The sequence below is a fragment of the Alexandromys fortis genome, unplaced genomic scaffold (genome assembly GCF_014885135.2).
Source record: "Alexandromys fortis isolate MF-2015 unplaced genomic scaffold, M_Fortis_MF-2015_v1.1 scaffold_36, whole genome shotgun sequence".
Taxonomy (NCBI): Eukaryota; Metazoa; Chordata; class Mammalia; order Rodentia; family Cricetidae; genus Alexandromys; species Alexandromys fortis.
The window spans coordinates 3,988,076-4,122,130 of record NW_026067915.1 but is presented as its reverse complement, the minus strand read 5'-3'; the positions used below and the strand labels follow the sequence as shown (position 1 = coordinate 4,122,130).

General features: G+C 48.5%; 2 protein-coding genes across 2 annotated transcripts; one reads left to right on the top strand and one right to left on the bottom strand.

Annotated features, from left to right (window-relative positions):
* Positions 1–15,465: 15,465 nt before the first annotated feature.
* LOC126500003 (serotransferrin-like) lies at positions 15,466–62,837 on the top strand. The gene is given in 24 exon segments (XM_050139584.1): positions 15,466–15,633; positions 17,630–17,802; positions 19,130–19,238; positions 19,967–20,143; positions 20,789–20,921; positions 21,865–21,920; positions 22,372–22,550; positions 23,604–23,781; positions 25,409–25,560; positions 26,922–27,012; positions 28,369–28,398; positions 30,042–30,197; positions 31,600–31,729; positions 34,330–34,394; positions 36,459–36,643; positions 38,262–38,448; positions 46,104–46,204; positions 46,206–46,359; positions 46,908–47,002; positions 49,151–49,228; positions 53,899–53,981; positions 58,365–58,501; positions 60,283–60,337; positions 61,835–62,837. Coding segments are annotated over 24 exon segments (2,961 nt in total). The 5' UTR covers positions 15,466–15,590; the 3' UTR covers positions 62,049–62,837.
* A 4,047-nt stretch (positions 62,838–66,884) lies between these two features.
* On the bottom strand, positions 66,885–127,256 carry Rab6b (RAB6B, member RAS oncogene family). Its single transcript, XM_050139596.1, has 8 exons — positions 126,821–127,256; positions 98,088–98,146; positions 78,038–78,091; positions 77,731–77,836; positions 76,491–76,602; positions 75,145–75,238; positions 73,277–73,343; positions 66,885–69,513 (listed from the first exon to the last, which is right to left on the bottom strand). Exons 1-8 carry the CDS (start codon positions 126,888–126,890, stop codon positions 69,449–69,451), a joined length of 627 nt encoding a protein of 208 aa, XP_049995553.1. The 5' UTR covers positions 126,891–127,256; the 3' UTR covers positions 66,885–69,448.
* Between the last annotated feature and the right edge of the window lie 6,799 nt (positions 127,257–134,055).

The window sequence follows — 134,055 nt, the reverse complement described above, 5'->3', positions numbered from 1 at the left end:
AGTCCCTTCTGATTTTGTATTATTTTATTTTTGATAGTTTCTACACTTGAGAGAAAACATGTAATATTTATCATTCTGAGCCTTGTTTATCACATTTTGCATCATGCTCTGCAGTTTCTCCAATTTCCCCACAAGTATTATGTATCATGATTTCCTTTTTCTATGAAAACTCACTTTGTGTGTGAGAATGCATGTGCCCACATGTGCGGTGTGTGTGTGTGTGTGTGTGAGTGTGTGTGTGTGTGCATGTGTTTGTGTTTGCATGTCCATCCTTTATTTTCCTTATTCATCTGTTTGCTGGACATCTAGGCTAGCCCTTGACTTGGTCATTGTGGATCGTGCATAGATAAACAGATGTACAAGTGTCTCTGTGCACTGACTTAGATTCCCTTGGGTATATAAGCAGGAGTGGTACAGCTGAAGCACATGGTACTTCTGATCTTAGTTTTGCATAATGGCTGGAATAAATTACTCCCCTGTCAGTGATGTATAAAGAATTCTACCCACTCCCAACTCAGCTCCTTCCCCTCTCTTAAATTATCTTTTCCCCTGTCATAGTTGCTTTTCTTGTTTTTATAACCTACATAACTCCCATAAGTAAATAAATGCACACACACACACATTCAAATATAGACAGTAGCTTTAAGAAATGTGTATGTGTGTTTTGCCAGCATGTATGTCTATGTACCACTTGCATGGGACCTGTGGATACCAAAAGAAGGCATTAGATCCCCTGGGAGTGGAGTTACAGATGGTTGTGAGCCACCATGTGGTTGCTGGGAATCGAACCTGGGTCCCCTGGAAGAGCACCCCGTGTTCTTAACTGCTGGGGAGTCATTTCTCCAGTCAATCTCTAGGAGTGTTTTGTATTCAAATTCATTTCCATCTTCTTGATTCAAAGCTGGTAGTTTTAACTTCATACGTTATAGTGAAGATTCTGGGACCAGAAATTCACAAAATGGAGCTACAGTTTTGAGAAGCTACAGTCAAAGCCATGTCTAGTCTAGAGAGTTGGAAGGAAATGGTGGCTCCAAGACAAAGTCCTCCAAGTGTTTTCCCAGCTGCAGAGCTCTAGTCCACTGGTCTTTATCTAGCCAGTTAGCTGCGAGATTTTCTTCTTCAACTCATTCAACTTTCAGAGCTGATGTATCCGTGGAATGCTATGGGACCCTCCCTTCCCCAGCCCGGAATTCAGTCTCCAGAGAGGCAGCAGGAAAGTCTTGGGTTATGCGGGCTAGTTTTATGTCAACTTGACACAAGCTAGTCATTTGTCAAAGGGAACCTAAGCTGGGGAAATGCTCCCACCAATCAGCTTGTGCACAAGCCTGTGGTACTTTTTCTTGACTTACGGTTGATGTGGGAGGCCCAGCTCATGGTTAGGGGTGCCACCTTTGGGCAGGTGGTCCTGGGTTCTGTAAGAAAGCAGGGTGAGCTAGCCATGAGGAGCAAGCCAATAAGCGCCACTCTTCCATGGGCTTTGCTCCAGTTCCTGCCTCCATGCTGATGCCTTGAGTTCCTAGCCTGACTTCCTTTGATGATGGTCTGTGATGTGGAAGGGAAAGTGACGTAAACCCTTCTCTTGCCAAGTTGCTTTTAGTCATGGTGTCTTATCACAGCCATAGAGACCCTAACTCAGACAGGTTCAGGTAGTTTCCGGGGCAGAGGACTTATTCTTTAGGGGTCCTGTGCCATCTCCCTGAAGACTGTCCCAGAGGAAGCCACAGACACACCAATCCTTTATGCCAGGGGTTCTGGAAGATTCTCTTTCAGAGTTTCCCCAGCTACAAAATCTCCAGGTTGTTTGCCAAAGCTTTAGACACCATTGACTCTAATGACCTTCAATCTCTGTTACCATTCGCTCCACCAGGAAAGGCAGCCTTGCAGTCCTACACGACGCAGAGCTGGGGCAAGATCTTGAGACTTTGGTCCAATTGGTGCCTTTTCCTGGCACTGGGAACTGCAGTCAAGGGTCTTCACCCCCTCCCAATCTCAGGATCTTGGCAAAAACAACAGAGATTTTTGCACATCGAGGTCCTAATGGGCCCTACTGAGGATTACTAAAATCTAAAGACTCTCGCCTCAGTCACACACACAGTCACACACACACACACACACACACACACACACACACACACACACCTTTGCCTACAGCTTATGCACATTAATAGTCCCAGTTCAGAGAATCTTCTGAGACTTCTCCCTTCTTTCTTCCTGGAGGAGAAGAGCGGAAACGGAGGCTTGTTAATTTATCTTAGGTAGCTGCTAACCTGCGAGACTGGTAAGTTTTACTAAATAATACATACAGAGAAGTTATGTAGTGCACAAAAGGATGTATCCATGAGTCTCATTCCTGACAACCAAAAAGATCAGGACATCCAATGGTAGGAACCAACGGCTAAGCACCAATGGCTTGTAAGTCTGTGGCTTTGTATAGATAGGTCAGAGGCTTAATTCGGACATGCTGAGAAAGAAATTGGACTTCGGTCCTTTCTTTCCATGGAGAGTAGGGACATTAAACAACGCGTAGACCTTGGGAACAACAGAGAGATCAGTGCTGTGTTTGGTTTGGCCCTGGAAACACTGGACTCTGTTCAGGTCAGCTGGCTACCTGTCTGTAAGTCCACCTGAAAGCCCTGAGTCTTAACTTCTCTTGATGAAAAAACAATGAGAATTAAATTCTGAAATAAACCTGGGGGAAAACATGAATGGTACTTTCCAGGAACAAGATAAAGGGGACAGCTCAGGACATCCCGGTGTCTAGGTTCCAGTGTCCTTGCCCTACTGGGCAGCAGACCAGCTATATCCACTGCCTGGCCCAGGAGGTTTTTTTTTTTTAATCTGTGAATTGAGGTTGTTATTCTGGGTGCTCTCTCATCCTGTGTCTTGCTGAGGGGCCCAGTAATAATGGAAGGACTCATGATTGCTACACGTCAGACAGAGCCTGCATCTCAGTAGCAAGGTCAGTAGTTGTCATAACAACAAGGAAGATATTTGCATTTTTATTGCTAATGAGATAATGGAGCTTAAGATTCAAAAGTCTGCCTGTTTTTAGATGCCTTGTTTGTGGCCTAAATCTGAGGTAGAGTCTGTACATGTTCACTGCTCCATGGGTGGCCCATGAGAGGACCCAGTCCAGGTCAGGTGTATGGGTGGAACTCATGGGTGGTTTGTATGCAGGAAAGCAAACAAACCCCAACAAAATCTGTTTGATTTCTTCCAGCGTGCACTGTCTAGCAGCTAGTGATCATCTCCTTTGAAGAGATCCCTGAGAAAAACGGTACCTGAGAACTGAGTCCATGGGAGGCTGAAGCGGGTGGGTGGTTGTGAGTTTGAGGCCAGCCTGGTCTACAAATTAAGGTCCCAGCCAGCTGGGGAGACACAGCGAGACCGTGTCCCCACAAAGCAAAACAAGCAACAACAAAAACAATAAAAATAACCACTACCAACCAAATGGTACCTGAGGAGTGAGGCTCAGAGGACTGTGCCCACAGGACTTACCAGGACTGTATATATTGGACAGAGTGTAGACAAAAATAAGACCAGCAATGTCTCAGCGCTGTATTAGGTCAGTCGCTCATTTATATCCTGGGATCGGACCCTGCGGTCTCTGCAGTTACCTGTGCTCACATGCATACCCTCTGCACCCTGCCACATACGTGAAAATAAAAATAAAAGGTGGGTGGGAGAGATGGCTCGGTGGTTAAGATTCCAGAAGACCTGAGTTCGATTCCTAGCACCCACACCAGACAGCTTGCTAATTTAGACCCTATAACTCTATTAAATAGGCCAAAAGGGAAAAAAACAAAAAAGAAACCACACACATAAAACAGGGTCTCATGTATTCCAGGCTAGCCTCAAACTTATTATACAGCTAAGGCTGGCTTTGAACTCCTGATCATCTTGTCTCTCCTTCCCAAGTGCTAGCATTACATAGGTGCACACTGAGGGGGTCTGTGTTTCTGCATGCACATATGTGTGTCAGAGGTCAAATTTGGTTGTTTCCATAAGTCACTCTCCACCTTATATTTTTTAAGACGGAGTCTCTCACTGGACTTGCAGTTCACCAGTTCAGCTAGGCTGGCTGGCCAGCGAGGTCCAGCAATCCTTCTGTCTCTGCGTGCCCAGTGTTGGGAGTACAGGTGTGAGCGGGGATTAAAGGTGTGAGCTGGGGGTCATAGGCGTGTGCTGGGATTACAGGTGTGAGCTGTTGCACAATCTAGTGACATTACCAGTCCTCCCTGTTGGATGAGAAACGGATGTATGAGGAGCTTCAGGGACTGGCTTAGTTCACTGTCTAATCTACAGGTCTTCACTTGTAGAAGTGAATGATCAAGAACTTTGGCCTTAGTGGTGTGACTAAGGAGAGGGAGAACCAGGATGCGACCATCTCTTGTCCCTGTCTGGTCTTTCCCTCTGGGACCTCCTCCCGTGTTTGAATAGGCCCCTTCTACTGGGGTCGCGTTGTGGAGGCTTTCTACAAATTAGGATCTGGGACCGACTTTACTCCTCTCTTTGAGGTTGGTTCTCGCTGTGTTAGAAATTCCGGGCTCCTTGCAGTCTCATCTTCTGGCCCACTTCACGGTTCTCAGGATCTCCTGCCTTTCTCTCCAGGCTGAAGTTCCCTACTTTGTCCCCCGGGAGAGGGATGCCTGGAATCAGGGACTGAAGCAGTTTCTGTGATAGATGTCACCTGTTTTGCATCTCCTCCCCAAGCCTGCCCACGCAGTGGGACATTAACCCGTGGCCCTGAACTCTAATCTCATCTGTACAGTCCTGGAAAAGGTTATCCAGTAAACAGCCTGCCAAGCAGGCCAGCATTCCTGCAGACCCACCTCTGGTCAGGGACTTGTGTTCCTTTACACACGAGACCTCACGAAAGTCCACTCAGTTCCAGGGTCAGCGACCTCTCTGGGTGTTGGTTTGGGGGTCTGGGCTGGGCTGGGTTGAACTGAACGTTGTACTGAATGAGGAAAGGAATTTTCTTAGCAGGTCCTCACTCGCAGAACGAGGTCTCAGGCTTTCACAAACAGCCCTGGCCCCTCCCAGCTCACCACAGCAGGCTGAAGGAGTATGTGAAAAGGGCCTGCAGCTTTGCTCCATTGCAAGGTCCTCAGTGCCTCTGTTCGGATCTTCATCCTGAAACACAGTCTCTGTTCTTCACAGTCCTCTGTGTACCGTGAAGAAAATGATGCATCTTCCCCTTCCTCTCCCCTTCTTTCTCTTGTTCTTTTTACTGGAAATAAACAAACAACAACAAAAATAGATTCATTCTCTCCTTCTCTCCCTGAGTGGCTGGGGCTGAAGAGCATGAGAGTCTGCAGAGGCATCTGGAAGCTAAGGATACTGATGATGAGCAGAAGCAGCAAGGAAGGAGGTTGAGATGGGGAGAACGGGAGGACCAGTTCTCACGGATAGAAAGGGGAGGGAGACAACTAGAATGCGGGCGATGGTTCAATCGCGTTGAGCTCTCACTGCACTGATGGAGGGAAGAAAACTAGAATATATGTAGAATATATGCTAACTATATAATATATATTAACTGCGACCAGTCAGTCAGTGTGAACTCAGGGTCGTCAGAGAGGAAGACAGAGAAAGCACATACACACAGAGAGCATGCAAAATAGGTACAGACATGTGTGCGTGCAAGCACATGTACACACAAACACATACATGCATATCCATGTGCATCCTAGCTCTGTGTGCAGAAGAGTCTTGGTGTTAATGACATGGCAACAGCTGATACACAGAATGAATGCCCTTCCAAACACGGTTCCACACTACAAGGCCACGACCGTGGAGTTTTTATTTCCAGAGACACAAACCCCAGAGATGGCGCAGAGAAAACAGAAGGTAGATTTGAATGATGGGGCTTTTTAGAGTGCACAGCTGCTGTAGGCATTAGAAGAGATAACGAGGGCTGGTGAAAGGCTTGGTGAGTGAAGGAACTTGCCACTAGACCTGACGACCTGAGCGCAGCCCAGGAATTCTCCACACATGTGCCATGGTGCTCACAAAAATACACATGCAGGCCCAAAATTAATAACTAAGTATAAGCAAAACAAATGTCGGTTGAAAATTAAATAAAGTGTATGGCAACATTCTGGGTGATAGCCTACTATATAAAATAGGAATCCATGAGTCCTCGCTGATCTAAACGATAGCAGGATAAATATGTGAACAAGGGGAGGATTTTCCTTACTTTAGGCTGCTAATCAATAAATCTTGAGGGGAGGAGAGGACCAGAGAGTCAACACTTTGTAACCAGTGCAAATCCAATTCATGCTGGCAAGAATCACTAATGGGGGCTGGAGAGATGGAGCAGTTAAGAGCACTGGCTGTTCTTCCAGAAGACCCAGGTTCAAATCCCAGCACCCACATGGCAGCTCACAACTGTCTGTAACTCCAATTTCAGGGGATCTGATGCCTTCACACTAATGCACATAAAATAAAGTTAAAATTATAAACTAAAAAAAGAATCACTAATGAATGGTGAGACCCAAGGGCAAATGTCTTAGAGGGAGAAAAACAAAGCACAAAATACTCTCAAAGTATCTCTTTGCAGACTTGTTACTAACAGAAAATCGGAAAACCAGGGAGCTGCAGTGGTAACACCTACCAGACACCATCACCAGCAAACAGTGAACAGCCCAGCAAGGTGACAATCACCATAGTAGCCTGCGCCATGCGATACAACGTCACCTCTTTGAGGTCGCTGCCAACATCAGAAAATCAAAGTCTCCTGATGAGGTAATCCCAGAAAAACCCAAGTCAAGGGACTTTCCCCCAAAATAGCTGTCAAAGACAAAAGATTACACTAAATCCCATCACCGTGACAGAGATCAGCCAAATCCAGAACACTGGAAATTCCACAGGACAAAGATCCAGTTTCTTTGACAAGTAAACAGCATAAAATGTAGGCAATCATCTTAGAGCAGAAGACTCAGGAAGTAATAGACCCCATATAGCATGTGGATCTCAGCAGACCCCATGTAACATAACATGTGGATCTCAGCAGACCCCACGTAGCATGGGGCTCTCAATAGACCCCCATAGCATGGAGATCTCAATGAGGATCTACTGTGAGCACCTGGCTTAATTTTCTTGTAGATCCACATAGGAATTTGTATACTGACGAGTAGTAAGGGGCTGATGGCAGCTCAGCGGCTGAGAGATCTTCCTTTTGTGTCAGACAGCCCGAGTCCCTCAAAGCCTGCAGTAGGAGGAGAGAAACACCTCTAAAACTTGTCCTCTGACCTCCATGCTTGCAAGCGTGTGTACACACATACAAACACAAATAACAAATAATAAATAAAGTTATTTTCGATATTAGTAAATAGATTAGGCAATACAGAATAATTATTAATTTCTGCAGATGTATCAGTATTGTTATGTAAAAATTTCTATGTGTTAAAGATAGATTGCACACTGGGGGAACTATAATAATTGTCACTTATTATCATAAGGGGAGGGAGGGAGAGAGAGAGAGGGAGGGTGGAACAGGTGAAATTAAATCGACAGAATACTGAGCTTTGTCGAAACTGGGGATTGTCTGTGGGCGCTTACTGTGTTGTTAATTCCTTTTGTGTCTGTTTGAAAGCTCTCATATGAAGGAGGGGAGAAGTATCTGAAAGGGACTTTAGAGCACAAAAGTAAAACCAAAAGTTTATTCCACTTCTTAGTATAAAACATTGGGGGTGAGACTAGTGCTCATCTGTTGTGGCGGTGTGTAGGCACACACCCTTGAGACTGTGACTGAATGAACCCCACAATAACAGTAGGTACGATAACATGGATGAGGGAAAGCCCGCAAGACCTCAACCTCATACAAAGAGCTACAGGCCGCTAAGGAAAGCTGAGAGCAGGAGAAATGGTCTTCCCCAGGGAAGAGCACAGCAATTGGTTATCAACCGCCAAATACTCTGGTAACATACATGCAAGTAATATACAGGCTGAGCAGGCTGCCTCTATGTGTTTAGGGATACACTTGAATAAACATATAGGTTGTGTAACAATAATTAATGGAAAAAGAGGCCATGAATTTGGAAGAGAGCAAGGAAGGGTGCACTGGAAGGTTTGGGGGGAGGAAAGGGAAGGGAGAAATGATGTAGTTAGAATCTCAAAAAGTATACAAGCTTTTTTATAGAAAGAACGTGGTTGATTGTGTCATTTCTCTTAGTGCCATTAGTCCAAGATCACTCTAAAAACACATTTATGTAATCATATGCACAATCTACACCAATTTCAACAACTTAATGACCCTACTATTTATCTCGGTGCAGGGTTGGGCAAGAAGGTCAGAAAAATTAAACACAATCTATTCTTAGCTTTTGTGCCTTGCCTTGCACAACCAATGAATGCATGGAGACTTTTGTATTTGTATGTGAACTGTAGAAATGTATTGTCAATTGACGCAAAAAATATACAGCCATGCCTTAGGAATTTGATTGGGAGTATTTAGAGTACTAGAATCCATAAATCATTTTAAAGTAATACCTTTTATTTATTATTTGGCAGTATCATACATGTATGCCATGTATCTTGATCATAGCAACCCCCAGCTCCTCGCTCCCACTCCCCCCACACCACACCCAACATAGTCCCCTCTCACGGTCCCCTGCACGCCTTCTTCTTTATTAGTATTACTTTTCCTAATTCACCCAGCCTAACTAGTGTTGCCTGTCATGAAGTTGGCTGGTGTTTTTGAATTGATCTCACGCAGGTTGCACACAGGTACCCACAGTTTCAGTGAACTCATGAGTCCAGCAACCACGTCATGTCCAGAAAACAGTATTTCATAGCGCTCCTCCTTATCCATTGTCTCTTATCATCTTTCTGCCTTGCGTTGGCCATGCTCCCTAAGTCTTGGAGGAAGAGGATTGATATAAATGTCCCATTTAGGGTTGATCACTCAACAGTCCCCCCCTTTTCAGCCCTTTAACCAATCACGAGTCTCTGCATTAACTGCACAAAGAGGCTTTTCTGGCCCAAGCTGCGAGCAGCACTAACCTATGGGGATAAACCAGTATTTAGAAGGCAGTGTTTTGTTTTTTAACTTTTTAAATTTCATTGGTTCATTCATTCATCCCTTGTGTGTGCATGCACATTCCAGGTCTTGCCTGTGATGGTCAGGGCACAGCCTGTGGGGGTTGGCTCTCTCCTTCTACCGGTTGCATCTTGGGGATCAAACTTAGGTTGTCAGGTTTGGCGGCAAGCACCTTTGGTTGCTGAGCCATCTCACAGGCCTCAAAGGGCAGTCTGACAAGTTCATTTAGGGAAATCAACGGTAGTACAGTCCTCACTGTAGTCTACAATCTTCCGAACTTTTAACCAGGTTTTTAATATGAAGGATGAATCCCCTTCTGGGAGGCCTCGATCCAATCAGGAAGCAGCTTGTTACTGCCATAGCCTTGATGTCGCTATTGCATCAGTAGCATGCCTGGCAGAGCCTGGCAGGTCACTATTGGAGTATGCAGGGTTCACCGCTAGACAATACACATCGATAACTTTTTTTTCCCCTGGTACCCTCCAGCACTATAAAAGCCGGCCAGCAAGAAGGAAGTTTGCAGGTCGGTTCCAGCGTGGTTTCTCTATGTCCTGAACTAATTTTCAGCAGCAGGGTCTTAGCATCTAGCTATGGTGTACAACCAAAAACCATGGCAACAGCCATGTGGTTTTGAGGGCCTTTTTGACCAAATCACTCATAGAGAGGGATCCACATCTGGTACTAAGATCTTTGTTTAATAACATATGTCTTCTGGCAAAAAGCATTGAACACCCAAGCATGGTGTCTGCATTCAAATTCCTTTAAAAAAAAGTTTTGCGTTTTAATTAGCTTATTTTAATTAGTTTACAAAGTAGTGGGTTTCCACAGAGCTTTGCATTCTCCTTGAGTTTTAGTGACCCAGCACTTCCTCCTAGCTCCCAGTGGGCCCCACCCCTCTCATCAGCAAATCAGTGTGGAGAGAGTGGAGACCTTCACAGTGCTCCATGTGCAGGGCATAGTTTCCCACTAACCTCAAGTTTAATTTCCTCAATAATATTTAATCATTCAGTCAGTGACAATCCAGATGTCTTTGTTCACAAGCATTTATTTTTCTTTAAGGTAGAATCCTTTGCTTTTTAGACTGTGTATATAAAAAATGAGATGGTTTTGTATAATTTGCCATGCATTCTGATTCTTCTTAGCCCGTTTATCCTACGATACAAAATAAATTTATTAGAATTTTATATTTATGCAGTTAAGCCATATATCAGGAGAGGAGAGTGTTTTTTTTTTTTTTTTTCCCCAGTCATTTTGCTTCCCATTTCTCTTCCTTGCCTAGAGGTCCGACCCAGACCTCCAGCTAACATGCTGAGTGCAGATGGTAACAGTGGGCATTTCAGTATCCTTCTTGCTCTCGAAGAGAAAGGTTTCATTTCACATTCCACCCTGAAGCAGGATATCTGTAGATCTTTATCAAATCGAGGAGCAAGCTTGCTAAGAACTATCATTATGTTTGGATGTTGAACTGTACCAAATGATGTTCTGATACTGATAGATGTGGTCATAATTTCATCCACTACTATATTGATTTACTCAGTTATATTAAGCGATACTTCAAAAAATAATTTGCATTTTTGGATACATCAAACTGAGTAATTATTATTCCTAGTGTATTTTAATGGATCCTATTTGTGATTTTTTTTTTGAGATGTTCCCATGTGACCCAGAATGGCCTGGTACTAATTATGAAGTCAAAGTTAACTTTAAACTTCTGTTTTTGCTGCCTCTGCCTTGTGAGGAGTGGGTTTCCTTGTGTGTGTCCAAGCCCACGTTATGCAGTGCTATCAAATCCAGGGCCTCAAGCACACTAGGTAAGCACCTGACTGACTGACCAAGCCTCTTCCCAGGCCTGTTTCATCGGATTTTTGCATCTTTGCTCATAGTAGATATTTTGTGTTTGTCATGATGTCTTTATTGATTTTTTTCCTTTCAAAGTCTATATTCCATCTCAAAACATTATCGGGACTTTCCTAGACTTGGTTCCCAGAAGGAGTGTGTTTGTTTTTTTTTTTTTTTTTCTTAAGTGTTGGACTGAATTCCAAGTCCACCGGGCCATGGATTGCTACTGTTTACGAGCATGTTATTTTTGTGGTCTCTGATGGGAAGAGAATAAAGACCTTCCATTGTTCTAGGATTGCTGAGAGGGAAGATGGACAGAGGGAGGAAGAGACGGAGGAGGCGCCACATACCACATCCCAATGCCAGCTTCCCATGAGGCACCTGCCCCAGTTCCTTCCTTCCTGGCAAACTTTCCTTGACCCAGCAGGCTGGCAACGACTGGCCTTGTGGTTTTCACTGCACAGGCTTCCCAGGTTACTCCCTCCCCAAGACGACCCAGTCCCGAGATTTCAGAGAAGGAAGGCTCTGGCTTGGTCAGAGGGCACTGTTGCGGGGGGGCGGGGGCGGGGGGGGGGCGGGAGATGAGCCGGGGCTGGAGGGGGGTATGGGGAGAATGCTTGAGGCAGACAGAAGCTCTTTGTTTGCTCAGTTTCTATGAAAATTGGGTAACCTTTGTAAACAGCAAATATTGGTCCAGAGGTCCACTGCCTTCCTGCCCACCCCCATCTGGGCAACACCCCAAACTCCCCTGCACGTACACACAGCTCCAGTTGTTTCTCCCTGATAGCTCGCTCTGTGGTTGAGATGTAAGGGTTTTACTCTGTTTGTGGTACACAATCTGGGTCACAAGCAGGTTGGGCTGAAACTACCAGTCCCCTTTAACCTGTCTCTCAAGCTCTTTCCCTCCCCTCTCTTCCTTTTCGCACCCTTTTTAAATAGGGAGATCAAATATTAAGAAAGCGGCTGTGGCGCAGAGAAGGCTAGCTAGCATTAGGAGTTCTGAGATCTGCTCCCAATGTCTATGAACAAGGAGCCTCTTTTTAACAGACTGTGACTGGGAGCATCATGGATGCTGACTTCATCTGTATGGTTGTTGATCAACACTACAGACCCACTTGCCCCAGAGCAGGGCCTGGAACATGCAAGGGGCTAACACATTGCTTTCCATTCAACTATTCCTAACCCGGACAGCCCCATCTGAGAGCCTGTAGTCCGGCACACATTCCTCTCCAAGGCTGACCCGGTCCTCAGACGGCAGAGGTGGGGTGAAGTGAGGGAAATGCCTGTGGGGAAAAGGCAGGGCTGGAGTCCACCCATGTCTGTCACCTCCTCATTGTGACCACAGGTGAGCCTTCTTGGCCTCCATATGTTCTGCTTTGCTGGAAGGAGCTGTGTCCCTGGTTGACGAATTAACATACAGTCTGTCTGATTTTGTATCTCGGCATTACCGCTGACCTTGGGCAAGACCCTTCCTCTCTGGTGTCCTTGTCCCATCTAGATGGAGATTCTCAAGCACCAATACCAGGGGCTGTAGGGTCACCAAAACCCACCTCCAAAAGTCTCAGCCATTGTTAAGGTGTTCAAGGGAACGATGCGTGCCTGAAGGGTCTCCGATAGAATTAAATACACCAATGAGGACACAGAGACAGGTGGCTGGGGCCACCAAGAACACAGAGCAATGTGATGCCAGCCTCTCGTCCCCACACACTGTACAGACATACATAGACCTGGGCACCCAATCTAACCATGGTTGTGTTCACATGAACACCCCCCAAACAGCCTTTGTCCTGCCTACCCTCTGAAGAATGACAGACACAGGGCTTCTCCTGAGCAAGAACCAATGGCCTGGACCTCTCTGCCAGGTATGTGTTGATGACATGGTAGCTGTAGGAACCAATGTCACACAGGAACCTTCTCTATGTCCTGCGCACCTCTCTGGGCTTGGGCTCAGAGGACCCCTCTGAAGCAGGGCTTCACGTTGGCTGGTCTGGCTAGGACCCAGGGAGACCAGAGACTTGGCTAAGGCAAGGCTGCAAGCCTGTGGCAGGAGGAGTAGCTTGAGGTAGGCTCATTCTGTGAGTGTAGGAAAGGACGAGGGAGGGATAGTCATTTTCTGTGTCTTCCATGCCCTGCCCTGAGGAGCCCTGAGTTTGTGTCATACGTTCAACACCTCACGGTTCCCTTTCCTGCTTCCTGGCATCAGCTGCAAGTGTACCTGTTGCTCTGCTGGGTATCTCCTGTCCCCACCCCCCCATCTTCATGCCCCTACCTCCAGGTGTTAAAGGAATCCAGACCACATCCTAATGCCTGCTGAGGATGATGGTGGGAATATGACCTTCCTGCAAAGGGAGCCATGAGAGGGTCAGGAGATGGAACCCAGAGCAGCAGGGGCTTCCCTTCCTCATTAGTGATGCACTAATGGTTGCGTTAGTGATGTATGTTTGCCTCATGTCCCTGCTAAAACCCTTGTTAAATCAGCGGTCTCTAAAGCAGCTGGTGTGTAACTCCTTTCTACAGGAGACCATCCACTGGCTTAGGGATTGCTATTGCAGAAGATGAACAAATCAGCAGTGGGGCTCAGTGTGGGGGTTGGCCCTGTCTCCTCACCTGGGTCCATAGGCTGGACCTGTGTCTGGAGCCTCTGAGGTGTCCTGAGGGAGAATGGGGATCCTCTCGACAAAGACTGGGCAAGAGAGAGGAGTGCTGGACACTTGTGGCACCCTATCCCTGGGTCTTTTGCTTTTGACATCTTTGTTTGCATGTTTAGGGCTTTTGTGTATCCAGTTCCATGAGTGTTAGGTTAGAACATTTGACCTTTGGGCTCGTAAGACAGCTCAGCAGGCCACACAGGCTTCAACCTGGCCACTTGAATTTAATCTCCAGAACTTCCGCGGTGGACGGACAGAACTGACTCCTGAAGGTTGTCCTCTGACCTATGCACTGTGACATATGACAGAAGTGTGCCTGTGCTTGGACACACGTATATAAGTGCACAATAAATAAAGGAAGAAATTATGACTTTCTCTCTAACCCTCATAAGACATCCAGATGCCTTTAAACCGTTCCCGTCAGAGACTGGAATCACACTGGGGAAAGCCGCCTGCCTGCATTCCTAAGAACCACTACACACAACCAAAGCAGCCAGATTAGCTTGTTGTCTGGGCCTGGCATGAGCTCTCCATCAGCTGAAATATGAAGCAGGCGCACATCACTTGCCCATTCCTGGTGGAGAGGTCAGGCTACTGGTTCTTGCACAGGAGAAGGATAACAACAGAATCCCATGTCCGGCATTCTTCTGAGGGGTCGGCAGGACAAGGCTAGCCATGGGGAGGGACATGTTGCATGGCCCAGGCCTGTGTATGTCTACAGGGGTGAGCAGAGGTGACAGGTTGGCATCACAGCGTCTGCAACTGTGTCTTCACTTAAGTGTTTAGTCCTGCACCAGAGACCCTCTGGACATTCATGGTTCCCATGAGCATCTTGACAACGGCTGAGACTTGCTGAGAGCATCACTGGGCTCCTCCCACAGGCTGACACTGGTGCTTTAATATGTCCACCTTTCCTTGGCAAGGAAACAGAGTGGACAACATTTTGAGTAAACTGATTTTGAAAACCCTAAATTCTCTTAATGATTCTGAAATCTGGACTGGCATTGTGCCTATAGCTCCTTGACCTTTTCCTGGGTGCATCTTGTGTGCTGGAATAGTACACGAGGTAATTAATATACCCACAGGGACATTTTCAAATGCCCATTTTATTTTTACCTCATCGTTTCACAATTTTCCAACCCATGTGCAGGGCTGAAATGCACAATTATAGTTATGGTGAAAATAGTACAGGTGGAAGGTACAAGCGCAATATTTTTGTGATAAAACCATGCAATCAAAGCAGTTTGATGATTACTTAATCAGAGGGGACTTGGTATAGGCAGGAAGCATCCTCCCGGGGTGTTCTTTGCACTCACACCGGCCCTTTGTTCTGAGTCTCAGTTTGACCACTTCCTAACAGTGGGAGAGACTTTCATGCCCCTGTTCCTAGCCTGGGCTGTCCCACCAGAAGCTCAGGGACAAGACACTTTCAGCCCCAGAGCAGGGTCTGCCAGGCAGGGATGGAGAGAGAGAGGCTCTTGGTGTGTTCCCAGGATCACCTGTGAGAGCAGGGGCTGCTGCCCCTCTAACCAGAGCCCAGCTTTCCTCTCTTTATGTTCCTTCTCGGGTTCTAGACCGGGGTCCAGGGCAGTTTCCCCCCCCCCCTCTCCAGCCTTAGTCTCCCTTCGTGAGGATGATGAAGCTGTTGGCAAGCAGCTCTGGTACCCGGGGTACTGGAGCATGTCACTCCCGCCCAAGCGGCTATAGCCATGCCGTTCCTGGCACCGAGGGAGCAGTGATAACAAAGAGTGGATTTTGCTTTAGGCCTCCTTCCAAACAGTTTTTTTTTTTTTTTTTTTTTTTTTTTTTTTTTTTTTTGTTTGTTTTTTTTTCTGGTTTTTGCTCACAGCCCCACAGTTCAGGAAATGAGGTGATCATCAGGGCAAGAAAGGAAGGGGAGGGGGATGCGGGCTATTGGGCAATTGGACTGCGCAAACACAGGAGGTCAAAGATTGCACCCAGCCAGCCCGCTCCGGACATAAAGGGGAGCGGGGCACAGAGAAGCGGTGCAGAAGCGGGTTGGTCTGTGTTCCCCGCTCCTCGCCACACACACCGGGAGGATGAGGTCCGCTGTGGGCGCCCTGCTGGCCTGTGCTGCCTTGGGTGAGTGTGGGCTGGGAAGGACTGTAGATTACTGCCTGCACGCGAAAGGCTGAGCCTGCCTTTTGCTTCTCCCTGCCACATCTCCATCCTTCGATAATGTAGGAATAACCTTGACTCAGTCGTCTGGGGCCCGGATTCCTTTTCTTATGCACCTTGTGCGGTCTCCCCTATGTCCAGTAATTTTCAGATATGGTCTATGATAAGGTAGAAAACTTTTAACCGGTTTACCTAGGTATTACCCTGAGCCGTCTAGTGTAGTCCAAACAGCTTGGTGGACAGTCAGGACCTCTGGGATCTAACTGTTCACTGTCTGATGTCCCTTGGGTGCCTTTGGCACTGGTGGCTCAGGCTATGGTGTGGGATTCGAAGCCAGAAATCTTGAGTTCAAATCTCGCCTGTACTTCTCCTGTGCCAGGTGTAGTTACAGCACCTGCCTCGGATGGGTCAGGTGAGGGTGAAGTCACAAGATCCTGCTGATTCCTCTCCAGATGGGGTCTCGTTGGACTGTTGGAACCTTCTAGTCTGAGCTATTTGCCTTCCTTGAACACTGTCAACATGGGAGAGGCTCCCATGCTTGTCAACTCAGGGCACCTCATGTGCACAGCGGCACATGACGAGGGACAAAATTTACAATTCAGATGAAGTAGTTTGAAGCGCTAGCGAGGTGGTTTAGGGAACATCTGCTATTTGGTTCCCCCCCTGGCCAGCGTGGAATAAAGGGAGGGACTTGGGGCAGCCACTCTCCCTGTTGTCCTTCCCTATCCATCCTCACCTCGCCCACCTGACCCCATCCTTTGTGCACTGTGGACCTGGTTGAGTCAGTAAGTCAGCCCTGCCGAGCTGTTCCATAGGAGACAGATGTGATGAAAGCCAGGCCTGACTGCCAAATCTCATGGACGGCATCTCCATCACACGGATTTTAACAGTGGCACAGTTGGGAAGGTGGTTCAGTTGGGGAGATGCTTGCCACATAAGCATGAGGCCCTCAATTCAGAACCTCAGCACCCATGGGAAAAGCTGGGAACCTTAGCACACTGGGGAAACAGAGACGGGAAGATCCCAGGGACTTAGGGCCAGCCAATCTAGTGGAATTAGCAAGGTTCAGATTCGGTGAGAGATCCTGTCTCAAAAACATCAGGCAGTGAGTAATAGCAGAAGACACCCCATATTGTCCTTTGGCCTCCATGTGTGCCTATCTGCACATGTGTGAGCACACACACACACACACACACACACACCACACCACACACACACATACACCCATTTATAGACACACGTGCACACAAATAATGATGTCTTCAGCTATTTCTCCAAATGGAGACCAAAGTGGGGTAAAGCATTGAGGGAAGGTTTGGTAGAAGCAGAATCCGTTGAGTAGAAGGGAGTTCCTAGCTATTTCTAGGCAGAAGGTAGCTGAAAAGTATCATGGGGGAATTCACAATCTAACTGCGGCCCAGAGGGAGGCAAAGTGCAGAAGATGGTTATCTTCCTCTGTGGTCTGGCCAGCAGACCTGGAACACTAACAAACACGGTGAGCTTGGACAATCACGCCTCACTTCCGGAGTGCAGCTCTCTCGTTTCTGAAAGCTGGCATTCCTTTCCTCGGATCCTCAGAGTTGGAGCACAGAGCCTTGGGTCAAGGTGGCTGAGAACGGTGCTCACATTCTGGAACTCACATTTTGATGTAGATCTTCAGCCATAATGGCGGGCGAGGCAAGGGGTTGGGAGAATTGTGGGCTGTCATCCTCAGCTCTCCCAGAATCCCTCCAAGCAGCCCAGGGGTAGGCGGGAAGAGGAGAGGCCACTGGGATGAGCCACCTTCTCTGTCCCCAGCATCAGGAAGCAGCAGAGCTCTGTGCTCTGTCATGACCGCCAACAGGAGTGGGCTGAGGGTGCGACAGAGGGGAAGTGTCCAACAAGACGCTTCAGAAAGTGGCGCTTTCTCTCCCCTGGCACAGGAAGTGGGTCCCTTATGCCTCTGCCTTCTCTCCTGCAGGACTGTGTCTGGCTGTCCCCGACAAAACTGTAAGATGGTGCGCAATATCAGAGCATGAGAACACCAAGTGCATCAGTTTCCGTGACCACATGAAAAACGTCCTTCCGGCCGATGGTCCCCAGCTTGCCTGTGTGAAGAAAACCTCCTACACTGATTGCATCAAGGCCATTGCAGTAAGTCCCACTGCCTCACACGGTAGAAAGGCTGCAGGGGTTGTTCTCTTTAGTCATTGAAGAACATGGAGGGCAGGTAGGAGGCTGACATGGGAGGCAGGCAACCCTTGCTGCCCTTCAAATCATGTCAGAAATGGACATAGAAGAAGTCGTGGTTACTGTCCATAGGCAGGGGGCAGTGCACCCTGAGAGGTAACTGCTTAGAGGCACTTGAGTTCTATGAACTTGGGGTGGGGGGACAGGCGTCGAAAGTTATTGTCTAACTCTGCTGGGAAGTTCTCTTTCTCTCTCTTCCTCCCTCCCCCTTTCTCTTCCCTCCCTCTGTCTCTGTCCATCTCTTTCTCTCTAGTGTGTGTGTGTGTTTCTAGGGATTGAACCCAGGGTTTGGGGAATGCTAGGCACACACTCTAACACGCGTGTGTGTATCTCTGTGTGTAACACTTCTGAGTTGCAACAAATACACAGTTACACCCAGAAGTCTTATTTTTGCCATGGAAAGGGAGAGGAAAGTCTGTCATTTATTGTACTCCCAAAGAGAGAGGACATTTTTCCTGAAGGTGTCATGCGGAAGGAGCTCCCGCAGCACAAGTAGACAATTATACCAGAAATGAGGGGGTGAGGGAGACCCTGAACCTTGAATCCTCATGCCTGTGTCTACCAAACTCTGGGATAACAGGTGTGTGTGGCCACGGCATGCTAGCCCCTACTGTTTCGTGGGTCCAGGACTATAGGGGAACGCAATGAGTTCCGAGTCAGTGGAGAGCCAAGTGCCTTCAAGGATTTCATCTTTCTTGGAGGCAACTCCACAATAGCACCCACAGAGGAGCTGACGGGAACGCTCAGAACACAAGGGTCTCTGATGAAAAACCTTTCTGGCTGGCTGAGCATGGAAAGAGATATAAAGACCACCTAGAGGTCCCTGAGTGCTCTATACAACCGTGTCAGAACCTATAGTACAGTGGCTTATGCCCGCCTCTGGAGGGGGAGGGACCCTTTCCCCAACCAAGCCTGCCAGGCCAAGCCTCTACAATTGCTGAAAGTAAATTCGATTAGGGTATTTTTGGTTAGGCGCTGGACAGACACATCATCGGGAAAAGAGGAAAAAACTCTGTTCTTTTCTCTATGCAGAGCAAATGTGAACGGTAGCGAAGGGGTCTTTTGACAGAAATGGAATCAAGGCATGCTAGCAGGGTTGGATGTGTTCTTGTTAGAGTTGGGTTTTTTTTGGCCCTGGATGCATGGGCCATCGCTGTCCCTCCCCATCTGCTATGGCTTAAGGAGGCCTTCTTTGGAAGCAAGGGCTTCATTGAGGATTATTCTCTCTTAGGGAAGTGAAGCAGATGCCATAACCTTGGATGCCGGTTGGGTGTATGAGGCAGGCCTGACACCCAACAACCTGAAGCCTGTGGTAGCAGAGGTCTATGGGACACCTGAAAGTAAGTTCTCCCAAAGGACCCAGGAGCGGTGTTGCGGCTTTGTCCCCTAGGAGACATTAACTCTCATTTCGTAGGCAGGTATTAGATATTAGACACTAGCAAGCATTCTCTTCGGGGAGTCAGTGAGGAATGAGAAGATCTAGTCCTCCAGGCACAGGTGAAAGCATCTGGGGACTCTGGGCTGGTTGAAGGCCAGTATGGACCTTCTGAGTCAGGCATCCTCACTGGACAGAGAGCAGCCTGGGGTCCAGCTTGGTCTTCATTGGATCTGGTGATGTGTCCAAGCTGGAGCGTCGGGTGCCATGGACATAGGAGAACCCATCCAATGGCACATAGTGAGAGCCCAACAGTCCAAGGAGCCTTCTGAGATCACTCTGACTGTCCCTTGTCACCAGAGGACGTAAAATACTTTGAGGGAGGCAGCGAATGTGAGCCCCTGTTGTTATAGTTCCATGTTCCCCGTGGCTTTGGGTTGGTGGGCAAGAGCAGGGTAAACGGAGCATTCTTGACCCTTGTGCAGGTGCTTCTCGACCCTGTGTTTTCCTGAGATGATGTTACAAAGGTTCCCTCAGCTTTTAAGCCAACAGAGGTTCCTCTGACTTCTTACAAGCCAACTAACTGCACCTAGATTACCCCTGGGTCTCTCTTCCTCGATCAGAGCCAAGCCCTGATGAGCGGTGCTTCCCTGTGCTATGTCAAAGTACTCCATTCACACTGTCCCCTTTTAGAGCCACAAACCTCCTACATGGCTGTGGCCGTGGTGAAGAAGGGTTCTGGCTTCCAGCTGGACGAGCTCCAAGGCAAGAAGTCCTGCCACACTGGCTTGGGCAGGTCTGCAGGATGGAACATCCCCGTCGGCTTACTTTTCTGTAAATTTCCGGAGCCTCGCAGTCCCATTGAGAAGGGTAAGCTGTCACCTCTCTTCCTGGATATTTTGTTAAGGTCACGCAGTCATGATTAGTCAGGCGGGTAGACTGAACTCCAAGGTGGTGGCGAGAAGTCGAAACGTCTAGAGTGGCAGGTCCGTGGTACCAGATGCCCACGGGGGTGTCAGCTGGGCCCTTTTTGTCGTTGTGAGCTCCCAATACCCCAGCAGAGGCTGTCCTGAGGAGGGAAGGAAAGGACAGATGGGTTCGCAAAGGATTTCCATATTCACAGCAGCTGCGCCTGCTCCCCACCCCCAGTTCCTGTCTGGAGACGTGATTCACTCCGCTAAAGGGTGCTTTGGTGCCACCTGCTGGGCATGAAGTTGTTCCGTACCTCTCTAGGCTGTTCTACCTCCCCGAGAGGCGCCCTCTGTCGGAAAGATCTGGGAAGAAAGTGGTTGAACAAAGGCTAGCAGGAAATACGGACTGGTGTACTTCAGAGGGTACCTGCAGGGCAGAGGTTTACCTGTGCCTGCTTAGAAACCCTGCTCAGCGCGTGCAAGGCGGAGCCAGGAGTGTGCTTGCTGGCTTCATCGCTTTTCTGAATCGCCTTAGGAGCCCAGGCAGGGAGGCATTAATGGCATTGTGCTTACGCCTTGTTGTCCACTTCTTTGTATCGAGCAGCTGTGGCCAGTTTCTTCTCGGGCAGCTGTGTCCCCTGTGCAGATTCGGCATCCTTCCCCAAACTGTGTCAACTGTGTCCAGGCTGTGGCTGCTCCTCTCTCCAACCGTACTATGGCTATGCAGGCGCCTTCAAGTGAGTTGAGATGGCCTCTCTGGTGACCAGTGCTGAAAGTCCTCAAATGGCGGTTCTTTGCTGACCTAAAGCAGATCCTCGCCTGCCTAAAGTCACATCTAGGGAGCTTAAACTTCTCCCAAGGAGGCAGGGGTACAACCTGGAACTTTCAAGGCTAGGCTAGCGGCATTCCCTTTCATCTGATGTAATAGCTCAAGCCCTGTTCTAGGAGTCCTCTCCTCTCTCTCCTCGGAGCTCTTGCATCTGGCTGGTGTCTCCTCTCATCCAGCTGGCCAGCATCTGAAGGGACTAACACACCCCTTGTGCCTGGGGATGTGACAGAGCCTCTGCCCCTATGACAGCAGTGAACCATGCTTAATGTACTGGACACTCCCCTGTCCCCAACCTGACAGTACATTTGGCCTTTTAAAATTATTTTTAACATATATTTTGATCATATTATTTCCCTTCCCCCAACTCCTCCTAGATCATACGCACACATACACATACGCACCACCACCACCACCAACAAAGGTCAAAACAAAAGAAACAAAAAACAAACCAAACAAAAAGCACATGGGTTAAAAAAAAAAAAAAAAGCTTGGAGTCTGTTTTGCATTGGCCAACTATTCCTGAGACATGGGGCCTGCCCTGAAGAAAACTGATCTTCCAAGAAAGCAGCAGTTGCAAGTAGCTTCCTTGTTAGGAGGGGGACTTTGTGGCTGGTTTCCTGCTCTCTCTTTTTATCTCGCTTATACCCTGAAGTCCACATGGCCAGAGTAGAAATACCATCATTTTCTGCACTAGGGATTTGAAGCATTTTTACATTAAAATGTTTTCACCTTCTTTTTGCCGGTTTGGGGTAGAAATGGAGGGGCATTTGTCCTGTGTGAGCTCATCCCCCCTCTCAGCAGTATTCCAAATGTCAGCAGACCACCAGAGTCTTTGTGCTTCTTTCCCACAGGTGTCTGAAAGATGGAGGTGGGGATGTGGCCTTTGTCAAGCACACGACCATATTTGGTAAGTGATTGGAAAAGCCTGGCAGGTTTCCTGCCCCCTTTTGCGGTCAGTAGGCAAGCACAAGCTTGCATGGTTTCTCTACCATTGCTTGAATTTCTACATTGGTAGAGACAGGTGCTTTTGGGGTCTCCACCTAGATTATGGGCCCCTTTCTACCACTCAAATCACACAATGGCTCTTCTTCTAGGGAAGAGTTGCCATAGCTAAGGTTTGGAGATTGGTCTGGCTGACCCTGGCCTGTCAGCCATCTTGCTGAATTCAGACTCATGGGATGGAGGCCGTCATTGCTTCCCTAGTTCCCCCCAAACCTCCATGCCTTCATCCTGTTTTGGGCTCATCTTCCCGCCTGTTCCTCAGCCCTCAGAGATCCCTCCAGGTCCTTCAACTCCTGCTTTCTCTGATAAGAGGACTGCAAAGGTGGGAGGGGCTCACCTGAACTTTCCCTCCTCAGAGGTTCTGCAACAGAAGTCTGACAGGGACGAATATGAGCTGCTCTGTCCTGACAACACCCGCAAGCCAGTGGATCAATTTGAGGAGTGCCACCTGGCCCGCGTCCCTTCCCACGCTGTTGTGGCTCGAGCTGTGGACGGCAAGGAGGACTTGATCTGGGAGATCCTCAAAGTGGCCCAGGTATCCACCCCCCCCCCCCAATTCTCTCCCACATACTTACAACTCCGTGGTCAGATCTTCTTGACATCTAGACATACTAGAACAGTCCTTGTGTATGTTCAGGAAACAGAGGGTGCCCTGCCACATCCCCAGCTGGGACGCCTGGTAGGGTAGCAGGAGCTTCCTCTGGTATCAATATCCACCATGAAGACGGACGCTAAAAAACAAATCCTGCACTAGCTCAGAATTGAGTATAATAAAGGGTCATTTATTTAGGGGTAGACTCACAGATCACAGTCCTCTGCTTGAGCCAGAAACAGCAACCGAAACCAGCAGCTGGAAGACAGAGAGAGCAAATACACACTTTACATCAGCAATTATAGGATAAAAGGCCATGCCCAAGTGGGCAGATAACTTAAAGGCTACTGGCTGAAGGCTTTCCTGCAGCACACCGCCTTTTGACCAGTGACACATTTTCCATCTAAGGTAGGCCCTTAAGGCCCAGAGAAAATCTCAAAAGGCTCTCCTAAAACCCAGAAGGAAAGAGCATCTCTCTTTTTCTCCCCACTCCTTGTCTCTCTCTCTCTCTCTCTCTCTCTCTCTCTCTCTCTCTCTCTCTCTCTCACACACACACACACACACACACACACACACACACACACACGCTGACTGTAGAGGCACTGACTTCCCCCTGCCAGTTCTGTGTCTCTCTTGGCTGGGGTTGGTTAAGACAACTGCCTCTGGTCCAGCCTACTTATCTGTCCATCAAGAATGCAAGGGGCAGCCATCCAGTACCAGCCTCCGCCCTAGGCTCAGTCCTTGTTCTCAGCTAGCTCTCGGCCACTAGGGAAGACAGGCTCAGAAGCACAGGGAAGGAGACAGTGGGATGGTTCTTCCAAGGCAGTGGACGACGAAGGTGCTCGGTGATGGAGAGTATGCCTGAATGTACTTCTTTCCCAGGACCTCCAAGTTTCCCGTGGTTTTAAATCATTTTCCTGGAGTTTTTCCTTGTTCTCCTCAGTCCTGCCACTAACCCTCCCTAATCCCTGCTGCTCTGTCTTTTCCCGGAAACAGGAAAATTTTGGCAAAGGCAAATCCAAAGACTTTCAACTGTTCGACTCTCCTCTTGAGAAAGACCTGCTGTTTAAGAACTCTGCCATTGGGCTCTTGAAGATCCCCTCGAGAATGGACTACAGGCTGTACCTCGGCCACAACTATGTCACCGCCATTCGGAATGTACGGGAAGGAGAGTGTAAGTACTCAGGAAAAGCCGGGTGCCCCCAAGGAATGTGGGGAGCTAGGCAAGGTCAAGAAAGCAGCCATAGTCTTTCTGGGGACTGTCAGCCTCTCCTGATGTTCCTATTTCTGTCTCTTGTTTGTGAGCCCAGGGCTGGAGTGATGCTGGGTAGCATCCACCATGAGAGGGCCTGGAGATCACCCAGGGCTTTGAAGGCTGTTCACATTTTAAATGACCTGGGTTGGTACTAGTATCATTTCCTCTGCATAAATCAGGGTATTCCTGTGCCCTTTATGAAGCCAATCAGACTATTACAAAGTAAATAACTCAAAGTTTCTGCAGATTGCACCTCTCTTGTCAATACTGTGGTCAACACAAGCCTAATGAAGCTGTAGGTCTAGGGAGGTTGATCTTGCCCCGAGTTTCACTGGGGCACTGGAAGTCTGCCTGGTAATTTATTCATTCTGTGGATATCTGTTGAACATCTAGCCACACTCTGCTAGATGCTGGACTTAAAACTCATATTAGATTCTGTTGTCCTGGAACTTTCAGGCCAGGGGGAGGACACATGTTTGAGAGATGGTCACACTACTGGACAACTAATCACAAAGTGAGAAAATGGAAAATAGCAACAGCAGTAAAATAGTGAGGTCCTACAGGAGTGAAAAGCAAAGTCAAACAGACCTTCCTGGGCAAGGGTTGAGCCCCTGTGAGGGCGTGATCTGGGGGCCAAGCTGAAAAGATGGGCATGTGTCCATTTATCTGTCTGTTTGTCTTTCTTTCTATCTATCTTTTTGCTGGACATATATTATAATGACTCCATGATAGCACTGCTTAAATGGGAGGGTGCCCTGGTGAATGACACGGTGTGTCTCTTTCTCTAGCAGAATTTACATTTCCCCCATGTGGAAACCTATGGCAAACCATGAACGCAGAAATAAGTGATTAGTTAAAAGTGCTGTTTGAAAGAGAAGGGAGGGGGCTGGAGAGATGGCTCAGAGGTTAAGAGCATTGCCTGCTCTTCCAAAGGTCCTGAGTTCAATTCCCAGCAACCACATGGTGGCTCACAACCATCTGTAATGTGGTCTGGTGCCCTCTTCTGGCCTACAGGCATACACACAGACAGAATATTGTATACATAATAAGTAAATAAATATGAAAAAAAGAAAGAGAAGGGAGAAAGAAAAGCGTTCAGATGTTAGGGTGCCCTGAGGCTAGAGAATCAGCTTTTCAAAAGAAAAGGCTGGGGTCTAGAGGTGGCTCAGTGGTCAAAAACAAGTATGGCCTTTGAGAGGACCCTAGAGTGTCTCCCAGTGCCCATATTAGACAGGTCACAACTGCCTGTAACTCCGGCTCCAGGGCTCTGACACCCTCTCCTAGCCTCTGAGGGTACTGTACATGCACAAACCCACATATAGAATCGTACACACATACTTAATTAAAACTAAAGACAAATAATCTTACCAAAGAGGAGAAGCTGAATTTAAATGAAATTAACCAAAATTGGTCGACTGTCTCCCGTAGATGATTATGAGTTCCTTGAATGGGATCTATTTATCTCCTTTGCATGAAGCAGTCCACAGCATTGACATATCCCAGACAGCAGCTTTCCTGACCTCTGGTTCTTCTTCTTGAACTCCAGGTCCAGAAAGCCCCAGCAGCAGCGTTCCAGTGAAGTGGTGTGCCCTGGGTCACCACGAGAGACAGAAGTGTGACGAGTGGAGCGTGAACAGCGGAGGGCAGATCGACTGTGAATCGGCAGAGACCACCGAGGACTGCATCGACAAGATTGTGGTATGGCCCTTCTGCCTGTCTGGGGTAGTGTCCCCAACACTGGCCAAGGCGGCAAGTGTAGCTAGCGCGGTGTGGAAATCCCCTTTCTAGAATCCTTGATTTCATGGTCTGAGCTCAGCTCCGTAGGAGTTTCTAAGCCTTAGAGTTTGTGGGTCTGAAGGGTGCCTCCAGGTTCCTTTGGCTCTTTACATTAGCCATGTCCTTTTGAGTGGACTGAGATCATAATTTGCCCTGATGAGTGTGGAAGGCCTCGGTTTTGATCTCGCAGGCAAGTACACGTCTGCTTAATTGGTCAAAAATCACATTCCTTATTTTCCTATAGAGAATCTTCAAAATCCTCAGCCTGAGAAAGAAGAAAATAAGAACCCCTTGTCATCATATAACTCAGAGAAAACCCTCTTATTGCGATCGTGTCCTGTAGGTTGCTTAGCACCTCCCCCTTCATCATCTCTTAGAAGCCTCTCTTGATTTGGCGTTATCTTAGAGAATGCGCTGAGGTTCTGCCAGGGCGGCAAGCCTGGCGAAGACAAGGAAGCTACTAGCTTTCACAGAGTGCCCCTCCCCCCATCTGGCTATTCTTTAAGTTGAACCTTTGGATGTTGCTCTAGTTGCTACTGTGGCTGAGTCTGTTGATGGTGGTAGTATTTGGAGACAGGGTCTCAAGTGGCTGCTGTTGGTCAGTTCCTGGCTGAGGCTGAGCTGCTACACCCACATCATTCTGCTTCTATCTCTGGCGTGTTGGGATCATGTGCCACTATGCCACCACCTAGGCTTAGGGTTGCTCAGGACAAGACCTCAAGCCTCAGGTATGTTCGGCTGGTACTCTACCAACTGAGCCCAACTGAGCAGTAGTTTCAGTTGGATCTTTGATAACAAACTCGTAAATACATGGAAACAAAGTAATACCTATTGACAACTTGCCACTGTCAACTGATCCTTCTGGAGTTTCTCAGCTCTGCTTTTGAGCTTTTAAAAACAACCCTGTGCTTTATAAGCTCTCAGTCACAAAGCAAAGCAGACCACCAACCCTGCTCCTCTCTTGGCATTTTAAAATATGACAGTATTTTAGCGGCATTCCATTTCATTGTTTTGCCTGAGTCGAGGCAAGAAAAAATCAAACCAAATTAATGCAAAGCCTACCAACTCAAAACCTGAGTCTATTTAAAGGGATGCTAACACCTGGGTGTGCCTGACCTATCACTGGCGGGGGAGGGGGCGGGGGGGGGAGTCCAGTGCCAACATCTATAGTTTCCCTGGCTTTATACCTTGTGCTGGGAAGGACTTTCAAGGAGACAGTCTAGAAGGGCAGGTGGCACAGGAAGTAGCAACTCTCCATTTGCTGTGACCTGCTTTCTTTGCAGAATGGAGAAGCTGATGCCATGAGCTTGGATGGAGGATACGCCTACATAGCAGGCCAGTGCGGTCTAGTGCCAGTCATGGCGGAGAACTATGGTGAGTGTGCTGAGTGCCTGCTTCTGTGCTTTCTTCTTTCTGGGCTATGGCGAGGAGAACCATAGCCCAATTTATCTCAGAGCTGTGATAGCTGTGATAAAGTGCCTCCTGCCTGGGACCCTCTGTGGTTGGTTTCTCTTTTTCACTCTTTTTTGCTCTCTGGGAGGCCTGCCACCCAGCTCTCAATTACGGTCTTATTACTTATGAATGCCCAACCTTAGCTTGGCTTATTTCTAGCCAGATTTTCATAATTTAAATTATCCCATCTACCTTTTGCCTTAGGGCTTTTTTTTCCTTTTCTTACTTCTGTAATCTTACTTTCACTCTTACTCCGTGGATGGTTGTGTGGTTGGGTGGCTGGTCCTTTCTTCCTTCCTTCCTTCCTTCCTTCCTTCCTTCCTTCCTTCCTTCCTTCCTTCCTTTCTTTCTTTCTTTCTTTCTTTCTTTCTTTCTTTCTTTCTTTCTTTCTTGCATGCTTTTTTTTTTTTTTTTTATTATGTATACAATATTCTGTCTGTGTGTATGCCTGCAGGCCAGAAGAGGGCACCAGACCCCATTACAGATGGTTGTGAGCCACCATGTGGTTGCTGGGAATTGAACTCAGGACCTCTGGAAGAGCAGTCAGTGCTCTTAACCTCTAAGCCTGGCTGGTCCTTTCTTTTCTCCCTTGTTGATCTCCCTCTTCCCCATTTTCTCCTCCTATTGATTCTCTGTGCCTATTCTTTCTCCTGTCTTGCTATTGGCCATTCAGCTCTTTATTAGACCAATCAGGTGTTTTAGAGAGGCAAAGTAACGCAGCTTCACAGTTAAACAAATGCAACATAAAAAATGTAATATGTCTTTGCACCATTAAAGCAAATGTTCCACAGCATAAACAGATGTAACACATCTTAAAATAATATTCTGCAACACTCCTCCCCAGTCTCTGGGACTCCCTCACCTAGAATCTCCACAATTATCTTAAAGAATGAGGGTGGTGGAACCGTCCATCATCCCTGCTATGAGACTTCTGGTATGAAAGGGATCCCACTGCAGAGTCTATGTGGGATGTCTGGAAAGTCTTGCAATGTCCAGCACTCCTGCTTTTCCCACTGCCTGTTGCAGGACGAATACATTCAGTTAACATCCACTGCAGGCTTGGCACACAGCGAACAAGACACTTGAAATGTGGTTTGTGAATGAACCCTAGAGGTCCAGCACCCAGGTGAACTCGCAAACTCTGGAGAGTCTTGCCTTAGTGTCAACCAGTGATGTGTGCAGTTGTATCCACTTTTTTCCTTGTTGGTGGCTTCATGAGATGGGCATGATCTTCCAACCTATACATAAATGCTTAATGCTGTATTTTCCTTCCTCCAGACAGCACTGATTGTGGACAACTAGAAAAAGGTGAGTTGAATCTGGCAATCACCTTGGAAGGGAAATCCTCATTGTTGGGGGAAGCGGTTAGGCAAGTTTATAAGTCAATGGAGAGATACAGTTTCAGAATGCAAAGTGCTGCGTGAGGGTCAGCATTGATCAGGAGGGCTGTGCTTCTGCGCTCCCCGTGACTTAGACATGGGGCTTCTCATTTCATGTTCTAACATAGGTATTGTCCTCTGTTAGGACTCATGGGAGGATCCAGGGATATAGAATTTATGAGTGGTTTAGAATCCTAGAAACAAATCTAGGCTCTTCCCATCTCTTCCCTCCATTATGAATTAAAGTCTTCAGAGTTTTAGATGAGAGTTAGCACAGCTAAGGAACCCTACTGATGTGGTCCTTGCGGGACCGAGTAGAGAGCGTCAAAATACTGATATCTAGGAGTGTGGATTTTTCTGCCCATCCAACCAGGCTGGGCCCAGAAATTAGACTAACCAGACTAGGGCTCTGATTAAAGATAGATCTAAAATGATGCAAAAGAGTGAGCAGGAAGCCTGACACCGAGACCCAGTATTCAGACTCCTTAGGTTGTATTTCACGGTCTGGCCTTGACCCCGCAACTAAACACAATCTTCTGACTTATAGCATATCTAGAAAGAGCTGTTATTATTCCACGGATAACAAGGATTGCTTTCTGTTGGGGAGAATATTCTGAATAAATTAAAATAGAAAACAGGATTGCAGGTTGGTGTTCTAGCCCCTATTAGAGGATATGTTTGTACTGCCGAAAAGGACAACCGATTTGTTCTTGGTGTTTCCATTTTGCATATCAGCTCTGGTATAAAACTATATTCCCCTTATGAGAGAATGTCTGGTCTGATTAACCCCCAGGTATGTTCATTATAAACTCTTAGAGTTACATTTGCTTCCTGGCATCCATTTCTCTGATTTAATGCTTTGGAAAGTAAGTTACAGGTTTCTAACTCAATAACCTTGGCCTTATGCACACAGGTGAGGGTTATAGGGCAGCCGTTTCTATAATGATAATGTGTTAGCACTTTTGCTTTTTATTTTCACATTGTCTGGGTGCCCCATGTGTATGTGGGCACGTGTGCGTGTTTGCGATGCACCGTGTAGAGGTCACAAGTCAACCTCAAGTGGCTTTTCTCTGAAGTCATCCACTTTGTCTTATGAAACGGGGTCTTTGATTGGCCTGGAGCCCCTTTAGTAAGTAAAGCTGGCTGTGGGTGAACTCCAGGAATCTGTCTGTTTTCATACTCCTTTTCCTGAGATTATAGGCACATGCCACATACACACACCACCATGCCTAGCTTCTTTACATGGGTTCTGGGACTGAACTCCAGGCTTCATGCTCTCGGGGCAAGTACTTTACCAGCTGATCCATCCCCCCCACACCCATTATTTTTAAGTTGATAGATAAAAACATTTAAAAACTGTACCTGATCACGGGGCACCACGTGATCTTAGTGCTTTGCTTTTGAACTTCTTCCTGCTAGACTGTCCTGTTCTTCACCAGAGTCAGCTACTGGGGAGCTCCTTTCATGACACAGTGTGCTATTTAGGACATCCTTGCTGTTTTATAAAGACAGTGGCATCTGCTGGAGGTCCCAGAGACATTAATAATGATCTTGGTGGCATCTTTCCTGTAGGATATTATGCTGTGGCAGTGGTGAAGGCATCGAACCGTGACATCACCTGGGAGAATCTGAAAGGCAAGAAGTCCTGCCATACCGCTGTAGACAGAACTGCTGGCTGGAACATCCCCATGGGCCTGCTCTACAGTAGGACCAAGAGCTGCAAGTTTGGTGAGCAGAGCTGGGAAAGGAACTTGGTGTTGTAGAGAAAAGGGGTCCTGAGAAAGGCTGTGGGATCCAGGTCCGTACACGTGAAGTCTCATAAAAGCAAACCTCTAGGAAATAGCAGAAAGAACTGGAAGGGCTACAGAGCCAGGGAATGGAGTGGGCATGATTTGTCTCAGTTGCACATAGTGGCTTCAGTGAATATACATTTACATTTCTTCTGTCCCATGAAGAAGACCAGACGTGGGCATTCCATGGCTGATAGGGTCTTGAAGTCTCCTTCCTTTCTCCCACTCCACAGTTCCCATCAGAGCACGTCCATGTTCAAAGCTGTCTTATAGTTTCCAGGGCATTCATGCTCCAGGCAGGAATGAGAGAAAATGAAAGCTTATACCAGCTGTGATCCGTGTTTGAAAGGAGCCTTCTGGACATCCAAGCAATTATTTTTGCTATAACTTCCTATTGTGCAGATCTTAGGTGTGTTATCATACACCTGCCTGCACACACCTGCCACAAATCAAGCTAGATTTGTGTTACTGAGGAACGAAGTGAAATGGACATTGGGGAGACACTACGCGATCCCCGCTGTGGGGGTCCTATGATATGACTATGGGGGGGGTCCTGGGTCTCTTACGGTGTTGGTCAAGTTCCTGCTCAGCTCCTAGGAGTCTTCAGTTTACTCTGTGTCCTCTGAAGATCCCGAGTGGAGTTTGTCTCTACCTCCTAAGTTTCTAAGTAGAAGATCCCAACAGACAGACATTGACAATGGCTTTGCTTTCTGTTGGCTTCCTGAGTTCTTCTTTCCTAGTGCCTCCAAATTTGGGCAACTCCTTAAAAATGAGAGAACTATATAAACCTGACTGTGATCCCCGCAGCCCTAGCATATGGAGGCACTGGAAATGAGGACGCATCTCTAAGCTAAGATGCTCTGGTACCTCAGAAACAAAGCCCACCTGGAGCCATGGGCACAAAACACAGGCTCCTGACCTCTGACCCCTGGACCCTCTGGGACCTCCTGGACTTTCACAGCCGTGGATGCAGCCAAAATGCGGGGGGAATTCCCTGTTCTTCTCTTCAGCTTTGAAATGAAAGGGGAAACTCCAACAAACACAACACAAAGCAAACAAACAAAAACAGTGGCACAACCTCAGAAATTCCATTTCTTCATTCTTCAGGCTGGAGATGGTGGTGCTCAAAGCCCCCTACCACCCCCCCCAAGCCGGAAGTGGGCGGTTCACAAGATCCTTTCCCACCCTTGATAGGTTTCCTTCAAAGGCCTGCAGTCTGGTGATTCTGGGTTGGTGGGTGGCAGGTTTCAGAGTGAATTATTTAAATCCCTGTCATGTGTTAAGTAAGCCATTAGAACTGACACCTGAAGAAACGGACTCTCTCTTGTTCTTGGGTCCAGATGAATATTTCAGTCAAGGCTGTGCTCCTGGATACGAGAAGAATTCCACTCTTTGTGACCTGTGCATGGGCCCAAACAAATGTGCTCCGAACAACAAGGAGGGATATTTTGGCTACACAGGGGCTTTCAGGTGAGTTTTCCAATCCTAACATATAATGATGCCTTAGTCTTGGCCAGATTTCTTTTAGGAAGTGAGATGAGGTCTTATAGTATTGGTCTGTTAAGTGTTGCACATATTAGGATGAGAGATTTCCCCACCAAATGTAGAGATGGCGTGTGAAGGGGCCTCTGGGTCCCCACAGAGCTCTGCCTGCCAGACCAGTGAGACTGACAGGGGATGCTGCTTAGCAGTTCTCGACTGGGGGCAGTTTGCCTCCTGTTGCCTTGGCAATGTCAAGAGATGCTTCTGATGGTGGTGATGTTGGCAGGGGTGCCTCTGGCATTGAAGGGATGGAAGTAGATAAATCTCTACAGTCAGCGTTAATTAACAAAATCCCAAACGTCACTAGTGCCAAAGCAATGTACCTTTCCATAATCAACAAAATATTGAGCCAGGGGTTTGGCTCAAGCTTTTCCATGCTAACCAAGAACCATACTCATTTTGAAGTAGAGAATAATGAAGAACATGATTTCTAAATTCCTCTCTACCATAATATTTTATAGAATCTCTATCATTTTTTAAACTTAAATATTAATGTTTGAATTACATATATGTATGTGTGCTGTGTGCAGGCTACCCGTGGGGGCAGAGGAGGGCATCAGATCCCACAGAGTTAGGGTTATAGACGGTTGTGAGCTTCCTGGTGTGGGTGCGAGGAGCAGAGCTCAGATGCTCTGCAAGAGTCACTTAACTGGCTGGGCAGTGGTGGCACACAACTTTAATCCCAGCACTCGGGAGGCAGAGGCAGGCGTATCTCTGTGAGTTTGAGACCAGCCTGGTTTACAAGAGCTAGTTCCAGGACAGGCTCCAAAGCTACAGAGAAACACTGTCTCAAAAAAAAAAAAAGTCACTTAACTGCCCAGCCACACCTTCTGTTATGTGGTCATTCAGGAATCCATGTTTGATGCTATTACCACTGAGCCTCCCAATAACAGAATGAAGAGTAAAATGCCATTAAGAACAAATTGCGAGAGGAAGTGTGAACCATACCACACACACTTCTGATCATACCGAAGAGGATAAGGGCGACGTAGGGTCTCAGGATTTGGGAGATGTAGAATACAATGCACCCCCTTTGACCTATTCCTTGTCCTTTTTGCTAGTGGTAGCATGTTTGAGAACTACAGGAAAAAGAAAAAGCTCAAACTTTGCTTATAGAAACATATTTAAAGGGCTTCATTTTCCAAAATGTCTTATAAAACTCAGATATGACATGGAATTGTCAAACTAACAGACTCTTAAAGAAAACACAGCCAGTTTAGGGCACAGTAGTCCCTTCACCTTTTCAGTGACTGTGCACAGAACTTTGGAAGAACTGCAGGAAGAGGCAGGTGCTTTTTCTTGATGCAAGAGGGGGAAAGGACAGGGTCCACTGTTTAAGAGTCTGATTTACTTGGATCAGCGCATAGTTACTGAAGCACATGCTAGTTCAACACCTACATGTGTCCGCTTTCAAGGGGCTGCAGTAAACATGGTGGAACCACACACAACAGGGTTAATGTTGTGGTTATTTGTGTCTGGGAACTTCTGGGAGTTGTCTTGTGGCTCAGAACTCTTTGTTCTCTATCTGAAACACCCTTCTCAGATGTGTATATGGGCCTTGCTAGAGTCAAGGGCATATGCATCAGGTTTGCTATATTTTCAGTCTTTCTCAAATGAAAAAAAGAAAGAATGAGAGAAAGAGAGGGATAGAGAGAAGAAGAGGGGGATAAAGGAAGGAAAAAAAGAAAACCAAACAACCCAAAACAGACCCCCCCCCCTGCATGCTTCCTGGATGTTAAAATTATTTTTTAAATGAAGTACGGATACCACAGATTGAAACTTACAGTCTCTCAAAAATGTTACACAGGCATTTGGGGCTTCAAAAATCTGAAGGGATGGAGTTTCTCATCCATATTTCAGATAACGGGGAGTTATAGGGGGGTTATCCTTAGAAAACTGATTCCCTGTTCCCTATGTTCATGCTGGGGAAAGCATATAACCTACTAACGAGTGTACTAAAAATATGATGTAGAGGGTGGGAGACGGCTAAGTGGGTAAATGTCTGCCACACACACATGAGGACCTAAGCTTGCATGCCTAAAATCCACAGAAAAGCCACCAGCGTGTGTGTCTCAGTGCTTGTGGGTGTGGGATGGAAAAAAGACAGGTGGATCTCTGGAGCTCACTAACCGGCCAGTTTAGCCAACAGAGGAGCTCCAGGTTCAGTGAGAGACCATGCCTCAAGAGATAGACAGGGGTCAAGGAAGATACCCAACGCTGACTTCCAAATTCTGCACATGTGTATACACGTGTGCAGGTATGCACACCCACATGAATGTGCACATACTCTCCCCACCCCATACACAAAGAATAAGGAAAAAATTATGTAGTGTGTGGAGCTGAGTTTGTGGAACTGCATAGCAACTTGGAGGCTTTTGCTTTCCTTATTATGCATGTTGTTTAGCAATAGAATGGTCCTAAGCCTTGCTGGCATCAGGTGGCCAACCTGGGTCTGTACGATGCCTCTGAATGACATGTATCAATCTGACCTCCTGTCTTCTTTCTCCCGCATATCTGGACCTGTTCAGGTGTCTTGTTGAGAAGGGAGATGTAGCCTTTGTGAAACACCAGACTGTCATGCAAAATACTGAAGGTATGTGTGCTCCCTCTCCTCTTCCCTACAGAATCTGGGTCCCTGCGATTTGCTGGGGTTCTTTCTTGCCACCAGAGGGTTAGCCTGATCTTGTTCTTTGTCACCTTAGATTTCTTTTGTGCTTTTCTAAGAAAGTCTCTGATTTCTAGGCCTTGACTCCCCACTTTTTCATAAAGACTCCAAAGTCTATAGCCTCCTGGCTATCGTTTATCTAAGAGACATGACCTTTCACCTCCTTCAGCGCCTCTGATCTCCAAGCTTCTATTTTTATGCAGAGAATGCTGGCATTGAAAACCCCATTGCACACATGCACAGCCTTCATAGTTCTCTTCTCATAGCTCCTGACTTTAGGTAGAGAACGTTGTTATAATTCCCTGCCAGTGTCTCCCCTTGTCCCTCCATATAACACAACAGTACTTGGGAATCAAGGCCTTGCTCATGCTTAAGCAAGACTTTACCACTCAGGGTGGTGGAAGCAATTTGGTTATATTAGAATTAAGCCGAATTTACTGTTCCACATCTACATGAGCCCATTCACATTCAATAGAACTTATCATTCCTGTAGTAGCCAACAAAATTAAAAACACTCCACGTATCTATAAATGGAAGGATGGCTTAAAAACACAGTTCTATGCCACACCATAGAATGAGGCCCAGTTATTTGAAAGAATGACCTCGGTTTCCATAATGGTAGAAAAAAAAGTAAGGTATATAAGTAGCTGAGAAAGAACTACAGAAGTTTATTTATGTTAAGATTGAATGCTAAGAAAACTAACTATAAGCTTGTAACATTGTGTAGACCCATATATAGGTAAATGAGTATAAGAGGCATAGATGGAGCCAGGCAGCACGCCTTTAATCCTAGCAGAAGCCAGCAGATCTCTGTGAGTTCAAGGCCAGTGTGTTCTACACGACTGAGTTCCAGGACAGACAAGGCTACACAGAGGAACCTGTCTCAAAAAAAAAAAAAAAAAAAAAAAAAACAACAACAACAAAAGCAGCCATAGATAGAAACACAAATTGTGAAATTGAGATTTTAAGGATTGGAATCAAAGGAACCGGTGGGATTTGGGAAATGCAGAAGTGAGGATTTTCAGTTCATAAGTAGACACATTTAAAAATACTCTCATCCTGGTCTCATGTCGTATTTATTCAGTTATGGAAAGATTCTTGAGAGAGCAACGAATGAGATGAGAAAGGTTGCAATCCTGCTTTATGGGAGAGAGATGAAAACTGGCTAAATAAAATGCCAGGAGGAGCTATGGAAAGCCTCAGGTCAGGCAAAGGCGTTTAAATTGACTGACTGATTAATTAAGTTTTGCAAAGAGAATACAGAAAAGATGAGGCAAGCAAGCAGCTGAGACAGGACGTTTTCACCTGGGACCAGCATAAAGTCAAACTGAAAATGTTGGTCTTCCTTCCTTCCTTCCTTCCTTCCTTCCTTCCTTCCTTCCTTCCTTCCTTCCTTCCTTCCTTTCTTTCTTTGGTCTGGAGGTGTGATGTGTGCAGAGATGGGGAAACTGACTTAGAGTGTCACATTCTCTCCATGTTGGAGCCAGAAGTACAAAGGCTTTGGAACTTCATTGTTGTTTGAGACAGGCAGTCCTCACTCTGTATCTCTGGCTGGTCTCGAACTCACTATGTAGACCAGGCTGGCCCCAGACTCACAGAGATCCATTAGTTTCTGCCCCCAAAAGCTGAGGTTTAAGGTGTGCACCACCATGCCTGGCCTTTTAATAAATACTTTGATGTTGTTTACCTTTGGAATTTAATAGAAATGAAGACCTTAATTTTTTTAAACAACACCCATGGAACATGGTTCTTTTTCATTTGACGGAGAGGGAATATCGGAAAGGAGTACTCACCAGTAATCTCTTGTGCACTGAGTACCACCTGAGTGTTCCTTCCTCCCAACACTGCCATAACCCTGCACACGTGCTTCTGTGAGCCAGAAGGCACAGATTTCCCACACGCCAGCAAGTCAGGGACACCTCCCCCCCCCCTTTACCCCTTCCAGTAACTAAAATGGTCAGATCCGGCTGATCCACCCTTTTCTCTATCCAGGAAAAAACCCTGATGCATGGGCTAAGGATCTGAAGCTGACAGACTTCGAGCTGCTGTGCCCCGATGGCAGCAGGAAGCCTGTGACGGAGTATGCCAGGTGCCACCTGGCCCAAGCTCCCAACCACGTCGTGGTCTCCCGGAAAGAGAAGGCAGCCCGTGTTAGCACGGTGCTACGTAACCAGCAGGTATGGACCATCCAGGGTCTCCCACCATTTAGTTCTAACTGGGGCAGGTTATTTGGAGCTCAGAGCTGAGCAAAGCTTCGGTGTAGACATTTGCTTCCTGAAAACTATAATTTGGAGTCCTGAGATTGTGGATCAGAACATGCAAGTTTAAATCTCAGCTCGGCAGCTTTTCTATCCGTGCCGTCTTAGATGTATATGGCTTAAATTTTCCACTCTTGGTTTCTTTACATATTAAACGGAAACAGTTAATAAAAAAAAAAAAAAGTGAAGTAAGCACACAAAGGCGTAGGAAATGTGTGTCTAACGAAGGGGCTTACAGCGTGTTAGCTGGGACTGGATCCCTCAGACCTGGCTCTGTTTCTGTGGAATTCCTAGTCACTAGAGACGAGTTCCCACCTGATTCCACGAGTCGAGCCCTCAGGACCTGGAATCTGCTTTCCAGCCCCTTTTGACCTTGACTCAGGGATTCCTTTATTTTCCTCAAGTATGTTTTTCTGAAAATGAGGATGAACGATCCTGCTTCCTAATGTTCTTTCATACAAACCTTGAGGACCGGAAATTATTTCTATTTCTCATGCTTAGACCAGTAGTTGTCCCATGCTCTTAACAGTTCGGAAAATGCTAGAGTCTCACCCTCAGAACAACCCTGTCAGGGGCAGCCTGGGGGAGGAGTTTACAGGGCAGGTGCTGCTTGAATACTTGAATCCCCGGAGCCCCTCTACACACAAACATCACTCTGCCTTCTGGTGTAGCTTCCTGCATGTTAATCTGTCATTACTTCTAAAAGAAAAGAAAACAAAACAGGATAGCATGTCTTCAAAAGCCCCTTTTAATAGCACATTGGTGATAACAACGAGTGATGTTTCTAGTTTGACATTAGATTTGGGTCAAATAATCTTACAGTAGCTAACAGTTTCTTATCAGTGTTACCAACATTTAAAGAGTGAAATTCTTTAGCCTTTTGACAGTGTCTTAAACCTCTGCTTCTTACATAGATCTTTTAAATACTATGTCAGCTCTACAGAGTTCAGAATGAAGAAGAGGGCACAGGATGATAGTCACGAGCATTCAAGAATACTCCTCGCGTGCGATAGGAATGCTAGACTGACTTCCAGCGCCCTCATTTTACAGCCCTGGGCTGGGAGAAGCTGCGTGGCTGGTCCAAGACACATATAAAATGTATCCAGACGTGAACTTCTATTGGTTTCTTTTTTACCATTCCTCTGAGAGGGCGCATGTCTGATGTCTTTTTGGCAACCATACTGGAAGGGGCATATTATTTCTTCTTCCTTCCTATGAACACCTCTGAGACACTTAAGCCACGGAACGGAAATGACATCAGCAAAGGTGGGAGTGGGTAGTGAGAGGGGTTGGAGGTCTCAGAGGACAATAAGATAGGGGTGTTCAGAGGACTTTGGGGAATTGTGGAAGCATGTGGTTTAGGTTCAGGTGGGTATAAATGGCAGATAAGAGAGGTGGAAAGTTCCTAAGGTGTATTCCGGAGTTTTCCTTTGGTTTTCCAGGGCTGGTTGGCTTGGAGTTTTCAGCCTCCTGCAATGCCAGCGTTTTCCGCTGCTCAGGGATGTGTGTTCACAGGTATTCTCTGTTCATTTGACAGGGTGCATTTGGAAGCAATGCTGATTGCTCTACGAGTTTCTGTTTGTTCAAATCTACCACGAAGGACCTTCTGTTCAGAGATGACACCAAATGCTTGTATAAAGTTCCAGACGGCACCACATGGGAAAAATACTTAGGAGAAGACTATGTCCAAGCTGTTGGTAACATGAAAAAATGCTCAACCTCACGTGAGTAGAATGAGCAGTGTGGAGAAGTTGCAAAGCAAACCCAGTGGCAGGAGTGGCAGCTATAATAGAGGAGTCAAGCGTGGCCTTTAGGAAATAGTCACACGGGCAGGATAAAACCTAGCCGATACAGCAGGGTGGGTTATATATAGCAAGGGGACCACAGATCCAGGACTCTAGGGCGGTGAACTTATTAGATGTACATAATCCCATCTTATTTCTAAGAAGACAAAAAAGGGCACCAAGTTTATTAGTGGTTCTTGTCCAATACGGCAACCACTAACAAGATGTGGCTACTTAAATTTAAGTTACAGCTGAATTAAATGCAGATGTCATTTCCTCAATTCCATCCAGCTACAATTTTCACGAAAAGTAGCCACAGCAAAGAGAATATTGCGGAACATTTTCTTAGACAGGTCTGATCTGCAGAACGTCAGTCGTGATAAGTTCTGGCTAGCTCTAGTTGTCAAGGCCGTCTGGAATGTCATATGCCAGGCACTGAAACAGAATAAAATGTGGTTGTGCAGTCTGTTTTGGGATTAATCGAACCACTTGGAAGCATTTGGAAGGTGTGAGAGAATCCATGTGGTGAAAAGTGGTTAGTCTTCGACTGCAGTTTGTTAGGTGAGACTTGGTCCTGATTTAAGTTGCTATCCTAGAGATACAGTTTGCATGAGTCTGTGCTGCTGCAGGGTGCTGCTGCAGGGTGTTGGCACTTTCAAGGTATCCACGTGTGGGTTGGTAAGACAGTTCAGTGGGTGAAAGAGCTCGTACCATCAAGCTTGTGGCTTGATGACCTGAGTGTGATCCTGGTCTGACGGTAGAAGAGAATATATGTGTATATATATATATATATATATATATATATGCACACACAGGTTGTCACGTGCAGTTCTAGTATAAGCAATGTGCTTGCTGATGTCCACTGTTACAAAATCCAAGTCAATATTTCCTTGGCCTTTATGCTGCCCAAGATGACAGTCTAACGTTGTTATTCTCCATCCCATCCCTAGACCCAGCTTAGAAGTTGCTGGGGACTGCTAGCCACCATCTGCCTAAAAATCTCAGCAAAGAGTCTTCATGGACAACTTTTAGCTATATGAATTCAGGTGCAGAGCTTCACCCATTAAAAACAAGGTAGAGCTGGGTGGTGGTGGCGCACGCCTTCAATCCCAGCACTCTGTGAGTTCGAGGCCAGCCTGGTCTACAAGAGCTAGTTCCAGGACAGGCTCCAAAACCACAGAGAAACCCTCTCTTGAAAAACCAACCAAACAACCAAACAACAACAAACAAGGTAGAGGATGCCGTGGAGTAGGAAAGTTGTGTTACAGCTACTGCATCCTTGGTGCGAGGCCCTCCCTGTGGTAGGCACAGGGGCTATGTAGGCATGCAGAGATGGGCATTGGAACAATGGGCCACAACATGCAGCAGAACAATGAGCCTTGGCACCCTTGTGTAAATATAAGTGGATTCTGAAGGCCCTACCTCTCTCTCTTCTCTTCCCAGGACTCCTGGAAGCCTGCACTTTCCACAAAAGTTAAAATCCAAGAGGTGGGCGGCCGCTGTGACAGAGATGGGTGTTCCCGTGATCCGTGGACTTCCCTTGGCCCCTGCGGCCTGAGGGGTTCAGGCCAACTGGGTCCATCTTCATGTTTGTGTGTCTCCATGTACTAGAGCACAAAATAAAAATGACCGCGACTTTATATTTCCCAAGCTCCATTCTCTTCTAAATGTTTTCAACAGGATTTCTTTCTACAATCTGACTATATTTGTTTGCAACTGAAGCTTGTCTTCTGAGTTCAAGATTCAGGTTGTCAGGGCTGGTGAGATGGCTCAGGGGTAAGGGCACTGACTGCTCTTCCAGAGGACCCGGGTTCAGTTCCCAGCACCCACATGGGGGCTCATGACTGTTTGTAACTCTGATTCCTCTGATTCCAGAGGCTCTGATGCCCTCTTCCTCTCTGCAGGATCCTGCATGCATGTGGTACATATGAGCTCACACAACCACATACACATAAAATAAAAGATTAGAAAGTAATTTAAGAAATAAAAGTATTTTTTAAAGAAGTAGAAAAATTTAGGTAATCTTTCCCACAGCTCTGGGGTCCACAGACACAGTTCCAGGGTCTAGCCCAAGAACAGTCCCTTTTGGAAGAATCTCCTCAGTCACCCTAATAGAATCAAATCCATACGGCACACACGCGGGTGTGTGCACATGTGCATACACAAGGCGCAAGAAAGAGGAATTTGTTACAAATAAGTGCCCCAACGAGTACTGGGAAAGGTGAAAGAATATCTAATTTTATTAATGTGTTTTGACACCATAGCCATGGTCTAAAAGCGAATCTGAAACAGCTTTTGCTAAAAATCTTCTTTTGAGCCTGAGAACATAGCGATTTCTGTCATCAGTCAGTGGGCTGGGGTCCTTTTACATCACTCAGTGAGCCATGGTGGGCAGGCAAGGAAAAGCTCCTCAAGTGCTGGTCACTGGGAGCTTTGGTATATAGGGTGTCCCACAGTAGGGGGGAGGGGGATGCTGCTGGAGGCAGGCTGGCGGGCCAGATGGCGCCCTCTAATGTTACAGTTCTCCTTTAGGGCTGCAGGTATTGGAGCTTAGCTGTCACTTAGCCAAGAGCAAAGACAGCAAGGGCCTGGGTAAGCACTGCTAATTCAGAAGTAAAAATGTTCCGTGCCCCAAAGTCTTGGCTTCTCTGTATAAAATGAACATTGAAAGGAGTGCTTCAAATAAGAATGGCCCAAGAGCACAACATTAACACTGACAGTGACTTTAGCAGATTTTGATAGTCTGCCTAGTACCCAGAGAGAGTTGGAGCCCTCCCCCTGTCTCGTTCTACCCTATCTCCTCCGGCTCTCAGTCCACTTTCCTGTAAGATTCAGCTCATTCCTCACAATTATCAGTAATAAGTAGTTGGTTGAACACATAGAGACTAGTCATCAACTCTGTCATTTCCCACCCTGATGTAAGTCACTGCTACCTGCCAACTCTTCAGCCAACTTACTTCTTTATTCTTAAGCCTGTTTCCTGCACTTCCTGCAGGTGTCTACCCTCAATAATCCTAGCACTTGGGAGGAGGAGGCAGAAGGTTCAGCAGTTCAAGGTCATCATCAGCATAGCAAGTTTGAGGATGGCTTGGATAACATGAGAACCTGTCTTAAAAGATACACACACACACACAACACGCATACACACACATACATGCGTGCGTGCACGCACGCACACACACACACACACACACGAATACAGGCATATACAAACACACTTTCTACCATCTAACTCCAACAAATTTTCACCTGATAATGTTTAAGCAATGTTTTTTTTTGTTTTGTTTTGTTTTTTTCCCAAGCCTCCGTTTATTAGAGTCATTGTTACAGCTTATATAGGATGAGGAGTTTGGCTTGTTTTTTTTTTTTCTTAAAGAGAGGATGATACAAGATCTCACATGTGGTGGAGTTTGGTGTGTGTAGAATTTACTATAAAGGTTAGGCTCTGTGGTGATTTGAATGAGAATGACCCCATAGGTTTATATGTTTGAATGCTTGGTCCCCAGTTGGTGAAACTATTTGGGAAGGATTAGGAGGTGTGGTCTTGTTGGAGAAGGTGTGTACACAGAGTGTTTTTTGTAGGGACCACTGGCCAGCTCCCAAATAACCACGCCGAGACTTAATTATAAATGCTCAACTGGTAGCTTAGGCTTGTTACTAACTAGCTCTTACAACTTAAGTTAACCCATATTTTTTTTTTCGAGACAGGGTTTCTCTGTGGTTTTGGAGCCTGTCCTAGAACTAGCTCTTGTAGACCAGGCTGGCCTCGAACTCACAGAGATCCGCCTGCCTCTGCCTCCTGAGTGCTGGAATTAAAGACGTGCGTCACCACCGCCTGGCCTAACCCATATTTCTTATCTAAGTTCTACCTCGTGGTTCATGGCTTATTTCCTCATTTTCGACATGTCCTACTTCCTCTTCTTCTGACTCGAGACTCCTGAGACTCTGCCCTTCTTCTTCCTAGTGTCCTCCTCATCTGACTCTCCCAGCTATCGGCCAGTCAGCTCTTTATTAACCAGTAAGAATAAAACACACACACACACACACACACACACACACACACACACACAGTGTACAAAGATGGTTCCACAGCAGAGGCGTGTCACTGGGGATGAATTTTGAGGTTTGGAAAGCCTACACCAGGCCCAGTTTCTTATTCTCTGCCTCCAAATCAGGATGTAATTCTGATGTGCCAGTGCCGTGCCTGCCTGCTGCCACACTCCCTACCATGAAGTTCACAGACTCACCCTCTGAAACTGTAGGCATGCTCCCAATCAAATGCTCTTTTCCGTAAGTTGACTTGGTCATGCTAATAGAACAGCAACTAAGACAGGATGTCACCGGGTCAGGCTTTGACGTTTCAAAAGCCCACACCATGCCCAGGTAGATCTCTTTATCTCTGCCTTGCGCTTGCTGTCTTAACATGTGAGCGCTCAGCTGCTGCTCCAGTGCCTGCCCGCCTGCCTGCTGCCATGGTCCCCACCATGATGGTCATGGACTCTATTAATCTCTGGAACCCTGAACCCCAAATTAAATGTTTCCTTTTATTAGTTCTCTTTGTCATGGAGTTTCTTCACAGCAATAGAAAGGTAGCTAAGACAAACTGTTCTCAAACTCGTGGCCATCATCCTGAATTAGTCTCTTGAGAGCTGGGATTATGGGTATCAACACCGCCCCTGGCTCAAACAGTGATAAGTCTAAAGAAGAAGCAAAGTGTGTGTGTGTGAGTGTGTGTGTGTGTGCACGTGTGTGTGTGGTGTTAGGACCATAAAAATAAAAGAAACAGAATGTGTCATGATTTCTGATAGTCCTAGTACCTTAACTGTCAGTAATAATTTATAACCTGCCTTTTTAAAACTCACATCCTCAACACTTCTCTTTGACCTGAAGCCCTTTATCAAATGAATCTTACCACATCATGGCAAGAGGTTTAAGCATATAGAAGCCTAACTGCTTGTAATCAAATCCCAGTTCCACCTCTACTTATGTGCTCATGGGGAATTACTCAAACCCTTCCCCGGTGTCCCCTCTGTAAAGGTGGAGTGGTGAGTCACTGTGAGGATTTAACAGATGAGTACATTAACAGTACCCCAGAAAGCGCTCATTACCAGTAGACATTAGTCCCATTCTCGTTACCGTAGTCTTCCTTACTCGCACTTCCCCACACTTCCAGAGCCCTGAGCTCACATGCATCCTTATTACAGGGGCTTCTCTGCTACACAAGAGTCTATCAACAACTGCCAGAAACCTTTGTTTTATTTCTATACCACCGACTCGGGGACTCTCAAGGAAGCCCAATTGATTACTGACTCCAAATGAAAGCCAAGTACATATTTGTGGCACTTTATATCTCTTTATTCAGCCACCTGCTTGAGAGTGGCTCTCAGATTTTCCAGAAACACCTGAAACAGAACCTAGACAGGCAATTTCATTCTAGCTTCCCTTTCTCATTGGGTCCACAGCCTCACTCTCCCTTAGTAAAGTCTTTCATTCACCAAAGGACACATTTGCTGTGGACTATTCCTTTACACAGTGTGAATATATGTTGCTGGGATTGGTTTAATAAACAAGCTGACTGACCAATAGCTGAACAGGATGAAGTTAGGTGGGAAAGCCAAACTGAGAATGATGGAATGAGGTTGGGAGGAGTCCAGAGGAGTCTGTGACAGACACAGAGGGAGCAGGAGATGAATGTGACATGCTAATAAAGTTGCTGCCACATGGCCACGTGGATATAGGTTAATTCAATAAGGAATTATAAGGAATATAGGAATATAGGTTAATTCAAATGTAAGAGTTAGCTAGTAATAAGCCTGAGCTATTGGCCAAGCATTTATAGTTCATATTTAGTGTCTGAGTCGGTTCTTTGGGACCAGGCCTGGTCAGGACAGGAAACGTCTGTTTACACAAATTCGTCTTTTCAGTCACCCAATACCAATGTTCTAGGAGAAAACCTTGATTATTCTTCTCTACTTAAGTCATTATCTATATATTTTATAGTCATTACAACTTACATATTTTATCATCTAAATACCCCTGAAATTTGTGCCCTCCATTCCACACTTTTAACCTGTGTTAAACTCTGTGTTGCCTAAATATGACCAGAGACTCCTATTGGTGGCCCAGCTTCAGTCTTTTCTCCCCCAAGGGTCAGATCTCTGTAGATCTGCTAATTGTCCATGTCACCTTCAACTTGTTCCATTCTGAATAAACTCTAGGTTCTTCAGCACAGCACACTAAACCCATCCATGTCTGAGTTCTACAAACTTCACCGCTGATTTTCTGCCACTTTGGCTTAAGTGAACATTCAATTCCATTTTTTTTTTACATAGTTTGTAACCAGTCACTCAGCATCTTGTGACGACAAGGCCAAATGAGTGGCCCAAAGTGTGCTGATTTCATCTGTGGTGTGTCTAAACCATGCTGGGGGCCATCCAAGCACAAACCTTAACATTTGTTTTATTCCCTACCCAATCAAAAGCGTTTCTTCCTATCTGCTCACTGCTACGCTGTGAGAAAGCGAGAGCCCCATTCCCCCCTTCCTGGTGCCTCAGAGTTGGGGTTTCGTGCTGCAATGTGGAATTGTAAAGACGTCTTTTATTTAGTCTTTAAGGAACTTTGACTTCTCCTGTCATCACCCAGTCATACCTATACTTTAAATCACACTCACACTTTAAAACAATGACACCTACTTAATGACAGAGACTGCAAACACAGCTCCCCAGGCTTGGCCATTTCTGATCAGCAGAGGTGTTTTTAAATTGTAGCACACATTTGGAAAGTTTTCGATTTCCTGCTGAAATCTTAAGTCAAAGATTTACCTTGAAAATCTTTTATAAACAAGTTCTCTCGAGAAGCTGGGAGAACTCGTCTACCCCAGGTCTCAAATGGTCTGTTGTAGTTTGAGTAGGGCCTGCTTTCTATGGGTGGAAATGATCAGTTTATCGTCGATGTCCCCCAAACCCACCGAGTACTGATTTTCCTGATTGCTTTTTAAAATGTAGTCATTTGCGTTTTCTCCGCTGAGCGTGTCAATTGAGGACACAGAATTACTGAGCTTCTCATATGTCGCTGACTTTTACCCATGCTTCTCTTTGGCACATCTTTTTTTCTTTAGCTGCCTGCATAGGTTACTGAATCCTTCAGGATTCGGGTCCATCTCCAGCTACTTTTCTCTGATCCCATGAAGGACTCTGCGTGTCTTTGTGGGTTCCCATTCCGCACGGGGGCTCATTCTGTCACATCTCTTGCCACACTGGTAAAATGTCTCACAAGTCTCAGAGCATGTAAAGGCAGAGTAGAAATTCTCAACTGAAAATTTGCAAGCCATTAATTTTGCTCAAATTTATCGTTCTTTCAAAAATCTAAAAAAAAAAAAGAGTAGTGTGGTGGATTTGACTAAAACACACATTCATGTATGAAATTCTCCAAAGATAAAATTTTAAATGTAAGGGGGGAAGACGCACAAAGAAGACAGAGTCGGTGCATACACATCCCAAAGCGTAAAGATATCAGTAGACCAGTTAACTGGGTTGTAGAAACCACAAAACTTCAACTCCCATCAGGCACCTGGAGTTCCTCAGGGCCTGCAGGAGGGAACTGCGCCCTCATGAACTACCATTCCCGTGATGCTCTGCGTCCCGGGGCGCGGAGTCTAGAGCCACGTCGCTTAGGCAGCCCGGGAAGACCACGGACCTTCCCTCATGGCTTCCGTAGACACCCGGCGTGTTGGGGACAGCGCCGGGGGCGCCTTCCAGCCTTACCTCGATTCCTTGCGGCAGGAGCTGCAGCAGAGGGATCCGACGCTACTGTCCATGGTGGTGGCTCTGTTCGCGGTCCTGCTGACGCTGGGTGAGACGGCAGGCCGGCGCGGCGAAGGCGGGGTGACGGAGTTGGAGCTCGGCGGTGCAGGCCTGGGAGGTGGGCGGCGAGGCTCCCCTCTTCTGCCATCCGCCCTCCAGAACGCAGCGGCGACGAACCGGGACTCCGAAGTGTCCTAGTTCGCGGGACAGGAGTCCCCGAGGCTCCCCTGTGCGCTTGAGCGCAGAGGGCGGCCGTCGCCATCGCTCACACCAACTTTGAGCTGCTTTTATCTGGGAGCTGGGTGCTGGGCTACTGAGGTATTAAGGAAAAGCGGAGATCATTAAATCAGATTTAGCAAGCCATTATTATTTTTTTTTCCAGATTCATCGTTCTGTAGATACTTGAGGTCTCCACAGTTAGGATGAGGGACATAGGTGTGGAAAGGTTGACAGTCGATAGTGGCTGGCACTCAGTGGGTTCCTAACTATAACGCTAATGGGGTGTAACAGTGAAACTAATGCAGACGGACACGTTGTTTTGTCGCAAATGCCTATTAATGCCCTTGAAAATGAAGGCTGCTTTTCTCTTCTCCGCAGTTTTCTGGAAGTTCATCTGGAGCAGAAAGAGCAGTCAGAGAGCTGTTCTCTTCGTTGGGCTTTGTGACTCGGGGAAAACGTTGCTGTTTGTCAGGGTAATGCTTTGAATCCCACCTCTGTTAAACGTACTAGGAACTGTCATCTTGTGGTTTATTTAGTACAGGACACTATGTCAGCAAGTTTGGGACAAGTTTTTAAAAATTTTTTATTTAAGTTTTTTTTTTCTTTTTAATTATATGGATGTGTGTTGATGTGTGCACATGAGGGCCTGTGCCTATAGAGGCCAGATGTGTAGACTCTGTGGAGTTGGAGTTACAGGCTATTCTGAGCTGCCAGATGCTGGGAATGGAATTCAGTTCCCTTCCTTACAGGAGCAGTATGTGTTCTTAACCAACTTAACTGACCCTCCTTCCATCCTGGGAGTTAATTTTTGACTTACTTGGGAATACAAAAAGGCTCTAGGAAAACCTGTTCCCGCTCTCCACACACGCACACATTTAGTCGTTTCTGTAGGGTCTTCTGTAAATATATTTCTGTGGGTAAAAGATGCCAGAAGAGTTGTTGTTGGATAAGAACCCCTTCTGAGAGCCTACTGGAGACTTTCATTGTTTCCGATTTTGGATGTTTTGAATTTTGGCATATTTGCATACATTTTTATCACTTAAGCATCCGTAAAAGGAAATGTTCCAAAATTCAAAACAGTATATTTTCCTCATTTGTAATCTGTGTTGTGAATTCTGTGTAGCTCTTTGGTTCTTATAGAACACCCTTTGTATCAGGAGCAATGTTGTGATTGCAGTTGGACCAAGACTGGGTCAAGACATTGGCATCCTAGCCTGCAGACTGATTCCTCAAGAAGTTCACAGTCACTCCCTGAAAGTGATCCATGAATATTGGCTGATACATTGTTTAGTTTAAAGGATGGCAGGGAAATGTTGAAGATGCATTTCAGACTTCACTCGTCAGTGGCATGGGCAACGAATGTCTTTGATGAGTCAGATGATACCGGTAGAATATATGGTCTGGGGCTGGGGAGGTGGCCCAGGCCATCGAGCTTGCCTGGCAAAAATGAGGACCTAAGTTTGGATCCCTGAAACCCACATAAAAGCCATACCCAGAGGTGCTTGTAATCCCAGTAGAGACAGAGGATGCCTGGAATTCCTTGGCCGGCAAGCCTTGCTAGTTGGTGAGCTCCAGGTTCAGTGAGCGAACACAGCCTCCAGTGTAGACAAACACACACACACACACACACACACACACACACACACACACACACACACACAATGGAAGATGCAGTCTCAGTTTCTTGGGCTGACCCGGAATATAATGGCTACAGACATGTGCTTTTAAGTTTAGCCTGCTTTATTACTCTTTCTTCACCACTTAATCAAAGAAAAAAGGAAGCCCAGTAACTTTTGTTGTGACATAAGATAGTTCTAGCATGGGCAGTTCTAGCCCAGCATTGTCAAAGACATGGCAGAAAGACCCTCCTTTGACAGTTGAAGCTAGTGAGGCTTCCTGTCATTAATGCTCAGTTTTCTGTAGCCAGTATTTTTTAACTGAGCGTGTCTTACTGTGGAGAATTTCCACTCTTTCTTTGGCAGGTATAAATTATTATTTAATCTGTGTGTGTGTGTGTGTGTGTGTGTGTTCATGTGTGAGTGCTGATACATGTGTGCCCTGTCGCATCCGTGGAGGTCAGAGGATGACGGTGTTGGTGTTCTGTCATTGCTGCGCCAGATTAGCTAGTCTGAATTTCTGGAAATTCCCGTCTCCTTCTCCTGTTCTCCCCATCAGGGTACTAGAATTACGAATGTGTACATTACTAGATCTGTTGTTATTGGGCTCAGAAGATCTGAACTCAGGTTGTCAGGCTTGCACGGCAGATGTTTATCCGCTGGAACATCTCCTCAGACCTTGAGTTGCTGATAGTTTAAATGCTTACCCCTCCGTAAATTTGGCCCCTTGCCGTTTGAAAAAAATAACATTCGGCCTAGGGTGTCACTCGACATGTCTGAGGCTTTGGGTTAGATCACTGGCACTGCAAAAAAGAGGAATAAAGCCTGTAACTTGTTAAATTTCTACAGATTAAAAGTAAGCCAGTATGATCCTTTCCAACTATTCCAAGTAGTGTTCATTCATTTGACCCTATGCTCGACAGAATTAAAGTGACGTTCTTTAAATTGGGTTTGGTGTTATTGTAGTGCGCTCACCCAGATCTGCTCCATGTTGGTTTTTTACAGTTGCTAACTGGCCACTACAGAGACACACAGACTTCGATTACCGACAGTTCTGCTGCGTACAAAGTCAACAATAACAGGGTAAGGTGTCTGTGGACTGTTCTAGAATCTGACACTCTTCTTGCTGTGAAGTCTAGTTTCATTTCCATTGCTGTGAGAAAATACTCTGAAAAAAGGAAACAGGTGGGCAGTGGTAGCACTCGGGAGGCAGAGGCAGGGTTAGCCTGGTCTACAAAGCAGATGCCAGGACAGCCAGTCCTGTTAAACAGAGAAACATGTCTGGAGAAACCACAAACAAAAACAAAAACAAAAAAAACAAAAACAAAAACAAAAAAAAGAAGAAGGAGGAGGAGGAGGAGGAGGAGGAGGAGGAGGAGGAGGAGGAGGAGAAGAAGAAGAAGAAGAAGAAGAAGAAGAAGAAGAAGAAGAAGAAGAAGAAGAAGAAGAAGAAGAAAAGAANGGAGGAGGAGGAGGAGGAGGAGGAGAAGAAGAAGAAGAAGAAGAAGAAGAAGAAGAAGAAGAAGAAGAAGAAGAAGAAGAAGAAGAAGAAAAGAAAAGAAAATATTCTGAGGAGTAGCAGCTTGGGAGGAAAGGATTTAATCCGATCCATTAGTTAGGGAAATCAAGACTGCTGGAGATCAGAAGCAGCAGCCATGCAGAAATGCTGCTTGCTGGCCCACTCTTTGGTTTACTTAGCTTGAGTTTTTCATGCCCCTGGACTACCTGCCTCGCGATGGAACCAGCCACATCGGGCTGGGCCCTCTTACATCAAGTAGCAGTCGAGAACACGACCCGTGAGGGGACTCTGTTGAGGCTTTTCTCAGATGGCTGTGTCGAGTGTGACAGGAGTAGGATGTAGGAATCATTTGTAGCCTGCTTTTATGAAGAACATATTCTTGGGAGCAGATTTTGTCATGCCTCTCCTTGTAACATAACATGTACAGGGTTATGTCACAAAATTTTTTCTTTCTAGGTTCTGTCTATTCAAGGTTACCGTGAGTTTCAGTGGGCATTGGGTCTTTTTCTGCTACAAGAGTAGTACATAGACATAGGATAATCATTTACTTAAGAGTAATTTAAAAAAAAAATGATTGTGGCCTTGAAAGCGTCTATGCTAATTACTGTTTGTGAGTCTAATAAAAGACTTAAGCTCAGAAAAAAAAGAGTAGAGGTAATATACCTCAACATAATGAAAGTAGCATATTAGAAACCCAAATAAAGACTAATTTATATTTTTAAAATATTGAGATGGTGTGGGAAGTCCTTCTGTATATGTGTTACTTTTATTGGTTAATGAATAAAGAAACTGTTTTGAGCCTATAGCAGGGCAGAACACAGCTAGGTAGGGAAAACGAAACTGAATGCTGGGAGAAAGAAGGTGGAGTCAGGGAGACGCCTTTTAGCCTCGCCAGAGATAGATGCTGGACAAAACCTTGCTAGTAAGCCACAGATTAATAGAAATGGGTTAAATTAAGATGTAAGAGCTAGTCAAGAAGCTAAAGCTAATAGGCCAAGCAGTGATTTAATTTACAAAAGAAAGTAATTTTCTTTTCCTATTTCCGCTACCTGTAGTAATAGGAGCTGCAGGCAGCTTCCCTGCCGCCAGCTCTCGGCCGCCAGTTAGCTCTAGCTTATGCCCTGAAATAATTACACGGAAACTGTATTCTTTTAAACACTGCCTGGCCCATTAGTTTCAGCCTCTTAACCCATTTCTAATAATCTATGTAGCACCACGAGCTGGCTTATCAGGAAAGATCTTAACCTGCATCTGTCTGGAGTGGGAGAATCATGGCGACTCCTTGACTCAGATTCTTTCTTCCAGCATCCTGTTCTGTTTACTCCACCCACCTAAGGGTTGACCTATCAAATGGGCCTAGGCAGTTTCTTTATTAATTAACCAATGAAAGCAACAGATTAGAAAGAAATCACTCCCACATCAGCTACCCTGACTTTTTTTAGAAGCTGTGCCATAGTTAGATTTTTATTTAGTCAGAGCATTGTTAGTATTTAATGTTGCTACAATCTTTTGCTTTTATGAGCATGGTTGTGATGGCTACACACTGTGCATTTCAAAAATACCCACGAAGAATCAGAAGAATGACTGTTGCACACCTGTGTTGCTAGAAGGCGCAGATGGGATCTACTGAGCTGATTACAGTGCTAACAGTTTTGGTGGGTGGGGAGCAGGCTCCGTGGCTGATGAGGGAAGGAAGGACGGATGGATAGGTGAGTTAAGAGTTGTGCTTTTAGAGCCCCTGTTCCTCCCCTTTCTGGTGCCTTCAGAATTAAGCACTGTGCAAATAGGATCAGCCATTTAGCTGTTTTTTCTATAGTGGTACTTCTCTGATCCAGAACTTTATTTTAGTTTTTTCTTGTCTTTAAGACAAGGTCTCATTGTAAGCATTGCAGCTCAGATGGAAAGGTACCCTGGCAGTTAGGAGCCAAGGAATACTATAAAGTCACTGTAAGGTATCAGCGTACAGCCCTGCTCCAGGGAAAGGTTCCCAGTGCAAGTGCAACAGCTCTGCTCCAGCAAGGGCAGGATTTCCCCAGTAAAGCTGTTGCAGCCCTGCTCTGCCGAGAAGGGTGTCTCCTGCAACAGTGTCACAGCTCTGTGTAAGTTCCCTGGAGTGTAACAGCTCTGCTCTGCTAGGGGAAAGCTTCCCCAGCGACAAGGTTACAGTTCTGCTCCGCTCTGCTAGAGGAAAGCTTCCCCAGCGACAGGGTTACAGTTCTGCTCTGCTCTGACTTGCTCCAGTGAAAAAGTCACAGTGCACAACAAACCTCACTTGACGTTTGTTGGGAAGGAAGAATCCAGGGAGGTGGCTGCCTCTAGGATGAGAAGCAGCAGCAAACTGAACAGGTACAGAGCTTACATAGGGTTTCTTGGGTGGCTGGGGGAGTTCCAGGGGTGGCTTGGTACTGGTGGATTTTTGTAGCCTGATTCTGGGGCTCAACAATGAAGAGCACTTGTTGCTCTTCCAAGGTATTGGAGTTTAGTTCCTAGTACCCATATCCCACAGTTCACAACTGTAATGCAGGGAATCTAACGCCCTTTCCTGGGTCTCATGGTCATCCACATTTACGTGTATACATATACACACATATAAATAAATCTGAAATAATACTTCATATTGGGTTAAATAATTTTAAATACTTTATTAAAATTGATAGACAATGTTCCTCAGGCACATGAGCCTGCATTGTGCTTCATTGAACATAAAGAACACTCATCCCTTTCCTGTCCCACTCCCTGGTGTTCTATTCCAGTCTAAGCAGTAATGTGCCCAGTTGTGTCTTCTGGATCACTAACGCTGTGTGTTTCAGTGCTAGTATTGCTTCAGAAAGAGAGCAGTAGACCTCAGCATGGGCTCTCCAGGCTCTCACTGGCACAGAGCGGCAAAGCTGTTAGACATGTTGTCGGTGAAGGTTTGGGCATAATGAATCCAGAGGGTTGTGCGCAGTCTGTATGTGGTACTGACTTCTGCAGACACCATGGTCATAGCTCCTTGAGAATTAGGTCAGTGTGAGAATTGATGGATGGTTCTGAATCATCCATCAGATGTACCAGACCACACCTGACAGTTTTATTTATGTCTGCAATAGCATGTTCCAAGGATGAGGTCGTAAGATGGTGACTAGCACCTCCTAGGGGGCATAGTGAGTTTGCTAAGTAGGGGACCAGGAATTCAAACGAAATACTGACAGAATTGGAACCTAATGTACAAATATCTAAAACTCAAAAGTCAAAATTGTGGATATGTCATTAAGATTGAGAATCTCATTAATTGTAATACATGCTATAAATTTTATGTTTTTACATTGTTTGTGAATATTTACCAGTTTTCATATGAGTTTGCTTATACTCATATTAGTGTATTTCCTAAGCCTTGGATAGACCGTGCTTCTGTGATTCCTTCAGACAGTAAGGTGTCTTCATTCTCTTACGAGCATTTATTAAACTGGGTGGTGGTGGTGAACATCATTAATCCCAGCACTCAAGAGGCAGAGGCAGGCAGATCTCTTTAATTTTGAGACCAGCCTAGTCTACAGAGTGAGTCCAGGACAGCCAGGGCTACATAGTGAAACCCTGTCTCAAAACAACCAACCAAACAAACACTTACTTACATTGTAATTTTATACATCTTACATAATTTTACATTGCATTATTCATGTCATGTCAGGAACCATGCTGTTTTGTTGCCAGAGCTTTTATTTAGTATGTGGGGGAGGCAATAATGTGGGGGTGTGCAAGAATGTGCAGAGGTCAAGCTTGGGTGTGTTGTTCCTTAGGATGCCATACACATTGGTTTTTAGACATGGTCTGTTCGCTGTCCTGGAGCTCACAAAGTAGGCTAGGCTGGCTGAGAGAGAGCTTCAGGGATCTGTCTGTCTGTGCTTCCCCGGTGTTGGGGCAAAAAGTAGCCCTACCACACTGGACCTTTTTTTTTTTTTTTTCTTAAAATAGGCTTTTGGAATAAAACGCAGATCATTTTACCAACTGGCCTATCTTCCCCAGCCCCTGTTCTTTATTATTTTCTTCCTGTGCCTCGTGCATACTCATCAAGCACTCTTCACTCTTCTCCACCAGTGTTGACGGTTAGCGCTCCACAGACATCCATCTGACTCGCTGTCTGCAGTCATCATCGGCTTGATTCATCAGCACAGCACCCGTGTGCTGCCTGTGATACGAGGGTGCAGATTTTTCCTCTTGGAACTAAAGGCTGACCTAATCTCACTCTTGTCCTCAGGGCAATAGCCTGACTTTGATTGACCTCCCTGGGCACGAGAGCTTGAGGCTTCAGTTCTTAGATCGCTTTAAGTCTTCAGCCAGGTAAGTTAGGAAGTGGCATGGGTTTGTGTAAGTGTGGACCGTGTTGGCATCCACTCATGATGCTTCCTCTGTTAAGACTCTGATGCCATGGTGCCCTGGGGTGGAAAGGCGATGGTTTGGAGTATCCATTGGGGTGTTAGGATTGTGAAGACTGTAGGAGAGTTTCTCAGGGAGCGTTACTCCCATTAACATGATTAAATTTCATGGTAACTCCGAAGATACTGTTTTAAAAAATTGTTTTTAACCATATGCATGTGAGGTCAGCTATGTGCACTTATGTGGAGGTATATGTGTAGGCCAGAGGAGGGTGTTAAATCTCCTGGAGCTGGGGTTACAAGTGGTTGTGAACTTCCCAGCGTGGGTGCTGGGAACTGAACTGTGCAAGAGCAGAACACTCAGAACTGTTGGGCCATCTCTCCATCCCTAACTCTAAAGATAGACTTAATGGTGTATTAGAGCTGTTAGAGTCTGGAAAAGGAATTTTCTTTGTGTTTTGATTTTTGAGACAGAGTTTCTCTGCATAGCCCTGGCCGTCCAGGAACTTGCTCTGTAGACCAGGCTGGCATCAAACTGAGAGATCTGCCTGCCTCTGCCTTGCTGGGATTACAAGCTTGCACCACCACATCCAACTCTCATAAATTCTTAGCTATGTTCTGCACACAATGCAGTGGATGTTAGCTGGGTATCTTTGGGTGTAACTGCTAATTATTTGCGTGGATAGCACACAGCTGGTATCTTCAGAAAGGCCGGCCAGAGGCCTGGCTTGGCTTCTGTAAAGCACCAGTAGCTGTGTCCCATAAGTGCGGGTCCGTCTTGAAGTCCTAGGTGATTTCCACACTAGATGCTGACTGGCAGCCTGTGGCTCAGAGCTCAGTAGTGTCACACAGTGCCAGGCTTGGGGTGATGAGGCTTCCACACCCCTACAGCAGCAGCATGCTCTTACAACAGCTTTGTAGCCTGTTGTTTGCTGGTTGTTCTCCCACTAGTGGGTTTGGAGCAGTCCACTTCGTAGGAAGCATGGTATAGAAACCGTCCTTATCATCCCCCTTGTATAATCCGCCAAACGCTAGAGGCAGCATGGCAGCCCAGCAAGTCTGTTCTTCAGTTACATTAAATCAATGCCTCAAGAGCTATTTTCAGTGTAAGTCCTCCTGTCAACTGATTCTTTTTTTTTTTTTTTTAAATATTTATTTATTTATTTATTATGTATACAATATTCTGTCTGTGTGTATGCCTACAGGCCAGAAGAGGGCACCAGACCCCATTACAGATGGTTGTGAGCCACCATGTGGTTGCTGGGAATTGAACTCAGGACCTTTGGAAGAGCAGGCAATGCTCTTAACCACTGAGCCATCTCTCCAGCCCTGTCAACTGATTCTTAAGTTCTTTCCTAAAATCTGAACGCTCTAGTTTTAAAGGCTTTCTTCATGTTTGCTAACTAACACTGATTAAGAACTGAAGAGGTAAATTTATATGATACATTTCAATGATGTGAAGGCATATTTTAATAACTAGATTTGGAAAGCATTTTGGAAATGATGTTGTGATAGTTTAATTGGCAGTATTATACCTGAGGTATTCATGTTTTTGACTGATGGTATCTTAGCTTCCTTTTTGTTGAGCATTCTAGACTTAGATTTGTCATTGCTTCTTGCCACAAAAATATGGTGATGAGCAATTTGTCACGGATGAGAATTTTTTTTATTCCTCAGACAATTGAGACATACCTAGAACTGCTAAATTTGGCCATAATAGGGTGTTCTTTTAGTACTTAGGAGACTTGAGGCAGGGGGATGACAAGTTTGAGACCTGCCTAAGCAATATAGTGAAACTGTCTCGAAACCAGTTTTTTTTCTATTACTAATTGCAAATAATTTACAGTTTGTAGAATAATTATACTCTGTTATCCAAGTATTTTGAATAAATAGAATATGTAGCATATAAAGATAAAACTAAGTTCACAGGAACTTCAGTTATAATACAAAGGAATTGAAAATACTATGATCTGTGACTTTTTTAAGATTTTTTTTAAAAAATTTGTGTGCATGCGCCTGTGTGTGTGTTTGTACATCATATATGTGCGTGTTCCTGAAGGACATGGTGCTGGATCCCCTGAAACGAGTTACAAGCAGTTGTGAACTGCTGGATGTGGGTACTGGGAACCTAACCTTTGTCCTCTGCAAGAGCAGAGAGTCCTCTTATCTTCGGAGCCATCTAAAAATTCTGCTTCTGGCTTAAGATTCTTTCCCCATCACTGATTTTAAAGTATTTTATTTTTTACTCTTTCTTGGATTCCTGCCCTTTTTTAAACAATAAATAACAGCATCCACTACACATTCATTTCCTTTTGGTGAACTGTAAGCACCCGTGTTTTGATCTTCCTCAGACCATCTGTTATTTGGGCATGTGCCTCTGTAACTGCCAGTGATGGCCACTTTTCTCCTTTCCGGTGGGTACTTAAAGTAAACCTGCTGTTTTCTTTGCTCTTTGCCAAATTCTGCTCCTTCCTTTCAGGTTCTGTTTTTCTCAGTGTCATTTTCCTACGGGACATCTGTCTTTGGCTTCGTGGTATTTGGAATTCAAGTGTACCACCCTACACCAAAGGACGCTATCCTCTGTTCAGGTGCAGTGGCTGACAGGTCCCGCGCAGCTGGGCCAGCCACACCGAACAAAGCCTCCTACTCAAATGCAGCCTAAGAAACTGAAACAGCTGGCTTCCTGCCTCACAGCTGCAGGGCACAAGTGGACACTGCAGGCATAAGACCCCAGTGAAAGATTAGCATGAAACTTGGGCCAGTTCATCAAACCCTGTGATGCCGACAGATGTCACTGTCTTCTTTCTCACTGTCACAGCGTGGGACTCTGCTGACATTTTTGGTCCTTCTCTCTGCCGTCTCTTTGCTAGATTATCTAAGAAATCCTTTTCCCTTGAGTGTTGTGTGAGCCCTCAGATCTACTGTCTAGTTTGCTGTGTTCTTTTCAGCTAAGTTATATCTGCTTAGCTTTCCACTGAGTTGTGTATTTCATAGGCTATTTTTATGATGTAGTCTTTAAAATACTCTTTAAAAGTACACCTGCTTCTTTTTTTTGTTTCTACTATTCTCTCAAATAATCTTAAACATAGATTTTATTGTAACTTTGGTTTTTTTTTTTTTTTTCCTGGAGGCAGGGCCTCAAGTAGCTCAAACTGGCCTTGAACTCAAATTTAGCCAAAGACGACCTTGAGCTTATGACCTACTGCCTCTACCTCCTTGATAGGGTTACAGGAATGCGCTTTGTCTGGTTTTATGCTGGCTGGGATGAATCTGAGACTTTGTGCCTGCGGTGCAAGCATTCTATCAACAGCACATCTCCATGACTCTGTGCTTAGGTCACTCTAAACTCCAGTTTGGGGGTTCTGGATATTCTGTGTTGGAACTGCATGTCTAGAACCCCTCCTTCAAGGGAATGGGTGTCTTTGATGAGGTTGACAGTCTTTGATACTTTAGGATGCGAAGGGTAGACTCTAGGGTTATTTCCATCTGTTGGTATCATGGGGGTTGATGAATCTGGTCCGGTTTTTATGTAACCTTCGCCTGGGATCTTAGTGCAGGGAGAGCGTCAACTTGTGCACGGCAGCTGTGAGTCGTTGGAGACAGGTGTTGTAGTTCTTGGGAATTTTTCTAATCACAGCTTCCATTAGCCTGCCTTTGAGCTGGAGGCTTTGTGCAGGGTGTTTGGTGTGACTGTGCAGGTTCCTCTTAGCCTCTTGCGCACCCCTCTTTACTTGGGCCTTCATGCTCCTGACCCTAGAACCTGTTTGTAGTTCTGACGGCTTCGTTTCTGCTACAGGATAATTGTTGCTGTTGCCTGAGGTTAGCACCATGTGCTCATAGTTCTTCTTGAGCTACCGTCCCAAGAGTTCTCTGTCTTCACTTAGGTACCAGTAGTCTTTGTCGGACAGGAAAACAAACTGTACAGGTCAGTGTGTCATCTCTGACCTGGCTTTCCACAGCTCACCCCCACATGTACTCTTTCCAAGGTGTGCTTTATCTGTACGGTCAGCACACTCCTTTAGCCCCACGGTCTGGGCCGGTTTGCGGTTTGTTGGTTCAGCTTTAGATAGTCCTTTGGTCTTGTTCAAATGTCTTCCTCTTTGTTCTTACTCCATTGTGGACTATAGGATGATTTCCTGGCCCTTGAGCAGACACCCTTTCTTGTGTCCTTTTAGTTTCTTAACAGCTGTATGATTATTATTATTGCTAATATTACTATGTCGAGGTATGTGTGTGTGCTTGTGTGTATATGACAGAGGGCTGAGTCTAGAGAGATCAGGGGTCCTGTCCTGTGGCCCCCACTTACTTACTGTGTACTCATGTGCCTCTTTCCTTTAACTCACTGCAGGGCTGTGGTGTTCGTGGTGGACAGTGCAGCGTTCCAGCGGGAGGTGAAAGATGTGGCCGAGTTTCTGTATCAGGTCCTCATCGACAGCGTGGGACTGAAGAATGCACCATCCTTCTTAATAGCCTGCAACAAGCAAGGTGCTCCCTCGTGGCGGCAGTGGGTTGGTCTAGGATTGCTACTGAGAATTGGTTCATTTACCTGCAGCTGTTACTGTCGAGCATGGGGCACAGGGGTGTCACAAATTAAGGGACTAAATCTTCATCTATTACTAATTCCCAGTCTTTTTACCAGGCTGCCCTAAGGACTGGCAACCAGGTGTTGTTATACCCTTTTTCATAATACAGTGCTTTTTATTTTGAAGATCCTAAATTATTTTACTTTACCAAATGTTAGCTTGTGAGGTTGCATACTGTCACTTCTGGAGATTTTGGGGGGACTCTGTAAAACAGCTTTACCACTGAGAGGTTCCACCACAGGAAACTGCATCCCCTTTTGGGGCTCACACTTGGGTCAGCGGGCTTCAGTTCTGGGCCCAGTTCAAGTAACCCAGGATAGTTGGTCTTTCAGAACTCTCTCACATCTACATTTCCTAGGAGTCTGGAGCATTTTTCAGAAGGGATTTTTTAAAATCCTAATAATACCTGCTGCGGGTATTATTTTAAAATTATTTTTAGGGGCAGGAGAGAGTTCAGAGGTTAAGAGCAGTAGCTGCTTTTCCAGAGGACATGAATTTAATTCCAGCAACCACACGGTGGCTCACAACCATCTATAATGAGATATGGTGCCCCCTTCTGGTGTATAGGCATGCTTACAGGCAGAACACTATACATAATAAACAAATCTTTTAAAAAATATTAAAAATAATTTTTATATGTAAGGGTGTTTTGCCTACACGTATGTCTGTGAACCGTATTCACACCTGGCACATGAGGAAATTAGGAGAGGGCTTTGGATCTGCAGGGCTGGAGTTACAGACAGTTGTGGTGCTGGGAATCGAACCTAGATCCTCTGAAAGAGCAGCCAGTTCTCTTACCGCTGAGCCACCTCTTCAGGTCCAGCTCTTAATCTTTCTCTGTTTTGTATAAGGAGGACATTCAGTACCTATTGGTTTGGGCTTTGTGCCCTCCTGGGCTTGTTTCTAACCTACAGTGTACTTCATGCTTGCCACAGCTTCTAAAAATTAGCTGGTTGGATGAGGTTCTCTTTAAGCAGTAAATAAGGAGTTGCGTGTTAAAGTTCTCATCAAATGTCAGTCACAGTGCTGGTGGACAGGTTTAAGCTTGAAAGGCTCGTACAGTGTGAAAGCTCAAGCTTACTTAGTTTTATGGACATTAGCACTAGAACAATATGTCTTATTGCATTTAATGTTTTAAAACATTTTTCAAAAAACTACAAATACAGCATTTACTTTGACAAAGAAAGAAATAGCATAACAAAAAATGATTTAATGGGGCTGGAGAGATGGTATAGCGGTTAAGAGCACTGTCTGCTCTTCCAGAGGACCTGGGTTCAATTCTTAGCTCCCACATGGCAGCTCACAACTGTCTGTAACTCCAGTTTCCTGGGATCTGACCCCTTCACACTAATGCACATAAAATAAAGTTAAAATAATTTTTTTTTTTTTTTTATTTTCGAGACAGGGTTTCTCTGTAGTTTTTGGTGCCTGTCCTGGAACTAGCTCTTGTAGACCAGGCTGGCCTCGAACTCACAGAGATCCTCCTGCCTCTGCCTCCCAAGTGCTGGGATTAAAGGCGTGCGCCACCACTGCCTGGCTTTAAAATAAATTTAAAAAAAATGATTTAACAAAGGAACGGGAGGTAAGCTTCTTGGAATAAATAGGAATTTTCTATTGTGGTAGAAATCCAGGGCAAAGACACATTGAGGATTAATCTAGAACAATGCTCTTATTTCCCCCCAGATATTGCAATGGCAAAATCAGCGAAGTTAATTCAGCAGCAGCTTGAAAAGGAACTGTAAGTGCACGCACTGCTGGCAAATGTCCCGGCACCCAAGCATCCAGTGGCTGTGTATGGTTATCAGAATTACAGTCGAGATTAGTGTGGAATGTATGTGTTAAATAATCTATGAAAGAATTAGTGGAATTCTAAAAAACCTAATGATGTTCATAGCTGTTTTAAAATTTCATGACTTACTGAAGCCATCCGCTCATTTTGTTCTTTTATAGCTGAGGTTTGAGAGACTTACGACACTAAGCTTAAAGTAATTTTATTTCAGTGAATGAAGGCATTTGTTCACATAGCAAGGCATGTAAAACAGTGTTAAAAGGTACAAATAATATGTAAATTAGTAACATTAAATAAAAACTAAGGGTCAGGGGAAAAGGGAAGTAAAAAAATTAAAAGCTATTGGAAGCTGGGTGTGTTCCCGCAAACCTGTAGTCCCAGGACTCTGGAAGCAGGGAAAGCAAGCGTCCCAGGCCTGCCTGGCCTATATAGTGAGAGCCTGTCCCAGAAAATAAAATTTAAAAATTAGGCCTGGCGCTGGTGGCACATGCCTTTAATACCAGCACTCGGAAGGCAGAGACAATGACCGAGGTCAGCCTGGTCTTCAGAGTGAGTTCCAGGACAGACTCCAAAGCTACAGAGAAACTCTGTCTCAAAAAATAAAATAAAAAATTGTAGCTACTGGAAATTATTTTTGACAGAACAATATTATTTATCTTAGTGTCGAAAAGCTTGTAAGTTGAGTGAGGTAAACTGTGAGCATTAAGAAAACTAGCAGGCTTCTGTGCAGTTCCTATTTCTAGGAACTAAAAAGCTGTTTTGCAGAAGAAAAGACCAGCACAGAAAACCCATTTACATTTTCTTAGTGCTTTTGTAAGAGTAAGGCCTGTGGTTTTCAGACAGGGTCTGCAGCCCTCACTGTCCTGGAACTCATTCTATAGACTAGGCTGGCCTCGTACTCACAGAGATCACCTGCCTCTGCCTCCCAAGTGCTGCAATTAAAGGCGTGTACCACCATGCCCAGTTTGCTATTTTAGTTGGATCTAGTATTTATAAATATTAGTCCCTGGCAGGAAGTCAGTCAGCATTTGCCTGTGTGCTCTCTAACAGGACGAGCAGCTGGCAGGAAAGTGGCTTAATTTGGGAAGGTTTTTCTACTTGGAAAGAAACAGGATGGAGGAGACTGAAGTCTGCATATGTATGAACTTTAAATCCGAGAAGACTCACGATAAAAAGCTCCCCATGCTCAAGTTTCCAAACCTTGACTTTTTATTAAACATGCATTTAAAACTGAATTTCCTATGGTGTCATTCAGATCTTAGAAGTGGAATTAGGCTTAAAAGAGCCGGTGGCACCCGGGTCTCCTAACCCCCTAACCTGTTTATCTGAAACAGTGGTTCATGGATATAAAGGATAAGTCAGCAGTGTTAATAGCAAATTGACGGCTAGCCTATCAGTCTTGAATGGGTACTGATGATTGCCTCTGACTTGTCCCTTTGCCCACAGCAACACCTTACGAGTCACCCGCTCTGCTGCTCCCAGCACACTGGACAGTTCCAGTACTGCACCTGTTCAGCTGGGAAAGAAAGGCAAAGAATTCGAATTCTCCCAGTTGCCCCTCAAGGTGGAGTTCCTGGAGTGTAGTGCCAAGGGTGGACGAGGGGATGCCGACACCGCCGACATCCAGGACTTGGAGAAGTGGCTGGCCAAGATCGCCTGAGGGGCAGCCCTGGCTGCAAGCCTTGGGCTTCTCTGACTGACGAGCAGTTTGGGAAAGGGCTGTGGTGGTGTGGAGCTGAAGAGGCAGCATGGCCTGTGTCTGCAGCATCTCCGTGTTCTAGAAACAATTGTTGCAGCTCGAGAGCATTGTCCCTCCCTCTAGCTCCTTTCTCAACTAGTCCTTTTTATTTAATTCTCCTGTTCTCCCTCTTGGTAGGTGTAGCATTACTTTAGTGTGTGACATAGCAGAGAGGACATTGCCATGAGAAAAGGGAAGTTCCTGTCCTCTGCCTCTGCTTCGGTCCGTTTTCCCGGAGCCAGACCTGCCCTTTTATGGCGCCAGTTCATTTCCAGTTGCCCCTGGTATTTTGGCATAACTAATGCATTGTCAGTTCTTAGTGAAGTCTCAGATATAAAGGTAGTTACAGTGAAGACAGGTTCAGAACCACAGGGCACCGTTGACAGTGACCTGTCTCCACTCCAGCTGAGGTTCAGAAGCCTGCCGGGAACCTCTAGAGTCACTCTCACGTGACGGATGTAAGAGCCAGCTCCCCAGACACTCGTGGTTTAGTGTGCTCCAGAGGTTCCCCTGGGGAGAGCTGGGAGACAGTGCACTGCTGCCTCTGGGGGCAAGTGAGGCCCCAGGCTGTCTGCCTGTGCTACTTGGTCAGCTCCTGTTGTGTCGCCTCAGCTCAAATGCCATGGAACAGCACAAACGGGAAAAGTCCACTGTATATATTTTTAAGTGAATTCATTCATGCTTTAAAAAAAAGTTGCCTTTTCAAAGTAATGCTGTCTTAAATGTTTGTGTTTTTATTGCTTTTACAAATGGCTGGTATCTTGATAAATAACTATCTGAAAGCATTAAGTTGATTGATGAGCGAGTACAGCTGGGAAGCTGAACTAGGATTCAAGCTCAACTCTAGGTTACTTGAGCCTACTACATGTATACAGACTCTGTCTCCTCTCACACTCAGAGACAGGCCTCATTAGAGAGACCCTATAGGAGAGGCATGACTCGAAGTGTGGTGCTTGGGAACACGCACAGGAGCGTCTGGGCTGGCCTTGGGGACCAGTGGGAGTCAGGATAAACACGGTGTGCTCCCTGTGCAGTCCAGCCCCAGCCTCTGCCGCACCACATGGCATCCCTGTGGGGCCCAGATTGCTGCTGTTCCCAGCAGGCACTCAGGGCTCCCCACCCTAACGCATTTCTTCCTGGGGTATGAGACGCGGAGCACGAAGGTTAAGTCGAGAGATGACCCTGTCACTTCTTACTAGGAAGCAGTGTGCTGTGGGATTCTCGCTGCTCTCTGGACCCTGCCGCATGAATGACTGACATTACAGTAGTTGTTCAGGGGAAGAAAGGTGGATGTTTAGTTAAAGAATATGTGTTTGCTGGGCAATGGTGGCACGTGCCTTTAATCCCAACACTCAGGGAAGCAGAGGCAGGCAAATCTCCATGTGTTCTAGGCCAGCTTGGTCTATAGCATGACTTCCAGGACAGCTGGAAATACACACAGAAACCCTGTCTCAAAACAAAACAAAACAAAAAAAAACCCCTGTGTTCACTGACTCTACTCCCTTTTTTTCTGGGTAATAAAGTGATCTTATTTACTGGGAGAATCGGCACATCCGAAAAGTGATGAGGATGGAGAGCAAAGATATAAGTTTTATTCATAGCCCGAGGATGCTCTTAAATAAAAGGTTAGGTTGGGCAAGGCTGGAAACCCGGTTGGTAGAGTGCTTGCCTGGTGCTGCAAAGCCCAGTTGTACAGGGGCAGCTGCACTGAGGAAGGCCTGAAGGATTCCACTTCTGGAGTCTCAGCACGACCAGACCTCATTCTGGTTTTTCAAGCTGTGGCTGGTAGTGGTAGCTTTTCACTACCAGGTGCCTCACAGTTTCTGGAAGGGCCTCAGCTCTTAATGAACAACAGCTGGGGAACCCCTACCACTGTTTCCCAAGGCCTCTACACCTCCTGACAAGGTCTTCTGACATCATTTCACCCAGAATGTAGCCTTAATCAGCACCCTTAGGTCCCTCCCCACGGGAGCACTTAGCCATGTTCTGTTGACCTTAAAAAATATGTATTTGTGTACACACACAAATATATGTATATATGTGTATATACATGGATATGTTATATATAATGTAGCCAAGAGTACAAGGTTTCCCTGATATATATAAAATTGGGCTTAGCAAACAGTGGTCACTCTTGCAGTGACGAGGAGAGTCACCCAGTAGCCCCTGCCCTTGCCACACTGCACTTCAAACAGGACAATCACAACGTCATCTTGTGCACACCAGGAGTACCTCAGCCTTGAGACAGCGGGGCTTAGCTGTGCTAACGTAGAGAGCAAGTGTGTCCTCGGTGTGAAGCCCCGTGGCTCTGGACACTGCTGTGTCGGAGGAGGGCTGTGTGTCCTTGGTGTGAAGCCCCGTGGCTCTGGACACTGCTGTGTTGGAGGAGGGCTGTGTGTCCTTGGTGTGAAGCCCCGTGGCTCTGGACACTGCTGTGTTGGAGGAGGGCTGTGTGTCCTCGGTGTGAAGCCCCGTGGCTCTGGACACTGCTGTGTTGGAGGAGGGCTGCTGTTCTTGCTTTCGTCTGCCATGTAGTCGTGTTCTCGGGCTCTCTCGGCCCTCCCCACTTCCCCACCCCCTGTATCTGCCCACCTCACACCTTATCACTAGATACCAATCTAAGTGGGCAGGGACTTTTGTGTCCTCGTGGTGGCCTTGAGGTGGCAAACTGGAGTGTTCCAGAACTTTTAGGACCTTTCGATGGGAAAGGTCACTCGTGAACTGAAACTTCAGCATTCTAAGGAATTGTTCCCAGAACCCAGATGGGAACTCAGGACACATACTATGGTAGGCGTAGTGGAGACCTAAGGGGCCTCTCAGAGACTGTCCCCCAAGTGGTGTGGAAGAAGCTGGGGGTGGTGATGGCTGATGTGATCTAAAAGAGGATCATGATAACCCAGGCAATCATCAAAAGGGTAAGAAACCTAGTCCCTGCACTCTGCCTCCTTAACCCATAGCCCTGTTGAGTAGAGTGGAGAGGTGATAAATGCACTCCTGAGTCCTGGTTCCTCCTGGAGTCTCCCTGACCTTTTACTGTTAGGCTGTGCATACAATCTCACTAGCCCACAGTTTTCTCTTAGAATCAGTGGAGAGCCCAGGTGAGCAGGGACAAGAGGCAAAAGGTCTTCCATTGGGGACATGCCACCCAGACATGAGAGGGCCTTTGAGGAAATCCACTTTTAAGCCAGCCCCCTATATATAAAACCGTACCTCTTAGACACAGTCGACAAGAAGTTTTGTGTTGAGAATCAGGACATTTATTGTTTGACCAACATGCTGAGTCTTTTCCACATATTACACAGTTGAATGTAAAGTCAATATGGCCGCTTTGCCTTCTGAGCCCATTACAGATGGAAATGCCACCCTCTGTGTTCCTCTTTTAAAGAACAGGTGAGGTGAGAAGTCAACACACAATAGGCAGGCTGGCCTTCTGGTTGCTATGGAGGCTTCTTGTCTCCTGAAGAGACCATCTGAACTCCCGCTGCAAGGCTTTCCTGATAATATACCCTGCAGAGTGCCAATCAGACAGGGCCTGGAGTCCAAGGAGTTTGCACACTGAAACTGCAAGATTTTGGAATACCGAAGAAGTTGATTTAAAAAAAAAAAATTAAAAGGGTGCCCTGACTACTGCTCTGTGTGTGGTTAGACAATGCAAGTAGATTTGGGGACCACCCATTACAGTGAAGGAGCCCAAACCACCTATATTCTCTCTAGCTACTAAGGCTGGAAATAACATGTTCTAGCCATGGTGTAGAAATGGCTCAAGGGACACGAGCACAGGATGCAGTCGTGTCTGTACCCCCAGGTCAGCAACGGGTGGAGGATGCCAACACCGGCTCTGATCGTCCCTGGCTTGCAGGTGACCTTGTTTGTTTCGGCTGGCTCCCGGTGCTGAGGCACGATGACAGTGCCTCCCATTCTTGGGGGAGAGGTAGTCTGGGAACTAGTGAGCATTGGACACACTCAGACACACTCCTGCCTGCTGGCTCTCGTAGCTCTGACTCACCACCTTCTCCTGCCCTGTCCTCCTGATAGCCTCTCCCCCTTCCGTATGGCGAAGGAATAAACTGCTCTACCTGCAGGACGCTGACACCAGTGCTGTCCCCACACTGTCACACGGGATACTGGAGGCCAGGCACTGGCTAGAGCTCTGACTGTGCCCAGCTGTCTACACTCCTAGCTACCACCTTGCAACCTTTATCTCTGCTGCCTGACGTTTAACTGATGCGACCACGGCTTCGCCTCCCATCTTGGGATACTGCGGAAATGTTTAAGATGGCGACAGGAAGGAAGCAGTGGCCGTGACAGCAGTCAGGCCCTGGCCACCAAACATTCTAACCTCTGACCCCACAGCAAGACTAGCACTCAGGACACTGACGTCACACCTCCATTTTGGTGTGCATGTGGGTATAGCTAAGCCGCCTGCCTTTCCAATCTTAGACTATTCCTGAAATGCTCACAGAAGTTTTGCTGACAATCTCCTTCAAGACTCCTAAAGAAAAGAGAGAGGGCCATGCCCATCTGCCAGGCCAGGCTCAAATGTCCAGGGAGAGGAACTGAATTACTAAGTTGAGATCTTGTCCTAAGAGAATCCTCCATTCAGTCTTCTGACTGATGTGGATTCAGCAAAGATGGGGGCACTGAGATAATTTCAGGACATCTTCAAGCAAACCTGACCAGATCCTGCCGACGAGGAGGGTGGTGGGCGTCAAGGAGAAATCAGTCCCGGACGCAACAGAATTAGTTCTGTGCGGGGGGGGGGGGGGGGGGGGGGGGGGGGGGGGGGGGGGGGGGGGGGGGGGGGGGGGGGGGGGCTGCCTTAATGGCCGTCAGAGAAGGAGATGGGCTGAGGAAAAGGCCAGGGCACCGCTGGGGTGGGAGAGCAATGGGGTGACTGTACCCTCATTCTTAGAGGCAACGAGACTGGGAGACCCTAAACTCAAGAGTGGGCTTTGTGGACAGGCTAGGAAGGCAGGGCTCCTTAGGTCCGATCAACCAGGATGGCATCCACCATGGCTCCTGCTGTTTCTAAAGTATGCCATGATGCCTCAGATTGTGTGCACAAGAGGAGGGAACAGATCTGCTACTTGGAGTTATAGAAATACGGGTAAGGTTATCGTTCAGTGCCAAGAAGATTAAAATTCACCATACATCCATTCCTTGAGACACAGGACAAAGCCCTGTCCGTGGGGCTCTGCCAGAGGCTGCCAGCGAAGCCCTTCCCTGCCAACCAGGCTGCTGTCAGCACAGGGTAAGTGTGCCTTCTTCCAACAAGCACCACTTAGGTGGGGTGCCCACGGTGGGGGGGACACTGGCCCACAAAGGCATGCACACCTGTGCACACAGGTACAGAAAGCAGTGAAGGTAGTTAGTTCTGTGGACGAGTTTTGATTGTAGCTTAACACATCTATGCACTATTTTATTGAAGGCAAGACAACCACAAGTTATTGAACAATATTTTGAGTATTTCTTATTTCAGTACACTGCATACTTTTGAACTTCCAAAACTGGAATCACAATGCAAGTTCCAACTCGAGAGTGGGAGCGACAGGAATATACACTGAGCACATGTATACGTGAGGATGTGTGTGTGTGGGTGTATGCACAAGTCTATCTCTATGTATAATTATGTACACACATAAAAAAGCTAAACACATGATGTTTCAGTTACGCTTGTACATGGGTCCTTGCCTTCTGGAAGCGGTACCCAGGAGGATCCTGCTTCCTCTCTTCTTCACCAGAATGGGCACTGACACTGTCTCCCAGGATGGAGAAGCATGGCAGGCCCACTCACTAAATGAAACCCGCCATGCAGGCTGCCATTCTGAACTCATTTCTGAGAAGTTCCATAATTCATCCCAACCCCCTGTGGTGGCATTTACCCTGCACATCAGCGGTCTGGAGACGAGCCAATGCTATAGGACTGGGATGTTCTGAAGGGTCACTGCCCCTGTCTGTTTTGGGGCAGGCTTAGGGCAGTGAGTCTGGGGGCGTTGAGGGTGTGGGTTACTTTGCTTTGAGGAGAGAACTCTGTTAAGAGTCTCTGAGGATCTTTAAGACTAAAGCAGTCTCAGGAATGAGTGGAAACAGCAAGGACAGCTTGCTGGGGCAGGTGGTAGTGCCCTGGGCAGCCTTCTGGAAATCCTACAGTAACCTCAAGATGCCCGTAGTGCAGCCACAACACTCCAAAGGTATTCACACAAAGATTTCAAATGTACCATGCCAGGGGCTGAAAACACATCAAGGAATCAACGCTCCCACAACAGTACCCAGCAGGAGGAATAGAAGGTCTGGGAACACATATTGTTCAGAGTCAGGGCGGACATCTGTCTCTTCCCCAATCACAGGTGGACCAACGGCACGTGCCCCAGGCTTCAGCACCCCTGAGCCACCCCGCTTCACCTCACACATTGAGTTGGCCAGTCAGCCTAAGTACATGCGTCAACTGTTGGGCCAGTAGCTTACAACATTTGAGAACCACAACCCTGCCTCAGTCCTCAGCTGCCTGGAGCACCCCATCCTTCCAGTACCTTCTCGCTCTGCTTGTCACTGGGTCAGCACAGAGAACACACGGTTGTCTGTGTTCTCTGTCTCCATGTTTTTTCAGGGGAGGAGATGAGGCAGAAGCAGCCGTGGAGCCTGGCGCTGATGCTAAAGCCCACAGGCCTTCATTTCCAGTCAGGGGCCGGCTAATATGTCCCACTCTGCCAAGGAAGGACTGAATAATGGCCCCTCTGGGCTGTTCTGTTAAAGTAAAGTCTGATTTGACTGAGGGGAGCCTGGGTAGAGGGCTTGGTTGGTTTGAGTCACGTGACCCAGGCCTGGAACCTAATTACTACTTTTCAGTTAATTGCTTTAATTTACGGGACAGGGGATGGGAGGAAGGTAGAGGTGACACACAGTTTCAAGAGAACAGGAAGGAAGAGGTGTATGGAGAGGTTCTCTATAAGTTTACAAATATACAAAAACAAAACCAAAAAAAAGCACATCTTTCAAATAAAAATGACTACTTCTTTTATCTGGCAAAAAGTTGTATACACATGATTTAAATTTTTTTTTAATTTTAACAGTTTTTGGCAATCTTAATAAAGTACAATATATTACAACCAAACCAAAAAATAGTTGTTTAGGTAACAGCTGTTAAGAGTGACGTGGTCCCTGATGCCCAGCCTCCCTCCCCATGTCCCACCCTACTCCTAGAGAGAGAGAGAGAGAAAAGAAAGATCCTCCCGTTTGATAAACTCATTTCCCACCCCGTTAGGAAGCTAACCAATAGGAGGCAACACAAGTGAGTGTTTTCGAGGAAGCCGAGTGGGTCCGCATTAGCAGGAGCAGCCACCCTCGCTGGCCGGCGGCTCCTGGGGCTTGTCCAGCTTGATGTCAATCACTGTAGGAGGCTGGCTAAGGAAGATGACGGTCACCAAGATGCCACTCTGTCCTTCAACACACCCCACACTCAGCTCTTCACTCAGCTGGAGTGGGAAGGAACTGCCCGTCTTCCACCCTTCTCTCTCCTACCTCCACCTACCTACATCCCCCACACTGTCTACCCAGAGGGAAACTCGGGCTGTGAGGTGACACAAAGGCTAGGGAGGGTCTGTCTCTGAAGCTTTCCCCAGTGACTGATGGATGGTGCTCAAATTCCGTTAGTCTCAGCCTCATTAACTACTGGCCCTCCTCCCAAGTGCTACTTTGTCATGGCACACCCTCTGAGTGTGGAGGATGCTTGTAGCATCCCTGATCTCCACCCATCCTCTGCCAGAAGCACTTGCTTTCCAGTCCCCTAACTTACCACAACCCAAGTCGTCGGCAGACATTGCCCAATTCCCCTCATGAGGGAGGGGCTGGAGTCAGTACTGGTCTAGCTAAAAGGCTGGCTGCTGCCATGATGACATTCTGTCCCATACGGGAGTGACCTGACTGTGTTCCAAAGGAATCTTCTACAGTGCAATCTGAGGCACAACACTTATGGACACCACGTGGGATTTTTGGACGGTGTCTAAAAAAATCTCCTGAGAAACCTGTTACAAAATACATCTTCCTGGTGGATCTGGAGATGGATCTGCAGGGCGAATTACTAAAAACTCTGGAACATCCCAATGCATGGCACCTGGTGTTCCAAAAGGACTTGTGGCGGGAGGCTACGCTCCATCTGCATGTCCAGTATGGTGGCCACACTAAACTTTTTAAACTGTGTGTGTGCATACAGTAGGGTCTCTCACTAAATCTGGAGCTAGGCTGGTGGTCAGCAAGCCTCACTGACCCTCCTGTCTCCGCACAGCACTGAGGCTACAGTTCCGTGGCCATGTCTGGGTTTTCACAAGAGTGTCAGGGATTCAAACTTGGGTCTTCAAGCTTGCGCAGCAAGTGGCTTTGCCCACTGACCCATCTCCACATCCTGAAACTTAACTTTAATATTAACCCAAGTCTAACTAGTTTAAGTGGAAACACTCATGTAAGATATGATATTATAAAGCACAACTTTAAATACTTTGCTGCAGGCTTATGTACACACTAACATTTAATGTTTCCTTTTTGTACTGCTACGTGCCACTGGAATACTGCGGTCGAGGGCAGCTTCTGATTGAAAAGATGGGGAAGAATGGGTGGGCTGACTTCTCAATCATCCCCAGAAGAGGAAACTCTGTGCGGAGATGTGCCATAGGACTTGGGATGAACCTGCCCTGTGCTCTTCTGTAACAGGACAGCATGTGGCTTCATGTCCCTCTAGCCCAGTATGCTGCACCGGCCACACTCAGGACCCCAGGTGTGGCCCGTCACTAACCACATCAAAGCCCACTGTCTGATGGCTCCTAAGACAGTGATGGGCCCAGATGGCCTGTTATTACCTTGTCTCCAACTGCTGGGTATGCTTCCCCACGCCAGTACTTCTGGTGCTATGGGGGACACAGAGGACAGAGGCTACAGAATACAAACATTTGGATTTTGTCACAACTCTGCAAGTTTATCAGCTGGGAGGTCTGGGACATGTTCTGCCCTGCTTGGGAGGCCTAAGTGTCATGGTCACTGCCACGTCACCGCCAGAAAGGAGAGTCCTGTGTGTGTGTGGTCCCAGCAAAGGGCTTGTGGCTCCATTATCCTGGGGTCCCTTAGCCCAACTCTGTTGAGAGCTACAGAGTAGGTGGTAGAAGCTGCTAGAAAGGCCCTGGGGAGGCTTCCTGTGCAGGGTGGAGGGGAAGTACAGGAGCTCTCTGGGGATCTGGAAGCAGGGCACATCCATGCCCCACCCCCACCACCCGTCCAGGGAGCAGAGCCACCTAAGAACCTTTCACAGAGCACCCCTAAGTGGCATTTCTGTGTGCTTGATCCTCATGTCCATGCCATCCTAAGCATGACCCTAAGAATGCATCCTCAAGACATCTGGGTTTGAACCATCTGCAGGCAGATGTGTTAGCCTGACACTCCAGCTGAGCCAGAGTGGTCACTGTTTTCACCTGGTCCCTTCTGAGCTGTCTCCAGTCTGTTGCAGTCTGTCTTGCCTCCTAGGAGGTTCTAGCCATTGGACACCTGGAAGGGTATGGCTGCATCTGGCAGATGGGGGTACCGCACAGGGCAAACAGACACAGCCCAGGTTACCCTGTGTGATCTGCTTGCTATCTGCTCAGAATTCTTCCCCTAGAGCCAAGTGAGATGTTAGGCACACTAGGATGTCATGCCAATTGTCACCCTGAAATGGGAGCATGTGGCCTGATTGCTGGTCCAGCATGGATTCCCATGTGGACCATATTCCGGGAGGACATACATGAATGGCCACCACTCACCCGGGCAGGTTGGCTTTGCCTTTGCAATGGGCAGGGCAGAAGGAGGCTATCTGTCCCTCATGGTTGGCACAGTAGGGGTCACCATGCCTCTTGCCTTCCTGTTCTCTTCTTGACCTTGCAGGTGGGTTTCTGCGTTCTCTGGCAACTTGAGGGCTCCTCACCTGGCTGGTAACACTGGGGGTCTTGCCCTCAAGGACTGCAGCCCAGCTCAGCCATGCAATGAGAGACACTCTCTGTAGCCCAGGGTCTGTTTCTGTCTCCTTACCTGCAAGTGAGGTCTTGTGAATCAGGTGACACACATTAGTCTGATCCCCTTGGTGCCCTGTCAGCCTCTGAAGCACACAGGTACTGTTTGTCCTCTGGGTATTACTGGGGTACCTGCTCTTGGGGCTCGAGTCTGTCTCAGGCTCACCTCTGCAGCAACTGCTAGGACGCAGCAACTGCTAGGACGTAATTTCCTACCCCGCACCAAGAGCACTGAGCAGAGGAAAGGGAGAGGGACAGCCACGTCACGTCACAGCTTTAAACTAGATGTTCCCCTTGTTTCCACCCTCACCAGCCTGAAGGCGCTTCTGGAACCACTTGGGTCACTCTGTGACCCTCAGTGAGTGTCTCCTTCAGAGACCTCTAGGGCTAAGTGGAGGATGCTGGGTATCCCAGTCTTAAAGATGTAGGCTGGGGTTTGAGAGTCCAGTCTCTTGGGCTTTATTAAGGCGGGACCATCTGACCAGCTTCAAAGAACACCTGTTTGTGGGCCATGTCCTCATGCCCCTATGTGCTTCTAATTGCATCCCCTCAGGTGCCCTTTGAGAGACAGCACCCCAGCACAGAGAAGGGGTAGATACGAAGGGAGCCTCAGTGTGAATCCTAATTCCCTAAGTTACATACATGGCCTCTATGTGCCTCAGTTTCAGCACTGGGTGTTAGCTAGGTTGGGAGTGCTGCGCAAGCTTGTTCCACAGCGCAGCGGGGAGCTGGAGGAAGCACTGACGCGCTGAAATCACGTGCTAGTGTATAGAAGCATCCTTGCCTGGCTCTCCGGTGGCCTCAACAAAACACACATCATGTTTACTACAGAGAAAGACAGAGCCACTATTTCTTTTCCCCTCCCCACACCGGTGATTCCTGCACAGTCCTGGCCTCTCTTTCCTACAGGGAAAGAGGAGGCAGCCTTGGTTACAGCTGGCTGGGGGCTCAACGGCCATGGAGCCCATCCTGCTGCTGAACAGGGGCGGCCTGAATATCTGGATCAGTCCAGGGAAGGCCGGGCTTGGAGGCCGGGTAGCATGCACCTGCTCTAGTGCAACACCAAGCCAAACACAGGCTTTGGGGCCGTCTTTTCACTCACGTGTCAAAGGAAAAGGATACTCCCTTCTTTGCTCTTCTCCTGGACGTTCTCCATGCCGGGCAGAGCCGATGCCACACGTCGGAAGAGCTGCAGGCAGGAGATGCAGGGTGAGGCCCTCCCAGTCCCCCTCCTCCCCTCTCCCCATCTCCTCCCGCACTGCTCTCCTCATGTGGATGGGTATTATGGATGTCTGCCTGCTGACAGGGCCATGGAGTGCAGGCTTTGTCTGAGCCCTTTGCTGTCACCATAGCCCCTCACAGGGCAGGTCCCGGAGGGTCTCAGGGTGTTTGCAGGAAGAGGGAGACGGCCTGGTTAATAAAGTGCTTGCCACACAAGCATGAGGCCCCAACTTCAATGCCCAGAATCCACGTTAAAATCTGGGTATATAGCGGCACACACTTGTAATCCCAGCGATGGGGTGGCAGAGATAAGTAGGTTCTCAAGGAAGGACTCACTTGCCTCCCAGCCTAGCGGGACTGGTACAGTCCAGATAAAACCAAAACCCTGTCTCAAAATACAGTGTAGAAGGCACCTGACGAATGACATCAGAAGTTAGCCTGTGGCCCGCACAGGTGCTAACACACGCATGTCCACACACATTGCAAAGCTGTGGCTTCTCCTGCAGGCAGACTGGCCATAGGCAGTCGGCAGGGGCGTGATGGTGACTGCAGAGGTCCTGTCCTAGTGCAGAAAGCATCCAGGCCACAGGGAGCAGGCTTCTGGCCTGTTGCCCTCACGTGGGAAGTAGGTGTAAAAACCAGTTTCTGACCTGACTTAAGACAAATGGCATTACTCAGGGACACTGGGGCAAGGCCGACGCTGGGAACCAGGGCCACAGCCACAGTGAGGAACATGAGAATGCCACCATGACACACGTGTGTGTGTGTGTGTGTGATACATATGGTGTGCAAGACTTTGTAGAGTATGTGTGGAAAGTGTGCGTGTGGAAGGTGTGTGTGTGAGTGATATATATGGTGTGCAAGATTTTGTAGAGTGTGTGTGGAAAGTGTGTGTGTGTGTGGTATTGTGAATGCCATGTTCCTGTGTGTATTTGAGAAAGTGAGCGTGGGGGAAGCAAGCACACTAAGTGTGGTTCATGTATGAGTTCACCTAAGTAAGTGTGTATGAGAACAGGAGCAGATACGGGGGGAGGGGGAGCACCTGGAAGGTGGAGGCTGGCAGGGATAACATCTTGTAAGAAACAAGTACAGGCCGAAGCCCAGAGCACAGAAGATTCTGGACTAGTCTGGATGTCTGGGTCTCCCCTAAGTTCATATGCTAAAACCTGGTTCCCAGCAGAACGGTACAATGTAGGTGGGATTTTCTTAAGCCCAGGCAGCCCGAGCAGCTAAGCTCTGCTCACGGACAACTTGGGTTCTGTGGATCCCAGCTACACACGACTGCTCCAGCCCCAGCTCCACCTCTTCTCCCTCCTACCATCCCCAGCTGCCGTGGGATCCTATTTGCTCCATTTCTGAGTTTCCATTCATGGCCCGGAGTTCTTGCCACATACAGGACATAAACCCAACACATTAACCAGACTAAATATTTCATGTTCTCTTTGGAAGTGAAGTGAGATGCTAGGAACCACAGCTTTCTCAGCCAGGTGGGAGTCTAAGGGCTCTCATCCACGCAGGCTGCTACAGGGGCCCACACCTGATCACAGCTGTGGAGACTAGTGACTGAGGGTGTCTGCGTGGCCCCCAAGCTGATGGCTCCCTCCACATCACCTGCTTTACCAGCCATGGAAGTCAGTGTCATCCCCACGAGAAGCAGGTGTATGTGCTGGCTGGATGCCCCAACCTAGTCACCAGCCAGCTCCAGGAAGGTCCCAGGTGAGGGCTTCTAGACCTGGGTGAGTCAGGGATATTGCCGGCCGGGCCCTCACCTGCTTCACGTTGTAGCCGGTCTTCGCGCTGGTCTCGATGAACATAACACTCAGTTCTTTGGCCCGCTGCTCCCCTTCCTCAATGGTTATCTGCCTGGAAGTGAAGGGGGGATGGAAAGATCAGCTGGCAGAGGGGCAATCCCGGCAGAAGTGAAGGGGGCGGCCTAAGATGAAGGGCTATGGGAGGGCAGAAGGAGCCTGCCAGGCCCCTTAGTGGGCCCTGAAGACAGACTCCCTGCCAGAATGCCAGCCGTCATCTGTCTAGTAAGAAGGCGGTACTTGAACACAGAGGACGCTGGCCCCTTTCCATGTCTTCTGACCAGGGAGCAAGGCTACCCCCACCTTTGAAAGAAGGGTCACATGCAGCCAGGCTGGCCTTGAATTTGTGATGTAGCAAAGAATGACACTGACCTTCTGACTGCCCTGTGTCCGCCGCCCTAGAACAGGGACTGCAGGTATATTTTACCAAGCCTAGTTTTATGAGTGCTGGGGACTGATCCCAGGGTTCCATGCATAGAAGGCAAGTGTTCTACAACTGAGCCACAACCCCACTGTCTTTCTCGGCAGCTGTCAGACCTGGAGCTCCTGCACACATGCCACCCGGCCTTTTCTGGGAGAATCAGCCTTTTCCTAATATACAAACCCAAATTAAAATACTCCCCCCCCCAACACACACACACTGCTCTTCAGAGGAGCCCACTTCCCTCCCCTCTGGGCAGGGCTCTCCTCTTTAACTCAGATTGTTTCTTAAAGGGCAGGGATCCTGTAAGAAGCCCACGGGCTTTATTAGAAACCATGACACACGGCCTTATCTGTCCAAGTCAGCACGGAGTTCTGAGAGCGGACACACATGGAAAGGACACCTTAGTGAGCGGGACACTGGAGGGTAGCTGCAGAGAAGCCTCCTCCAATAACACTCCATGCCCAGACACAGGACAAACCAGGACGCACAGACTAGGGACAAAGTCTGTGTCCTACTGACATTCCACAGACCCATACCTGAAGACCTGGGCTTCGTACCCCACATGTTAATGCAGGGCTTTCACAGGGCAGGCGCTCTAGCCCAGGGAGCCACTCTTTCAGAGGCTATCTTGGGACCATAATGGGAGCTTCTGTGCAGACAGGCCCCTGGCCTGTCTTTGCTGCATTGAGAAAGATGGAACTTTGAGATGAGACGCCTGCCGCCGTGTGTGCGGTCTAACAGCGCTGTCAGTGTTCCTGCGTGTAGAGCCCAGCCTCGCTGTTCCCTTCACCTCAGACCTCCAGGGTGGGACGGCCACAGAAGGGCGAGGAAGCGTGGTCCTGCCAGCCACAACGCCGCCATGTTCTCTCTGGCACATGCCTACCTCTTGTCAGCCAGGTCCGTCTTGTTGCCCACGAGCATGATGATTACGTCACTGCCCCTCTCTGTCCTGACATCATCAATCCACTTAGAAGTCTGCTGGAAGGAGTTGAGATCTGGAGGCAGAAAGTGGGGACAGAGTGAGAAGGAGGGGTCCCGGGGGCAAGCATGTACCGAGACACCAATCCAATCTCCATACACCAATTAGGCTGGGGCTAGATGGGGAAGTGAGGTCTGCCCTGGGATCCTGGAGGGTCCCCAGCACTGCTCAGCCATCCCAGGGAGAGAAGCTACCATTTTTGGAAAGCTAGGCTGTCACAATTTCTACACAAAACAGTGACCCTAGAGGTCACGCAAGCGTCAGAGCTGATGTGGGGCTCATGGAGGAAGGTGGAAAGGAAGGTACTGGGCCTGGCCAAGCTGCAGACCACTGAAGGGAGGACTCAGCAGCCCCTAGGAAATGCTGTCTCACCAAAGGGATGCTCGGGGGAGTCTGAGGAAGGCCATGCTGGCTTGGGAAGAGAACCCACAACCCTGCGGCACATGAATTCAGTACCAGGCATCTATGGGCAGCGACATCTCCCTCATAGAGTCATGGAGCTACACTCAAGCTCAGCACCTAGAGGGAGGGAGGTGGCTGCTCTCCACAGCCGATGACACAGGTCCTTTGGGATATCGCTCCCATCTCGCTAGGGTGTACAAAGAGCATGTGGTCAGGAGGACAGAGGGGAAAGGCAGACCTGAGGTGGCAGGCTGGAGCCATGAGTCAAGCGTGCCCCTATCCCTTGTGATTTCAGGGACCTCACAGCGTCCTCTACAACTGAAGCCCGAGGGCTTCCCAGCTGTGTGTTCCTCTAGATGGTCTTGGGTAGCTGGGCTCTGCATAAGGCCTGCCCTAACCTCTGGGCTCCCACTGAGTCTGTGAAGCCCTCTCAAGATCCATGTGTGCCAGCAGGGCTGCCTCTAGGGATCCCTGGGAAGAGCTGGAACACATGTCAGCCAGAGCCATGGAGGGCACAGAGGGTTAGCCTTGTGAGTGTCTGCCTCCCACACACGCAGGACCCTGTCTTGTTCAGCCTCATCTGTCACAGGAGTCTGAAGGACAGTGAACCCACCAGTGGGCCAAGATAACACACTACCCCCACACTGAGCACATCCCTGTATACACAGTCACATAACACAGGTCTGATCAGGATCACACTGAACCCCAAGAGCCCCCTCATCCCAACACAGACCCTACTCACTAGTGATGTCGTACACCACCACAGCCACTGTGGAGTCCCGGATGTAGCTGGGGATCAGGCTGCGGAACCGCTCTTGCCCGGCTGTGTCCCAGAGCTGCAGTCTAACCTGTAAGGTCAAGGCAGAGGCATTAGTGAGGCAGCGGAGCCCTCCTGCTAGAGGGGTTGGAGGCCCAGATCCCATGATGCTGGTACTACCCAGACCCATTCTGGTCTTGGCAGAGACTTCCAAGAGGGCCCAACTGAGGGCTCTAGGGGATAAACCAGACAATTCCCCCTCTGTTCTCCCAGGTAGAGACCAGGAACTCACCGTACGGTCTTCCAAGTACATGGTTTTTGACAAGAAGTCAATCCCGATGGTTGCCTGTTAAAGAACAGCACAGGGAGGTCAAAATGGCAAGGACTCGTAAAGGAGCCAAAAGCCCTGGCACCCCAGGGAACGGCACAGACAGCAGAAGGGGTACCAAAGCCAAGTCCCTCCAGTGGCCACCGACTTCCTTCTCCAAGGAGGGAGCTTGAGCTAACTGTGTGAGAATGGAGTTATGTTTCCAGAGAAGAGAAAAATGCTTCCAGAAGGGTTAGAGAGCCCGGGGCATGGAATAGAGGCTCCCCAGGAACAGTCCACCGAGGAGAGCTCCCTACTGCTCTCCAACACCCCCCTAGTTCCCTCAGCCTCTCCCTTGAACTTAGACTTGGGCTCATCATTGCTCTTGGGAGGGTCTGCAGGGTGGGGGTGGGGTGGGGGTAGCAGAACTTGCCACTGCATGGGAACAGAGAGCAGTGTGCCCCGCCTCAGGAGGGGGTACTGTGGACCATCCACAATACTGTCTTATTAGAAAGCCCAATGATCTCTCTGCTCCTCACGCTGCCAAGTCAAGGGTTGCCCCTCACCCACCCTGTGCCACTCCGGTGGCTCTTCTGTCCTGGTGGGCAACCCCACCTCGCTGGCCCTGTGCCTACAAGCAGGAACGAAGATACTGTCAATGTGAAACGGAGCCAACACCATTAAGTAGTAACGAAGCCTCAGATAGCCAGGCAGCCAGGGCAAGGTGTCAGCAGCATGCTTCACCCTGTGCCAGGAGTCACCTCGTAAAATACATACGGCTTTGGAGGAACCTCCACCCAGTGAAAAGGCTCAGTATAAAGCTTTGTGTGTGCTGAGATCCCAACTTGATCAAACAAAGTAGACAGACGGTTTCCTATCTTCTCAGACACTGGGACGAAGAGAGTATGTTGTGTACTGGTATCTGAATTGGGCAATGCAGATATTGGTATCTGAATTGGTATCTGAATCTTGGGCAATTATTGCTTTCTCTATTACACGTGTTCATATTTTCTACGATAAACAGTTAATAGCTATGAATTTAGAAGAAAAAATCCTTGAGATAGCCACACATGATGGGCCATGTCTGTCATCCCAGCACTTTCGAGGTAGAGGAAGGAAGAACGGAAGTGTGAAGCCAACCTGAGCTACATGGTGAGTCCTGATTTTTTTTTTTTTATTTTTTTAAATCTTTGAAAGAAAAGGTTTCACTGTGTGAAAACCTGCAGTGAATACAAAAGACACCAAGGGGAGACTTCGGTGTAAATACAGAGATCTCTGTCAACGTGACTGATTTAGAGTCACCTGGGAGACACACCTTGGGCTGTCTGGGAAGGCATTTCCAAGAGAAGTTTACCTGAGCAGGAAGGCCTGCCCTGAATGTGAGCGCCACCCTTGGGCTGGGGTCCCACACTGAATGAAAAGGAGAAACAGAAAGCAAGGTAGGCAGGCCCCTTTCCTCCCTTCTCCCTCCTTTTCCTTCTCTGGGTTGGTTAGGGTTTGTTTTGTTTTGTCAACTTGATACAAACTAGAGTCACCTGGGAAGAGGGACTCTCAGTTGGCTCCACCAGGTTAGTCCTGCCTCTGGATGTGTCAGTGGGGACATTTTCTTGATTAATGGCTGATGTGGGAAGGCTCAACCCATTGGGGATGGGGCCACCCCAGGCATGTGGTCCTAGGTGCTACAAAAAGGGAAGTTGAGCAAGCAATGAGGAGCAAGCCAGTAAGCAGTGTTACCCCCCAGTTCTGTATCAGCTCCTGTTTCCAGGTTCCTGCTTGACTTCCTGCTTGACTTCCCTAAATGAAGGACCATGATGGAGAAGAACAAAACAAACCCTTCCCCACCAAGCCGGTTTTGGCTGGTGTTTTATCATAGCAACAGAAAGAAAACCAGGACCAATAATACTCTCTCTCCTTCTAGACTATGGATACAGTGACCAGTAGCCTCATGCTTCTGCTACTCCGTCTTTGCCATGACGGTTTCGAGCCCTTCTCAAACTGTGACCCCCAAATAAGTCTTTCCTTCCTTAAGCTGCTGGTTCCCAGGCATTTGGTCACAGTACTGTGTTCAGTATCAAATGCCATCTCATTCTAGGATGAATGTGCAACTCACAACTTAAGAGCTACACACACAGCGTAGACACAACTCAATCCACTCGGCCTGCAGGGACGACAAGACAAGCCTGAGGAAGCCAGAGGGCATGCCTCGTGACGTTGCTGGTCGGTACAGAGCTGGGGAAAACCCGTGTGGAAATCTTGCCATTGCTAGCCTGGCTATGCAGTGTCCCACCCAGCACACTCATGGCGGCAAACCTAGAACCAATGAGCACTTGCAGACAGGTTGTCATTCCCCAGCGGACACACCTTTTCACTCATCAGTGAGGGGACTGACAACTCCATGTCTACTCAGAACATCGAGGAATGTGCCAGTTTTCAACTTCACTTTTTGTGCAAGATCCTCACGGGGTACTGCATTCCTTCTTCAGTGACCCCTGAACCAAAACCAGATGCCTGGGCTCAGGATCAGAGGCAGGGGCTGCCAGTTTTCCCTTAATACAGAATTCGAGACACGTGATGAGCTGGCTGCTGCCCCCCGTCGAAGGCCATGTTTCCCATGGCTACAGGGTGGTGATGGATCTGGAATGAGAGTTCTTTGTGGGTCAGTGTGCCCTAAGCTGCCCCCATACCCACTGCTGGGAATGCAGATGGTGGGGTGAGAGACAGCGGCTCACCGGACTGAGGGAGGCAGGGCAGGACGACTCTCAGCAGAGCCCATCCTGACCGTGCAGTTCCCTTGGCCCCGCTCGGCTGCACACACCTATTCTTGTCGTGAAAGAGACTCTCCAGCTTCTATCGTTTTTCCCAAGCTACTCTGTCAATGCAGTGTAACGAACCTTAATCAACAGGGTGAAGGACCATGGAAAATCATATCCTCAAAGGTCGGCACCTGGACGGTGACAGGGATGTTACTGATAACAACTGTGACGGTGACAAGCCTTTTTCTCCTCGTGTACACACAGGGCCCCTCACTGTTACAGAGCCAAGAGTGGTCATCAGATACTATGACAAGGAGTTATGCCACCGGATCAAGCCGCAGCCATGCACGGCCCAGTGGCTTCCATCATCACGCTCGCTAAAGGAACTGCATATTGTATCTCTGTTCAGCCTCAACACAGCCCGACCCTCTTGCATACTGACACCTCAGTGACGTCAGGTGCCTGTACTGCATGCCGCTACTGCTAAAATAGACTGAAATCCTTTGGAAATCCAGGAGCCAGAATAAATCTTCCTTCCTTTCAAGGTGCTTCTGTCAGAGCAGCGTGAAGGCAGCAAGTGCAGAGCTGGCGCCAATCAAGTGGTCATTGCTGTCACTAACGCCACCAGGCGGTTTATCAGCCTTTGAAACTGGTCTGTGTGAGGGATCTGGAAGAGTTTGAAGCTGTGAAAGTCATCACTCTGGTGAGAACTTGGAGGATGAGAAATGCTGACAACGTGGACAGCAAAGACGGAACTCACGTGGTCTCAGGTAGGGACAGAGACTCGACTGGGAACTGGTCTACAGAGCCACTTGTATCTGACGAAGAATTTGTTTGCATTCTACCTATGTCCTGAAAATTTGAGAGAGGCGGATATCAAAGGTAATGGAGAAAATGCAAGACCAGTTAGCACTCAGCCTACGGTATGGTTCTGGCGGGCTATTTTTTAGCTAGATTTACAGTGAGAATCGGCAACAAAATGCAGAGAAGAATTTCTAAAATTGGGATTTGGTCCTGAAAGGAAGGTGAAGATGTTTAAAGCTGTGGATAAGGGAAGTGTGGGCAAGACAGGTCGCTGATGTTAAAGTCAACACATTCATTCAGAAGCCGCGTGTCTGACACTGGGACAGCAGAGCAGGCGACCCGAGAATGAGTCCCCACTGTCTGAAGGTTCCTGAGCATAAAACTGAAGACAATCTTGAAATGCTTTAGAGTTACCAGGGTGTTCTGCTGGAAAAGGCCCGCCTAGGGAAATAGTTTCCTTGGCTCCAAGTTCAGTTACTGGAGTACTCAGGCTGATGCAGTCACGATCTAAAAGGTCTTAGCAGTGGACTTCACAATTATCCACCGGGCGCTATTTTCAAGTGTGCAGAATGCAAGAGTTTGGGGGTCTTTTTTTTTTTTTTTAAAAAGGGGGGTTTTCTCAGTGTAACAGCCCTAGCTGTCCTGGAATGGGCTCTGTAGACCAGGCTGGCCTTAACTCACAGAGATCCTCCTGCCTCTGCTTCCCGAGTGCTGGGATTAAATGTGTGCACCACCACCACCTGTCTCGAGTTTTGGGGTCACGGAGACTTGTACCTAGGTTTCTAAGGAACGCTGTAAGACCAAACAATGCACCCCAGGTTCAGGGCATGGAGTTACAAGATTTAATGTTTTGGTCCTGCTTTGGTTCAATCTTGAATAGATCCTTCTTACTTTACAGGTCACAGCTAAAAGACTATTTGGAGCCTCAGTAGAGACTTTAGACTTAGGCTTCTGATCAGCGTTGAGACTATGAGGCCTCTGGAAACTGGAATAAATACATCTCTGTATTACAAGATGGCCACGGACCTTTGGCAACCAGGATAGAATGTTTTAGTTCAAATCTCAAGAGTCTCTCACAGGCTTAGGTATTGAGTGTTTGTTCCCCAGATGGTGGTACTATTTGGGGAGGGTTTGGAACCTTTGGGAAGTAGGACCTGGCTGGTGGAAACAGGATATGTAAGGTGGTGTCTGGCATGTACACCAATTTATCTCGGTTCTAGTCTTGCTCTGTCTGCTTCATGGTCTGCTGTGATGTGAGAGCCTCTGCCACATGCTCATACTCACCACAAGATCACACTCACATGCTCACACTCACCATGTGCTCACACCACGTACCCACATGCTCACACTCACCACATTCTCACTCACATGCTTGCACTCACCACACGCTTGCACTCACCACATGCTTACTCACATGCTCACACTCACTGCACGCTCACACTCGCACATGCTCACACACACTCACATGCTCGCACTCACCACACTCTCACACTCACCACATGCTCACACTCACATGCTCGCACTCACCACACGCTCACACTCACATGCTCACACTCACCACACGCTCACTCACATGCTTGCACTCACCACATGCTCACACTCACCACACGCTCACACTCACATGCTCACACTCACCACACGCTCACTCACATGCTTGCACTCACCACATGCTCACACTCACCACACGCTCACTCACATGCTTGCACTCACCACATGCTTACTCACATGCTCACACTCACTGCACGCTCACACTCGCACATGCTCACACACACTCACATGCTCGCACTCACCACACTCTCACACTCACCACACGCTCACACTCACATGCTCACACTCACCACAGGCTCGCACTGCTGTAATTCTGCAAGCCTTCCCTGTCCGTGAAGGACTGATTTCTTCTGAAACCATGAGCCCAAATAAATCTTTCTGTAAATTGTTCCCGTCAGGCAATTTGGTGGCAAAAACATAAGAAAATAAAGATAATTCTCCACCCAACCAGGCCACTTCTGCTGCACAGACAACCATGAGAAGTTGTGGTTGCACATGTCGGGGACAAAGCACAGGCATCACTTCCGGCTGTAACTGAGCCATCATTTCGCGTCAACTCATAGGTCAAAGTTTTACTTTAGTTACTAGCTGAGCAGATCATATCAGGCTATTCTATAAATTCAAGAAGTAACAACTTGCAAGCACTTCAGGGTGTTCACAAACTGGGGTGTAATGGAGGATTATAGTCTCTGGGGAAGGAAGGAGACCGAGTGAACCTTGCTTCTAAGTCATCCCATCCGCTCAGTAAAAGAGAGCATCCATACAGAGAAGGAATTTGAATCATAATCAAGAGAGGGAAAAAAAAAACTCAACAGGAATAGACTCCCATATGATACAAATAGGTATGCTTAAAAAGAGAGGAAAAAATAGACGTGCAGATGGATTTCAACAAATCTGAGGACGTTCTAAACGAGACCGAGGTGGGGAAAGGCAGAGACAATCGAGGCCGAGGCCGGCTACCACGTGGTGCTGTCTCTTATACATCCACCTGCCCACATCCCCATCCCCCTTTCCAGCCCCACCCCCACTCCCTAGTTCAGACTGAAGCGCTCACGTGAGGCCCTCTAGCCTGGGTCCTCAACCCTTGTAAGAAACCCTTATGCAGCAGGCTAGGTTATTTTCCTGAGTTTAAAACTAGGAGTGTGGAGAGGCGGCTCAGCAGTTAACAACACTGGCTGCTCTTGCGGAGGACCCAGGGTCACTTCCTAGAACCCACATGGTAGCTCACAACTCTCTATAGTTCTGTTCCAGGGGATCTAACGCCCTCTTCTAGCCTCCACCAACACTGCACATATACGGTACCCTTTCATACATGCAGCAAAACACCCACATTCATGAAACAGAGATAAATAAATCTTAAAACACAAAAAGTATGCAAAGTAAAAATCGACTCCATTCCTCCCTGCTGCTCCCAGGAAATAGTCTAAACATGTGTGGTTGACTGTTCAGGACCCGCCACTGGCTTTTCAAGGCCTCAAATACCCCTTCCCCAGCTTGACTTTATACCATGGGGTAATGCTGTTTGAAATACCATGCTAATTTGCATTTATTTTTGTTTATTTTGTATGTATTTGTGCATCCATGCATGCCACAGCTCTTGTGTGAAGGTCAGAGGGCAGTCTGCAGGAGCTGGTTGTCTCTTTCCACCATGTGTGTCTGGTCATCAGGCTTTGGCAGCAGGCACCTTTGCCCACCCACCGAGTCAGCCTGCAGGCCCCTCCCACGTCACTCTGCGTGTCTCTTTCTGATGCTGTTCCTCCCCTGCTCTTCCAAGGTCAGTATTTCTTCAGAATCTGAGATGCTTCTCTTTCTGTACGTCACATTCTGAACTCTCAGGCCAGCCCAGAGAGCACTCAGGCACTCAGTACTTTCTCTACCATCGAACAGGACAGGCCTCTGACTGGCTCATCTCAGCCACCGGTCAAAAGATATGGTGACTCTCAGCCTGCAGCCTGCTGATCACGTGCCTCAGAATTACCCTGGGAGCTTTACTGACACCGAGATTCCTGATCCCACTCAGGCAGACACAAGCGCAAGCTCTGGATGACGGTCTGGGAATCAGAACTATGAGGCGTTCTCAGAATATTCTCTTGCTCAGTGAAGCGTGCACAGAACCGCTCTGTGCTGTGATCCGGGTCTGAGGAGGCCGTGTTCTCCAAGGGCCACAGGTTGATAACAAGGCTCGAGGAAGACAAGGACAACGCTAGTGGACGAGGTGCTATGCACAGGGACCAGGCTCACTCAGAACCAAGGTCACACAGTCCGGGTAGCAGAGCGGGGATCCACACCCAGGCCTCCCTGACACTGAAGGCTGCTACGGGTGAGTGAACCGTACTCCTTCTGCTTCTAGAAGTCCCGTTTCTGAAGCTGTCACTGTGGTTCCCTGGCATCACGGCCTCTCTGGCTCCCTACTGTCAGAAAGTGGCAATAATTAGCCATAGCAGCTCAGCAGAGCCCACTTAAGAGGCAGCTCATTTGCATTTTAGTAGAAATAAATGAAATGAACCCTCAAAGGACAGAAGGGGAAGGGTTTGGAAGAGAGACTTGGCTGGGTCTCCATGACCGGAACATTTCTAGCTCCTGGGCACTATTTCCCAGACATGAGCCGCAGCAGCAGGCCCCACACCGCAGCCAGCTGGAGTCTGTCTCCCCCAAAGAAGGCCAGGTTTCCAGAGAAGGTGGCCATGTTTGCCCTGGGCAGCATTTGTGTGTGTGTGTGTGTGTGTGTGTGGCAGATGGTGTAAATAATTAAGTCTAGCCACTTTGCTCTTGAGTGCCTCCTGTGTGCTATAAAAGTCCCCGGCCCCTGCCCCTGAGGAGACTGACTCTGTGGAGAAGATGACGCACAGAACGGTCACTCACAGTCGATGGCAAGAGCCAGCTCAGGAGGGCTTGAGGGTCCAGAGCAGCTGGCCCTGCTTGGCTGGTGTCTCACGGACGCCATAAGCCTTTAGTGCGCGTCACCTTCTCAATAGGCAGAGGATGGGGAACAGTGGAGGATGGGAGGTTCAGGGAGAACATCTCAGAGGGAGGAAGGGGAGTTCTGGTTCTCTTCTTACGTGAGTTCGTCTAACCCTTTGATTACTATCATTAACTGCGAATCAACTGGAATTACCAGGTGAGTGAAGGCACCAGAAAGCACAGGTAGAAGCTAGAATGAGTCAGCGCTCACTTAACGGGGGAAGAGCTGGGGGAGTTTCCTATGGCTTTATGACTTCTCACCCAGTGGCATCCCCAGCTGCAGCCAAGGGATGGCTCAGATTTGTGCAGAAACCCACAGTCAGAGGACAAGCAAACCTACCACAGTTGGTAAGAAGTATGGAAAAGCCTAGACACGAGACAGCCACAGAGAAGGGACTCTGGTGTCTGCATATAAATGCTGTCCAACACTGGATGAGGCAAGAAGACCCCAAGGAACCTACCCAAGGCTGGCAACAAAACAAAATAAACAAAAATTGGAACAGAATGTGCAGTTGCTGCCCAGCACGGGACAGAGCTGGGAACCAGGGTCCACACAAGTGCCAAAGAAACAGCTCTGCTCAAAATTGCAAGCGGAATCCACAGTCACAAGCACAATGTGCAGGACAGAATCCCACATGAGCAGACAAGAGGGGTGAGGAAAATGAGAGCCAGACCCGAGAAAAATAAATGAATGAAGTTCTCTCCTGAGTTAATTTAGATGCTGAAAGTAGGAGGAAATATTTTAAAATGGTCAATACTATTACGCCCAAACACAGAAAGAAAATTACTTTCCTTGGGCACAGGAGACCACTTCCTACATAACCCCAGCAGCACAGACATTAAGGGCATCATTGAATAAATGGGACCTCCTGAGACTGAGAAGCTTCTGTAAAGCAAAGGACACTGTCACTAAGACAAAAAGGCAACCCACTGATTGGGAGAAGATCTTCACCAACCAACCCCGCAACTGACAAGGGTCTGATCTTCAATATATATAAAGAACTCAAGAAACTAGCTAATCAACCCAATTATAAAATGGGGCACTGAGCTGAACAGAGAATTCTCAACAGAAGAAATTCAAATGGCCAAAAGACACTTCAGGTCATGCTCAACTTCCTTAGCGATCAGGGAAATGCAAATCAAGACAACTTTAAGATACCATCTTAGACCTGTCAGAATGGCTAAAATCAAAAACACCAATGATAGCCTTTGCTGGAGAGGTTGTGGAGTAAGGGGTACACTCATCCATTGCTGGTGGGAATGCAAACTTGTGCAACCACTTTGGAAAGCAGTGTGGCGGTTTCTCAGGAAATTCGGGATTAATCTACCCCTGGACTCAGCAATACCACTCTTGGGAATATACCCAAGAGATGCCCTATCATACAACAAAAGTATATGCTCAACTATGTTCATAGCAGCATTGTTTGTAATAGCCAGAACCTGGAAACAACCTAGATGCCCTTCAATGGAATAATGGATGAAGAAAGTATGGAATATATACGTATTAGAGTACTACTCAGCAGTAAAAAAACAATGACTTCTTGAATTTTGCATACAAATGGACGGAAATAGAAAACACTATCTTGAGTGAAATAAGCCAGGCCCAAAAAGAGGAACATGAGATGTACTCACTCATAATTGGTTTCTAGCCATAAATAAAGGACATTGAGCCATTAATTCGTGATCTTAGAGAAGCTAAATAAGAAGGTGAACCCAAAGAAAAACATATAGTCATCCTCCTGGCTATTAACCTTCATCAGGCGATGAAAGGAGACAGAGACAGAGTTCCACATTGGAGCACCGGACTGAAACCCCAAGGTCCAAATCAGGAGCAGATGGAGAGAGAGCACGAGCAAGGAACTCAGGACCGCGAGGGGTGCACCCACACACTGAGACAATGGGGATGTTCTATCGGGAACTCACCAAGGCCAGCTGGACTGGGTCTGAAAAAGCCTGGGATAAAATCGGACTCGCTGAACATAGCAGACAATGAGGACTACTGAGACCTCAAGAACAATGGCATTGGGTTTTGATCCTACTGCACGTACTGGCTTTGTGGGAGCCTAGGTTGTTTGGATGTTCACCTTACTAGACCTGGAAGGAGGTGGGTGGTCCTTGGACTTCCCACAGGGCAGGGAACCCTGACTGCTCTTCGGGCTGATGGGGGTGGGGGACTGGGTGGGGGGGGGGGGGAGGGAAAGGGGAGGGGGTGGTGGGGAGAAGACAGAAATCTTTAATAAATAAATAGATAGATAAATAAATAAATAAATAAATAAATAAATAAAAAGAGCTAGTTCCAGGACAGCCTCTAAAGCTACGGAGAAACCCTGAATCGAAAAACCAAAAACAAAAAACAAAGTCATTCTAATACGAAAAAAAAAAAAAAGAAAATTACTTTCCTAACAGAAACACAGATCTGGGCCAGCAAGATGGCGGGTAACGTGTCTGCCACCAAACCTGACCACCTCAGTTTGATCCTGGGAACCCACATGGTAGAAGAGAGAAAACTAACTCCACAAAGTTGTCCTCTGGTGGCCACACATGTGCCACGGCATGAACCTCTCCATACACACACACACACACACACACACACACGGGGGGGGGGGGAGAGGTAGAGAGAAGGACAGAGAGAGAAGTACTCATGTACATAAAAAAATCAGTGTCAAATCAATGAATACCAAACAAAAGATAAAATCTTGAGAGCAGCCAGAGGGAAATGACACGTGATAACCAAGGGAGGGCATGGTGACAGCGATGACCATGACAATGGATAGCAACTAGAGCTGGAGTTTTAAATCCAGCGAAAAGTTCTTCCAACGTGCAGATAAACTACAAGCATTTTTGAATAAATGCGAACAAAGAGTCTATGTTAAAATGAAGTCCTTCGGGTGGAAAGGAAACAATGACGTCAGTGGGAACCGAGAGTCTTCTGGAAGGACTAGGACACAGGATGTGGTGAGGCAGGACAGCGTTGTGGAAGAGACTACCCTGAAGTTTGAGGCCATACGTTTTCTTCAGAAAACGGAAAATGGCGGGGACTAATGGCTGGTATAGGGGACACGAGGAGGTGACACGGTGAAACCAGAGAACTGGAGGAAGCGGAAATTCGGAAGGACTTCCTAGTAGCCAGCACTCTAGAAAGGCCACTCTGGTTGACAGGTGGGACAGACGCCAAGAAGACACACAGACATTTGTTGTGTAGGTCTGGGAGACAGGCAAGGGCACAGAGCAGACTCCAGAGGGAGGGACACACATGGATGCTACTGAGGACATGCTGGACTTGGTGGATGTTGAGAGACACAGGAAGGCTGTGTGGCTGAGGCAAGGCTTTAACAAGTGGAGTGGCTCGCATATGTGGGGACACGCCTTCACTTTCCAGATGACAAACCAGGGTTTCAGAGAGAAGCTGTGACTTTTCCAAAGTCTCATAGCGAGCCAGCAGGGTGACAAGGACTGCCGTGTGTCTTCTCTGCAGCCGGCACGTGGGCTTTTCCGTGAGAGCATACAGAAGACCTGGCGGGCTGGGTAACGGTTAACCCTGCTGACTTGAGTAGTGCATACTCTAGGATCACTGCGACCAAAACACCCGACAGAAACAAGAACTCAATGATGGGACCACTTTTTTTCTGGCTTACAGTTTCCAAGACTGCAGTCCATGGTGGCCTGGTCCCGCATGCTGGGGCAGGATACCGTGGTAGTAGCATAGCATGGGCAAAGCTGTTCACATCACAGCAGGCCAGGAAGCAGAGAACACCACAGGAAAAAGGAGTTGGATATAATCTCCAAAGGCCCACCCCAGTGACTTATTTCAACCAGACAGAGCCCCACCTTTTAAAGACGGAGCAGTCGCTCAAAATAGTGGCACAGGCTGGGGGAATAAGCATTCAAAATATAAGCCTATGGAGGATATTTCAAAATTAAAAAAAAATTGAGAAATGCCTAGGAAAATAACGCACAGCTCCAGGTGTGTGTGTAATGCTGTTTCCAGAGATGATCAGGTCACGAGGATCTGGCCTGATCAATGCAACAATCCTTTGCGGTTCCTAAAATGGTGGTATTATTTGAAAGCACAAAGGAGCATGGGACGGGAGCTAGGAGAGAAAGTAAGTCACCGGGTATGTGTCCCTGCCCAGACCCCTTCCTGTACGCCCCCTCTGCTTCCTGGCCACCATGATGTGAACTGCTTCGCTCTGGTGTGCTCTCCGCCATGATCGACTAGCATCTCTGAAACCACACGGTTCCAAACCAGTACTTTCTACGTTAGACTGTCTCTGTTGGGTTTGTGGTGATGTTTGTGGAGAAGAAGCTGATGCAGGCTGACTCCTGTGGAGCAGAGTCCAGAGAGGGTGGCCACAACCATACCACAAGAACGAGCGAAAACAGACCCGGCGTAAACTAGATCCAGACTGACTGGCATTCTCACAGGGATGAGCTGGGATGGCCAGAGCGTAGCAAGGGAAGCTCCTGGCTCTGAAACTTTTAACTGCTATTCAGCATGGCCCTACAGGCTCTGCCCTGTGTCATCTCAGACTGGAGAGGCCAAAGACCTCTGACATTGCCCACACAATACAAAACAGAGCTAGCAGCGAGTAAGGCGAGGAGGCAGGCAATACACTTTGGAGGTCTGTGAGCTGCACAGATTGCCACGTGAAGGGTCTCGGCCCCGCTGTCCTCACCACTACCAACCCAGGAAACCCTCTGTATTATTAGTGGCTTTTCTGTTGCTGAGGCAGAACACCTGACAGAAAGAACTTCAGGGAAGAAGGTTCTAGTTTGGCTGTATAGGGGCTACAGTCCATCTGGGGGTGAGCTCCCCCAGACCAGCTCCCACCCAGGGCAGGTGGGAGTGTGAAGCTGTTTGCGCAGACCACGGTGGACCAGGTAGCAGAGCTCAAGCTGGAACTGGAGCCAGGTCATAACCCTAGCACTGCATGCTGCCTTCCCTATGGACACCCACTTCCCCCACTAGGACCCACCTCCTAGAGGGCCCACAACTTCCCCAACATCCCTTCCTGCTGGAAACCAAGCATTCAAAGACAGCCTGCGGGGGAGGTGGGCCTCACAGTACCTTACAGGAACCACGTGGTCACTTGGGAACTGGGATCAAATGCTGAGCCCCACGTGGTGTTTGCCACACTCAGTCCTGCGCCCCCACTCATGGAGCTAGTGTTTTCTCCTTCGCATCTGCAGTTAGTTGTAAAGGAAGCCCCCACTTCAGGTGAGCGCTAGAGGAAGGAGTCACCAGGTAAGAACAAGTAACTAATCGGAGAGGCCTTGGCAAACTTGGTGGCTCCTTCTGACCAGTTCCCTCTCAAGGGTCAGCAGAGGTCACACAGGAGAGCTGTGTATTGATGTGTGTGTGTGTGAGATGCATGGTAATGGGGTCACGCAGGCTTTTATTTGTACGAAGGCGTGAATGTGTGTCTTAATACTGGTATGAGTGAGAAGGGGAGTTGGGGCTTTTGCTGTGAGGGAAGTCGGGAACCCTGATATGTACAGCCCTAGCACTGTCCGAGGCCAAGGTGATGAGGGATCTTTGGAAAGGAAACACGCTCAGGGTGTGTCTATCAGTGCCACTCAGGACAGGCCACCGGCCCCAGAGAGGCTGCCAAGCCACCACCCAGGTGGCCAGTGGGCACCAGTATGCATTTCTTTGTTGTTATTTGTGTTACTTTGTTTTTTGTTTGTTTGTACTAAGGTAGGATCTATTGTATTCCTTGCTCCGGAGCTGGCCTTTAACTGGCTATATTGCTTAGGATGGCTTTGAATTTATCCTCCTACCTCTACCTCCCAGGCGCTGGGATTACAGGCATGCACCCTCAGGCCTCATACCGAGGAGCCAAGGTTTCCCACAAGCTAGCTATACTCTACCCACTGAGCTATGGAGTCTGATGAGCTCCTACCCCTCAAGCCTCTCATCTCTCACTTGAAGACACCAGAGCTCCCTGGAAGGGCTGCGGGACCAAAGCAAGCAGAAAGACTTCTGCAGAGGCACTTCGTTCTGTTCTATGCTACATAAACAAAAACGAGCCGCTGTTAGCAGGAGCCGACTGACACAGGGCTGTGCAAGCAAGGCTGCAGCCAAGCCCATGGAGACTGTCAGCGTCTGTCTGCTTAGGTGACGTGACCCTGAGAGTCCCTGCTCAGGGTGAAGGTGAGCAGTGAGCCAGTACTCTGGGGGAAAGGGTTCCTTTCCCAGCCTCCAGTGTCACTTTAAAGGCTCTGCTATGTCCTGCCCAGGAGAAGCAGGAACTGGGTTTTCCTACTCTGCCACACCTCCCTCCCCTCAGGAACCTTTGTACCCCTAATCCTTATCAACACCTGGATGGTCTAGTGTTCCTGGGGCTTCAGCAAAGGCCGAGCTTCAGAAAGGTGGGTCTGAGACGAGGCAACACCCATCTTCCACTGTGCCAAGGAGTCACAGTCAACGCAGCTCTTCTGTTCTTTGATCTTGTGAGGTACGGAACAAATGATTTCTGATGGTAGCTGCTCCACGGGGTATGGGACACCAAGACACACGGACAACAGGCATGTGCTTGGAGAGTCTCCTGCCAGCCTGGAAACCCCATGATCCCCTTGCAAGGCTGTGCCTACTCTGCCTGCGTGGCACGATGTCCTCTCTGAAGGAGACTGCAGTGTACTCTATTGTGGTACGTGGCCCCTGGACCTGGCAATGCTAATGCATTCCAGTGCAAGCAGCACTGCCCGTGAAAAATGGCCGCCGCTTTATTTTACACATGCAAGGAATATTAACAAGCACAGACTTCCTCCCCACCATTTATCTTCCTCTGCGTGTGGTTTTAAACACTACCAACAGGGGCTCAATGACGGCGTGCTACCGTGCATTCCTCTAGGTGGAACTTCCACCAGCGCAGCTCATCTCCGAGCAAGATGTTCCCTACGGCACTTGTTGAAATCTTCTTGGCTCCGTGCATTTATTATGAAATATAATTTTGCATCCACATTCTGACAAGATACAGCAATAAAGTCTACAGAGGAAATCTGCATGGCAATTTGCATAAATTGACTTCAGCGTTTCTTCTGGGGAAGAGAATGGAAAGGCAAGGATGTGTGTCTTCTTTTAGTCTTGGCCAGGCCCGAGCCCAGGACTGGAGAGAAGCATCCGTAAATGACAGGAAGCAGCTGGGCATGACAAGCCCTTGACAATGACTCTGCTGTTCTCCTTTTGCACAACCAACCATCAGAGAAAAGTATCTGGGTAAAGTCATGCAAATTAGCATGCAAATGAGCCTGGTAAACTTAAAGATTCAGCCTGGCAAGCGGGTGCTTTGTGGGGAGGATCCCAAAGCTTTTGGGAACCATGCACTGCCAGGTCGCTGCCAACCGTGGCCAGTAGTGGCTATTCATGAGTACCCAAGAGGAGGCGATGCTGGCTCCCAAGGTCACAGGGCAGGCACCTAGCCTTTCAATGTCACAATCTGTCCCCTTCGGGTAGTTGCTTTCCTCTGTATGAAGAATGCCCATCCAATTCGTAATTATAGGTTCTGTTCCTCGAGAGAATACTAATTCAGAAAGCAGCTTGCTACCCTGTCCCTGAGTGGACATGGGGCTCACACATCATGAGAAATGAGAAATATCACGGCTGCCATCCAGGTCCTTTCCCATTCAGCCCTTCCCCCACCTGCATTAGCGGCTGAGCCTGTGAAGAAGTTGTGTGTTAGTGGCGGGGTCCCTTGGGTGTGTGGTGCAGACAAGCCAGCGATGGATGGCTGCTGTATGGGCAGGAAGGCTTCCTGGAGAAAAGAGGGGAGCAAGTGGGAGATGAGCAGGAGGCAGCCCCAGTGGAGGGACGAGGGAGTATATGCAGAAGGACCCAAGAAAGGCTGAGGTGTCAGGATCCAGCATTGTGAGTGTGGATGCTGCACGGGCGTGTGCATGCATGAGTGCGTGCATGCATGTGTGTGTATATTTCACCTAGAAGAGGAGGCATAGCTTGTCAGATAAGAGACCAGTTAGTACACTGTGTCAGAGAGAGAGAGAGAGAGAGAGAGAGAGAGAGAGAGAGAGAGAGAGAGAGAGAGATATCTGTGGCCATAGCAAGAGCACACAGAAAGGAAACAGGGATAAAACCCAAGGCTGTGGGGTACCAGGTGACCCCCTGGTGGCTAGGAGCCTGCCCCAGAGGATAGAGGGGCACTGACTCCACCTCAAGTGCCCAGAGGCAAATCCACACTGATCTATCAGCCACATCTCCTCAGATCCTGTGAAGAGGGACACCAGATGAGAACCTTGTAGCCTCACAACAAAGAGCATCTGGGACTGCTGGAAGCTGGCGAGGGCATCTTCCTCTAGTGCCTCTGAAAGGGGCGTGGCCCCTTGTATTTGTTCCACCCTCAGGCTCCAGGAAGGTGATGAGAGAATACACTCCCATTGTTTGAAGCTACTCAGTCTGCTGTAATTTGTTATGGCAGCCCCAAGAGGCCAGTGTGGGGAGCCTTAGGGCAGAACAGCCTGGCATGGCTTGAGGATCAGCTGTAGGCAAGGGCACCTCAGGAGCCCCAGCCTGCAGGAAAGACCAGAGCTTCCCCCTTCAGTCACAGCAGGGTGTCCTCCGAGAGTAGCCCTTCAGCAAGGGGGCCTCTCCCAGAGGCAGCCCATTAGATCTGTTGTTTCCTAACTTGTACCATGGTGTGAATTCCAGGAGGGGCCACTGGCTCCCAGCTATAAGTTCATCTCCATCACTTTTCAGTTTTTTAAACCGCTAAGGCTGGAACTCCCAGGCATCCCCCAGAGCTGCCTAATCTGCAGACAGAAAAGAGAGCCCCACAAAGCATTAATTCCCCAAGGTCAGCCAGCAGTTGCTTCCAGAGGACCACACCTCCTCTCAGGCCTCCTTCACGCGGCTGACTTTCCCAGGGCCTACAAGGGTTTCCTGGGTGTGTGGTGGGGGCACCCAGAGCCAATTCTTATCACAGATATTACAGATCTTTCCCACCGCAGAACTCAAGGTAACCTCTTAGTTGGGATTTTGCATGAAGGAATAATTAGTCACAATTCTCCTCAGGCCGAGGAGTGGTTTTGCACTTGCACAGTGAACTGCTTTGTGTGGGGTAATTAGGCAAGGTGGTGAGAGACTGCAGAGGATATGGAGTGTGTTTGTGTGTGTGTGAGTGTGTATGTGTGTGCACCCGTGAGTGTGTGTATGTTCGTGTGTGTGCATGTGTGTGTAACTGCCAGGTAAAAGATGTGTTCCTCAAAGGTGTCCCCAAGGGCTCACAGGCAGACAGAACCTTCTGAGGTACAGAAGACCCCAGCCCCCCAGGCTCACAGCATCATGGTGGCCCTTTAGAGCCTCATGCGTGTTGAGCCGCAGACCAAGGTGGAGCTGGCTGTCCCTGAGGATGGGTCCTGTCCTCTATACCCTGCGGAGGGGGGCCAAGCTCTCCAGCCTCACTGCTTTCTCCTACTCCTTTTCCACAAACCATGGACCACACAGACATCTTTTGTCAGGGTGCGGGGATGGGTGGAGAGTATGGGGCCTGGAGACAAGGGGAGAAGAGAGGGAGGGAGCACTGTCTGGGAACCGTCTAAGCGGGTCTAGACTCTGCCATGCTGTCCTGGCTGCTGGACAGACAGGATACTGGTGGGAGGGTGACTGGCATGGCCACTGTGCACTGGGACAACCTGTGAGGAAGTAAATGTCACCCCCTAGAGCCGGTAAAGACTTTGTCCACTTCCCATACACCTCTGCTACTCTGCTAGGAAAAACATCTCCAGAGAATCCATTACTACTGATGGTGTGTGTGCGTGCTTGTGTGTGATGCATGTGTGTGTGTGTGTGTGTGTGTGTGTGTGTGCCTGTGTGTGTGTGTATGTGTAGAAGTGGAGCCCAGCCTCTCAGACTAACTACTACTCTAAAGGGCTTCTGGAAAAGTCTTCTACCTGAGGCTATAAAAAAAAACCAAGCCAGACAATTCTGCCATGTACGGAGAGAGTGACGTCTAGCCTTTGACCTCTCTGACTCACCATGACAGTGGACCTGGGAGGCTCTCCCGAGAGCACCGATGAACTGAGGCAATCAGCTACCACTGTGCCAGCATCTGTGGCAAGGCCTTGTATGGAGATGGCTCCAAGAAGATCCCAAGACCCAGGTGAAAACCAGGAGGGCAGAGTAGCCAGCCTACATTTGGGGGGGAGGGCAACTAGCCTTAAGGATGACATGCTACTGGCAGAGGGTCATGAGGAGCTGACAGAGGTGGCAGGGTCTCTGCACCAAGGACAAACGTTTGCCCCAGGCTTCAGGCATCACAAGAATTTTCAGAGTAAAGAGGAGACAATGACAGGAGCTGAGGCCAGCACTGCTCCACAGGGAGCAGCGGGGCTGACTTAAGTGACAGTCAGGGGCAGTGAGGGTAACACTGGGAAGAGGAAGCAAAATTTCAAAGGGGACTTGTCCACTGCTGCTAAAATTCTGGTTTTTTTTGTTTTTGTTTTTGTTTTCAGTGCGATGACAACAGAAATCAGGAAGATGTTTATTATTTTAAAATCAACCGGTAGCCAGATGTGGTGCAGGCTGAAAGATCCTCAGGTCAAGGTCACCCTCAGCTACCCAATGGATTTCAGGCCAGCTGGAGCTACATGAGTCTCTATCTCAAAAAACCAAAGGGAAAAAAGGTCAAATAATAAAAATAAGACACGAGCATGTGTGCAGGCACACACGGAGCACAGAGTGAGGCTTGAGGAGGGAGGCCCTAAGGGTTGTCACCTCTGCTCAATTCCCCTTACTGGGAGGACAGGCCACAGCAGGTCCAAAGTGACACCAAGTCTTGGTTTTGGAGAGGACACAAGAGCAGGGCCAACATCGCCATCCTAGAGCCCTGCACAGCACCATGTGTACCACTCGGAAGCACCCAGAGTCTCCTTCCCCACCGACAACTCTTCCACACGGAGGATTCTAGTCCACCCACTGCAAAAGGAACTCAAGGGAAACAGAAAAGCTGCCCTCTGAGGGCATCTAAGACAAGGACGACTAGGCCAGGGTAAAGACAGACTAACAAGCAGACACTGGGCCAGGGTAAAGACAGACTAACAAGCAGACACAGAATCTCAAGCATGATGGATGTGCTGTCCCACACCCAGCGGTGGGGAGTGACATCTGGGAAGAGCTGCCCCAGTGGATCTATAAATACTTGTCCTTGAAAATGTGATGATAAAGGGATTCCTCTTCCAACACACTGTGCTTGCTTTCCGCAGGCTGAAGGCCCACACTGAGAAGCAAAGCCAGAGGAAGTCTTGCTGAGAGCCCAGCTCTGCTTGAATACCCAGCCTCCCCTTTTCAGGTGTTACCTACTAACATGTCTGGGCACTAGTAACCACAGGACCCACAACCTAGAGAAATGAACTGCAGAGCTGTCTATATCCTAGAGGGGGAAAATGGTACTTTAAAAATATATAAGAATAGTTGAAATGCCTAAGTTTTACAACTTTGGCAAAAAACTTGAATTATGAGGAAAATTTAATTGTACAACAACCCTACCACCATCACTGAAACCAAACAGATATGTTTATGCTCCTCAGGATTTTGATGTCACCTCTAGAGAGTGACGAGAGCCTCTACATGTGCAGTCTGGGTTTTGCGCATGTAAAGTCCAGCTAACAAAACACAAGCACTCGGGACATGCGGCCGCTCTTGGTTTCAGCCTGCACTCTTCTGCCTGCCTCCCAACATAACCAAACATTGTAATGGTTCCAAACCCTCTCTGGTTTCGGGATTTCTCCCTAAAAACAAAAAAATAATGCCTCCTTTTCAACATCTAGATTCTGAGATCATTTTCTGCATAGGCCCAGTACTTAGTGAAGAAGTTCCTTCAAAGCAAAAAGAAACCTGGAGTTGTCCCCTTCTGATCTCCACAGTCCCTGGAGACAGGCTGGCAGTAGTCTCCAGACAGGAGCCCCAGGCAGAGATGAGAAGCAGGGGAGAAGGGTGGGGGGGGGTGTGGGGCTCTCACCTGGTAGGTGTTGTCAAAGCTGTCATACATGAACCTCGTGATCAGAGACGTCTTCCCGACTGCAAGACAGAAAGGAGAGAGATGTTCAGCTGAAAGAAGACAAGCCGGATGGCCAGGGTCTTTCAAATTGAAAGAGAGACTGGCTTATAAGAACCACAGGAAGGCAGGAAGCAGACCCAGAAAAAAGACCCCAAGTCAAGGTGCTGAGGGTCTACACCAGGTGAGCTCCAGAGGCACTCTTGTCAGATGCCAGGTTACCATGGAGAAGGAGACCTACCCTTTCCCCAATTCCTACCACACCCAAGTCCAGGTCTCTCATGGCCTTGGGTACCAGAGGACATTCAAGGCCAACAGGATGCTCTTCTTATAGCTGCCCGTGTTCCCTGGGCCACACCATCTCACCATGGGGCATCCGCTCACAGAGTTTCCCATTTATTCAGCTTACACATTAGTGACAAAGGGGCTGGGAAGGCAGCTGTCCTTTCTTATTGTCTCTCAAGGGCAAGCCTATTCCCCCACGGAGTGGAGTGGAGTGTGCCTGACTGTCCAGCCCAACGCTGGGCCCTTAGCATCCCTAGATCCCACCGTGTAAATGACAAGAGCATTCCCAGATACTATGACAACTGCAGACTTATCCACATGTCTGTAAGCACCCTAACTGGGGCAGCAATGTCCCCAACTGAAAAATGCTAGTATGGTTAAGAGGCCAAGAGTCTCTTGGGAGACCCATAAACGCCGCTAATTTCCCAAACCGCAGGCTTTGGCTCCTGACACAACCCCGTGCAGCTCCCCTGGGACATGGCAGTGACAGGAATGCCAACTGTTGTACTTCTAGCCATCTGGGAGGGGAAGGAGGATAAGAGAAGGACATCTGTTGGGTTCCAACATGGAGCACTTCTCTCCTCCATCCTCCCAGGACTCTGCCACAGTCCTGGGAGGTACAGAAGGGAGCGGCAGGAGACAGCCATCCCTGACAAGGAAGGCAAAGATGCCTGCGGCCATGAGCTCTCACCGTTCTGTCCTCTCCATGTCCAGCAGGCCATGGCAGACACTGGGACTGGAGGCATGGCTAGTCACTGCCTGGACAGGCCTGGACAACCCAATGATCCCGGAAAGGGTCGTTGCTCGGTCTGAATCTACAGACACGTAACATTGCTGACAGCCCATACTGGCGAAAGAGAGGCAGTTACCTGACCAGGAGGCCCTAACAGCAGACCAGAATTGGGCTGCAGTCAAAAGACCCAAGTCCGACCCAGATGGGGTCAAATCCCACTGGGGCACGTTTTAGCTGTGTCACCTTTGAGGTCGCCACTCCTCTGGACCCCTTTATAACATGTCAAAGCAGTCAGAGGATGTAATCAGAAGTGAGTAAGGATTAAAAGAGAAAGGTACATGAGAAAGGCTGAAGGCAGATCAGGTCACTTCAGAGAGCTGAGGTACTTTCCAGAATGACAGATGAGGAGAAAAACGAAACCACCAGCACTAAGTTTGTATAATGAAGAAACGGATTCCTCCTTGACTTGGGGTGGGGACATTATATGCTTGGATTGGCATTTTGGGGGGGGGGAATTGTATCTTTGTTTTTCCTAAGCCCTAGTCACTATACCTGAGCCTATACTAATGAGGTGGTGGCTCCCTAGTGGCCTTGGGATGAAGCCGTCCATTATAGGACCAGAGGGGTGGGGTCTGGAGCCAATGTAAACTCCAGGAAAGGGAGGAAGCCTGGAGACTGAGCTCCAACACCTGGACAACATTCAACCAGCTCTGTCTACACAGTGAAACCCCAGTAAGAACTCTAGACACCCATGCCCTGGAAAGGCTCGTGGGGGAGCCTGCTGGGTTGTGAACACACAGATGTGCCCTGAGGGTAGACAGGCTGTGATTCCGTGGGGAGAGGGCCCAGCCATTCTGTATTCACGACACTCCTAGACTCACTGATTGGGGAGGCCGACTAGCTCCAGGGATCTGCCTGTCTCTGCCGTCCCTGGGCTGTGATTCTAGATGTGTGGCATCACACATGTGACGTGGTGCTGAGGAGCCAAACTCAGGTCTTCAGGATTGCACGGCAGGCTACCAACTGAGCTCTCTCTCCACTGCCCCTCATCCCCGCCACTGTAATCTTCGGAGTGCTTTCCTGAGTCTGTTATTGAACCCGAGGAGCACTGGGGACTAGTTGGTCAGAAGTATCCATGTCTTGGGATCCCCCAAACATTTTCCAGCTCCTCTAGGTGGAGACAGTTCCTGACGGCCCAGGTGCCCCTTCACACCCTTCCCCAGGCCATCGTGCTCTTTAGAACATTTGTCTGTGCACTTTTATTTCTGGTCGGTTTGTTTTGTCTCAGCCCCACCTTGGGCAGGGTGGAATTGCAGTGTCTCTGTCCTGTCCCTGGCTTCTGAGGTCTCTGGGCTCAACAGTCTTTAGGGGACTGGACTGACTGCCCTGCTCTGGACACAAAGCATGGCAATGCTACCAGATGCCGGGAGCTGCAGGGAAAGATGTCCTCCACGGCTGTCTCCAGGAACCCCCAGGAGGCCTGAGTAGAGCGAATTACATCCCCTCTGTCCGCCCACACTGGTCCCCAACATGGCATCAAATGAAAGAGCGCCACGGTTCATGCTTCTGGTGTTCTCTACCAAGCTCACCTAACCCTGAGGGGCAGAAGCCCCTTCCCTGTCCCTTTCCTGCCCTCCACAGCAGGCCTGGCTAGAAGATGCTGGCATCTGGAAATCGACCTGACTAGGCACTGCTGTAGGTCCTGGCAAAAGGGAGGGCCGAGAGGGGTGGGAGCACTCAGCAGGCACCTGGGGACAGCAGCGGGGGAGGGGCAGAAACTGCTGGTAAACCTCAGCCTTTTAATCCCTGCAGGAACCCTCCAGAGAGAGCCGGCTCCCACCCTGCTCCATCCTCAAGGTCACCCCGTCTCCCTGCCAACACCAGCCCGCAGACGCGCAGACACGCTGCAGCAAAGCAGGGCAGGACTTTATTAGCCACAAGCAGGGGAATCACCGCAGAGCTTTCTCTGCCCTCGGCTCAGAGCTTGGCAACACTTGTCATTGCCCGGATGTGCAGTCCCACACGACTAAACTGGGAGCTGCCTTTCTGTTCCTTCAGCCAAAGGAAGGTGAGGAAAGTCACCCCTGGGCACTGACCAGGACCCTCTAGGAAGGAGGAAACACCCACGCTCACTGGGCCTCAACTTAAACCGGGCAGGGTATTTGGCCCTGTCCTTGGGTCGCCTCGGGAATCCTTGCTTCCATCCTGTGCATTAAGATATCCAAGGTCACAAAGCGGACAGGCAGTGGAGCTGGATAGGAGCACAGATCTGTCACAGCACCTTCGCCTCAGCCACCGCTCGGAGCTGCTTCATGTAGAGGTCTGGGCAAGCAACAGATCCTGGGGGCTGTGAGCAGAGCTGCTGGTGGGAGGGTGGGGTGGGCAGCAGGACCCCAGGCAGCAGGAACAGTGTAAGCCAATGCAGAGGCGGGGGATGGGGGAAGTGGGGGGTGGGGGATGTCCATTAAGAAAGGAGAAGAGAAGGCCGGGATCTCATGGGGACGTTATGTGGAGGCCCCTCAGTCTTAACCCTGCCTTACAGAAAACAGAGTCAGACCCAGTGTGCGAGGAGAGACGTGAACAGAAAACACTGTTCCCAGAAGCTCCGTGAAGCTGCAGGGTTGATGGAAACAGAAACTCACCCTTGGGGCCAGCTGTGGAGGACGACAAAGGGCAGATGGAAAGGCTAGGCTGGCAGGGGCATGGTAGCCATGGCTGAAGCTTCCAAGGCAGTGGGAGCTCCAGAAGAATCCTTAGCACAAAGGCTATGGATGTGCACAGAAACGGTAGTTCAACATTCCCACCACAGGCTCGCAGAGTGGTCCCCATTCCACATGCGCTCTCTCTCACAATGCAAGTCTGGGACTCATTCAGGTGCTGAGTCTGGCGGGTCCGACTCCAGTGACAGAAACAATACTGTGTGACTCCCCACACCGGGGTATAAAGGGCAGATCGCCTGTCCAAAGTGGGCTCCTGCCCTAGACCTGGGCTGTCACATCTCATGAAAGCCCACTCCAGTCCATCTGGACGAGATCACTCTGGTGTGTTCGTGTGACAAGCAACTGAGACATCCCCTATCTCCGGTGACATGTGCATGAAGGAGCCGTCTCATTCTGAGACCTCTTGCCTCAACCTCCAGGCTGCTTTCAATGCTGCGTGCTCAGAAGCAAAGCATGCTTGCCTGCTGTGTCCTGCTCCAATTATGAACCCAAGGGCCAGGTAAGTATCCTCCTCCTCCTCCTGCTGCTGCTGCTGAGTTTGGGGTGGTTTGACAGAGGGCATGAGCTACTCAGAGTCAGTTCTGAGCTTTAAAAGGACCTCACCCTGCTCGGGAAGACTGGCTACAGAAGCCACCCTGGAGGTGGGGCAGAAGTCTGGCGAGAGATGGACCATCTGAAAGGATGCAGGGGCGACAGGGGTGAAAGAACAGAGGAAGGGACAGGACCCCAGAGCAGGTCAGAGCCAAGTGAGAGCCCAGAATGGATTCAGTCACCTGGCTTTGTAACCAGCAGACGATGGAGCCATTCTCTGGACTCCAGCACCCAAGGAGAGATTGGGTAATCGGCTCAGATTCAGAGCACCACAAAAGCTTTCCTTAGAAAGAGCAGATCAGGGCACGCTCATAGGCCCTGACTACAGAAAGTAAATATATAAAAGCAATCATTCAGTCTCATGAGCAATGGGTCTGCACCTATTTCCCATGAAATAACTTTATTTTCTTTGAACTCTCTCCTGAGCTGTTGGACCAGGCTCTTGCACACCCACAGGCTGTGAGGCACTCAGTCCCACACACCACGGAGGTACCACCAGCTGCTGGACAGACTGAACACTGGCCCTGGGTGGCCTGCTCCCAGTGCCTGCCTGCCTGTCTCCTCAGGATCCACATACTCCACTCGCCTCCCACAGTCTGTGGGCCTCCGTGACTCAGCACAAGTTCCAGCCTGACAGATTTCTGTACATTCTGCTGGCTTCTAAATAGTTGTAGAAGACCAAGAAGTTTCCGCATTCGGTGACCCTCTACTGGGTGCTGACTCCGACAGGTTCAGTCTGGGCACCGAATTCACGGTGAGAAAGCAGGCTGCCCTCGAGAAGCCCTGGTCACGTGGAGCTAGACCCCACCATGAGTACCTGAAATGACAGACTTCAGGGAAGTGGCTGCAATGAGGCCCTGCTGGGGAAGTCCTAGCTTCCTCCCTGGGTTGGTGGGGAGAGGTGGAGATGAAGATCTGAGGACTGAGGGATGGGGTGATCCATCACGCAGTCCTTCACCTATGCCATTCCATCAGCGCCATGTTTGAGAGTCGGTACCCATGAGGGCGTGACTTGGACCCAGGTTACAGGATGAAAGCTGCATGCACGGCCTCCCTCTATGAAGGATACATACCCTCCTCATCTCCACAGTGAGTGTGAATGTAGGCAGAGAGATGGCTGCTAGGGCCAGGGAATGCGACAGGGCCCAGGGAATCACCTGCCGGCTTAGAGGGTCTGCAAGGCCTGGAGAAGCTGTAACAACCACGCTGAGCCTTGGCCTGCAGCCTGTTCTCTGCTCCAGCGCACAGTACTGTCCCTAACTGCTCTGCAGCACTCTCCGGCAGAAATGCACCCATCCTAGTCCTCCTGATGGTCCAGGAAGAGCTCACGTCCTGGATGGCAGTAGCATGTAACTCATGGTTACAGCCAAGGTGGATTGCCTGCCTCTCAGATGTTGGGGTTTTCAGGAATGGGCACGGTGCCAGGCACTAGGTCTCTGCACCGTCTCCAGCCCTCATCAAGGCGGATCTGCAGCTCTGAGAAGGTGGCTCTAGGGGCTGAAGATTCCAATCTGCTTCCTTCCATCTCAAGCCACCTACTCTGAGGATGGGACCAGCCCACGCAGCTGTCCTGACCACTCAGTTTTCAGGACACAGATGGGAAATGCTGTGGGGATGCTGGCAGCCCAGGGCCCGAAACTGGCAGGAGGACAAGCCACCCAGACCCTGCGTCACTGTTTCATAGTGCCCTCAAAAGATGTCTGCACCTTCCCCTGCAACCTCCGCACACCGAGTCCTTGGTCACTGGCCCAGCTGCAGCATGCGTGATACCTAGACCCTGTGAGGGGGAGAGGAACAGGGGAAGACAACAGCAACCTTTGTCTGAGTCTTGTTTCCTTTTGCTCCGTGTTAAAGAAACAGAAAATCCAGCCCTTTCCGATTGTGAAAGAAAAATATGCCTGGGGCCAGGCTCCCCCCCCCCTCCACACCCCACCCTGCCACCCTGTTCTCAAAGCAGCTTTGACAGCTCCCACCTGAGCCCTCAGGGCCCGGCTGGCTCACTGTAGGCTAAATGAGGAAACAGGTGAAAAATCCCATTTCAAACCTTTCCCCCACAGACTCAGACGGTAATTAAGAAATATGCAAAGCTCTTCATTGGACACTTTAATTAAGTGTGTTAATTCCCTCTGCCAGCGGATGCTCAGCTGCCTGGGCCTCACTCAGGGGCCAGTGAAGTTGGAAGAGGGAGATAGAGGGCAGGAGGAAGAGGGAGGCTGGGGCCAGCAAGGTATGGAGCAGGCTGGTGTGTGCTGGCCCGCTGGCCTCCTTCCCGAGTGTTCCTGCCTCACAGCCCCCCACAGGCCACCTCCCCATCTAAGCCCAGTGTCCCTGGAAGCCTGTCCTGACTCAGCTGTGGAGTGTCACTTCACTATCACCCTTCACACTTGCTGGAAAAGTGGGGGTCCTGGGGTACAGAAGGGAGTTCTGGCCGTCTACCCGACCCTGACTGGGTACAGACCTTGGAACCATCATGGCCCCCTGAGGGCCCCAGTCCTTTGAGCAAGAAAGAGTAGGACCAGGGGATCCAAAGGAATCTTGGTAACATACAAGTCCACATGCTAGGGGTTGGAGAGGTGGTTCTGTGGTTAAGGGCACTTATTGCTCCTTCAGAGGACTAACTAGAGTTCAGTCTGGTGGCTTACAGCTAACTGTACCTCCAGTTCCATCTCCAGGAGGATCTGATGCCTCTGGGCTTCTTGGGCACATACATATATTTCAACAACAACAGTAACAAGAACATTTTAATTTAAGAGATTGAAAATAGGTGCAGGAAAGATGGCTCAGCGGTAAAGAGCACTGCCTGCTTTTCCAAAGGTCCTGAGTTCAATTCCCAGCAACCACATGGTGGCTCACAACCATCTGTAATGAGATCTGGTGCCCTCTTGAGGAAGAGATCTCATCAGTCATCCTCATCAACTTAGACCATGAAACCCAATATGGACAAGTTCAACAGAACCGCTATATACGGGCCCATGTATGCTTCAGCATCGCCAAGGCATACATTTCATTAAAAAAAAAAAGAAATTAAAAATAAAATGGAGGCTGGGCAGTGATTGCACATGCCTTTAATCTCAGCATTTGAGAGGCAGAGGCAGGCGGATCTCTGTGAGTTCGAGGCCAGCCTGGTCTACAGAGCAAGTTCTAGAAGCAGCCAGGATAGTTATACAGGAAAACCGTGTCTTGAAAAGCCCCCCCCCCAAAAAAAAAGGAAATAAAGAAGAAACCCCCATTTCACCCATGTAGAAAGGGCAGATAAGGGCAGAAAATAGAGGGCCATAAATAAAGCTTCCTTGTTGCCCTAATACTACAGACAAGCATGCTCCCCTCATCCAGGACCCCGCAGGTATGTGGTCCTCCAGACACCATTATCAAAGCCCTGAGCCCGTTGGGAGGGCTTGGCATAGTGATCAGACAGTGCATTGACGGCCCAGCCTCAGTTTTCCTTTCTGGGCTGTCTTCCTGCTTTTTTTTTTTCCCCCAGTGGTTCCTCCTTCAGGAGAAAGGAAGGGGAGGGAAGAGTTGCCCACAGGGCTGGGCTAGGTGAGACCCTTCCAAAGGTGCCCAGCCTCTGGCCGCTCAGGGGGGGCTCAGCCCCTTCCTGCCTACAGAGGATCGTAGGCTCACCTTTGGCTTCCTTTGTTCTCCCACTTCCTTTCTGTCTCCACCCCCAGGTTTACTAAGACACAGAGACTATATATGAAAGTTATATATAGCTAGAGCACACAATGGGAAGCTTTGCTGCAACTCCCTCTCTATACAGATGCAGGCAGATGCAGGCAGATATGCACTATGAAATGATACAGCAGTTAGTTTAACTAACGTATTCATCACAACACAGCTACCTTTCTGACATGTGTATATGTGTGCCTGAGGTATATGTGTGTGTGTGTGTGTGTGCACGTGGTATATGTGGTGAGTGTGTGTGCATGATGTGCATGTGTGTGGTGTGTGCACGTGGTGTATGTGGTGAGTGTGTGTGCATGGTGTGCATGTGTGTGGTGTGTGCACGTGGTGTGTGGTGTGTGCATGTGCCTGTGGTGCTCAGAGGTTGACGTCATGTATCTTTTTCAGCTGTTCTTCACCTTATGTGTTGAAGCAGGGATTCTCAATTGAACCCAGAGTTCTTTGGCTCACCTGTCTAGCCAGCTTGCTGCAGGGATAACTCATCTCCGCCTCCTGAGTACTGGGATCACAGTTGGTATGACCACCTGGTATATATGTAGGGGCTGGGCACCAGAATGCCAACCATCATATGTGTACAGCAAGGGCTTTACCCACCATGTCATCTCCCCAGACTCCCAGGTACCTTTTTTGTAACGACAATACTTAGGATTTGCCAGGCACACCAGGACACAGCCGTGTGGTTTCACCTGTAAGTTCAGTCTTCAGAAACAGAGCGTAGAGAGTAGCTAATGGCAGAGGGCGAGGGAAGTGGGGAGATGACAGGCAAAGGTACAGACTTGCGGCCACAGGTGAGTTCTGGAGACCCAGTCTCCAGCAGGGGGAGGCCAATCCACAGGCTACTGGACAGCACTTCACACTGTCCACTTCCCTCCTTCTCTCCAAAGCCTGGGAACTGGCGCATTAATCTTGGACTCTCCCCATCCCCCCATCCAGCCTCATGAGATCCCAAGACACTGGAAACCATCATTGCCCAGCCAAACCTAACTGAGATTTCATGTTCTCCCCTAATCCCAAGAAGACCCTTGGGGTATTTGTCTTGGCCAATCCCACTGTGAGATTTAATGATTTGGGGTGCATCAGCCACAGGAATATCCTACTCCTTAACCGAAAGTCAAAGCCAGTCTCGGTTCAGAACCAGAAAGCAAGCAGCTTGAGCTCTGACTGAGGCTTTCCCAGTTCAAGGCCAGGAAATGACGTGGAGCCCCTGAAGTCACGAGGGCACAAAATTTGAACTCGAAGAATGGTAGGTATAGAATTCAGTTAAGAGAGACATGGGCAACAAAAGGGAAAGGGGACATCAGATTGCTGAAAACTCAGGAAGGGAAGCCAAGAACTGGACACACAAGTTTGCCCTCAGGACACTGCAACAGAGACACCATGTTCCAGAACAGACTTGAATGCCAGAGCCCAGGGCATTCTTGCAAAAACACTGCAGAGGGTTAGATCTGGGACAAGAGTCTGGGACTGAGGCAGGCACCGTGCATGAAAGATGGGACCACTGAAGACAGAACCGTGACCTGCTCCATCATCAAGACCCAGCCAGGGCTGGTATCCAGAGCTGCTTGTCAAATGATGAGGGACTAAGAGGGTAGCTGACCCAGCAAATTTGCCAATGCGCCATCCACACAGGCCTTGGCTTTGTCTAGGCTCGCTGGTATTCCATGAGGCTGAACCAAATGGTTTTAAGACTGGAATCTACTTTGATATACGGAAGGGTCAGAGTTCCAGAGGGCTCCTTTACTGTTGTGGGCAGAATCCTCTTACCCTAGGGTTCAAACCTTACTCCTGTCCCCACTTCCCTTTATCCGGCACAGAGCCCTGAAGCCAAAGGGGACTGAAATCTGGCTGTCTCCTGTGGGGAAGGGAGAGGGGAGCTGGGGCAGCTTGCAAGGAGGCAGCAGTTGTGTTCGCTGCCTCAGGACTGCTGTGAGCTAGAAGTACCTGCCCTTACTGAACTACCCAGGTAATTTCTCCCCGTGCCAAAAAGATTGTTCACAACTCTTGAAAATCATATTTGAACATGAAATTGTTGAAGATAGTGCCAGAATATGGTGCCTTCCTATTAATAAAACCAAACAATTTCCTGATCCCTGTTTGGGGAAGCTCCAGCTTGCCTCTCCAATGGAGAAGGCCCACCTTGCAAGACATGGAGGCACACAGTAGTCCTCTCCCTTCAGATACTCACACAAGACTCTACTAAAGGACTGGTGTGAACCTGGTGAGGTGGAGAACTCACTACAACCTGAATTACGCATTCAGAGGCAGCCATCCTGGGAGTACCCAGAATTAGAACTGTGCCTCCCCCAACACCACTCCACAGGGACTAAGGTTGCTGCTCCTTAGTCCCTTCCACCCTGAACTGGCCATCACTCCTCCAGTGCTCAAATCAGCTAGACTGTGACATTGGGTCTCTAGTTTACAATTACAAATTCAGGAAGGCAAAAGGTTGGTAATGAGGATGCGTGAGCAAAGTCTGCACGTCAAAATGTGTTTCAGAGCACCATCCCCAGATGGCAGCCTCCTCCTCTTCCCTGGCAACTGAAAAGACCAAGCAGGGCCAGGTATAAGATTCATGGTAGAGCAGCCCTTACTTACCTACAGGGTATTCATTCTAAAACCTGAATGTGCTTGTAGCCACAGACAGCACCAAGCCCTATACAAACTATATTGCATCTTTATCACACTCGTGATAAAGTTTAATTTCTAAATTAGTGTATGAGACTGATAATACTCATAATATAATATTGCAAGTATAACAATTCATTATTATTAAAGTTATATGGATATCTTACCACCTGCACTCAAAATACCTTATTGCACTGTGTTAACCTCATGTCTTCCAGTTGGCCATGGGAAGCAGTAGAAGTGAGACAGATAGAGGGGTACCATTCTACTCATGTGATTAAAAACCAAACCAGGTGTGAGATACTGAGATGGTTTTTTTATGAGCTGTGTTCCAAAACAAAAACATTAGAAAAGAGTCTGGAGTGCAGAAATTATAGCCACTCAAAGGGCCAATGTGTACACTTATACAATGAACTATATGCCATCACTACCAGAAAAACCAAGGCTGATGATCAGATCAAGTCAGCCTTCATAGTCACGGACCCAGGATAGTGTCCTGACAGACAGACAAACATATGAGAACCCTAAGATCCAGCGATTTTAGCTTCTGGTCAAGCTGGAGAAACAGAGACCAGATACACCATCTCATTCAAATGACAGACAAGTACAGAAAACAACAACGTAAAATAATGGCTTCTAGGCAATGGTGGTCCCAGAGAGACGTGAGACAAATGGCGTGTGCTCCACAGACGATACCGTGAGCGTCAGAGGAACCTGGTGCACCCGTGAGTGGAGGAGACGGAGCTGAGAGCCTAGGGGATAAACAACTGGAGTCAACAAGACAAAGTTCCAGAGAAGAGGACCAGAGAGAAAACTGTAGCATCTACGAGGGTCTCTCTCAAGTCTCAAGCTGAGCACTGAACAGCCAGTGTGTAGAGGAACTAGCTGGGGCAGAGGAATGACCTTCCCCTACAGCAGAGGGAGCCATGGTTAGTGCCCAGACAGGGCTGGGGACAGCCCCTGTTTCCACCAGTCACCTAGAATGTTCATCATTTGAAGGACACTGGGGGACCTCAGAAGTGGGCTGCAATTCACTGAGTGTTGCTTAGGACCCAACTAACGACTCTTCAGAATATTATAGGAATATAAAACTATGCAGTGCCCAATAACACCAAGTTCCCAGTACCTGATACCCAATAAAAAAATATCACCAGGTGAGGCTGGGGAGATGGCTCAGAGGTTAAGACCACCGGCTGCTCCTCCAGAGGTTCAATTCCCAGCACCCAAAACAGCTCACAACCTCTAGATCGAGGGAACTTCATGCCATCTTCTGGCCCTTTCTGGGCACTGGGCACACCTGTGGTGCACAGCCATACATGCAGGCAAAACACCCATACACATAAGGAATAAAAATCTTTTTAAAAAATCACCAGGCATGCAAAGAAGCCTGAAAATGGGAAAATAAAAAGGAAAAAAGAAAAAAAATCATCTGGAACCAAACACAAATCAACACACTAAAATTAGCAGATAGATAATATGAGATTGTTATTATAACTACATTCCGTATGCTCTAAAGTTAAACAGAGACAAGAAATATGTTTTTAAGAACAGAAATCAAAATTCCAGAGGTGAAAACTACAATGTCAGAGATGATGACACATCACAGAATTAACAGCAGTGAACTTGAGAACAGTGATAAACACTATCTAAGAGGAGACAGTGTGGGGGAGGGGGAAATAAAAATGATCAAAATACCAGGGAGCTGGGGGCTGATGTCAAGTGGTCTTCCATACATGTTCTCAAAGGCTGAAGGAGAGACAGAGGTGGTGGTGGGGGAGAAAAAGAAAAAAAGAAAAGAGTTCAGTGAAAGCACCCCAAGAAGCATCACCGCCAGGCTACACAGAGTCAGGGCTAGCAGAAGGCTGAGGGGTGAGGGTGAGGGCAGAAGGGTGGGGGTCCTTTGGAAGATAAGGGGGCAGCAGAGTGCTCCCCTAAATGGTAGCAGCAAGAAGACAATGGATTGCTTAGCATGCACTGGGCCCTGGGCCTTGGTGCAATTCTCAGCCCTATGGTTAAAAAACAAAACAAAACAAAACAAAAAACCCCAAAAACAGGCCTTGGGCAAATGTCTATAAAGTTCTGAAAGTAAAAAACTTAGTTAATACACTAAGCATTAACTTAAAATTCTATACCCAGGGACAGTATCTCTAAAAGGCAAGACAAAGGCTAATTTTAATTATTTAGACACATACAAAAGCAAACCAGGTGTCGCTACAAAACCTTTGCTACATTCTTCAAGGATGAGGGAAATGATGCTGGGGGGAAACGTGGAGTGACACAGAGAAGGCAGATGTGGACAGGACACGGGAAAACACCACGGCCTTTGTCATTAAAGTCCCTCTGAAGATAGACTGTCCGAACAAAAGTAACTATAAGCCTGAGAGGACGATGAGAAAAACCCTTGCTGCTCTGAAATGATGCAACAGCCACTTGGAAACTGTTTTTACTAAAAAGCTTGGATCCTCACTGGTCCCATGAGGCCACTCAAGCAGGAGAAAACCCTTCATCCCACATCTTTCTCTTTGGTCTTAAACTCGGGGTCAGAGCTGGGTGTCCCAGTGCCCCCCTTTAAATCCCAGCACTCAGGGGGCAGAAGCAGGCTGGTTTCTATTGCACAGTGAGACAGTGAGACCCTGTCTCAAACAAACGACTTAGGTCCAGGCTGCTGCTTAATTCTGCACACAGGCATGTTAGTTACCCGAGGGAAGTCTGTGCAAAACTGTGATACCCGGTTTACCTCATTCCTCTTCAGGCGGGAAAGTATGCAGATAAAAGCATCTTCCTGTCAGACTTTATTATCCGAGACACCTCCCCGCCCCCAACAAAATGAAACACAAGGTACCAGGGAATGGCTACTCATTGCTTTGACCGCCATCACCTGGATATCAGCAGCAGAGGCTCCTCACAGACAGAATGCCCACCTTGAGGGTATTGTCCCATCGTGGTGTCTTCTGTCCAAGTCTGTCCATGTGTCTGTCTCGTCCTGTGTCGAGCCCCCCCCCCCCGGAAGTAGTAGTTGTCTTACCGGGATTGTCCTCAAGCAAGGACTTCAGCGACCTAGCTGAACCAGAACTGGCCAGTTTAACCAAGACTGCTTACTTAGGCAAACCTTTTGCCCCCGTCACTCTTCTGTCTACTTAGACCTAAACCTTGAGTCAGTTCCCAGAAGATGGACAGCCTGAAAATACTTAATGGAGTTTGTTTCCCAGCATAGCCGGTCCATCAAAATCCTTTTCTGTCTTTTTACCCTTATCCTCTGCTTTCTTTGGAGCAGGTGATGGGGACCTGATATGTTGGGACCTTCAGGGCTGGGCCTCTGGCCTAGGACTCCAGTTTTGAGGACATGCTGAGGAAGTAGCCTCTTTGAAATAGTATCCGCCCCAGATTCTACTATTTCAGGAAAAAAATATTTCAAAAATGAAAGTGAGATAAAGACAGACAAATGCCAAGACAATTAACTGCTGGCAGATCTACTGTACGGGAGAACTGAGGGGCAAAAGGACAGGCGGCTACAGAGCCACTCACTGTGTCTTGTCATCAGCACAGCTGCTTTGAGGGTCACCACGCCTGGGTTTTATAAGCTTGGTTCTGCCTCTGACTGGCTGTGTGACCTTATACTAGTTACTACCCTCTCTGGGGTTTAGCTTCCTCACACATACGATCTATATGACCAAAGCTTTAAGAACACTACTACTTGCTGGGCAGTGGTGGCGCACACCTTTAATCCCAGCACTGCAGTAGTGAGGCAGAGTTCGGGGCCAGTCTAGTCTACAAGAGCTAGTTACAGGATAGGCTCCAAAGCTACAAAGAAACCTGTCTCGATAAACCAAAAAGAATTCTATACTTTTACTACTTGAGATTTAGAAAGTGAGGTCCTGGGTTAAAGGCAAAGGGGAAGTCTTTATATTATTTATTCTAACTTTTTATGAACCTAAAAGTATGACAAAATGAAAGACAATTAAAAGGAAAATTAATAGTTATAGTATATACATGTCTCGGAGATACCCAACATAATCAGGAAACGGTGTATTCTGATTAAACAAGTATGTTGGTGAATGTTTTATTTTAAGATTTAATTTTTAAGTACGTGTTCATATGTGTGCGAGGGGTATCAGAACCCCTGCAGCTGGAGTTACAAGTGGTCATAAGTCACCCACTGTGGGTGCTGGGAGCCAAACTTGGGTCATGCAGGCGCTTAACAGCTGAATATCTCTCCTGCTCCTAGTGAGATTTCCCTAAGAAACTGGAATATTACTGTACATCTATTCAAGCCTCATGGAGGAACAGGACTGAGCTGCGTCAGAGGCTGCTGTAAGCTTTTCTTATTACAGATTCCCACCGCTGTGTGCACATCTGAAATGCATGTTGTACATATATATACAGGTGTGTGTACATACACGGCCAATACAAGAGGTCTGTGTGGAAATGCCTCAGTTTCCCTGGGCTTGCTGTTAGGACTGATGGTCAAGAAGGTCACCTTCAGGGGTTCTGGGATCCTCCCGAGATCTCGGCACCTCACTATAGGCTAGCCAACCCCAGCCAGCCTACCCAAGTCCTAATTCTTTCTGCCTCGCAGGGTGGCATCAAAAACTCACAGCAATCTCAGAAAGGTATGGTGCCGTCCATGCAGGGCCAAGTAGACTCCTGGATGTCACACACATGGCACTGGCAGGTCCCCATACACAGCACACACAGCAACCCTTAGCTTCCCAGGAAAGTCACACTGAGCTAAGTCAGCTGCTCTGAGTCTCAGCCCGGCTCCAACAAGACATTACAGACCAACTGTGTCCATGCATCTCAGAAGCTGCAGAACTGGTCCACCATGATCACAAGCATGCTGTAGAGAAGGGAAATGCGCATGCTCCATTCCCATCCTCCCACCCCATCTCTTTAAAAGGTTTCTGCTAATGCAATCTGGCAGCTTATCTAACAGGATGTCTTGATTCAGCCAGCCATAAGTTTGATAAAGTACTGGGCATGCTCATCCTTTACTTGCCAAGGCTGGAGGTGCAGATGTTAAAAGCCTCAGGAATAGAAGAAAGGTGAGGTGGCAAGATGGCGGACAGAATGCAGTGGGGCATGGCTGTGCTCCCTGAGTTGTCAGAGACTTGTAATAACCTATAGTTCCCAAGACCAGGTCAAAGTGTTGGCATGACAATGGACCAAGCTCGCTCAAAAGTGCGGAAGAGGCCTGCAGATGACGGGTGCTGGCAGGCATCTCCCCAGAAGTCCATGCCCTTCTCAGAGAAACTCTTGGGCTGGCAAGCTAGGATGTTCTCAGTCTCCATGAGAACAGGGGCTGGTTCCTGTGCTGCCTTTGTGGGTCCCCGCTCCTCTTTCTGTCCTCCGCAGATGCCCACACAGCTTCTCACCTTACTTCTGGCTCGGGAGAAGATGGACAGAGGTCGGCTCTCCTCAAGCTGGTTGGAAAGGAAAAATTGATAGATCTCTCATTCCTCCTCCTGTTCCCGAGACATATGTACTGACCCCTGCACAGCAGCAGGTCTCCTGCTACTCCATGAGGTCTGCTAAGCCTCAGGCCCCCAGGCCTGTGTGAACACGAGCCATCTGGAACACTGGAAGGACCACAGTGCCTCCAACGTTTGTGGAACACAGACAGTTGCTGGTCAGGCACCAGCCTAGATGAAGAAACAGGGAATGGGGGCAATGTTCAGATTCTCGCCCCCACACTGCATGCTCTAGATCTCTAAGGAGCCAGTCTCAAAAGCAGCCCCATAATGTTGGAAGCCACAGAGGACTCTGGAGCTGATGGTTCAGAATCCATGTTTCTCCTGGCCAGCAGTAAGGTCAGAGCTGTATGAGGATCTACAGAGGACAGGAAGAGAAGCTGGGACCCAGAGAGGTAGCACCGGAAGCAGCCCCCGTTACCATGGAGACTGAGAGCCTCCCGGTTTGCCAGCTGGCACCATGCTACCTTTCACACACCCAAGAGATGTGAAGCCAGAGAAGAGGGGTCACCTGTCTAACAGGACTCAGCACCAGGGCCCCAGCCAGGTGCAGTCTCTTCCAGTGCACTACTGAAAGGTTGCCCTCAGAAGCTGTTCTTACTCCTTGTCCTTGCCGCTGATATGAACCCACAAGGTCCCCCAATGTGCCACCACTCCAGGAAGACTCCATACAAGAGGAAGTGCCAAGGATCAACAGAGAGCTTAGAGGACAACAAAGCATGGCGGCCTGGCTCCTGGGAGGGCCACCGATCAGGGCAGCCTCAGGATACAAGGGTATGGCAAGAAGGGCCTGCCGGACATTCTAGCCCTTCATGTGACGGAGGTTTATTTGGGACCACATGAAGACCATAAGCAGATCATGCATCAGGGCTTCATAATGGGGCCTGGGCAGCTGCTTAACCCAGGGTAGGTCACGGATCCCTCCTGAGAACTCCACTTCTTCTCTGATAAAGGGACCCCCACCACCTTCTCTCCTCTGTGTAAGCTATCTGCTGCTGTGTACCATCACAAGGTCACAAACAAGGTGTCTGCTAGGCTGTACTTATTTTCTGAAGTTAGAATCCTCCTCCAAGCTCATAAAGTAGAAGACAAGACTTTGGATCTTCATGGTTGTGGACTGAACTGAAGCCTCGTTCTCTTGCTGGTAGGTGGCTGCACTTTCTTCTTAGAGGCCAGCCACAGCTCCCAGCCACAAAGTCCCTCTCAACACACACTAACACACAGTAAGGCAGCTTATTTGAGGCCTGGAGAAATAGTTTTCTAATAAAACAATTGAGGGGGCTGGGGAGATGGCTCAGTGGGCAAAGGGCTTGCCACATTAGCACGAGGACATCCTCAACATCCCTGTGAAAAGCAAGGGCTATTTTTTTTTTAAGGCAGCACATGCCTATAAATTTTAGCACAGGAGGTAGAGGCAGGAGAATTACCAGGGCTCATTGAACAGTGAATCTAGCCCATCAATGACTCCAGGTTCATTGAGAGACCCTGTCTCAAAATATATGGTGGAGAGAAGTGGAGAAAGACACCTGGTGTGGTCCCCTGGGGGACATGGAGTAGGAAAATAAGGGATGCTTATCATCAAAGCACACTGCATACATGTATGACGTTTTTAAAGAATAAATTTTAATTAATTGATGAAAAATAATCAATGGACAAACTATCCTGTTACCTTTCCCAGTAATATGACTCAATTTCACAAGTGACCTCCTGCCACCTCTGCCGTACTGTATGGGCTAGCAGCACATCACCAAGTTCATCTGCGCTCAGGGGAAGGATATTTGAGAAATGGGACTCACTGTGACATGCTCACGGGGGACTGCCTTTCCCTTCCCCCTCTTACGGCTGTGAACTGGGCTGACTACCCCCCCCAAGACCCCCGCCGCGGGTCTCCTAGCCTTCAGACATTCCTCCCAGTCTGCTGGGATAAAGGCAGAAGGCAGGGCTGCTTTGCAGTGCCTACTGGTCCACACCTCTACCCAGTTCGCCCACACCACAGCTGGGGCCCCCAAACAGCAGACACCAACGATGCCAGCTCCAGCAGCCCTTCTGTTCCCAGAGCTGAAGAAGAGCTGAGTTTTCTGGCCCCACATGTGGGGCTCTGCCATTTTCTGATGTGGGTAGGAAAGACCAGGACTGGAGAGCAGCCATGTGCCTTCCTAGTGAGGCCTCCTGCTCCATGTGATCCAGGCAGTGGCCTGCAGTACTATGGTGGGGTGTGGGGAAGCGGGAGGGAACCCGATGAATCAGAATCAAGAACACACAGACCCTAGGAGTGCATGTAGGATGTGTTAAAAACTTAAAAATAATTTGGGAGTGTTTTTTTCCCTGAAATGAAGCCCTTCCTGGGGAGTGTTCTCTACAGAAGCAGCAGAAGTCAGCCGAGAGCTCAGTCCCAAGGTGTGACTTTATTACAGGGACCAGGTAAGTGTCATCTTTAGGGTCACAGCAGCAGCAAAAATCCTTGGGGGACGAAGAGGTGGAACTCGGCACCCCTCCCTTCAGCTTCCCACGGGAAGCACTGGGATACTGGGACTTGCTGATGGAGGTCCTCCAGCAAGCACCACTTAGAATCTTCCTTTCCTTGACTGCCCCGCAGGGCTACAGTCCTCTTCTTGGCCTTCATGGTCACAATGTCCTGTGCCCAAGAACCAGCAGCAGTCTGACAGAACCGCCAATCTTTGACTGGACTTGGTCAGAACCCTGGGATGGATAGTACCACTACCACGAGCTGTCAATCATCCTGGCTCTGGAAGCCCCAGGGAAGCCAGCGAGCCCTTTAAGTCCTAGGGTGGCTGTTGGGCTGGCCTGTGCTGCACACCTTCCCTGACTCCTTGGTCTCTCCCCTCTGGCTACACCTGTGGCTCCCTCCTGGCCTGCTCACCATACTCATGAGAGAGAGGGGTGGGGTTCCAAAGGCCTCCATTGCTCTGCCCTGTGTCCTACTCCCTGCTCGTCACAAGGTCAGGGGGAGTGTTTCTCTCCCTCTCTTAGAGTTAGCCAGAAGTTTATCTGCCCATCCCTCAGGACTTGGCTCTGGTGCACAGGCCACAGTTACAGCAATCTATTCCTGAACTGGCACTGGGTCTCTAGCTCCCACCCTTGCCTGTTCTAGAAATGGGGACACAGAGACCCCGAAGAGGCTGAACAAGTCAAAGTTGTGCCTCTGTCCTCTGCTGAGCTCCAACACAGAGACGAGTCGTCCCCACCCTGACCTCAGAGATAGATCCGGTACTGTTCAAGGGGTTGTCAAGGCAGATGAAGCAATCAGGCTACATCCATGCTGCCAAAGCTATAGCAGGTGGTGTTCCACTACAGTGGAAGACTGCCAAGACAGGAAGGGCAGGGAGCAAAGGTCATGGGTCATCAAGGTTGATCCCAACAGGCCGCTCTTTCCCAGTTCGGGGTGGGTTCAAGAGTGGTGTTTTTCTACCTCCACCCAGGCTCCTGGCTCTCAACCCTGGCTTTTGGAGCAGTCAGTTTAAGATTAGGTTTTGGTCTCCAAGGCAGGGATGAGCACTTTCTCTTCAGCTGTGTGGTGCTCTCCAATCTCCTCATCTTTAAGGGGAGACAGCAGCAGAGGAGGAAGTGGGGGGCGAGTAAAGGAGGACTGGCAGGAGGCTGCTCAGAGAGCCAATACCTGCTGCTCACTGCATGCTGCATCTGCCTGAGCAGCTGGCAGAAGGAAGTCTGGAAGGCCTACCACAACCTAGAACACCCCTGCCCCCAAGGTCAGAGTAGCCAGGAGCCCCAGCCTACTGTAGAGGCAAGGCAGACAGGGGAGTTCAAAGTGGCTATTTCTGGGACATCTGAGGGCAGTGTGAGACAAGGCTGTGAGTCCTCCCCTATTCCTCTCATTGTCCCAAGGCTTTTTCTTTGAAGATCAAACTGAGAGAATACACCCGCCCAAATAGGCAGGCCAGACGAGGCAGAAGATTGAACTTACCACCCCCAGAAGCCCACTCTATGCTCTGAATGTCCTCTGTCGGACCTGGACCAAGTTCAGTCACTTGGACCTTCAAATTAGGATCATGAGCATGGGCCTCCTCTGTCCAAGCCTCCATGGGTCCCGCTCTCTACAAGACAGGCTCAGATACCGGCGTGGGAAGGCAAGGGAGGCCAGTTAGGTCTGGCCCTGACATCAGTAGGCTCAAGCCCTACACCTGCTACTCTCGCACGCCTGCAGGCCACCAGGTTGCCCGCAGCCCTGAACCATGCCCCGTTCTCCAGAAGCCCCAAGCCTTCTACTGTCTTGGCAGAGTAAAGCCCTTTGACCCCTGCATCTCCATGCCTGCAGGTGCTTTCCCGCTCGTCCTAAAACCTCTGAGAACTTCCGATGGCTCTCTTAAGCAGACCAGGGCCACGGCCTTGCTTCTGTATACAGTGCTTCCTATTTACAATGGCTGGAGCGGCTTCCCACTTACCTCAGGCCAAGTGCCGCTCTGAACACTCCACAGGCCCCAAGCCACATCACACACAGCTTCTGCTCCTGTTCGTTGGGGAAGATGAAGTGCTCTTCCCATGAGGGGCTTTGGTGGCCCTTGAAGGGATAGGCTGGTGAGTTGGTGCCACTTCCTGCCACCGAGGAGGGATGAGCAGGGGCAAACATTAAGCCAGAGGCCCAGGTCTCCTCCTTGCTGAGTAGAGGCTGCCTCTGGGCTTTACTGGGTCCACAGACGCCTCCTCCTCACAAAGCCTCCTTTTCTTCCGTTGTCAAATGGAAGAGCCACCATGCCACGCTGAGGCTGTGGGCTGCAGCGTACCTGCAGAAATGCTCCGTGCACCTATGCACCTTCCCTAACAGCTGCACAGTGAGGAGGGGAGGGGAAGCTTCTGTCACGATTTTACTGACAAAGCCAGCTGGCACTTGGGCTTTAACCGCGTGCGGTGTACTCACACATTTGATCTTTGTGAAATCCCAGCAAGGTCATGAACTAGGGAAAAGGAGCATGCGTGGTCCTCCTGCAACCCAAACACCATCCAGACAGTGAGGGCAGAAGCCCAGGACTCGGGTGGTCTGACACAGTGATGGCTGGAGCAGGAGCTTAGGCAGGGTCACCAACACTGCCTTGGTTCTGGCTCTCTCCTTATCTGAGCCCTGGGTGCCTGAGAGCTGTTACCTTCCTGGCTACCTTCATCTTAGGTCATCCATACGTGGAAGAAATGCCTTCTGGTGACAGGAAGTAGAGGATGGACCAAACACACCAGGAGAGAGGAGCCAGAGCGGAGCTGGCCACCCCTGACCCTAACCAGCACCGTCCCCCCGGCTGCCCCTCATGTCAGCACAGATTACAGAAGGAAGAGTCTGAGCTCCACTGGCCCAAGAAGCCACCCTACCCAGGAGTCTTAGGAGCCAGAGTGGAGCTGGGGACAAATAACAACTGAGTCTCCAGGACACTGTAGACCCAGGCACAGCAGTCCACACAGCAGGTGGCTTGACAACCTGATACTTTGTTTGAATGGGTTCGTCCCTTGTTGGTAACTGGTTCCCAGCTAGACCCTGGGCAGGAAGTCCCCAGTAAAAGTAGGCTGAAGGCTGATTCTCTACTGGTCCCCTTCAAGGCATCCCAAGTAAGCAATTCACTGTGTGGGGAGACACAGTGCCTGCCACAACACAATGCCTGAGTCACCAGCCTCCTTCATAGGGACCCTGCCTCCTTCCTAAAGGCCTGTCCTTCCTGTGCTGGGCTCCGACACCTTTCACGGCCTGCTCTACACAGGGATGTGCCGGTTCCTCTTCCGCAATGTGTTTGGCACAGGTGTTCTGAGTCATTTATGGCAGACCTCATGCTCCTAAGTCCTCAGTATTCTTTTGTCCCTGCTCCTGGCCCTAGGCCTGACTTTGACAATGACCTGGTCTAAATGCTTGGGTGGGGTGTATGAGTGTGTGTGAGTGAGTGAGTGAGTGAGTGAGTGTGAGTGTGTGTGTGTGTGGTGTTTATGTAAGTCAGAGGCCAACCTGTCATTCCTCAGACATAACCCGCCCCCCCTTTTTTGAGACAGAGTCTCTCATTAGCTTGGGACTCAGCTAGTAGACTATGTTGGTTAGCTAGTGAGCCACAGGAATATACCTGCTTCTGCCTTCCCAGTGTTGAGATTAAAAGTATTTATTGCCACAACTCACTTTTTAATTTTTTTTTTTACCGTTGTTTGTGTTTTGTTAGTTTTGTTTTTTCCCCAGGTGCTGGGGTTAAAGGTATGTGCCACCACCACCTGACCACACCCTGCATTTAATATGAGTTTTGGGGAAACCAAAAAAGTTCTTCATGCTTGCAAGGCGCTCCCTTGATTAAGCCACCTCTCCAGCTCCAGCTCCAAATTCTAAATTTGCTACACGAATAGAAGGCAGAAGCCAAGCCGCTGCCTCATGAACCACACAATGATTATCACTGCATGTTTGTCATGGGTGACCGGAAAAGTACAAAGTGCTCCTGGGGATCCTGGGGCACCAGAGCTGAGGTACCTGGAGTCTCCTAAGGTTAGTAGGGAAGGACACCGACAACCAGCCTCTCTATTTCTTGAAGAACACTTTAGTTTTGGTTGTGAACCTAGCCTTTCGTGGCTGAACCATCTTCCCAGTCCTCTTGGAGACCACTTTAAAGAAGCAATTCTGCCCTCAGGGCTACACTATCATCTGTATCCTTCAGGAACCAGGTCTGTCCCTTGGGTGTGTCACCCCCTGGAGACAGCGCCAGGCCAAGGCACGTAGCCCCAGTTACCTAGGCTCCCACTGGTCTTGTTACCAAGAACACAAGATAAATATGTTTTTATACTAAAAATAAACTACTTTATTAAAGTGATAAAAAAATACTCATGGCACCAAAAATTTTACTTTTTGAAATGATCCCTCTTAGTTTCAAGCAAAAGTCATAGAAATAAGAAAGAAAATTTGACTTTTGGAGCTCTGGCATATAATATAGACCTCCTCAGGAGTCCTGAGAAGTGAACCGGCATCCATCCTTTCCCTGGTTCTAGAAACAAAGACTGCCTGCCATTCCCAGTTCCCTTGGGACTTCAAGTCCCCAGGCCCTGCCTGGAGCCCCGTTTCCCAGCAGCCTGTATTTCTGGCTGGAACAAAAGAGCTGCCCATCTCAGGGCGTGTCTGGTACTTCTCCTTGGCAACCTCCACCAAGAGTTCCTCCATCTTCTCTTCTGCACAGTGAGACACAATAAAGGATCACAGACAGATACATACAGACAGACAGACACAGACACACACGCGCACACACATGTACACATGCCCAGGATAGCAGTCCAACCCCATTCATGGCTTTTACTGTTCTACCTAAACTTTCACTTGGCTCCATGGTTCTGCCCAACAATTTCATTGTTTATATTAAGACCAGGCAGTCCTGTATGTCCAGCAACAGTGAAAGACACCAAATGGGGTTGGGTGGCGAGGGCAGGCTGGATGCAACATGCACCTCTCTTGGGTCTGCCAAGGACTGTCTGCAGTATCAGGGCAACATGGACTGACTTTAGGGGTGCAATTGTAGAAGAAAAGGACAGGAAGTTATTTTGTTACATTTTAAAAGGATTTATAACTATTTAAGGACTATAGATAATGACGACGTTATTATTCAAAAGCTGGTCATCACTACAGGGTACAGCCAGCACACTTTATTTTCTCTCTACTTGCAAATCCTCTTGTGTCTATCTTTGGCATTATTGACGCCATTTTTCTCTTGTGTTGCCTATAGTCTTCAGTCTCCAGTCCGGACGTGGTTTGTCCCTAGGGTAGTAGTGGGTCTTTTAAGGGGTGGGACCAGGGGATTTAGCTCAGATGGCAGAGTGCTTAGTCTAGCAGGCACGAGGCCCTGCACTCAATCCCTGGCACTCAGGAGGTGGAGTTTGGAGGGCTCAAGGTGATCCTCAGCAACATGGGGAGTTCAAAGCCAGTGAGGACTATATAAGACCCTTGGCCACCATCTTATCCCCCTACCCCCATTCCCACTCAATCGTCCACACCAATAAAAAGACAAGAACCATTTTAGGAGGTTTCTGGTGCACTGGAGCTTGACTGGGAAAGGACTGGAAGCCATCTACCGTCCTGTGGTAATGTGACCTCACCCTCCCACAATCATTTCCAGCACTGCATGTCATCTGTTATGACAGCCTCACTAGAACCGAGCCACTTGCCAGCACCCTGTCCTTGACTCCTCGGTGTCAGCTAAAGGCGCCTGCTTTCCTTACAAAGCTAGCCTGACTCGGGTGTTTCAGTGCGGCACCACAAAGCACACTGGTACGCTCTTCTCAGTGTCTATGTGAGTCTCTTCTACACACCTCTCGAAACAAACAGAAATCAAGGGTTCTAAGTCTGTACCCAACATCCAAGGTTCTCTCTCGGGTATTATCATTCAAGGGAGGGGGTAGGGAGAGAGAAAATTAAGAGGAAAAAAAAGAAAGTAAGATGAGCACTGAGGCACAGAAGAGCTTGGTGGTTTAGTCCAGGTCCCCAAGAGAACTGCTCTGGTCTGACATGCCCTTCCTGACCCTGCTAAGATGGGAGCTCCCCCAGGTTTCTTCAGAGATATAAAAAAAGCTGGAAATCCTTGAGAATCTCAGGGGACTGCGCATGACCACGGCACATTGAGGAAATTCCCTTAAGAAGAAAAAAAACCTTCCAAGTGTCCCTGGTAAGAAGTTCTGGCACGAGAAAACGGCAAGTGCCAGGATGAACGGAAGCTGCGCGAAGCTGCCTTGACTACTTCACTGTTAATCTGCCGACGGGCCATCATCAAATCTCACACATCAGGGATGTCGTCATCTTCAAATCAAGATATTTGGTGAGCACACACAGCCCACAGATGGGGCGGAGTGGGCAGGAGATGACTAAGACACAATCCTCTAGAAGTGCTCTGGCCTCCCAGAATTTGGGTACCCCAAAGGGTTAATGAGCATCCTAAAATCCTTAGCTAACTGAAACAACAGAAGAGGGGGTCATGGGATAAAACATAACCAACTGTTTTTTTTTTAAGTACTTGTTTAAAAAAAAAATCCAAGTTGTGCCCATTTGTGGCAAGGCAGGCCTGGGAACTGAAAGAAGGAGAAAGCTTCTGGAAGGGCAGCAGCAGGCACATCACCAAGCTAGTGAAGGGCAGTTGTGTGCTGGTGGGTAGGGAGGCTGCGGGGAACAGGGCTGAGCCTGTGGGCAGCTTGTCCTTAACCCTTAACTGGAGGAAGTGGGGGTCAGTCTCTACTGGGCGCCAGCAAGCCAGATCCCTTAGGGTCGCTCTTGACATCCTGTGCCTCCACCTATGCTTTCTGGCGAGCAGGCTAGAGGAAGGGGAGCAAGGGAGCTTCTCTGAAATCTCTTCCTGTCCTTGCACTCAGGCCTATGGATGCACAGGCTGGCCTACTGACCTCAGCCTGGGACAGCAGACAGCTTGCCTCATGTCCGTCCACTCTTTCTTCCCCCTTTCCTCACCACACACAACAAGATGTGTCTGGAAAGGCTCAGATGCCCTTGAAGGCTATGATAACTTGGGAGGAAGACAGAAACCCTTCAGGTCCACTTCCCCTTCAGACATTTGTGCCTGTCTGTCTTTTCTGGATGCTACCAAGGGTCGTGGACCAGCCTGGTGTGTGTCACCCTCCTGTGTTCCCCGCCATTGTCATCCATGTTAGGATGAGTCAGGAAGACCCAAACAGCTTCCTGAGCACAAACGGGACTGAATGGCCTCCCTGATGCAAAGAAATACCTTGCCCTAGGTCCCCTAGCGTCCACTGAGGCCCCTACCCCGGGCGGGGCTGGTACTGCCAGCCAGGCTATAGTCCATCGGTCATGTGATAACATTCACTCTGCTGTCACGCTCTCTTCCAGGCTGGAGGTGTGTTCCAGAGACGGGGCACTCAAAGCTTTCCCATTTCAGCCAGTTCCTTGGTACCTCTGAAGGCATCACGCCTACCTGCGATTATCTGCCCCAGGGTATCTTCTTCCTTACCCTGCTCCAAGGCTGACCCTCCTCTTTGGAGTTCAGGTATCTCTGCCCACCAGTCTAGAGCATACCACAATATTGCCAGGAGTAGAGATCAGGAGATGTCTGTATTTCCCCTCCCCCACCACCAGCAGACCCAGCTCAGATAGGCAAGCTTATGCTTCAGAGTTCAGCGGGTTCAAGTGCCCTGGTATGGAAGGCAAGGGGCCTGCAAGATCACAGAAGAAGGGAGACCTAGGGTAGGGTTTGGATCAGACCTCAGGAGCCTCCCTCCACAGCACAGGCTGCAAAGGATGTTAGCATGCAAAAGCATGCATAGGTAAGGCAACACCGCTCGGGCTTGGGGATACACATAACCTCTGCAACTCACAGACACCAAAGGCTCTGTAAAGCTGAGGTAAACAACTCACTAATGACACAGCTAAGCGGAACTTAACTATTCAGGAGCTTGGGCTGTCTGCCAGAAAGGATCAAGGTGGCTAGCAATTAATCTCACTGATGGACCATGTTCCAAGGGCCCATGAACTCTACCCCCAGCTAACTAGTCCAGCATTCTTTCTAGGCCACCCAAACTATCCATGAGCCCCTATATCCTTTCTAAGAGGTTCCAGATGTGGCTTCCCCCATTGAAGGTCATCTTATTTCCCAGTGACAGGCTAGTGAAAATGTGGATTCCAGCTCCTAAAGTGCTCACAATTCACGACGGGTCTCCAGGCAAACCCTCCCTATTCCCTGGTGCTTCCTTTCCACAGAAGCATTGGGGCAAAGGCAGACTCTCACTTTTGTGACTTCTGACCTGCAAAGGGGGGAGGAATTGGCAGAACTCTCAGCAGGGGTTTCCCCCATCAGCAGTGTTTCTAAGGAAACAGAGTTTTCATTCAAATCCACCACATATGATTCTTTATGGAACTGTGTTCAGACTTGGAATAAACAAAATTCTTTGAGCATAGTGCAGGCACTGAGGAAAACATGAGGCATACGGGCTCCTTCAAGCCAGCCATTTTTCAGAGACAGAAACTGAGTGTCTGAGAGGCCTCAAATTAGGCAAAAGACAATATAGTTGAGACTTCTACCTCAAGGATGCTGTACACCTGCAGGTTCCCTCCTAGGGCTGAGGTGCATCCAAACCCTTTCTACACAGCAGGGACGGAGGTGTCCTCTGTGACACTGGGATCTAAGAAGGACTGGAAATCAGAGCCGGCTGACTACCTAGCTGGGCTGGTCTGGATCTGAAATGTTCCAAACCCAGTTCTCCAGGACAGGCAACCACGTCTTCCATTCTGATCCCAACCCTCCATGTCAGGTACTGAGAGCATCAACAGACAGAAGGTGGCCATGTGACCCCCACAGCCCACGCACACACGTCATAGCTGCACTGTGCCTGAGCCCACCAGGTCCTCCCACAGCCTTCCTTCTCTTGGACTCTAAACCAGCTAACAGGACTGGTTTACAGAGCCAGAGCCAGAGATCCTGCCCCCTGGGGATCCTCTTCTCCTCCAGCAGAAATGCTCAGAGCCTAGCTTGTCTCTGTAACCCCCTGGTGATGGTGATGAGGCTCCTGGACCGAGGTTCATGGAGCCACACCTTCCTACAGGTATCAGAGGGGTCGCTGCTCTTCCATCTGGGCTTCCCACCTTGGACCAACCTGGGTTTCAGATACTTGGGGTGGGGAGGCTCCTGGACAGCAAAGAAACCCTCAGTCTCCCCCTCCTTCTGCTCTGGCTGGCTGTCACGGTGACCTCCCCTCCCCCAAGAAGGGCGGTGAGCTGGGAGATGGGGGTGGGAGAATCCACCGGCTTCAATGATGCTCTCTGGAGGGGGCAGGGAAGCCAGGCAGGGCGTGTCGCTTAGGCCTTTCTCTGCCCAGTGCCAAGCTCCTTGATATGAGACGCTTCTGTACCATCCCCCAAGTCACCTGCTATGGAGAGAATCTTCACTCTCATGGTCCACACCCCTGAGCCCCAAAGAGGCTAATGCATTAGCGAAGGACAGTGGGTCTAGAACCTTCTCAGTCAGATGTAAGCCAGGGAAGCTAAGCACTCTGTTCCCCTACCACCTGCGCCCACTCTTTTCGAAAAGGGACAGGTGTCGTGTCCCCCATTCCCGAGCGGCCATCTGCTTCGGGGCTGGACTTGTCCTTCCCTCTGGTTCCGGGTAGGGTCCACAGGGAACCCCTCGGGCGCAACCTTATTGGGGTGGGGGCAACTAGCCCCTAGCCCCACTTCGTTCTCCCAAAAGAGGCTCCTGTCCCCTCGCCCACACCCTCCCTAGCACCCAGACACCTGCACCGTGCTCCGCAGCCGGTGCCGCAGTGCGAGCTAGTCAGCGAGCCCGCGAGCCCGGCGCCTAGAGCCACTGTGCTAGCCGACGCCCTCGGTCCTCCAGGACGCACCTGCACGGGGGACCCCAAGCCAGATCCCACCCTCACCCTCATCCCCTGACCCTGGAGCCGCCTCCATCCTTTACCCCGGGTCCTCCCCAGCCCGGCCCCACCCGAGCCCGGCCCCATTTCCCCATCTGCATCCCTTTCCTCCTCCGCCCGGGCGTGGAAGGGCCTTGGTGAGCCGGGGCTGGGAGGGTCCCCAGTGGGGTGACTGAATGGGCGGCATGGGGAAAGCACTCGGCTCCGAGCCGAGAGAATAAACCGAGTACTCACCGCTCTGCTCCCCCAGGAACACCAACTTGAATTTTCGCAGCGGGTTCCCAAAATCTCCCCCTGCGGACATGGTGCTGGCAGCTGGGGCCCGGAGAGGAGGAGGAGGAGGAGGAAGCGGCGAAGGAGCAGGGAGGGGAGAGTAGGAGGGCGAGGGGAGGCGGCGAGCGGTGCGGGAGCCGAAGGGGGAAGGGTTGGCTGCGCGCGCCCCTGACTCCCCAGCTGCGGCCCGGCCCCGGCCTGCGGCTGCGTGTCCGACGGCGGCGACGGAAAGGGAGGAGGCAGGGTGTGCGGCGCAGCCGAGGGCGGCGCTGGCTGCACGGGCGACAGTCGCGTTGTGGACGCCCGAGGCTCGGCGCGGGCAGCTAGGCACGGGTGGAGCGGGGCGCAGGGACCTAGCTGGGCGGAGGAGCGCTCTCCCCAGCAGCGCCACGCGCCCCCTCCCGCCCGCCTGCTCCGCCCGCGCCTGCGCTCTGCGAGCTCCCCGGCATCTGATGTCATGCGATGCCCGTGGGCTTGCGGGGCTTGGGGGGCGTGCGCCAACCCCCCTCCCCAACCGCCGCAACCCGCCTGGGAGAACCACCTCGCCTTGTGCTTACGAGAGGCGCCCCCGACCCCACCCTACCCCCGCATCGGAGCGGCTTGCTTGCCCGGCTACTTCTGTTTCCCCCACCCACCTAGAAAAAAAAAAGATATGACGTGGTGAGGGGGGACATTTGTTTCTGGTCTTTGACACCTGGATGCGGGTCCCTTCCTTCGTCTCAGGCACAGATACGGAGAGTAGTGGTCGGACAGGCGGGAAGGAAAGGGCCAGTGCATGGTATAGTGGCTAGTAGGAAGACGTGAGAATACCTGGCGCAGACCGGGGTGGGGCTCCTCTGTCGCCCCTGGTCACCTCTAGCTCGCCCTTCCATCTAGGCTCAGACTCTTCATTGGGAGGGGTCTATGGTGTCCCCAGCAGGTCTGGCCCGTGGGAGAGAAGACGCCCTCACAGGACGTGCCTGAGGCAAACCCACTGGTTTGAATCCTAATCTACTCCATGGAAGAGAAGGCTTGGTGGAAGCCAGCTCCACTAACACCAGGACAGTGCTCAGCCTTTCTCGACCCTGAGACCACCAGTCCAACTCACTCTTTTGCCCTGTTATTTATGTTTATTTGTATAATGAGCTCCAAGAGAACACAAGGGAAACCCCCTATTCATCTCTGCTTTCTGGACACACACAACAGGGTGAGAGCAAAGGGTAGACACTAGGACTAGACGCACTCACAGGACAGCCCAGTCTAAAACATCCAGTTAATAGAGGCCTTACGAAGCCCCCTCTTTCTCTCTTGCTGCCTGCTCGTCTTGACCTCTGGCCTTCAGGGAATGCTTATTTGGAATTTGTGGTGTATGCTACACACAGAGCCAGGAGCGAATGTGCCCCATGCCTACCGTAAATTTGTGAATTTTCCCAGGGAATATTCACTGCAGTCTCCCACCGCTTGTTAAGCCCTCACAGTAACCACCATGGAAGCGGCAGCTGAGACTCCATCTGGAATCTGAAGGACCTCACTCAGAGCTTAGGGTAGAGTTGCTGAAGCTCAAACTAATGTCTAGAACCCCAATCATTGTAACTGTTGTATTCTCATGGTTTACAGGGCCTGGGGTTGAAGATCATGCCCCTGGGATATAAGCATGCTGTGTTTGCCACCAGACAGCATAACTCTCCCAGGTTCCACCCAACTTGAGCCCTGAGTTTGCTGCCATCTCAGGATCACCAAGCAAGGACAGTCCAACCCTCTGTCCACAGGCCAGTTGTCATGCAGGATAGCTATGAATGCTGACCAACACAGTATTGTTATCATACGTAAAACATGAGATATTGGGGTGGGTTTTTTTATTTTTATTTCTTAGCAATTTGTTGCTGTTGATTTCATTTCCTGGTTCTCCAGGGTGAGGTTTGTAGATGGCAATGCTGTGTATCCATATTAAGAGGTTGGGCATCCCTGCAAATACTCCTCAGCCACAGTCCTCTCTGCCGATGAGTAAAGGCCAATGGAAATCAAGACATCCAAGGAGGTCACATCCTCCACTCCACACCTCCTTGCTGGTACTATCTCCCCTCACCCTCTCATGCTGGCCTGAAGACATCACTGAGGCCAGAGACAGCAAGTTAAAGTGTGTGAGAGAAAGCATGGTCTTCTGGGCAAGGTTAGCTCAGCCCTGACCACCCCTCTCTGATCACTTGATCCTGTACCGTCTCTCTGAATATCTGGTCCTTCACACACAGGTAGGGTGTGGAGGGCATTTGGGAAGGAGGAATGGAGCAGAAGACCTCTGGGCACCTCTAAGCCTCTGAGATAGCTCATGGGGCTTAGCTCCAAGTACAACTGGGGTAACCATGGACCAGAATGCATTGCAGCATTCTTCTGATGACGCTACTTCTAGGTCAGATGGCAAAAGCTGGGTTGGCTCCTATAGTCTGGGCAGTACTTGGTACACACAGTGTGGTCTTCATGCTGTGGGAATCTTAGCCTCAAGACACGAAGAGTCTGATCTAGTCCAAGTCTCTCTCTGCGTTTTCATCCCTTTGTCTCTTAGGGATATTCTGTCCTGGGATATCAGGCATTTCCCATGTGACAGAAAAAACAGCCACGATATGCCTTGACATAGCAGCCCCACTAGAGAGAGTTTCTTTTGCAAGGCGTCTTTCTGGGCCATTTGTTGAGGGATGAGGAACACAGAAAAACTGTCACCACTAGGAGCACATACCTGTCTCCTAATATTCCCAATGCCCTGGGGGGTTTCCCCCACTTTCTTCCTTCCTTAACCCCCGAGCCCCCAACTATGGCTTTTCTTTCAGGTGCAGTCTGTTTAGACGTACATCTCGGCACTTCCGTTTCCTGTGAGTCTTTTGAGTGCACATTTCAAACTCTGTGTCATGACTTGCACTTTCCTCCTCGTTACGCTCCCAGGGTTCCTGTCGGTGCATAGAGCAGAGTCTTGTGTTCCCACGACTGCTTCATATTCCACTGTCTGCCCCAATTTTCAAACCATTTTCAGCAAAATGTGTCCAGTTTTTAAAGCTTGAAATAATTTTAGACTAGCATAGAGGTTTCAGAAAATAGTACAGGAAGTTTCTGTGTCTCTTCATCCAACAGCCCCACAATAACATCTTATATAACCACAGAACCTTAGCAGAGCCAGGAAATTAACCTTGGAAAATGTACCCAGTCTTCTTTCTGCTTTGCAAATGGTACGGATAGGATTGCTCTCTACCTGTCTCCTGATGCACCTATGAACAGATTTCGGAGCTCTGCAGAGAGGAGCTACATTGCATGGTAGAACCTAATGTATGCTGTCTTTACACAAAGACTGTTGTCAGGACCTATAGCTACCTTGCTACCCATGTTTCTTCATGTTCTTCAAGAAGGTCTTGGCTATTTGCCCTTGGCTATTTATGTAAAAGCAAACTACAGATTAATCTTTATTTGGAAGTCTGGAAAGGATAGGATAAGGGAGTTGATTATTGTTTAAAAGGCAACTATTAATCTCAAATATTTTACATTGGTATGGATTTTTGTGTAGTGATACAAAATTTAAGGTTATTTTTGTTATGCTGTATATATATTTCTACTCTTGTAGAGTAGGTATTGTACTTATGAAGCTCATTAAAAATGTAATGTATAATTTAAAAATACAGGTTAGTAGTTAGTCATCTATAATAATGAAATTTGTAGTCATATTAGTTATATTTTCGAGGTTAAACAGGGATATATTTTAGACAGTAAATGGTCTTCAAACACTTCTGAGGCTTACAGATATAGCATTTAAGATGTTTTAATAACTTAAGTTGTTTTTTTTTTTTATGAGAGTGAGACATGCTCCTAGCAGTACTAATTTGCTTCAAAAAAAAAGGATGATGGGAATCAAAGAACTTCCACATGGAGTTGTGTCAAAGTTAGCCACTATGTAAGAAACTACCCTTGCCTTCACTACTGACAGTATTCTGTCCAAATTAGATGTTCAGGATGCAAAATAAAGTGACTGCTGAGCTTTGCCAAGACAGGGTAAAACAAGTCCTTCAAAATTCCTGCTTCACAGAAAAGTCTATCATATATCCAGACCTCTAGGCCAAAGATAGATGACACAATGTTGCAGTCAGCTGCTTCTGTCATTTCTATAGTTTTGAAAGAGGTTTGCTCTGTACTTCTTGTTTACTTAGGAATTTTTTTGTTGTTGTTGCTTCTGTTTTTCAAGACAGGGTTTCTCTGTAGCTTTTGGAACCTGTTCTGGAACTAGCTCTTGTAGACCAGGCTGGCCTCGAACTCACAGAGATCTGCCTGCCCCTGTCTCCCACGTGCTGGGATTAAAGGTGTGAGCCACCACCACCTGTTATAAGGAGAGAGGGGCCGCTTGTTTGTCCCGGCTGCCCATCTAGCTTATACCCAAAATAACCATACAGAAAAGTGTATTAATTAAAACACTGCTTGGCCATTAGCTCTAACTTCTTATTGGCTAACTCTTACATATTAGTTTAACCCATCTCCATTAATCTATGTATCACCACGTGGCATTGGCTTTCCTGGAGATTCTAACCGGCATCCATCTCAGGCGGAGGATCCATGACGACTTTGACTCTGCACTTCTTCCTCCCAGCATTCAGTTCTGTCTTCCCCACCTACCTAAGTTCTGTCCTATCGTGCCCAAAGCAGTTTCTGTATTCATTAACCAATGAAAGCAACCATATGAACAGAAGAACCTCCTACACCAACCACCTGGCTACTTAGGTAATGCTATATCCTAATAGTTCTATGGTTTTGAAAGATGTTTGCTCTTTACTTCCTGTTTATTTGGGTAATATTATATCCTTCTCAGGTATCTGATGGATTTGAAGTTGAGATAGTTACAGTTACAGTTTTCTTTGTTACTAAATTCAGAAAAGAAACTCACAAAAGAGGTATAATGTGTACAAGGTGGAGAGACATAAAAGCTTAAATTGTTTATCTAAGAAAATGTTTTGGAGGTCTAAAAAGATAGTTTTGGGTTGGTAATACAAGTTAGGATAGAAAGTGAATTAAGTACCAAAATTTGGACTAACCAAGATAGGGTCGATAATATAGCAGTTTCTTTGAATTTGCCAAATAGACTGGACATTGTGAATGTAATCCTTACTTGATGATTGTTCTTATTGTACGTAGTTTTACTGTGTTGAGGTTAACACCTTTCCTTTTTATTTAGCCAAAAGGGGGGAATGTTGGGGGATATTTGATCACACTGTGAACCCCAAGTTTGCATTTGCATTGATTAAATAAAACTAACCTTGGGTCAGGCGGCTGAGTTAGCAACTAGTTGACAGAAAGTAATCATAGAGCATCAGAGGTCATTGAGTAGACATAAAGACACACACAGGAAGTAGTAGGGAGGGATTTTGAGTGGCATACCTTTTTTTTTTTGTTTTGGCAGAGCAGAAGAATGGACATTTGGGGAGATGCCAGCAAGGAGAGGTTAGCCAGTTGCTACTCGACCTCTCTGAGCTAGCAGGTTTTCACCCCAGCCTTTGAATCTTGAGTTCTATGTATAAAACAGAATGATAAAGATTTAGTGAAACCTACCTTTAGAGCTGGTGCCTATGGGAGCAGATTTCCTGCCAGGCTGCAGCCTAAGCAGCAAGCCACTGCCTGAGAAACAGGTCAGTAACAGTGGTGTCTCAATTGCTGGCTGAAATAGCACTAGGTTAAGGCACAGCTGTGCTGTGCCAAAGATAAAACAACAGAAGTCATTATAGGTTCCCAAGCAGTTGCAAGAAAGACAGACCCCGTGGGTCCTTTATCTTCCTCCCACTTCCCCCATGGTTGTAGCTCACCAGCTCATTGCCATGGTCTGTATATAGGCAGCCAAGGCAGCCAAGGGAAAGGCATTCCTATCAACACGAGGAACCTCCTGTTCCTGCTTTCCTCACTGTCAGTCACTGGACCATTTCGTCTCCTTAAACTCGTCATCTCAAGAACCGAATGGAAATTACATAGTACTTTGGGGCGCTAGCTTTTCTTTTCCACTCATGATAACTCCATGGAGATTTTTTTTTAAAAAAAATATGTTTATTTGTTTATTTATTAAGTATACAACATTCTGTCTCCATGTATGCCCGCACGCCAGAGGAGGGCGCCAGACCTCAGTACAGATGGTTGTCAGCCACCATGTGGTTGCTGGGAATCGAACTCAGGACCTCTGGAAAAGCAGCCGGTGCTCTTAACCGCTGAGCCATCTCTCCAGCCCTCCATGGAGATTCTTGAGTTCCTATTTGTTCCGTTAGGTTCCCTCCATTTACTGAGAGATAAGCCATGGGGTAGATGATGGTGGTCTGTTTATTCTCTCACCCACAAAGGATGCTGACATTCTTTGGATAAGCCTTACTCGGCTATAATAAATTGTTCTTTTACATACAGTTAAAAATTCCATCTACTAAAATTTTGGGACCTTTTCCTCCCTATGTTTGGGAGTGATGTTGGCCTGCAGTTTTCTTCTCTAATAATGCCACCGTTTGGTTTGGGTATCAGGGTCATGCTGACCTCACAAAAATGAATTGAGAAGTACAAGAGCGTCATCGATTTCTGGCAGGAGTTTGTGTAAAATTGGATGGAAGAACTGGAGGGATGACTCAGTGGTTAAGAGCATCACCTGGGCTTCCTGAGGACCAGGTTTCTGTTCCTTGCACTTGCATCAGGCAGCTCACGACCAGCTCCAGGGGCTCTGAGCCCCTCTTCTAGCCTCCACAGGGACCCACATATATGTGGCATACACTCACACAGACACGTATAAAGGTTTTCTTTCTTTCTTTCTTTCTTTCTTTCTTTCTTTCTTTCTTTCTTTTTTTTTTTTTTTGAGACAGAATTTCTCTGTGTAGCCCTGACTGTCCTCTGTAGGCCAGGCTGACCTAAAACTCAGAGATCTGCCTTTGCCTCCTGAGTGCTGAGATTAAAGGTGTGAACCACCAGTACCCAGCTAAGATTTTTTTAAATGAAAAATTATTTAAGTGGCACAGAATTAGCTAATGAAGCCATTCATTCCTGGTTTTCTTTATGGAAAGATTTTAAAAAAAATACTAAGAGATTCAGGCCCTAGCAGATCTGTGAGCCAGCAAAAGAAACACTTTGTCCCTGTACCCAGAGCCAGAGAAAAGCACCCTGACTCTGTAATCAGAGCCAAAAGAACACACTTTGCCCCTAGAATCAGAACCTGATAAGAAATTCATCCT

Excerpts from the sequence above, each read along its gene's own strand:
- Rab6b (XM_050139596.1), bottom strand. The coding sequence starts at position 126,890 with ATGTCCGCAGGGGGAGATTTTGGGAACCCGCTGCGAAAATTCAAGTTG. Across the intron at positions 77,837-78,037 it reads TGTACTTGGAAGACCGTACG|GTTAGACTGCAGCTCTGGGA; the intron begins GTGAGTTCCTGG and ends TTGACCTTACAG. Across the intron at positions 75,239-76,490 it reads ACGGACCTGGCTGACAAGAG|GCAGATAACCATTGAGGAAG; the intron begins GTAGGCATGTGC and ends CTTCACTTCCAG.